The sequence below is a fragment of the Meriones unguiculatus genome, chromosome 5 (genome assembly GCF_030254825.1).
Source record: "Meriones unguiculatus strain TT.TT164.6M chromosome 5, Bangor_MerUng_6.1, whole genome shotgun sequence".
Taxonomy (NCBI): Eukaryota; Metazoa; Chordata; class Mammalia; order Rodentia; family Muridae; genus Meriones; species Meriones unguiculatus.
The window spans coordinates 2,517,917-2,659,869 of NC_083353.1; the positions used below are offsets into that span (position 1 = coordinate 2,517,917).

The 141,953-nt window shown below is 49.3% G+C and overlaps 1 protein-coding gene and 1 long non-coding RNA gene across 2 annotated transcripts; both read left to right on the forward strand.

Moving 5' to 3' along the window:
• Nucleotides 1-38,747: 38,747 nt before the first annotated feature.
• Nucleotides 38,748-92,595, forward strand: Hk2 (hexokinase 2). Its single transcript, XM_021658101.2, has 18 exons — nt 38,748-39,284; nt 55,221-55,383; nt 66,389-66,537; nt 70,888-71,007; nt 71,645-71,740; nt 72,124-72,223; nt 72,563-72,746; nt 76,721-76,876; nt 78,685-78,918; nt 80,204-80,508; nt 82,429-82,577; nt 82,753-82,872; nt 84,453-84,548; nt 85,258-85,357; nt 85,451-85,634; nt 86,540-86,695; nt 88,388-88,621; nt 90,246-92,595. The coding sequence occupies exons 1-18, from the start codon at nt 39,222-39,224 to the stop codon at nt 90,388-90,390; spliced, it is 2,754 nt and encodes a 917-aa protein (XP_021513776.1). The 5' UTR covers nt 38,748-39,221; the 3' UTR covers nt 90,391-92,595.
• A 10,167-nt stretch (nt 92,596-102,762) lies between these two features.
• Nucleotides 102,763-132,666, forward strand: LOC132653934 (uncharacterized). Its single transcript, XR_009591753.1, has 3 exons — nt 102,763-103,259; nt 112,452-112,621; nt 129,746-132,666. It is a non-coding gene; the product is annotated as an uncharacterized LOC132653934 (long non-coding RNA).
• Nucleotides 132,667-141,953: the final 9,287 nt, after the last annotated feature.

A 141,953-nucleotide genomic window follows, 5' to 3' on the forward strand; every position in this document is an offset into this window, starting at 1 on the left:
CGGGGTCCTTGACCAATAGCTCATAAAGAGGTATTTATATCTGAGGCTGGAAATTCTCTTCAGCAGCCCACAGCCAGATGCTGGGGACAGCATTGTCCACCCATGCAGAGCATCACCATTCAGACTCTTGGTTTTTGGTTTTCTTTTTAAGATTTATTTTATTGTGTATGAATGTTTGCCTATCTGTATGCAATGTGTACCTGGTGCCCACAGAGACCAGAAAAGACTGAATCCCCTGGAAGTGGAATTACAGACAGTTAAGAGTTACCATATGGGTGCTGGGCACCAAACCTAGAGCAGCAAGTGCTATTAATCACTGAGCCATCTCTCCAGCCTCTGAACTCTTAGAGCTGTGTGTGTGTGTGTGTGTGTGTGTGTGTGTTATTAGCTTACAAAATAATAGGCTTCTATGTGGCCTTTCTCATCTTTTTTTTTTTAACTATAAAGTCATTAACTTCACACAGGAAGTCATAACCCTAAAGGTAAAAATGTCAGATATTGCCAGATATTGCCAAACATTCTCCCCGCTTCAGGGAGGCGAGGGTAAACTGGGCTAGTTGAGACTACTCAATAACTGAGATTTCCTCTCTCATGGGCAAGTCACTTCCGAGAGGCCCCTTCCTGGTACTGTTGTCTTGGAGTTAAGATTTCACACAAATTTGGGAGTGAGGGACACAGATAACGAAGGGGTCTGAGGTTAGTTTGAGGGACACGAGCCACCACAGTAGACAAAACTCAAAATGCCACGGTTTATCCATCACCAGTATATTTCAGTATAGTTTTCCGCTGAAAGCTGCCCCCAGCTCTGCTGTCTTGTGTCTGTCTCCACTTCTAGTCAGGGAAGACGAGATAAGAGCATCCCACTTCCCAAGTAAATCGGTCGCCGTCTCACGGCTGTGGCAAAGCGCCCCGGCAAAAGCAGCTTAAGGGTTTGTGTAGACTCACGGTTCAAAACAACAGTTTCAGTGGGCAACGGTGCCACATGCCTTTAACCCCAGAATTCGGGAGAACTGAGCTCGAGGCTAGCCTGGTCTACAGAGAGTACCAAGATAGCCAGGATTGGGTTACACAGAAAAAACAACAACAAAACAAAACAAAAATAAAATAGAATATAAGGGACAGGGGGGAGGAAAAGAAAAGAAAGTACAGTTCTTGTGGTGGGCAATGCAGGATGGTGGGGAGCAGCTATATCCTTATATTGTCTCTACAGTCAGGAAGCAGAGAGAGATGAATGCAGAGTCTCAGCCCATTTCCGCTCTCATTCAGCCTGGGATCCCCCTGCCTCAGTTAAATCTCTCTGGAAACATCTTCTTTAACACATGCAGAGGTGTTTCTGCAGTCATGATTTTCAAAGTTTTAAACAAAATTTGTCTTGTTTTACGTGCATGTGTTTTGCCCACACTATATATGTGCCTGTTGCCAGAAGAGGCCAGAAGAGGGGTCAGATCCATTGGATCTAAAGCATGATTTGGTCTTACTTTGTCTGGAAAGGCTCCGAAGAGTTGTGACTGTTTGCCCAATATGGCTATGAATAATCACTGACAAAAAAAAAAACAACAAACAAACAAAAAAACAAAGGAGAGAACGTTTGTAACAGTAAGAACAAGACCTTCTATTCAACTTCACAAAGCATGGTCATCTTGCAACATAATTCCCCGTAGCTCAGAGAGCTGGTGCTCTTCCCAGTGCAGGCTGGACATGTCTGTACGTTACAGGAAGCTAGCAGCTTTCTTGGATTCAAAGCACAGATGGCAGGAGCACCTCCTGCCCCCTATTTGAGACAAGCAAAGAAGCAAGCATTGTTGCACAGTGTTCCTGAAGGACGAAACTGCCTCAGGTTGAGAACTACCGAATAACTGACGAACCAACAGGAGTGATTGAAAAGGCTGACTATGAGCCAGCTGTATACTGCAGGACTCTCTCAGTCATTTTGCCAAGGCTGGGATGAAATACCCCGACAAAAGCAACTTTCTGGAGAAAAAGTTTATTTTGGTTCAGAATTTGAGCTCATAGTCAGTCATGGTGGGGAGGTTGCAGTGACGGGATCTTGAAGCAGCTGGTCAAATCACATCCATAGCCAAGTGCTGGAGCAATGCTTGTGTGCTCAGCCATCTTTGCTCACTCTCTCCGCTTTATATAGCCCAGGGATTCCACTGCAGGGAAGAGGGCCACCCGTAGAGGTACACACCTCTAATCTCAGCGCTCTGGAGAGAGGGACCAATAGATCTCTACGGGTTCTAGGCCAGCCTGGTCCACATAGCGAGTTATAGGCCAAGCAGTGGGCCTGCCCCTCCCCCCACAAAAGTGGACCTTCCTACATAGTTAACCTAATCAAATGCTCTTCCAGAAGATTCTAAAACTCATCAAGCTGACAATTGAGATTAAGCACCAAAAGAATAAACCACAAATGGCAATGTTCTGGAGTGGTTGGTCTTGGCCTTCATGAAATCATAAATTATCTGATCTGGAGTTTTTTTTCCTAAGAAAAAATTTATAACGTTTTATATGTATGGGTGTTTTGCCTGCGTGCATGTCTGTGCACCGTGTGTGTGCCTCATGCCTGAAGAGGCCGGAAGAGGCCATCAGAACCCCTGGGGCTGGGTCACAGGTGGCTGTGAGCTGCTTTGTGGGCACTGAGAACTGGACCCAGATCCTCTTGGAGAACATCAAGTACTCTTGATGTGAGCTTCTCTCCAGTTGCTCCTCAGCTTTCCGGAGCCCCTCTCCCTCCGGAGATGTTTCTTCAGGAGGTCTAAGGCGGATCCAGGTGGTGGTGATTTCTTTTTCATAGAGACCCCCATAGTCTTTTTTTTTTTTTTTCTTTTGTCTTTTTGAGACAGGCGTTCTCCTGTGTAGTCCTGGCTTGCTTTGTAGACCAGGCTGGCCTTGAAACTCACAGAGATCTGCCTGCCTCTTCATCCCAGAGTGCTGGGATTACAGGCATGCACCACCCTACCCAGCTTTTGTTTTGTTTTCAAGGCAGGGTTCTCTGCTTAGTCCCGGCTGTCCTGGTGCTGGTTCTGTAGACCAGACTGGCCTTGAACTTAGAGATCTACCTGCTGCTACCTCCCAAGTGCTGGGATTAAATGTGTGCACCAACACCGCCCAAAGCCAGCCCCCAGTTTTGATGGGTAGCAAATTTGCAAACTGTGAGCCTGACCTGTTTTTGCACCTGGGCTGCACTGGCTCCAGAGGCAGACAGATGCTGGAGTGAAATGGAATCAGGCGCTCGGTCTAGCTCGCACTCTCTCTGCTGTACAGTACCTGTGTGGCAGATGCCTGGGCTTGGTGCTCACAGGAGTAGAGGCTCCAGGGGGAGGGGATAAAAGAGCTTCTACTTCCAGGCTGTCTCCTGAGCCCATGGTGTGAAGGGTCCAGGCCCAGACTTAGCACAGAGCTGGGTGTGTGTTAGGCACTTGGTGTCTATGGCAGAGAGGTGATACCTGTTAGCACCTAAAGTAAAACTCATTTTGCCAAAATTCCCTTCAGTTGGAGGAGCACTTGCTTTGCGCTTGGGAAGTCCCAGGTTTAACGCTCAGAACTGCATAACCCAGCATAGTGTACATGCCTGTGAGCTCGGCACAGCAGGGGAGGTAGAAGAATAAAAATTAAAAGGCATCCTCAGCTACATGTGGAATTTAAGGGCAGCCTGGGTGAGATGAGCATGAGACTGTGTCTTGAAATAAGGGAAGAAGAAAAAGAGAAAAGAAAGAAAGAGAAAGAGAGGAAAAGAAAGGAAGCGGGATGGAGCAATGCAAAGAATTCTTTCTAGTCTAAGAGGTGTATTTTATTCCAGCTTTTCTTTTTAAAATTTAAATGAATAAATAAATAAACAACACTGAATCCAGGACCCACTTCAAGAGCTTTATAGCTTCTATTTTCCTCCAATTCATTTGTTTGTTTTGTGACAAGCCTGGATTTGTAGCTCCAGTTGACCTTGAACTTGTATCAGCTTTCTGCCTCTGTCTCTTAGGTGCTAAGATTACAGGGTGTGTATTTCCATGCCCAGACAGCTTTGAAAAGAATCCTCTCAGTCCACACAGGGCTTGTCAGGGAAGGACAATCAGGTGTCTAAAGCAGGTGGTGGTCAGTAGGTGGTGAGATTCAGGTCCTGCTCTCAGATTGCCAACTTTCCTCTTTTGTTTTTTTTCAAGACAAGATGTCTGGGTAGCCCTGGCTGTCCAGGAACTCACTCAGGCTGGCCTCAAACTCACGGAGACCCATATGCCTCTCCGCCTCTGTCTCCCAAGTGCTGGAGTTGAAGACCTGTGTCACCACTACCCTGCAGAATGCCCACTTTCTAAAGTGAGCCCCCTCACGTGAGAGAAGGAACTTCACCCGGGAAAATGCCTCCATAAGATCAGGCTGTAGGCAAGCCTGAAGGGCATTTCCTTAATTAGTGATTGATGTGGGAGGGTCCAGTCCTCTGTGTATGGTGCCATCCCTGGGCTGGTGGTCCTGCTTCTATGAGAAAGCAGGCTGAACAAGCCCTGCAGAACAAAGCAGGAGGCAGCACCCCCCCACACGGCCTCTGCGTGGCTCCTGCCTCCACATTCCTGTCCTGTCTGAGTTCCTGTCAACACTCCCTTCTGTGATGAACTGTCAGTGATATGGAAGTGTAAGCTGAATAAACCCTGTTCTCCCCGCATTGCTTTGCTTCATCACAGCAATAATAACCCTAAGACATAAAGAAAAGAAAGACATTTACATTGACCCCTGCCTGCCACACATGTGCACACACACACACACACACACACACACACTATTTCTCATACATACATACATGCATGCATATACATACATATTTTTAAAAAGAAAAAGGACTGAAGAAGTAAGCCCTGTCCAAAAAAAGAGAGAGAAAAGAAAGAAAGAGAAATTCTTGTTCTCATCCTAGACACTGTATGTCAAACTCAATGTAGTGAGAAAGACCAGAGCGATTCAGTTCTTAAGGCTAAGAACTGAGGCTAAGACAGGGTGGAAAGACGGAAACAGACTAGAGAGAGGACTCAATGGTTAAGAACGTTGTCTGGTCTTCCTGAGGACCCAGGTTCTGTTCCCAGCACCCCCACGGCAGCTCAAGACCATCTGTAACCCCTTCTGGGGCCTCCTACACCCTCTTCTGTTCCCTATGAGCGCTGTATACACATGGTGCACAAACACACAGTCAAAACACCGTGAACAAAAAGTCATAATAAAAAGATCCTTCTTTTTTTGTAAAAGAAAGAAAGGTAGGAAAGTTACAGGGACACGAGAAGGAAATGGAGTCTCTTACTCGGGCGTCTGGTTGAAGCTCCTGCCAGACAAGAACCAAGGACGCCAACACGACTGACAACATTGCTGCAAAAGTTGCCCGTGGAGGAACACTCTTTCACAGAAAGATGTTCCAAATAAGAAAGGTTAGTCACTGATTAACGTGAAGATCTCAGGGTACAGACCTTTCTCCTTTCCTGGCCCTGCACCTGAGATTTTCTAGGAATGTCACCAGAAGCCTCATCTAGAATAGAAGGCATGTCTTAACCCCCATGTGCACTCTTTGAGGACCAAGGTTTTATCTTATCAGATTACAACTCTATCCAAGCTACCCTCTGGAGCTGTTCCACACTCTCACTTAAAGAAGAGTGAGCTGGAGATGTACCTCAGTCAGTAGAGTGTTTGCCTGACAAACCAGGAAGGAAGGAAGGAAGAAAGAAAGAAAGAGAGAGAGAGAGAAAGAGAGAGAGAGAGAGAGAGAGAGAGAAAGAAAGAAAGAAAGAAAGAAAGAAAGAAAGAAAGAAAGAAAGAAAGAAAGAGAAAAGTGAAAATTCTTGTTCCCATCCTAGACACTGTATGTCAGAATTAAACGTAGTGAGAAAGACCAGAGCGATCAAAACCAGGAAGTCCTGGGCTTGATCTTCAGCACCACCTAAGGCATGGAGCCTTACCTGTAATTCCTGTAATTCCAAGCAGAAGGAGCAGAAAGTCAGGGCCATCCTTGGCTACTTAGTGAATTAGAGTACGGCTTGGGCTACAATGAGACCCTGTCTCAAAAAAAAGAAAGAAAGACCAAAACAATCAACCAAACATACAAACAAAAGAAGGGGAAAAGAGATGGGGTTGGGTGTTCAATACGATACTTGTTATAGGTGAAAGAGCAAAAGTTTAAAAATTCTACATACAGTCACTGTGAGGCCACTTAGGGCGACTCCCCTTTAAGAAGTTCACACTCAAGACTGGAGGTGGTGACATGCGCACCTTTAACCCCAGCACTCGGAGGCAGGGGCAGGCAAATCTCTGAGTTCCAGGCCAGCCTGGTCTACAGAGTCAGTTCCAAGACAGCCAGGGCTACACATAGAAACCCTGTCTTGAAAAACAGAACAAAACAACAACAAATCTCAAGACGTTAACACTCATGAACTTGGTTGTGCCCTGTTCTTTGAAGCCAGTGAGCCTGGTCTACACAGTGAGACCCTGTTTATATATCCTATATCTATACCTATATCTATATCTATATCTATCTATCTATCTAGAAGCTGTGGTTCATGCCTTTAACTCCAGTATTCAGGAGGCAGAGACAGAGAGCTCTTTAAGTTCAAGGCCAGCCTGGTCTACAGAGAGAGAGTGTCAGGAAAGTCAGGACTACAAAGAGTAACCCTGCATTGAAAAAACAAAACTAAACAAACAAACTAATAAATGCAAATTCCTCGTCTCGCCTCAGATACTATGTATTAAAATTCCAAGTAGTGAGAAAGACTAGAGTGACCCCGGTCTTCTCAGGGTGATGGGACAGAGGGTGAGAAAGACTCACTAGGAACAGCTCTTCCTCAGACCTAACTCCAGACAGTCAATGGGGCTGACCAGCGAGCGTGGCGGTGGCAGGGAGATGGAGACGAGGGTCATCTCAGGTCTGCCAGGTCTCGTCTTGCCTGGAGTGAAGGCTGTAGGCACTGGGGCAGGCTGCGACTCAAACAGAGCCTCCTGGGGAGGCAGGCTTCGAGAGCACAGTCTAAAGGCTTCGGTATTCACAGAAAGAGAGCGGGGACTTACGGGACGAGACTTGACGAGGGCTTCGTGATGGACTCAGTGCTACAGCGCTTGCCAGTGCGCAATTCCGACCTTGTCAGCAAAGGTCTCAGCCCAGAGCTGCAGCCTGAGGAGGTTCCCCAGTCTTTGACTTCCACTCAAGAAGAGCTGGATCCTTGCCTGCCACTCCAGGAAAGCATTTCAGCCTGAGGCCGTAGAGAGCAGGGTTGGAGTTCATTAACAACAGAAAGAAATGTGTTCAGAGTTAAAATAAGGCAGATGGGCAGAGGCGTGGCTCAGCAGGTAAAGGTGCCTGCCACCAACCTGACCCTCTCAGTTCGCATCCCTGGGGCCCACATGATAGAAGGAGAGTTTACTCCCACAGTTGCAGTGTGTAGTGTAGTTTAAACACTGATGTAACTTTTTTTAAATGGAAGAATAAGTGTGTTTTTAAAAAGGTGATTGAAAGGTCATCGTGGTCACTTGGCAGAGGAAAGCTGACACTTAAATTTCTCTCAGGAACCAGGTTATTATATAGTGAAAAGACTTCAGGGGATGATGGGTTCTCAGCGTGGAGGGAAAGCATCAGACAGAAACAATACAATGTATGGTGATTTACACACGATGGGACCTTAAAGGGAAGGAGAATCTTTCCTTTAAAGCCTGTGGAGGAGCCCTGGGCTTGGTAGTGCATGCCTTTAATTCCAGAACTTGTGAGGCAAAAGCAGGTGGAGCTCTGAGTTCGAGGCTAGCCTGGCCCACTGAGGGACTTCAAGATTATCTTAAGGCTACATAGTGAGATCCTGTCTCAAGTTCCACCCCAAGTAAATAAAACCCGGAGCTGCATCAGGAGTGAGCGTGAGGGGCTGGAGAGACGCTCTGCTCCGTGGTTCAAAGCACTTGCTTTTCTCGCCAAGGAGCAGGGTTCCACTCCATGCTCACCCATGTGGTGGCTCAACCAACTGTAACTACAGTTCTAGGGCACCTGCTACCCTTCTCTGATCTCTGCTGGCACCAGGTGAGCATGGGATGCGCAAGAAGACACGCAGGATGGGCGGGAGAGGAGACAACGGGATGACGTGTGGGGTGCAGAAGACCGTCCTCAGAGACCAACCTTCATTGCTAGACCAAGGAGTCTTGGACCAAACCCCGGATAAGGGCAAGACCTGACTTTACAACCTTGGGCACTGGTAAAAAGTTTGACATCTGTGATTTAGTTCATGGTAGGGTGGGTGAGAAGGAGCGTGGAGAGGCCGGAAATCATAAATTGCAGCTATCATGATCGAGCATAACTTTTTAACTCTCTCCCAGGGAGAAAGCTGCATGAGGGCTGGTGCAAGCCCGGCTGTGGGATAGGCCTACAGGTGCAGCCCTGGGTTCCAGCAAAGGCTTTTTAAATTTTATTTATTTCTGAGCGGTGGGTCTCACATAGCTAAGAGCAGCCTCCAGTTCTGTATGTAGCTGAGAATGACCTCGGGCTTCTGATTCTCTTGCCCGCACTCCTGAGTGCCAGAATTACAGATGTGCACCAGTGTGCGGGACTGGGGGCTAGCTCGAGTTTCCCTTATGCTAGACGAAGAGTCTACCAACCAGGCCATATCGCTAGCCTTGTTTCCTCTTAATTTCTTTCATTTAAAAAATTAATCTGGGCTGGAGAGATGGTTCAGCAATTAAGAGCACTGGCTGTTCTTCCAGAAGACCTGGGTTCAATTCCCAACACCCGCATGGCAGCTCACACCTTCTGTAACTCCAACTCCAGGGCCTCTAACAACCTCGCACAGACAGACATGCAGGAAAAACACCAATTCACATACAATAAAAATAAATGAATCCTTTTAAAAAATTAACCAGGGACGAGAGAGATGTCTCTGTGGCTAAGAACATTTTCTGCTCTTCAGGACTTGGGTTTGGTTCCAGAATACCACATGGGGGTATTCTGTAATACAGTTCCAGAGGACCTGACACCCTCCCCTGGCCTCTGAGAGCGCTGCACACCTATGGTGCATAGACATGTGTGCAGGCAATACAGCTATACACATAAAATGAATAAATCTAAAAAAGTGAATTAGCATGCCTAGTTTTAGGTTTTGTCTGAGTTACTTTCCTTTTGCTGTGAAAAGACACTATGACCAAGGCAACTTACAAAAGAAAGATTTTAATTTGAGTTGCAGAGGGTAGCAGAGTTTATGACCATCGTGGCAGGAAATGTGGTGTCAGGAAGTATGGCAGCAGGCGGGTGTGGTGCTAGAACACTGAGAGCTTACATCTGACCCGCAACAAGAAGGCAGAGAGAGGAAGAGCAGAAGGGAGGGAAAGAGAGAGATGAGAGAGGGAGGGAAGGAAAGAGAAAGGGAGAGGGAAGGAGGGAGATAGAGAGAAAGATCTGGGCTGATGATGAGGGCTTTAAAACCTCAAAACCCACTGTCAATGACACACCTCCTCCAACAAGATCACACTCCTAATCCTTCCCAAACAGCCCCACCAACCGGGGACCAAGCATTCAAACACAGGAGCCTATGAGGGCCATTATTTTTCAAACTGTTCTGACATTGTTTGTTTGTTTTTGTGGCTTTGGTTTGTTTGTTTGTTGAGCTACAGTCTCATTCTGTAGCCCAGGGTGCCCTGAATATCATGTATTTCAGATTGCCCTTGAACTTGGCGTAACTCTCCTGCCTCCACTCTTTGGGTGCTGGATTATAGGTGTGTGCCACCACACAGGCTTTTTCAGTGCTTGGGACGACCACCCCCGAGTCTTCCCAGTTTTGTGGAGAGTCTCTATGTGTGCCCAGCTGGCCTCTGAGTAGGCAGCTGCTGCCTCAGCGGCCCCAGCCCTGGGATTTTGTGTGAGTCCCACCATGCCTGGCTCCACCACAAAACGCTGAAACCACCGGTGTAAAGTAGGTCCAGACTTGGAGCAATGCCTTCTCCACCTGAGGAGCTAACAGAAAAGTTATCCATCCCGAGGATCTCACAGCCCATGCTCTGTGTGAGGCCTTGGAGTGCCCTTCTGTCTCTCTCAGCCACCATGGCAGAGCAGGAAGGATCTGGCTTTGGGAGTACGTGCTCCGAAAGAGACAAGACTTCATTCGTCAGTCTTAAAGCCCAGCTCCTTCTCTCTTCGGATTAAAAAGACTTGGAATTAGAAACGAGGTGTTCAGAAGTTACAGGGTCACCCAACACAGGGTCACAGTGTGTCCTCAGCTGCTTCTGCCCGCTTCGATGCTTTTGCAGCTTGTTCCTGTTATTCAAGGTCGGAGCCTCCCACCCTGCCTCCTCCTTAGAAAGAACAAAGAGGCCCTCGTGCTTGAATTGCTGGATCCTCTGGCCTGCTCTCCCTCCTTTGACTTCAGAGCCCTCATCCCAGGTCTCTGCTTCAGCTGAACTTTTTCTGTTCCAGGATTCTTCCTGGGCAATACCCAGGCCTGTGTGTCTTACCATCCTAGCCATAGGAGGAAGCACTTAGCCTATGGTCAAGAGCCTGATACATGTGACTATTTTGTATTAAGCTGGGGGGGGTGGAGGGAGAGAGAAAGGCATTCTGGGGAGAGGAGATGTAGGGCTATATACACAAGGTGTGGATCCAGGGGAACCTGAGAGTGGGAACATGACTAGGATGGCGGTGTGATGGCTCATCCTCGTTGTCAGCTTGACTGGATTTAGAACCACCATGGGAACACACACCTGGGAATGTCCATGAGGGTGTTCTAAAAGGCTGACATGAGGAAGAAAGGCCCGCACGGCAGGTGGGTAGCACTATTCCACAGCCTGGAACACCATGCAAACAGCTGCCCTCTTGCCTTCCCTGCCACAACAGACCGGGAGCCAAAACACACGCCTCCTTCCCCAAGCCGTTTCGATTGGGTATTTTGTCCCAGCAAGCATGCAGGTTAACTGTGACAGGGTGTCCTGAAAAAAAATGCCCTCCCCTTCTACAGGCTTCTTTACCCTTCCCATGACTGAGAAGTGACTCCCAAGAGCTGTCCCCTACTGAGTGGGGACTCAGCTGGGAACCTGGCACCAGGCCTCAGCTGAATTATCGTCATGGGGCACTTGCTGCCCAATGTGAGGGTGGCTGTCACCTTATCTTGCAGGAGCATGCCAGCTCTGACTCTCCCTACTCAAGTGTCTTGGCCCTGACTGGGACCAGAAGACAACTGGAGAGAGCTCGCTGTGCCCCTGGCAGAGGGTGTCAGCTGTCATGGGCTGGAAAGGGGGTATTAAATTCCTGCTCTGGGAATGCGGCCTAAGAACTCATCTGAAGAAAGTGGTGGCAAAAGGGACTGTGCTTGAGCTGCCTGACTACATCACCTTGTCTCCTAGAGACACCGAGGACTGCAAAGAGGACCAGCTTCATAGGCGTGTGACTTGAGAGTCACACAGGCTTTACTTGGCCTTGATTAATACCCTGCTCATGCCATCCTGCGATTCTCATTCTCTCTCTCTCCCCTTCCCCCGTGTGTGTGTGTGTGTGTGTGTGTGTGTGTGTGTGTGTGTGTGTGTGTGAAGGCTGGAGGTCAACCTTGGTCGTCAAGGTGTCATTTCTCAGGAACTGTCTTTGTAGGCTAGGTTGGGTTAGGCAGCCTCAGCAAAGGCCTGTCTCCTCTGCAGTGCAGGGATTACAAGTCCTGTGGCTATAACCAGCACCTTTACTTGGGTGCTGCGCCATCAAACTCAGGCCCCTTTTCTTGCAAGGCAAGCACTTTACTAGCTGAGCCATCTTCCAAGCTCCCATCTTCCTTCTCCTTTTTCTTTTAGTAGAGTGAGTATAGATTTACTAAGGAAAACTGAGAAAGACTGTAAGACTGGAAGAAATTCCAAGAAAGAACACCACTATTTTATAATCCTTTTTTTTTTTTTAAGATTTATTTATTATTTACACAATATTCTGCCTGCACACCAGGTCTTACTATAGATGGTTGTGGGCCACCATGCAGTTGCTGGGAATTGAACTCAGGACCTTTGGAAGAACAGCCAGTGCTCTTAACCTCTGAGCCATCTCCACGGCCCCCTATTTTATAATTCTTAATTTATATCTTTTCTATTTTTCTTACGATTTTTTTTTTTTTTTTTTTGAGATAAGGCCACATGTAACCCAGGCTTTATTCAAACTTAAGTGACAGCTGGCTTCATATTCCTGATCCTTCTGCCTCTGCATCCCACATTCTGGGATTACAGACATGTGCCACCATTCCCAGGTAATAACTTCTATTTTTAACAGGTTTTGTTAGTTCATAGTTCATTATGATAATGAGGCACAAGTGCCAAGAAAGGCATGCACAACATGTGTGTCTGCCGTTTCTGGGTGTGCCACTTGCCTAGAGCATGTGTGATGCCCCATGAGCCAGACTTTGGCAAACTCCTGACAGTCAAGAGTCCAGTAAAACAAGAACATTTGAAGCCAGACACAATGGTGTAAGCCTGTAACCCCAGCACCCAGGAGCTGGAGGCCTGAGCAGGAGGCAATCAGGAGTCTAAGGCCATTACAGCTCTCTGAGAGAAAAAGAAGAGAGGCGAAGGGGGAGGGGAGGAGGAGGAGGACAGAAAGAATATTTAAGGACAAAGTAGGGATGTTGTATCTAGAACTCCGTTGGTGAGAAGTTTGGCAAGCCTAGAATCCACTTTATATTCTAACTAGAAAACTTTTCAAATGTAGAAAGTGTTTGGGGGCACTCGTGGGCCCATATGCATGCATGCATTCATGTGGGGGGTGTTCACTTGAGTGCACATGAGAATGTGTACATGTATACGTGTGTGTGTGTGTGTGTGTGTGTGTGTGTGTGTGTGTGTGTGCATGTGGAGGCCAGAAATCACCTCGGTGTTGTGTCTTCAGTGGTATTTACCTTTCGTCTTTTTTGAAGCAGCGTCTCCCCCTGGCCTGGAACTCACCAACAAGATCCAGGGGTCTGTCTTCCTCTCCCCAGAGCTGGGATGATAAATGTGCCCCCCCCTTTTAATGCCTGAATCTGAACATTGAGCTCAGAGCCCTCCTTGTGCCTGCAAGGCAAGCACTTTATTGACCAAGCAAGCCGTCTCCACAGCCCCACAGAAAGTATTTTGAGAATCAACAAACAACGAGCAAGCACTCTCAGATCCTTTCTACTGTGTCATCCTGTTCCTCATGTGAAGCAGATGAGCCAGACGGAAACAGAAAATCTGTTCAACGCACACTTCCCTGACTTTCAGTCTCCCTTGCTCACCTTAGAGACAAAAGCCAGAGTGTTGGGATGGTGTGCACGCATCCTGAACTGTAAAAGAAGCATGAACAGCAAAGAGCTGCTCTCCGTGGCTGCAGGGGTTAGAGGGGTCTCTGTCCACTGCAGTTTTATATTGCTTATGTGGGATGGAAGGTGGGAGACCTCTGTGCATGTGTGTGTGTGTGTGTGTGTGTGTGTGTGTGTGTGTGATGTGTGTGGTTATATATGTAATACCGATTTGGGAAGCTTGGACTTGACCTATGTGTGAGTGCTGGGGCTTGATCAAAGCAGGAGGGTAGTAAAAGTTTTACATGTGTAGGATGGGGTTAAGAACACTGTGCTTGAGAGAGCAGAAAGAACATGACAAGAGTGGCAGGAAGAACCTTGGATAATTAAGCCAGAGGTATGATGGCATCTTTTAGGCTATTTTTTTCCCTTCCTTTTTCCCTTTTTCTTTTCTTTCTTTCTTTCTTTCTTTCTTTCTTTCTTTCTTTCTTTCTTTCTTTCTTTCTTTCTTTCTTTCTTTCTTTCCTTTTCTTCTCTTCTCTTCTCTTTTCCCTTCCTTCCTTCCTTCCTTCCTTCCTTCCTTCCTTCCTTCCTTCCTTCCTCCCCCCCCCAGACAGGCTTTCCCTGAGTAGCTTTGGCTGTCCTGGACTCACTTTGTAGACCAGGTTAGCCTCAAACTCACAGAGATCCTCCTGCCTCTGCCTACTGGAGAGTGCTGGGCTTAAAGTCATGTGCCACGATGCCAGCTCCTTTTCTTTTTCCTAATTTTTAATTTCTAGCTTTTGAGACAAGGCCTCCTGTAGCCAGGCTAACCTTGGACTCACTGTGCTGGACACCCATGAACTCATGGTCCTCCTTGTTCCACCTCCGAGTGCTGATGCGACAGGTGCACCCCATCTCAGACTTTGTGGAGTTCTTCCTTTTATTTACCTATTTTCTGCAGGGAGCATGCTGCCATGGCGCCAGCGTGGAAGTCAGAAGACAAATTTGCAGGACTTGGTTTTCTTCTGCCGTGTGGATGCAAGGAAGGCACTCAAGTCATCAGGCTTGGGGGGAGGTGTCCCTACTCACTGAGCCATCTCACGGGCCCGCGAAGGACAATTCCTGAGCATCATTTCTTCCCCACCACTAAGGATTCTAGGGATCAGACAGCCCATCGGGCTTGCGTGCCAAGGGTTTTTATCCACCTGCCCTCCCTCCGTCCTACCTGCCCTCAAGCTGCGATTCATCTCAGCAACAAGTAACTAATGAACTGTTAGAGCAGTAGCCCGAGACTCAATATTTTTGCATTCATTCCTCAAATCCCAGTGGCCCTGAGAGGACATATAACAGCCAAAAAGTTGTGCTTGAGAGAGCACATGGCAAGAGCTGAACCCCAAGTTTAAAGAACCGCAAGCTTTTATAAAATCCAGTAAGCCTAACTCAGTGTGATGGTTTGGCTGAGAATGGCCTCATACACTGACATATTTGAACATTTGGTCCCAGTTGGCAGAACTGTTTGGGAAGGATTAGGAGATGTGGCCTCACTGGAGGATGTGTGTCACCTCTGTGTGTCTCTTTCTCTGTCTCTCTTTCTCTGGTCAGATGTAAGCTCTCAGCTTCTGCTCCAGTGCCTGCCTGCCTGCCTGCTGTCCTGCTCCCCACCAGGATGGTCATGGACTCTACCTTTAGAACTGTGAGCCCAAATTAAACACTTTTTTTTCTGAGTTGCCTTGGCTATGACGTCTCTTCACAGCAACAGAAGAGTAACAAAGACACTCAGGTTTGCCACAAAGAGACACTGCCAATATTCAGGTGGCAAACAAGACTGACTCCTGCTCCAGAAGAAGATGTCCATCTCTATTTCCTATAATACTTTCCTACACAATGGTTCTTTGTGGTGTTGGGAACCCGAGATAGGGAGAGAGGAGTGTGTGTGTGTGTGTGTGTGTGTGTGTGTGTGTGTGTGTGTTGGAGCGGGGGTGGCTCTATCTTTGAAGAATCCTTTCCCAATACAACAAGACTGGAGGGATGATAAATTTCCTTTGTCCATCCATTATTCATTTGTGACTTTCCCAATTGTTCGGAAAGGTCAACTCCTCCATCACACAGGCATTTTTCGCAGCGTCTTATACACGTGGCTGCTGGGACCCGATGTTCTCCCCTAAGGGGAAGACTTATTTGTCTGTACAAATCTGGTTGAATGTTCCTTCACGGAGCAGGCGCTTCTGTTTCGATTCTTCTGCTCCCGAGCCTCAGATGCCTCACCAGGCTGAGATGTTGTAAAACTGACTCCCCAGCCGAGTGTGGTGGCGCAAGTTTATAATCCCGGCTTTCTGGAGGCAGAGGCAGAGAATGGCCAGGCATGGTATTGCGCTCCTTTAATCCCAGCTCTTGGAGGCAGAGGCAGGAGGCAGGGTTACCCAGTGAGGGTCTGTCTACAACAAGCTAGTCCCCAAAAAAAGACAGAAAAAAGATACAATAAATACATGTAAAAAATAATTTTAAGACAAATAAATGGACATTTAAAAGTGCATTAATTCCACTTACTTGGCCCCGAACGAGAGCTCGCAATAAAAGGTGTATAAAGAACGTGTGGGAACTGTCCTGAAGGTTGCCTCAGCTTAGAATGAATGAATGAATTATGTATTTAGAACTTTCCAGGGTTAGTAAGATGCCTCACAGTTAAAAGCACTGGCCACTCTTCCAGATGACCTGGGTTCCATTCCCAGCATCCACATGGCAGCTCACAACCGACTGTGACTCCAGTTCCAGGGGGTCCAACACCCTCTTCCTACCTCCCATGACACCACGCGTGCAAGCAGTGCAGAGACAAACACGCACGTGCAGCACCTTACAGACTAACAGCAACAACAGCAGCAACACCTCTTGCTGTTCTTTCAGAAAACCCAGGTCAGTTCCCAGCACGCCGGGAACTCAGGCAGCTCAGAACTCCAGCTCACATGAGGGTTGGGACTCAAACTGAGGGCTCCGCAGGAGCAGCAAGCACTGTCTCCCACCCCAACACCCTGCCAGCCTTTTGCAAACAGGTTTGTTTGCGTTTGCCTGTATGTTTGCATTTGCACCAATGTGTGCCTAGAGTCCTCGGAGGCCAGATGAGGACATTAGATTCTCCGGAATCATGTAGCTGCTGGGAACTAAACCTGGAGCCTCTCAAGAGTAGCAAGTGATTTGTAACCACTGAGCCACCTCTCCAGGGCCAAACTTTTTAATCTTGAGGGCTCTTCTAGGCCATGCTTTTCAAGCTTCCTAGTGCAGTTCCTCATGGGTGGTGATCCCTGACCATAAAGTTATTTTCGTTGCTAGTTCATAACTGTAATTTTGCTACTGTTGTGAACCATAATATAAATATCTGTGGTTATTAGGTGTGGTATTAGAACATTCCCATGGTCTTAGGCAGCTCCTGTGAAAGGGTCTTTCACTCCCTAAAGGGATCATGACCTGAAGGTTGAGAATCGCTGCTCTAGGCCGTGGGCCTCATTGCTCTATAATCTCAAGGCAGTGAAGACGGATACTCTGGAATCTTCAAGTGACTGAATTGTCAGGACAACCCTGAAAATAGTTCTAGGAACGGTATCCTTTTCATGCCAATCCAGGAAGTCACCCTTAGCCCCGCCCAAGGCTAGCTGTCTCCAGCAGACATTTCATCTTACAGCCTTGGTCCAGCTATGCGTGTTCTGAGCCAGGAATCATCGCCAGAGACGGGGGACAAACTGCACATCAGGGAGCTCAGCCCCCATGAAGGAGCGTGTGAAGAATCAGCTCAGAACAGGGACCCTGCCCTGGACAGGACGTGTAAGCACTAGCAAGTCTGAGGAGAAGGGTAAGCTCCAAACCACAGAGATGTTCAAGTGTCCCAGGAGGAATCCTGGATCTAACCACCACCTCCATCTTCTCTGTCATTTTCCTGCCATAACAAACACTGCTAGCCACCTGCTGAGCAGAGCTCTAGGGTGCTGCCAGCCTCTCAGCTCCAGCCAGTCAGCGAGCAATGTCCCTCATTTGTAAACGTGGGTTCTGAGTCTACCACTTGTCTGTCTACAGGCACCGGCCGCGCCAAGCTTCTGTCCCCCTTTGTCTCATTGGCTCACTGCTTTCCTAACTGGTTGACAGCCTTCTCTACTGCTCACTTCCAATTTGTGGCCCAGACAGTACCCAGAGTGCACACACACACACACACACACACACACACACACACACGCACGAGTGCACACGCATATACATGCACACACACATGAACTTGAACATGAAGACGCACATGGAGTACACTCCTTTAATCCCAGTACTCTGGACGTAGGAGTCTCCATGAATTCCATCCTGGTCTGCATAGGAAATTCAGTCCAACAAGGGCTACATAGTGATACCCTATCTCAAAATGAGAACCCCCCCAAAACAACAACAACAACACACACACACTTTCCTTCTGAGCCATGCTATCACTGTGTAGGACTTGGAAGTCAGCCCATGACAGGAATAAAGATCTGCCTTTCTGGCCTTGCACTCTAGGTTCCCCATGAATCTTAACCTCATCAGGTTCCTTTCCCCAAGCAGACCTGCACCCTGTGTGTTCATATGTGTTTAGATGTGTGGTATGCATGTGTATGTGTGCCTGTGTGTAGGAGGACAAGAGGACACCCTCGGGAGCCATTCCTCTAGTACTAGCTACCTGTTTTGTTTTGTTTTACCAGGTTATCATTATGGAGCTCTGGCTGGCCTGGAACTCATTATGTCGATCAGGCTGGCCCTTGGAACTCATTAGACCAGGTTGTCCTCCATCTCACAGAGATCTGCCTGCCTCTGCCTCCTGATTGCTGAGATCAGAGGTGTGTGTCATATGCCTTGGTTTTTTGTTTTGTTTTGGGTTTTTTTGTTTTTGTTTTGTTTTGTTTTGAGACAGGCTCTCTCACTGACCTAGAAGTTATGAAGTAGGTCAGGTTAGCTGGCCAGCGAGTCCCAGGGATCAGTCTCTTCAGTGCTGTGGTTAGCTCTGAGTTCTAAGGATTAAACTCAGGTCCTCTTTCCAGGTAAGCGCTTTCCCAGCTGCGCTATCCTCCCAGCTTTCCTGTCCTGCCTTGCCAGCACCTGAGTCTTGTTCTTGAGTTAATCACGAGCAGTGGCCCCTGGAGTGAGCATCAAGGCAGCCCTCTTTCCTGACCACCCAACCTCAAGTGCATTGCCGACTTCCCACTCTGAGCATGCCGCCCTTCCCCCTTAGAGCGTGCGTTCTGGTTGGTAGTGTATGCTCTTTGGTGTGCGCACACACACTTGAGTATGCCTGTCTGTCTGTCTTCTCCTTTTATTACGAACTCCACAAATGGAAGGGTTGTACTTGAGCTGTTAGCCTCTGCACCTCAGCTGGATGCAGCGCTGTGCACTCACTGCATCCTTGATGTATTTGGGGTTGGGTGAATGAATGTCTACAGGACCAGGAAAGGGGGCCTGACAGGGTCAGGTAGAGATGTCTCTAGGGTCAGCAAGCGTGCCTCCGAGAGGCCCAGCTTTCAGAGCCCTCAGAGCTGTACGCTGTTGGTTCTTCAAGCGGAACAAACCTTAACACAGTGCAGTCACCCTGTAGGTGAACTCTGTGCAGAAGGCCTTATCTGTTGATGCAATCACTAGAAATGTGAAAGGCAGATCAGCATTCTTGGCCGGCCCCTTCTTGAACACTCTGACTCGGTCCTGATTCTCTTTGTTCTTTCTAGTTCCTGGCTTGTCTTCAGTCCTGCCTTCCCCTTTCTCTCTCTGTCTGTTTGTCTCCCTTGGTTCTGCCTTTTCTTTCTCTGTCTGTCTGCCTATCTCTGTCTGTTTCTCTTTCTCAGCCTGTTTGTCTCTCTGTTTCTCTGTCTGTCTCCCTTGGTTCTGCCTTTTCTTTCTCTGTCTCTCTGCTCTGTCTGTCTCTCTGTGTTTCTCTGTTTGTCTGTCTGTCTGTCTGTCTCTGTTTTTCTGTCTGTCTCTGTCTCTTCCCCTCTCTCTCTGTCATTCTCTTTCCTTCATGCCCAGAAAGACACTTTTTTTTTTTTCTTGGCTCTGGTATCCAGAAGGGTCTTAGCACTCTGGCCCATGATTGGGTCATCCAGGCTCCAGGCTCCGGTCTTTCTGGTCCTGTGGACCAGAGGGGCCCTGCTGCCCCCCTGACTGCTGCCCAGTATGAGGTCCCATAGCTCAGCTTGTCTTCTCTTGGCTAGATGCCTGTTCCCTCAGGCTTCACGCAGTTCTCTCTCTCTCCATGGAGGCTTTTTCATTTCTCATGTCTCTGTGGTCTGAGGAGGCAGACATTACTTTATCACCAAGTGTTTAGACAAACACTCTTTACAAGAGAAAACCTCCTTTCTCTGTGAGCCCTTTCTACTTCCTCATTAAACTTCCCGTTTAAAAATGCCTGCTTTGTTTTGGGCGGGCAGTCAGCACCAATTTAAAACTGTGATTCAACAGACAACAGAGCGACTGCTGGTGTGTACAGGTGTACATATTGATTATTATCCAAAAATTTTATTAGCTCATGTCTGTGGGTGTGATATTCAGCGTGTATAAAAAGCAAACAGAGTGTTACTCGCCCTTTCCACACTTCCTGCTCCTTCTTGCACAACCTCTCAAAGAGTATCTGCACATTTCTAAACACAGGAGTCTAGCTGCCCTCTCCCTCCTCCATTCTATGTGTCTGCATCTCGGTCTGTCCTCTGAACAACACGTTCTGTGTCATTAAGCCAAAGCTCTAACTATACAGCTGTCTAACACTCTATTATTTGGAGAAATTATAATTTGCATCAAGCTTTTGTTGTTGCTGCTGCTGAGACGGGGTCTCATTGTGCAGCACAGGCTGGCCTAGAACTCACTCTGTAGCTCTAGCTAGCCTGGAACTTACTATGTAGACCAGGATAGCCATAGATACCTGTCTGCCTCTGCCTCACACTGAAGTAAAACATTTTTACTAGAATACCTTTTATTATTCACTGATAATTTTATATATACATAAACAATGTATTTTGATCATTTCTACCTCCAGGTCTGTCTCTCGCTCCCTCTAGACACCCCCTCAAATGTCTCTCTTGTTTCTTTCTTTCTTTCTTTTCTTTTCTTTTCTTTTTTCTTTTTTTTTTTTTTTTTTTGAGACCAGGTCTCACCAAGTAGCCTAGTACTCACTATGTAGATCAGGCTGATCAGGCTGGCCCCTCTTGGGCCACCTTCCTGTTTCTGATTGCTGGAATGACAGGTATATGTCAGCTTGTCTGGAGGAAAAACAGAATATAGAACTTCACACAGATTCAAGTAGTTTTGTAAACAACATTTTAGCAATAAAAATGTATATTAGTTTAGGTTAGTTTTTTTTGTTTTGTTTTGTTTTTGTTTGTTTGTTTGTTTTTTGTCCGAGACAGGGTTTCTCTGTGTAGCCTTGGCGGTCCTGGACTCGCTTTGTAGACTAGGCTGGCCTTGAACTCATTGCAATCCATCTGCCTCTGCCTGGCTGAGAGCTGGGATTAAAGGCATGTTCCACCATGCCTGGCTGCATTAAAAATTTTAAGCATATATATGTGTATGTCTGTCTGTATGTCTGTTTGTCTGTTTTGAGAAAAGGGTTCACTATGTAGCCCTGGCTGACCTGAAACTCCCTACATAGACCAGGTTCACCTGGGACTCAAAGAGATTGGTTTGTCTTTCTCTACTTCCCAAGTGCTGGGATTAAAGGTGTGAACCATCATGCCTAGTTTAAGCATATATGTGTATGCTTAGAGAATTTGTGTTTCCTTTTCTATTAACTTTTCATGTTTTTGACCATTTTCCCTCAAATGGAACAACAGTAGTTTTCTCACTGGTGTATAACAGCTAGTTCATGTGTTCAGGAGACATTTATGGAAAGTTTATTCTGAGAAATTAAGAGGTTTTTATATAGCCAAGCTCACCTTTCTTGGAGACACCTGACTTTGTGGTGTGGGAAACTCTAATGGCAAAAGTTCTTGCATGGTCCTTCCCTATAATTTGAATCTGCACTCCATCTGTGATTTATTTTGGTGTAAACTGCAAGATAAGAACCCACAGCTAAACCAGCTATGGTGGCTCATGCCTTTAATACCAACCGTCTGGAGGTAGAGGCAGGCAGATCTCAAGGCCAGCCTGGTCTACAGACTGACTTCCAGGACAGCCAAGGTTACACAGAGAAACCCTGTCTTGAAAAGACAAAACAACAACAACAACAAAGCCCAAAGCTTAGCATGGTGCCTTATGCCAGCAATCTCAGAACTTTGGAAGCCAAGGCAGGAGGATTGCTACAAGTCTGAAGCCAGCCTGGGTTACATAGTGAAACCCTGTCTCAAAAAGGGATGGGGGGATGTGGCTGGCTGAAAAGGTGTCTCAGTGATTAAGAGCACTGGCTGCTCTTTCAGAGGACTTGAGTTTGATTCCCAGCACCACACGGTGGCTCACAGCTGTCTATAACTTCAGTTGTAGGGGCCAGATGCCCTGATGCTCTGTGGGCGTCAGGCATACATGTGGTGCACAGATAAACATGCAGGCAAATATTCATACATGTAAAATAAAAATGAATAAAATCTTTAAAAATACAAGTTATTCTTTTCATGTGTGCAGATATGTGTATGTGGGTGCACGCGTGTACAGATAAGTGTGTGTGCATGTGTGTGTCCCAAAGGGCAACCTTCAGCATCCTACCTCAGTCCCTCCAAGTAATCCGGGCTGGCTGGACGGCAAGTGCTGTGTCTGCTTTGTCAGCACTGAAATTGCAAGCACACCATCACATTTGACTTTTTTGGTTTGGTTTTTGGTTTTTTGAGACAGGGTTTCTCTATGTAGCCTTAGCTGTCCTGGACTCACTTTGTAGACCAGGCTGGCCTTGAATTCAAAGAGATTCCCTGTGCCTCTGCCTCCCCAGTGCTGGGATTTAAGGCTTGCACTGATGTGCCTGGCCACCTTTGACTTTTAAATGTGGTTCTGGGGACCGAACTCAGGTCCTCTGCTCAAAAGGAAACGGCTTTCCTGACCGCATTACTTTTTACTTCTGCATGATTGCCTTGATGTTCCAATAGCAATTCTTGCTTGATGTCTTCCCTGTCCCTGAACTGGGATCAATCCACCAAACCTCCAAAGCCTCCGGGCCTGTGTCTGGGCTGTTCGCTGGTCTCTCTGAGGAGCATTCTGGCTTCGTGCTAGAAGCTCTCTCACACGTATTGTTCTATTCAAAGAGCTTCTAAGCATGCTTCAGGCTAGTAGCAGGGGCAGTGCCTGCATCTGTCAGAGCTAGCCAGATCCTACAGAGACGGACTCTTTAACTCTGGCCTAAACAAATCTTTGTTCACCTCAGGGCCAACTACTTCCAAACAGGTTCTGACGCTTTTCAGGAGTACAGGGCTATGAGTGTCTAGAAACCACAGGCCGTCTTCCACAGGCCTCACCAACTCCCTGTGCGGTCGTGGCTTCCTTAGCTTATGCTGATTCCAAGAAGCAGAGAGTCGCTGGGGCTGGTGTAAATAATAAGAGGCATTGTGAGTGTGTTTATATTTGGAGATGTGAATCCAAGCCACTGTTTCAGGAGAGGCCGCACAGCCAGACCTCACAGGGAGATCTCCAAGGTTTGTTTTTGTATGCTGCACATCATTTCTGTAATTAAAAAACATAAGCCTATAAAATGCCTTTTACAAGCTTGAATGCAGGTGTATTAAGGACCTCTAGAGAATATTAGAATGCTAGCCTGGGACCAGGAACTGGGAGGAAACAGAGTTCAGGTTCTAGGGGCAAAGAGCAAAATCAATAACAAGCTGGGAATGACAGCATGCCTGTAATCACGGTTTTTGGGAGGTGGAGGCATCAGGGTCATCCTCAGCTACATAATGAGTCTGAGGTCAGCCTGGGCTACAGGAGACCCTGTCACATAAGAAAAAAAAAATCCTTAACATCAGTAGGACTTGAGAAGTGAGAAGTGGGAAGTTAGATGGAGGAAAGCAAGCCTGGAACAATCCAGGGAGAGATCCAGGAGAAAGCAGATGACTGGAAGAGAGCTAACATTCCCAGCAGGATACCAGTCAGGATAAAGCAGTTACACTGTAATGACAAATGATCCTCTCATTTCAGTCCACTGAAAGGTCATTTCTTATATGACTCATCCGTTACAGACTGATGGTGACTCTGCTTCATGTAGTCCTTTCTTAAGAATCCAAGCTAGTAGTCTCTGTCTGTGTGATTGTGTGACTGTCAAAGTTCATCTTAGTATTTTTCTTGCCTCGTGTGGTGGTGCACAGCTTTAATCCTGATGCTCGGGAGGCAGAGGCAGGTGGACCTCCATAAGTCTGAGGCCAGCCTGGTCTTCAACGTGAGTCCCAGGACAGCCAGGGCTGTTACACAGAGAAACCCTGTCTCAAAAAACCCAAAAGAAAAAAAAATTAACAACAGTATTTTTCTCGTTTTATTTGTTCTTTATGTACAATTTCATACAATATATTTTGATTATATTTCCCCTCCCTTTCCTCAGTTTCTCCCAGATTCCCCCTCCTTCCCTACCTACCCAACTCTGTCTCTCTCTTTTTAAAAAAGCCATTAAACATAATTTGTGCTGCTCATATGATCTTGGATATATGGCCTTCTTTTGGAATATGGTTGACCTACAGAAGGCTATACCCTAAAGAAACCTGACTTTTCTTCTCCCCATAGCTATCAGTTGTTTATAATTTCTAACTCTGGGTGAGACTTCATGCCCACCACTCTTCTCCATACTGGGACTTTGGCTTGAGCTTGCACAGGTCTTGTGCATACTGTCACAATTCCTCTGAGTTCACTGTGCAGCTGCTCTGTTGTGTCCCTCAAACACAGTTTCCTTTAGTCCTCCACCTCCTCTGGTTCTTACAATCTTTCCACTCTCACTTCTGACAAGATTCCTGAGCCTTGGGAGGAGAGGATGTGCTACTTAGAGCTGAGCTTTCAACAGCCTCTTATTCTCCACATTAAGGTAAGTTGTGGGTCTCTCTGTTAATCTGAAAAAAAAGAAGCTTCTTTGGTGAAGGCGAGACATGCACTGGTCATGGGTACAATGAGAAGTCATTAGGAGTCAACTTTTACTATGTCAGGTTGGCAGAGCAGCAGTGGTAAGCTCTGTCCTAAGGTCTATGATTAATTAGCCACAGGTTCTTGGCCCTTATAACGGTGTCAGGTGTTGCTTTCAATTTGTGAAGTGGGCCCTAAATCCAATCAGAAAGTGGTTGGTTATTCCTCTGACATTTGAACCACTGTTGCACCGCTGGCCATGTTTTGTCAGGCCAGTTATTACTGTAACTTGCTATTTTCAAAGCGGGGTAAATTTAATGATTACTTTTCTCCTCCAGGAACATGCATAGACGCTTCCAGAACTCTGAAAGTTAGTCAGTGGGAGTGAAGCTTTCAGGTCAGTACCAGCTTGATTTCTATATAGTCAGTGACTCATGTATGTAATATCTTCAACTATAGGGTCTTATTTGTTTGTTTGTTGTTTTGAGACTTACTATGTAGCTCTGGCTGTACTGGAACTCACTGTGTAGATCAGGCTGGCCTGGAACTCATAGAGCTCCTCCTCCTCTGCCTCTCAAATGATGGGATTAAAGCCATGTGCCACCATGACCAACCAGAAATAAGATCTTACAAGGAAATGAAAAGTACTTAGCTGTCCATCAGTTGACGCAGGGATAATGAAAGCGTGGTACATGTATATAATGGAATATTATTCAGCTGTTAAGAAAAACAGAACTGTCAGGTATAGTGGTACATGACTTTAGTCCTGGCACTCAGGACACAGAGGCAGGCAGATCTCTGAGTTCTAGATCCCCAGCCTGGTCTACAGAGCAAGTTCCAGGGCAGCCAGAGCTACACAGAGAAACCCTGTCTTGGAAGATAGATAGATAGATGGAAATTTGTAGGTGAATGGGTGAAGATGAAAACAGTCATTCTGAGTGAGGTAACCAAGACCCAGATAGACAATTGCCACGTTTCCTATCATTTGTGGATGTTAGTTTTGACTCTCCAGATATGTAGGTCACACAGGTGAGGAAATTAGTAAGGTCCATAGAAAGGGTTTCAAGGAGAGGAGCTACAATGCAATGTTGTAAAGGGTTAAAGAGGAACAGAACAGGAAGGGTCCAATGGGGTAGAAAATGGGAGAGCAGGTGGAAGGAATACAGGGAGGAACAGAAAAAACTAAAGAACTTTTAAAAAAGTCATATGGAAACCTACTAATTTAGAAGCTTCTTACACACACACACACACACACAGAGAGAGAGAGAGTTTAAATGGATACCCTATAACAGGGCAACAATTCCCCTACCAGACACCACAAGTTAACAAATAAAAGGAATGGGTTACCTCTTTTGGAGTGTTTAGAAAACACATCTCTTTTTGGTATCACTTGATAACATTTTCATTGGCCATTAGAAGTCACATCACAACGTGTAACCTTAAAGGGACACTGTTGTCCATCTGGTGGCTTCCAAACTGAGAACAGGGGTTCCATTTCTCTCAGGAGCTGCCAGAACACATTAGAGAGAAGCCCATGTGTGCGAGGCCTGGCTGTGGAAAAGGTTTTTCACGTAGTGTTAGTTTAGCTCTTTCAGGATGAGATTGCAGGTGTAGTGGAAACTTGGCATTCCAAAGCCTATGGCGATACCAAACTGTTACAGCTCTTGGTTAAGCTGCTGTGCTAAGCACAGCAGAGGTTCAGGCATGAACCCATGCCTGGACTGCTTGCAGCCGAGACACAGGCCTGGTGAGGCCCAGGCCCAGCCGGCTGGTGGGCAGGTCTGGTGAGACTCAGGCCTGGTGCTGGTGGGCGCTTTGCCAGAGGTCAGCACCGATCTAGTGGCATGGGGCAGGCTTTAGCGGTTGCCCGATGCTGACACTCCTGGCGAACGGCAGAACAGCGACCAGCAGTCGAACCCACAGGGGGTCTGCCCCAGCAGGCACCTGACTGATTGGTCGCCAAGTTTGGGTGTCCATTGAATAAATGCGTCTCGGTCAAACCTTTATTCATGTGGAATCAAGGGCAATATAAAGCTGGGGCAGAGGGAGGGGTTTCAAGGGTGAATGTGTTTGTTTCACTGGGGCCCCGGGACCCGGGGGATCCTTGATTCACTTGTAGTGGTACCGTACCTCGTTTTCCATGCAGTAGCAAGGTCCAATCACGAGAACAGTACTTAATTATCCAGTGGGTGGGAGTAAAATCGAAGGTCACAGCTTAAAACTAAGGTCTCCTTAGCAGGGTGGGGCATTCCAAGGAATTCTCAGATACTTGCTGGACCAGTTTCTTATCAGGAAAGGGTCCGGCCTGTGATCTGCCCTGAGGACTTGTGATGTTCCTTACAAAACCCAGGGTCACCCAGCTAGGGGTGGGGGAGAAGGTAGTGCTCTTTTTTAAAGCTCTCCTTTATTTGGGGTGTTTACACCTCTACCTCCCTTCCACCAGTCTCCTCCCAAGCCTAGGTAGGAGAGAGGAAGGTAGTGGGGAGAGGGAGAGTTACTTCTCCCGGCTGTTTAGAGTTGATGGATCTTTGGGGGATATACCAATCTCCATCACCAGCAAACACACCAGCAGTCTCCTGCCAGCTGCTTCGGCCCCGAAGCGTCTCTCTCTGTCTGGCTGCTCCAAACCGCCACATAGTCCATCTCCGGGGTCTCTCCGAAGGGATACATGCCACATGCCACATGCCACATGCCACGTGCCAACACCAAACACCACCACTTCTCTTTCTAGGCTCTCAAACTTGTATCCCCCGAGTCCTAGACCACGCCCTTTTTGGTGCTGGCAAGTGGAAGCTGTTACCAGCTGTCAAAGAGCCCCACAAGAGACAATTAACAGCTGTGGACAAACTACAGCCCAGCTAAAATCCCACTCTTGGGGTTAAAACATATCTCCATAACATAACTGCGTTCACAAAGAAACCAAAACTTCCATTACAAGAAAACCTCTTGGAGAAAAGGGAGTCTGTCCCAATGGACAGAGCACAAACAAATGGCTATCTGGAGAGGTCAGCCTTTCAAGCTTATTAAATAGAGTTCCACAGGACATGGTATATTATCTCCCCATAAACTGTAAAGAAGGGAATAGCTTTGGTAAGTTGAGTTGATGATTATCATCCTCTGTAGGGCTACGAGCCACAGGGTGAGTTAGCCACCTGCGGGTTTAGAATAAGGGTTGGGGATTGTCCTGATTGCTTCCTTTTGCTGTAACAAACACCACGACCAAAAGCAGGAAAAGGAGGAAAAGGAGGAAAGAGTTTATTTCATTTTACAACTCTCAGTTCACACTCTATAAAGGAACTCAAGGCAGAAACTCAAGGCAGGGGCCTGGAGTCAGGAACTGAAGCAGAGAAGCAGAGGCCATGGAGGAACGTATCCTACTGGTTTGCTCCTCTGGGCTCAAGTTTGGCTACAGTTTTTATACTTCCCGGTACCATCTGTCCCATAGACTCGCCTACAGGCCAATTCGGTGAAGGCATTTTCTTAGCTGAGGTTCCCTTTCCCAGATGACATTAGTTTGTGATAAGGTAACAAAAAAACTAACTAGTCCAGGGATGAAGCTCAGCTGGTAGATTTCTTGCCTGACAAGCATGAAGCCTTATGCTCCATGCATAGTCCTGCAGAAAACTGGGCATGGTGGTGCATTCCAGTATCCCAGAACTGGGGTCCTGGGCAGAAGAGTAGAAGTAGGAGGATCAGAATTTCAAGGTCATCCTCAGCCTCATAGCAAGTTTGAGGCCACCCTGGGCTACATGAGACCTTGTCTCAAAAATGAAATAAAATAAAATAAGTGCAGAACTTGTAGATAGAGCTACATTGGTCCACAAATAGCTGATGTCCCCTGGTGATGTCGTCCTAATGACACCAGCCAAGCACACCTTCACTGTAGGTCTAATTGAATCCCCAGGTCCTTTTCAAAGGCTTTGTCATCAGAACTTCTAGAATGGCATATCAACTTTGACCTTTGCCTCTAAAATCTGCCTCCTCTAAATAATGTTTTCTTTTTTCTTTCTTTCTTTCTTTCTTTCTTTCTTTCTTTCTTTCTTTCTTCCTTCCTTCCTTCCTTCCTTCCTTCTCTCTCTCTCTCTCTCCTTTCCCTTCCTTCCTTCCTTCCTTCCTTCCTTCCTTCCTTCCTTCCTTCCTTCCTTCCTTCCTTCCTTCTTTCCTTTCTCTCTCTCTCTTTCTTTCTTCCAAAGAGATATGACATGAATGTCTGCCTCAGTAAAACAAATAACAGCGATGCATTGTTCTTTTAAACTTTTTAGTCAATAGTTTAATCTTGACTTGGTGTGAACTCCCTGGTGTCCTGAGACATCAGCTAGTCTTGCAAATGGGGAGGAGCCACGTCCACATTCTCCTACCTGGCTCAGCTCCTACCAGTGTGTTGTCATGAGTTTCTCTCTGAAGTAACCCAAGGGAATAATAAGATTTTCAGATGCGCCTACCAGTGTCTTGTAGACCTTCTGAGTGGCAGCTCGCTAGTCCTGAAAAACGGTACAGACTATTAGCTTAACAGGTCTCCAGACCATGTTCACACATCCTCTTTTGATTATATCTATGATTTATTTTCTCTTGTGTGAGATAGAATCTCACTTTGTAGTCTAGACTGACTTTGAGTTCATAGCAATCCTTCTGCCTTATACGTCTCAAAGCATGACTCGTCATGTTTAGCTAGATAAACAGTTACTAAATAGTCAGCTTGGGCTACTCTGCAGGAGGCAGATGTTTGCCCCCATCATGGGTGAGGCAGTATGGGCACGGTGACTGTCTATCACCCCCTTCCAAAACCTGATACTCTTTGGCATCCATCCAATGACTGAGCTCTAGAAGAGAGCTCTGCTTCACTTTAAACCGAAGTGCCTCAGATTCAACACTATCGAGGCTGGGCTGAGATGGTTAATCTGGGCCGACATAGCTAGGAAGAGGGAACCTCGGCTGAAGGACTGCCTCCAGCAGATTGGCCTGTGGATGCAGCGGTGAGGCATTTTCTTGTTTGGTAATTATGTGGAAGGACCACGCTCACTGTAGGTGGTGCGATCCTGTGGCAGGTGGGCCCTGCTTATAGAAGAAAAGGAGCTTGAACCTAAGCCTGGAAGCAGCGTTTTCCCAGTTTCCTGCCTCCAGGTTCCCGCCTCCAGGTTCTCGGCCTGGCGTTCCTGCTTTGGCTTCCCTAGATGATGGACTGTAGCCTGTAGGAGGAAACAGCACCCCACCGAGTTGCTCTGGGTCAGCATGTTTTATCACATCAACAGAAAAACAAACTAGAGCATGAGCTGAATAGCTTCCTGCTCTGGAGCCTGGTGTCTGTGTTTCGGGATGTTTAGCAGTGTCCCTGCCAATAACACCCCAAGCTCTAACCCCCAAATGCCCCAAGATGCTGCCAAATGTCTCCTGGGAGGCAACTCTATCCCGGGTTATGTAAGCTGTGTAAAGTAATTGTGGTAATCCTCTTTCTCATTCTAGAGAACTGGTTTAAGAATTGGTATGCAATCTCATGGCCCATGAGATTAAGCAGAAAGAAGATACTGAGGGGTTTCAGGAAATACCTTTTCCTTTTGATGTGAGAAAAATAAGACCCAGGGCCCTGTAGACTAACCCTAGCACATGGTAGATAGAAGAAATACTTACAACTTTGAGGGGAGTCTGGCCTTTATCTGGGCACCTACTTCAAAAGAACAGAACATGAGGCTGCAGAGATGGCTCAACGGATAAGAGCTCTTACTACTCTCCCAGAGGACCTGAATCTGGTTACTGGTGCCCACATTGTGGCTCACAACCCTCCTTAACTCCAGCTCCAGGGATTGGACAGTGAAAAACAATGAGGGACACTGTCAAAACAAAACAACAAAACAAATTTTAAAAAGAACACCTGCTGGGCATGGTGGAATGTGCCCGTAGCTCTCAGGAGGCAGAAGCTGGTAGATCTCTGTGAGTTCCTGGTCAGCCTGCTGTTCTGGAATAGCCAAGCCTACATAGTGAGACCCTGTCTAAAAAATAAGGGAAGGAAGAAAGGAAGGAAGGAAGGAAGGAGAACAAGGAAGGAAGGAAGGAAAGAAGGAAGGAAGGAAGGAAGGAAGGAAGGAAGAAAGGAAGGAGAGGAAGGGAGGAAGGAAGGAAGGAAGGAGAGGAAGGGAGGGAGGAAAGAAGGAAGGAAGGAAGGAAGGAAGGAAGGAAGGAAGGAAGGAAGGAAGGAAGGGGAGGAAGGAAGGAAGGAAGGAAGGAAGGAAGGAAGGAAGGAAGGAAGGAAAAGACAGACCCAACGAGGCTGAACTCTGACCTCCATAGGCACACAGACATATATCAAGCATGTAAGTATACCCTACATCTAAAATGAGCAGTATTTCTTTTCCTCTGAATCTCATTTGTGGCAGAACCCAGATATACTAAAGCCATCTTACCACCAGTTTTAAGATGAAGCCAAATCAGGGGTCCAGTCAGAGCCAAGAGATCCTCCAAGAATCTCCAGCCCTGACACACGGGCCGGGAGCCTGGTCCGCCACTGGGGAGCTTTTGAATGGAAGCAACAAATCTCCTTATTGTTGGAGAAAGGGTGTTTTGTTACTTGCATCTGAAACCATCATGACTAAAGTCACTGGGAGAGTGTGGCATCCAGAGAGACACCAGCGGTTTGCCGGAGTTGCCAAGAACAGGGCCCCACTCATGTCTGCTGGGACAAGTGCTGTCTTAGTTATAGTCAGCACATTTCCCATCACTGAAGTGACAGGAAGTTAGTAAGGCTAGTAAGGGTTTTTGCAACGTCCTACGATGAACCCTGAGCTCCTGCTGTCAGGTAGGAATGGAGCATCTGTGGAAGAAGGACCAGTTGTGTTTCTGGGCCACTAAGAAATACAAAGATCAACCTGTCAAAGGAGTCAAACTGGCACTGATGAGCTGCAGGAGGCAGATTTATTTTTGTATGTATTTACCTTTTATTTAATTTTTTTTTGACGTGATTTCTTTATTTCAGGCTAGCTTGAACTTTTCGTGTATCCAAAGATGACCTTCGACGATGACCTTGAACTTCACCTTCTGAGTGCTTAGATTACAGGTTTGTTGATACCTAGTTTATGCAGTGCTGGGGATCAAACCCTGGGTTTTATGCTTGCAAGGCAAGGACTCTACCAGCTGAGGGACAGACACCCTCAGTCTGGGTGTCATATGTAGGTGCTAAGAAGAGCAGATTTGCCTGAACTGCCAGACGTAGGGGCCCAAACACCCAGAGTTTCATCGGATCCTGACTTTCACCTTTGGTGTGCCTTTGGGATCCTCGGAAGTCCTGGCCCATAGATTCTCATGAAAGTAAAGTGGGATGTGTGGGGAGTAGCTTTTTTTTTTTTTTAATGACGAAATCATTTTAAACAGTGCCATTACTCCCACCTCAACTCAAATCCTTTCTACTCGATTGTGGGCCTTTATTGCAATAAATTCTTTTCTCAGTTCAATTTCTGTTTTCGGTGAGTAAATCTACTTACACCAGGTACAAAAGTGACAAGCCAGGTGTGGTGGCACATTCTTGTAACCTCCACACCTGGGAGATGCAGATGGGAAGAATTCTCTCCTTCTCACCCTCCCTCTTTCTTCCTTTCTGTTCTTCCTTGTTTTATTTTTTGTTTTTTGTTTTTGAGACAGAATCTCATTCTGGCTTTGAACAAATGACCTCCTACTTTTTCTTCTTCCTTTTTTGGTTTTTATGAAATAGGATTTTTCCGTGTAATAGTCCTAGCTATCCTTGAACTCTCTTTTTAGACCAGCCTGGCCTTGAACTCACAGAGACCTGCCTGCCTTTGCTGGAAATACAGGCATGTGCCACCACACCAGGCTCAGGACCATCTTCTTGCTTCAGCCTTCTAAAAGCTAGGATGACAGGTGGGGGCCATTACACTTGCCTCTAATTTTGCATTTTCTTTTGTAAAATATTTATTTCATGTGTTTGTATACGCCTGAGTATATTCCCAAGTACCATATACAAGCAAGATCTCTTAGAGATCAGAAGAGGCATCAGATACCCTAGAACTGGACTTAACTGTGAGCCGCAGTGTGGTTCTTAGGGACGGAACCCAGGTTCTCTGCAGGAGCAACAAATGCTCTTAACTGCTGGGCATCTAGCTAGCTCCAACCTTCCACTTTAAAAAAAAGTTATTATTTATACAGTATTCTGCCTGCATGTATGTCTGTAGGCCAGAAGAAGGCACCAGATCACATTATAGGTGGTTATGAGTCACCATGTGGTTGGTGGGAAGTGAACTCCAGACCTTTGGAAGAACAGCCAGTGCGCTTAGCCTCTAAGCCATCTCTCCAGCCACAACCTTGCACTTTCAATATTGTGGCTAGTAGCAATCTTCTCAGTCCTAGTCTCTGGGCTCCTAGAACAGTTTCTATGCCCAGGAACATTTGCTTCTGCTCAATACTATAATGGAAGAAGAGATGTTGTGAACATCTGTATTAAGCGGGCTTTGAGACTGTTAAAAACTCACCAGGTAATGTGGACAAAGTGAGCCTACGAGGGCTAGAAGGGAGGGGTCCTGGCTGTAATTGAGAAGGGAGTATTTCATCAAAGCCACAGTTTAGAATTGCCAGTGACAATGATAACAAACAAAACAGACCGATTCAAGCTTTTCTGTTGTTCCCCTCTCTCTAAGGAGCGTCCACTCACTGCCATCCATGGAGGCCCCCTGGCCCTGACCCGTAGGGCATCCTGTTCCACAGAGCAGCCAAAGCTGAGGACCATAGTCTTGGAAGCTCCCACCTCCCCTCCCTCTTCTTCACATTCTCTCAATTAGCAACTCCTTGTCAGGCTTGTATTCTGTATTTCAGTAAGTTTCACCACTCGCCTCCTTGTGCTGTGCATCTAACGTGGGGCCTTCAGGCTTCCGCAGAACTCGGGTCTCACTTTCCACCAGTCACCCACATTGCTCCCAGCTCAGCCTCCACGTCTTAGTCGCTCTTCCTGCTGCTGTGGCAGAACACCTGACAAAAGCAAGTTAAGGAAGGCGGGGACTCATTTCGGCTCACAATTTGAGGGTGTATATCATGGTGGCAGGGTCTGGAGGCAGCTGGTCGCATTGCATCCAGGCAGGAAATAGAGAGATGAATGCTGGCGCCCGGCTGCCTTTCCCCTTTCTACTCAGTCCAAAGCCGCAGCCCATGGGAGGTGCCCACCACAGTTCGGGTGGCCTCCCCACCTCAAGCAGCCCACCCTAGAAACCCTTGTCTTAGTTTGCCTTCTGTTGCTGTGATAAACACCAAGACCAAAAGAAGCAACGCGAGGAGGAAGGGTTTACTTCAGCTCATAGCTTATGAATGAAGCCAAGGCAGGGACCCAGAACGGCTAGAAACCTGGAGGCGGGAAATGATGCAAAAGCCATGGAGGGGCGCTGCTTACTGACTTGCTCCTCATGGCCTGCTCAGCCTGTTTTCTTATAGAACCCGCAACTGAGCTGGTGGTGGTAGCAGCACACATCTTGAATCCCAGGACTTAGGAGGCAGAGGCAGGTGGACCTCTGTGAGTTTCAGGACAGCCTGGGCTACAGAGAGGGTTCCTGGACAGCCACATCTACACAGAAAAACTCTGTCTTAAAAAACAAAAAAGGAAACAAACCCAAACAGGTAGCAGCACCCACAGTGGGCCGGCACCTTCCCACACCAACCGCTAACTACCAGCCTGCCTACAGGAGGCATTTTCTCAACTGAGGTTCCTTTCTCAGAGGGCTCCAGCTTGTTTCAAATTGCTATAAAACCAGGCAGCACACAGGTCTTACCATGTAGCGCTGGCTAACCTGGAACTCGCTATGGAGACCAAACTGGCCTAGAACTCACAGCGATCTTCCTGCCTCTGCCTCTTCAGCATGGAGATTAAAGGCCCATGTGCTACCACGCCTGGCATAAATCTGAACTTTTAAATAGGAACATTTTGCAGATTGAGGTCTTTTAGCAAAATAGGATTTTCTGAGGAGAGTTTCCCGAGGTGTACCGGGAGTGACAGCTGGGTATGCAGTCAGAATACAGACATCCATAGCCACCGGGCCGCCCGTGGTTGGCACTCAGGTTCTGCTGCATCTAAAGACACAGACACATTTGGCTTTTATTGATCTGTTTTGTTTTTTCTAGTAATATTTGTTCTGTGTGTTCATTTTATGTCTTAAGCTAAGCAGTAGCCTGCAGCGGGAGTTTTGATTTCTTTAAAATTCAGTTATGTTATGTGAACATGTTTTTGTTTCAATCCCAGGTGTGGGATAGGAGACGGATTCAGACTGTCCACAGCAGCAGACTGTTTGCCTCACGTGGGCTCTGAGAGGGGTGCGAGCTGTGCCAGCTGCGGATAGTTTGATGCTGAGAACTCTGAGGAAGTATACAAGCCAGAGCCCAGCGAGGGCCAGTGGCTCGGAGGAAGAAGAGGGCAGCTGCTTCCCGTGACGCTTTGGCTGCTGTTGTTGCAGTGTGAGAAGTTGGATATATCCTGATAATGAAGACTGGACTTCCCCAAGGAACCTGACAGCCCTAACCAGCAGGAAGTAGTCAAGAGAACTACGCTCCTATCCCCACTAACCTTCTTTCTCTCCTACCTGGTGTTGAGGTGCTGGAAGGGAATGAGGTAAAGGGAGGCAGAGGTGTGAGAAACCCCAATAAAATGGATAAAAAAGAAATCACAGCAACGTAGTTCTTTGGGGCAGGAGTCACCTGCTTCCTTTCGTGTTTCTGTGCGAGTATGGGTGTCCTGAACCCTGTAAAGGGCTTAATAAACATTTGCTGATTGATTTCTCTCTTGGAATGGAGAGTGTAAAGTGTATGGCTGCTCTGCCTGTCTTCAACGTCTGTGCCTGTGTGTGCTCATAGTGAGAGAGGGCGAGATAGTACTCTAGGTAAGAATCTTGAGGTCAGAAAGGTCAGAGCGACAACACCCAATCTTGTATGGCCAGCTGTCCCTTGATTTGTCATATACACAAGTCAGGGAGTTAGGGAATGTCACAGTACTTCTTCCAGCACCTCCAGGCATATTGGGAACTTTGTAAGAGATCACATAAAGTATCTTGTGACCATGACTTAATCCTCATAAAATAAAACCAGAAAAGGGAATGGAGAGATAGCTAAAGTGTGTGTGTGTGTGTGTGAGAGAGAGAGATAGATAGAGAGACAGCTGATAGAATTCAGTTGATAGAATTCTTGCCCAGAGTGCACGAATTCTTGGGTTTGACTCTGACCTTTATAACTGTATAAACTAGAGGAGGTAGTCAATGCCTGTAACCTCAGCACTGGGAAGGTGGAGGCAGGAGGATGGAAAGTTCAAGATCAGCCCTGGCTGCATATTTAGAGGTCATCACGGGCTCTGTAAGACCCTGGTTTCAACATAAATAAATATAATTAGTCCATAGAAAGGTGATCATAGTTGACCTGACCCCGCTGATTGCTGATTTTGATCTTAGTTGTTTGGGAAAAATGAACTTTATATGCTAAGCTCTAACTATTGGCTTTAAAGTGTCTCTAAATTTTTTAAATTAAGTTTATTTATTTATTTTGTGTGTACATACACACCATGGCATGTGTGAAAAGGTCAGAGGGTAGTTTTCCAGAGTTAATTCTTTTTACCAAATGGATCTTGGGGATAAACTCAGGCGGACAAGGTTTGGCAACAGGCGCTTTTACTCACTGAGCCATCCTGCCAGGCCCCAAGTGTCTCTAGAAAGCAGTTGTTTGTTGTTGTTGTTTTTTTTTTTGTTGTTGTTGTTGTTTTTTTTTTGGTCTTTGCTGCCTATCTTTTTTTTATATGATTTTTTCTTTTAAATATTTATTTTTTTAATTTATTACAATTCATTCACTTTGTATCCCAGCTGTAGCCTCCTCTGTCAGCTCCTCCCAACCCCTCCCTCCACCTATCTTTAACCTATGCCATCACTGCTTCAGACTTCTGAACACCTAAAGCCTTAATCAGACTGCCTGCCTCACCCTTGTCTCGCCAGGCCTCTATCTTATCTGGGAGTTCCTGTCTCTTCTGCTCTGGCCTGACCCTTTCCTCCCATTCACATGGAAGGCAGCTATTGTCCTACAAAAGCACATCTGATGGATACTTCTGTCTTCAGCTTCTGAGTCGGCCAGATGCCTCCGGTTTATCTGTGTCTAGAGAGAAGCTGGGATATGAGGTTGTTGCAGTTAGGTAAAAGATCCTGGTGAGCTGTGAATGGCAGACCAGTGGAAAGGATTTGACAGCTAATATAGAAAATGAAAGTCTCTCTTTTGTGTCTTCTAGGTGACATAATAGCCATCACAGTAAATCATCTACTAACGTATACAATAAGCACCTATGGTGCTCATGTGCTAGAGAGCCTCCACTCTAGGCACTGCAGACATAAGGGACCACCGTAGACACCTCCCAGTGTGGACTGGGAAGACAGGATAAACGTGACATTTAGAAACTTAGTGGCGTGTGGTGGCACATTTCTCACAACTCACAAAGTGATGTGGGGACTGAGGCAGGAAGGTTTTTCTTCATTTGCTTTTGTTTTGTGAGACAGGGTCTCTCTGTGTATCCCTGGCTGTCCTGGAACTCACTCTGTAGACCAGGCTGGCCTCCAACTCAGAAATCCATCTGCTTTTTCCTCTCAAGTGCTGGGATTAGGGGTGTGTCCCACCATGCCTGGCTGTAAAACTTGTTCCTAACAGTCATTCTTAGGAGCTTGAATTTTATTTGAATATTGGAAACTATTAGTGGTTTTAAGCCAAAAAAAAAAAAAAAAAAAGAACCAGGTATATATCCATCAATCAATTTCATCTATCTATCTATCCATCCATCCATCGGGAGAGGGTTTCAAGTAACCTAGGTTGGTCTTGAACTCCTGACTCTTCTGCCTCCACCTCCCCAGAACTGGGACTACATTTTTGGCCACCACACCCAGCACTGATTTGCATGTATGTGTGTATATATGTACATATGTATGTCTGTACTTGGACTTTGAGATAGGGATTCTCTGTGTAGCTCTGGCTGTCCTGATTTGTATTTTAAACAAGTCTGTTAGGCTCCTGAGTGAAGGAGAGAACAGAGTGGCCAAGCTAGAGATAGCTAAAAATGAAAGCTAAGTGACACAAAATGGGTCTGGTGGAGTCACTGGTGGCTTGGCCATGAGGGTCTGGATTCTTTGATAAGTTAGATCAACTGTTCACAGATGGTCTGAATAGATGTGAGAGTGAGTGGCAGGAAGGAATCAAGGATGATGTCATTCGTGGAGACCCTGGTAAAGGAAAAATTGGGAAGGTCAGCCTCCTACATACCAGTCACCTCAGCAGGGGTGACAAATAGCAGCTCCCAAGAGAGCCCTGGGGACAGTCCTTGCTTGTGGATTAGGCTTGTTAGGTACCTGTGTACTGACGGTGTAACTGCCAGGAAAGGCGCTGGAGGAACCGCGCAGAGGAAATGAACCACATCAGAGTGTAGCAGAAGACAGCGCAGCAGAGAAGAAAGGGCTGGGGTGTACCTCCTCAGTTGGGGCAGCGCTTTTCATATACAGAGGACAGGGCTCCTCTGCGTAGCTCTGGCTGTCCTAGAACTCTCCGAGGTCCCTCTCCCTCTGCCTCCCACGTGCTGGGATTAAAGGCCTGCGCCGCTGTGGCGGGGAGGGAGTCCTGTCCTTCCGGAACTGGTCGGCTTCTCCTTCCCTCCAGGCAGCGTTCCGGCCTGGCTTGCCGTTCTCCACCGGCGCCCACCTCATGTCGTCTGAGGCGCTACGTCAATACCGCTGGCTTCTGCTCACACATGTAAACTTGGAGTCTGGGGTCACGCACGAGCCGAGACTGAGCCTTGTGCTCTTCTCGGCATCTGTGAACCATTCCACACCACTTGAGGCTAGGGTCAAGCCCTTACCCCCTCGCTTTCCCCGCCCCCCGTCAGTTTCAGCTAGCGACAAAGTTTCTCAGCCTTTTACTCTCCTGGCTTCCAGAAAGGCTGGATAATAGAGTGGGGAAGAGATTTCCATTTCAAAGTGAGGCGTGCTCTTGTTAGCGACGTCACCTTGGGCAAATCTCATTAACAGCACAGCGCCGGGTTCCCTAATCTGCAAAAGGGGGTTAGCAAAATCCATATGCTATCGGTATGACAGTCGCTTCAGGAATGCAGGGATCCGCTGACTCCTTGGGCCACAATTAAGATGGTTCAGACTTGTGACGGAGTAGTGGCAGCCCCTCACATGATTCCCAGAGACCAGACTAGGTCCTTGTCCGCCCAGGGCGTGTGCTGCCGCTGTCACCTGTCTTTCCAGTCGCCCAACATCTTTTGGGCCGGTGATCACGCGCCCCCCACCCGAAGCTGAGCCTGACGCGGCGGCGGCTCATGCGCCCTGGAGTCCCAGGCTCCTGCCACGGAACACACGTCCCATCTCCGGAGCCTGGCTCCGCCCCTAGCCTCGGGCGCGCCTCTCCCGCCGCCCGCTTGGGTGTCGAAGCGGCCGCGCCCGCGGGCTCTGGACGGTGATTGGCTGTGGGCCGCGGGCGGGCAGGCGGAGGGCGCACACACCCTCTCCCCTGAGCCAATGAGCGCGTGCACGTCACTGTCGGGGCGGCCCAAAGAGCCGGCAGCCCCTCAATAAGCCACATTGTTGCACCAAACTCCAGAGCCGGAGTCCCAGGACAGCTCGGGCTACGCGAGCGTGCGCGGCCAGGAGACCCGAGGGCAGCAGCAGCGCGCCGGTGCCTGCGAACGGTGCGGTCGCCGAGTGGGGCAGCGCTGTCACTCTTCCGAAGTTGAGCCTTCGTGGCCCTGTGGCTGAAGTCAGCGACTGCCCGCCGAGCGACCAGAGCGGTGGCCGCGGCGAGACGCAGGCGCCCTCCAGGAGCTGTGATTTGAAAAGCAGACCGCAAAGGAAAAGAAGAACCCTGCTTGGGAGGCCCGAGGCCCCGCCGGCGAGCCCGCGTGGTTAACTTTCTTTGTGTGGCTCCTGCCGTTCCCGATCCCAGCGGGACTCCCGGGCCTGGGTTCAAAGCGGCCGTCCAGCTCTGCCCGCTCCCCCGGCAGTTCTCGAACCTCGGTTCTTCTACTTGGCCCCGACTCGCCGCAGCAGCATGATCGCCTCACACATGATCGCCTGCTTATTCACGGAGCTCAACCAAAACCAAGTGCAGAAGGTAGGTCGGCCCGGGCGGGGGCGGCGGGCTCGCTTCGGGCCGAGGCGCGTGCTCCGCGGCAGCCCGGCGCACGCCGGGGACCCGCTTCCTCCTCCTACGGGGCTGGGGACGTGGAACCAGCCTGGGGCGCGGGGAAGGTCCCGAGCGCGGGGGGCCGTCCGCGGGGCACCCACCTCCCGGGACCTGCGCGCGCCCGCCCCACCTCAGCCCCCTGGCTGTCTCGAGGGGCGGGCAGCGCGGCACGTAGTCCCGGACTGCTGCGCCCACGTGGGAGGAGCCCCTCCGGCAGCCCGGGTTCCGGCCGAGCACGTGGGGAGGACTCGGCCGGGAGGAGGCGCGGTGGCGGCGGGGCCCGGCCCTCTGCTCCTGGGGACGCGCCGGGGAGGCCCTGGGTTCCTCGTGGCGCCCCAGGAGGTGGGTGGGGAACGCCCCCCGGGAAGGAGCGGGAAGGCGCGCGGGAAGGCTGGCTGCGCGCCCCCTCCCCGGAACTGCACTGCCCGGAACTGAGGCTCGGAGCGGCGCCCCTCACCGCACATCCTCCCGGAGGCCGCCCCGCCTCTCGCCCCTGCGTCGGGCCTCTGAGTTGGGGCAGATTCGGGATAGTGCGTTCTGGCCTTCCTCGGCGAAAAGTTTCGCGGGCTGGACTCACCTTCCACCCCACGGTTCCCAGGGCTCTTTTGTTTTCTTGGCTTCAGAAAACGAGCCTTTAACCGCCCAGACCCTCCTGTTCCCACCTCCCTGGTCTGCAGTCCCCGCAAACCCGAGCTCTCCGACGCTCGGAGGGTCATTTACATAAGAAAGAGCTTCGGGCTCGACCGGAGCCTCACACTCTCCGCCTCGGGGTAGGGAGGTGGGGGTGGCCCTGAGCCAGCTCGGAGCGCTCAGACTCCCAGGAGAATTGAGTTTCTAAAATGCCCAGGATTACGAGATTGGTTCCTGTCCTGGGCCCTCGTCCAGAATTTGAGGGAGGGAATGGTCTAGTGGGGTGGGGTGGGGGGCGGAATATCCTGTCCAGAGGGTTGTGTTAGAGCTAGCTGTAAGCCGTTGCTCAGTCACACATTTGAAATTACAGTGTCTCGTGGGAACAGATTTTAGGGGAAAGTGCCTTGACCGCTTCCTAGGACGGTCCCCCGCTCCCCAATTCTTATGGTCCTGAGCGCGTGGGAGAGGATGATAGATTGCTTTTAATGTTTCCAGGGCATATGAACCTTAGACTGGAGAGGCACCTGATAAGTTTAGCTTCTCTGTTGGATCTCTAATACCTCGGGATGTTGTCCTGCACTTTAATTTGGTTTCTTTAGAAACTTGCCTTTGAGCTGGCATGATTTGATTTTGCTGACTCCGCTGAGCTTCTCCAAGTGAGGATTTGACTATCTCTTGGCAATTCCTGAACAAAGTAGAGGGAGGCCCCTTCATCCTAGGGAGAGTGAGTTTTCCTCTTGGACATAGGATTTCTCTTTACGAAGTTTCTCTTCGTTGATGGAACTGTGGGAGTGCAAAGGACACACTTAAGGACAGTGGAGTCATCTGCCCCGGGGAGTGGAGAGAAAATTAACCAGGGTATCTGGAAGTGAGTGCGAACTCCTGCCTATGGTTTATTCATGACAGGACCCTTAGCTCTGGAGGCCTCTCCTGCTCTATGATGACTGACTGGACACAAGGTGAACGTTTTGTTCCTTTAGGCGCCCCCCCCCCCCCCCCCCCCCCCCCCCCGCCACTTGGATGTGTTTCCTCTTAGTTTCCTCTTAGTTTACCAGTAGGGGCAGAGTTGAGTCGGGCCTGTAACTTAAACCAGGTGTCTGTCCCACGGGGGATTTGGCCTCCCGGTTTGGCCGCCCTGACCTGGCTTGGGTGTGTGAGGCTGTTTGATCCCTCTGAACTTTGAGAAGCGACACAGTATACTGGGAGCATGTCTGAGTTGAGGAAGAATAAGGAAAGATGAAACTTTGGTTTGGGAACGCTCGATTTGGACTTCTGTTTTTTTGGTTTGTGACAGGGTCTCTACAGAGCCCTGGCAGTTTGTTCAGAAACTCACTATGTAGACCAGACTGGCTTTGAACTCACAGAGATCTGCTTAGACTCTTCCTCACCTCCCAAACAGCTGGGATTAAAGGCCTGCACAGAGGTGGTACACACTTTTAATCCAAGCACTCCAGAGGCAGAGGCAGGTGGGTCTCTTGAGTTCGAGGCCAACCTGGTCTACAAAGCTTGTCCAGGACAGCCAGGGCTACACAGAGAAACCCTATTTGTGGTGGTGGGGGGAGAAGGCCTGCCTACTACTCCAGACTTTGCACTTTGTTTTGGGGGGGGGGAGTGTAGGGGCGGGGTCTTACTGTCCTTGGCAGGCCTGACACTCAGCTGTACACCAGGTTAATTTTGAACTCAGATGCGCCTGCCTCTGGATTAAAGCTATGAGCCACCATGCCTGGCTTTGATTTCGACTTTTCTAGAACCTCCCTGAGATTATTTTATTCTAGTCTCAGGGCTTGGAAGTTGGTTGGAGTAACTGGCTACAATTAGCCCCACTTCTGTCCTAGTGGACCTGTGCAATGCCTCCGTTCACTGTTGCTGACTGAGTTGTGGAATTCAGTGCAGAGCATCCACTGTGAACGGGGGCTCCCGCTCCAAGTTCCTGACACAGGTTAGCTCATGCATATTCACATAACTTCCAGAGATAAGCGTGATTACTTTGAGCATCCCTTTATTATATTGGCAGGGAACTAGGTACAAGATTAAGTTGTCCGAGATTTTTTTGGTAAGAACAAATTGTTCTTGAGCACACTTGCCTGCCTCTGGGGGACATTAGACTGCAGTGTCCACTCTGGTGCTGAGACCACTTCCAGGCAGTGGTGTATACAGGTACATGGCTTCCAGCTTGGGTTGAGCAGTGGCTCTGTGCCACTGGATCTTCCCTAGCTCTGTGCCACTGGATCTTCCCTAGGAGCCTTGGATTCATTTTTGTCATCTTTCTGACAGTTACAACCCTGTCACTTAGTCTGTGGGATCCTTCCAGACACTGGAGAGTTTCCCAAATTCTAGTCATGTATTTCAGGAGCCTTCTATGACTCTACATGCTACTCCTCATTACAGTTTCATTTTTCTTGCAACTTTCCATTTCCCAAAGATGTAAGCCAGCAGCCCTCTTCTCAGGCCCATTCACGTGTCTGCTCTTCATGGCCCTGGACACAAAGTCTCTATGTACCTCTCCCATCTGCACGCCTCCTTGTTCATGCTTCCATCTTCCCGCTCTGGTTCTGTGTGCCTACATCACTCCACTTGAGCTTCTGTGACGTTGGCTCAGTAGAACTGGTGGGTTTCAGTCGGAACCCTTCCTCAGGCAGGGGGAACCCTGGCTATATCCCAGTTGGTCACCACAGTTTCTGATTTGGGATGGAGTGCTTAGAGTGTGTGCATGGAGGAGGGGCACTGGCGGGAGAATAGAGTGGGGGGTGTTGGGGTGTGTGGAGCCTTAGAGGAAGGGTGGCTCTCCGTGAGCAATTCCATCACCTGAGGCTGCTGGTTGGGAGAGAAGACAGAGGTGTGGTTCCTGTTTCCTGCACCAAGGCCTTGTGTCCTGTCTATGGAGGAACAGAAGGTTGTGTCTTAGGGGGTGGGAATGATCCGTTAACTTTAGACATGAAATATGTCCCCCTTTGTTAGCCATTGGCCAAGCTCTCTGACTACACACAGAATTGGCATTTAACTCCAGCTCTGTAGTAGGCTCAGTTTACTTAGGTCCCTTGTAGGAGGAAGGGTGGACTTGGACTATCTTGGAAGTAGAAAGATTACCTCCATCCCCCACAGAAGCAAGGGTCTCATGTAGCCCAGGCTAGCCATTCAGTCGTGGGCAGAGGAGGGGATTACCTTACATCCCAAGGGCTGGACTCAACAGTTAACATGATTTTCAGAGCTGAGCTTTTCTTGCATCTAGAGGACTTTGCATCATTCAGTTGTTTTCCAGGAAGAATCAGAGCAACACAGACCACAAAATTTTAAAAAAAGGCGGTATCTGGAGTAAGAGCTGATACCCAAGATGAAACACAACCCCCAAGCACCCAGCTACTTATGATTTGAAAGACCAGCTCTTGGTAAGAGGATCCCTTTACCCTGGAGTTTTCTTATTACTTATTCTTATTTTTACATGCATTGGTATTTGGTTTGCATGAAAGTTTGTGAGGATATTGGATCCAGAAGTTGCAGACATTTGCGAGCTGTGGGTGCAGGAAATTGAACCTGGGTTTTCTGGAAGAGCAGTCAGTTCTCTTAGGCCTCTGAGCCATCTCTCCGGCCCTCTTTCCTGGAGTTTTGAAGTCAGCAAGTTTGTTCTGTTTTCTGGCGTTGTATAGTCCGTCCCTGCCATTTCAAAGCGTGAGGATGGCGCATGACACCATTTTTATTGGCTGTGTAGGTCCCAGAAGGAGGTTTGCTTGGGGTAGAGTTGATGCTGTGTTATGCAGTTTTCCCAACTTTGCTTCAGGCACTTTGGGCTAAAAAGTTTTTGTGTATGAGGGGCTGTCTCATTCTGTCATTTAATTTTATTTGCTTTTTTCCTTTTTGAGGCTTAGCTAATGCTCACCTCCAACTGTATACACAGTAGAGGATAACCTTGAAGTGCTGATCCTCCTGCCTCAACCCATGTGATACCATCTGTTTTATATGGTGATGGAGTCAAAACTCATGGGATCATGCCTGATAGGCAAGCACTCTACCAACTAAGCTTCATCCCACATCCCCCGTCTCTTCCTCCTTTTTTTTTTTTTTTTTTTTTTGAGTCAGGGTCTCACTGCATAACTGGTTTGCCTAAAACTGTTGTGTAGACCAGGCTAGTTAGTCTGCAACTCAGATCCAGTTATCTCTGTCCCCAGGTGCTAGGGGTTAAAGGTGTATACCACCAAACCCACCCACCATCCCTCCCTCCCTCCTGTCTTCACTCTGCCTTCTTTCTTTTTTCCTTCTTTTCTCCTTCCTTCTTTCCCTCCCTCCCTCCCTCCCTCCCTCCCTCCCTCCCTCCCTCCCTCCCTCCCTTCCTTCCTTCCTTCTCCTTTCCCAAGCTAAGCATGATCTTTCTGTCTCTGCATCTCCATTGCTGGGATTGCCAGCGTGAGCCACCATGCCCTGCTAGCCCCCAGCTTTCAACAGTGTCACATGGGAATTTGAGGTTAGGTCCTGAGAGCACAGCTTTCAGCAGAAGCCCCTACCCCTCACTGAAGGGCTGACTCACAAGACAGTGCCAACTAGAAAGTTATCGGCAGTTGCCTTTTTCCAGGAAGCCACTGGCGAAGATTTGTGCTCTCCTTGGGGAGGATCTCCAATTGGCCCTGTGGGAGTTTCCAGTCAGCCTTCCATACAAGGCAGACACTGAGCTTGTGGGAGAAAGGGCTGGTGACACCAGCCCAGGGACAGGCAGTGGTTCTTGGAAGAGGTTGCAAGATGGAGTCGGCTTGTGGCATAGAATCCGGGTTAACTTCAGAACAAGCACTGGCAGTTTGGGACAATGAGAAAATTTTCTCTAACTTTCTTTCTTTCTCGTTCCTTGGGGGAAGCGACACCCCCACTCAGAGGTCTTGGATGCCTGCTGGTGCACCCCAGGTTGAAGCATATTCTCCTTTGGGGAACCCTGTACCCGCCTTGCAGTAAGTTGACTTCCAATGATTTCCAGGGTAGAGGCTGCCCAGGGCAGATATTAAGGGGGCACCTCTGGGAACTAGAGTGTGCATCTCATCATCTGCCCCAGATCCTGGGGCTTCCCGCCAGGGAAAACCCTGCAGGTGAACTGTGCTCAAGCCAGCACCATGGGCGGTGTGGCTGCCCTGGGTTCATGGAGCTTCTGCTAGGGACCAGCGGTGGCAGCCATGCTCTCATGCTTTTGGTTCATTAGATGGGGGTCTCCTAGAGCTATAGCAGGCTGTTTTGCCCCTCATTCAGACCCTGGGCTGTTGAGGGGCTGTTCTTACGGACCTGGGGAACCCCAAATTCTTCACAATGTAGTAATTAGTCTCTGTAGGGAACCCAGAGCTTCCACCCTTAACATTTCTTTATTACTTTGTGTGTGGGGTCGGGGGAGAAGGAGGGCATCAGAGTCTCATACTGTAGTCTAGACTGGGCTGGAACTCACTATATAGCCCAGGTTAGTCCCAAACTCATGACAATGAGTTTTCTGACCTTAGCTGGATGTGACCCACTCCATCTCTTGTCCATTTTGTAGAGGTCTTGTCTTCTTCAGTGAGGAGTTGGAGGAGCAGAGAATCCCAGTTTAGGGTGGCCATAAGTGCTTACTGCTTCTGTCTGTAGCCCTCAGTGTATTCCTTTGTGAAGCCTTACCTCAGCCTGTCCACCCACCCCCTTCCTTCATAGTCCCTGCTGGGTGCTCCCGGTGTCCCTGGAGGTGGTTTTTAGCATCAATTGCTTGATAAAGGAAGGGGTAACAACAGATAAAATGCCTGGCCACTTTAACTGGGGTTCAGTGAAGGCATTTGAGGCTGCGTAATTTTCTTTCCCAGTTGAGGGGCTCTTCTCTACTTACTCCTCAAGTTTTTCCCGTTTCAGCCCTCTTCCCATGGCCTTTTAGACTCCTCTGTTCCTTTTCCCTCTTTATTAGAGGGAGGGTTGAGACCAGGTCTTACACTGTAGCCCAGGCTAGCCTGGAACTCTATGTAATTCAGGCTGGCAACAAACTTGCATCAATCCTGCCCCAGCCTGCCGGATGGATACCTGGGACATTATGTGTGAGCCACGGTGCTGGCCTTCCTAAAGATCTTAAAGATAAACTTCTTTTGTACTTAGTAGGAGCTGGCATCTCAAACACACTGCACTGAGATATCTCAGGCCACTCTAGGTGTATTGCAGAGGAGACACTGTTATGTCATTCAGTTAAAGGCACCAGGTCAGTGCTTTGCCCAAGGGCAAGACAGAAGTCAAACCCAGGCAGGCAGTCTCCCTCCAGAGCCCTTGCACTCACCCTCCAGCACAGAGAAGCCTGGGACAAGTGGAGAGGGTTCACTGTTTTATTGGGTTATGAGTCAGGTGTCAGTTGGAAAGGGACCTTTGGAATGATGTCATCCAAGCCCTTTTACAGGAAAGAAGGCAGCTGCGGTGTACTAGGTGATATCCAAACTCCCAGAAGCCTCGAAACTGGAACTCAGCTTCCCCATTTTTGTCATGTCATCCTTGGGAGTGGGTTCCTTTAGAACAAAGTCCTGACTCACTTTGCGGGCTGCCGCTGTGGGACTCTTAAAATCTATTGCCCCGAAGTGGGCCCCCTTTGAGAGTAAAAGCAGCACTGTGTAGCCTTGCCATTTCCACGGGTGGCAACCAAGATGGTCTTGGGCGTGCGGGCATGTCTGGGTGTCTTGCCTGTGGTGGGTGTGGTCTTGGGTTGGGTGAGAGTTCTGGGTTGTCCTTGCAGCGGAGAGACAGATCCAGAGAATTTGATCTGGCAGGTGGACAGTGGTCACAGACAAGCCTGAGAGAGTAGATGCTCCTTTGAGTCAGGAAGCTGTGAGGCAGACTGTGGTCCCCAGCCTGGGGCCGTCTAGAGGAGGTGAGGTGTGGTTTAGGGAACTGAGCAGAGCAGGCAGATGAACCTGGAGGAAATGGTGTCAGCTTCCCAGAGTGAGAGTAGTGGCCTGAAGAGCAGGGTCAGGCATGGCCTCCTGTCAGCTTGGGGTAGCCAGCTCTTTGTGTTCCTGATGTTGTCATAGCCCATGTTGGTAACCGTAACCAAGCTTCTTGAATACTAACTCATCTTGAGTACTGAGAGCTGCTGGCATCACAAATATGCTCAAGACTTAGTTGGTGCTTGTGGTCTTCTGGGACTCATGAGAATGAGGGACCAATGTCTGGTCAGCCTGGAAATATCTGCACATTCCTATTAAGCAACTAGTCATAGTAGCCAAGTTATCGACACCCTAGATGTCCATCAATAGGAGTGCCTAAAGAAACTATAGATAACGCGTGCCTTTTTTTTTTTTTTTTTTTTTTTTTGGAGACAGGGTTTTTCTGTGCAGCCTTGGCTGTCCTGGACTCCCTTTGTAGACTAGGCTGGCCTCGAACTCACAGAGATCTGCCTGCCTCTGCTTCCCTGAGTGCTGGGATTACAGGTGTGAGCAACCACCCCTGGCAACACATGATATCTTATTCTGCCACTAAGAATGCAGTGATGTCCTTGGAGGAAAATGGATGGAGCTGGAGGTAATCCTGTGACTTGAAGTAAGCCAGACTCAAAGATGAAGGTCACATTCTCTCCTATGCAGACTCTAGATTTTTAAAAAATGACATGAAAGTGTAAGGGGAACTATTTATGAACAAGAAGGGGCAGGTAGCCCATGGAGGAAGAGGATGCAGGCAGTCCTGATGGACCTGATAGGCTAGGTCAGACAATAGGGGAGGAGGACTTCGCCTATCAGTGGACTCGGGGAGAGAGATAGGGGAGGAAGAGGGAGGGTGAGACCAGGAGGAGATGAAGGAGGGGCTACAACTGGGATACAAAGTGAATAAATTGAAAAGAAAATTAAAAAAAGGGGGGGCACCAGCAGAAGTGGGATGGGCAAGAAAGGCAGTGGGGTTGAATATGAACACTCTTTTTCTTTACTTTTTGATTTTGTTTTGTTTTTCTAGACAGGGTTTCACTTTGTAGTCCTGGCTACATGCTGTAGTTCTGGAACTCACTCTGCAGACCAGCCTGCCATTAAAGGTGTGCGCCACCACTGCAGTGCAATCATTTATATATATATATCTTTGAAATTATATAATTACACCATTTCCCCCTTTGCTCTTCTACCTCCAGCTCTTTTTGTATCTTCCCTTGCTTTCTTTCTGATTCTTGGCTTCTTTTCCTTTTATTTCTATTTTCATGCATGTATTTGTAGGTGGATATATGTGTGTACAAATGTGTGTACGATAGAAAGATAAACCCACTTGAAATCCCAGCACTTGGGTGGCCAGGGCACAGACATTGCCTTTGACTTGAGGCTAGCCTGGGCGACAGTCTCAATGCAAGCAAGCAAACAAGTAAGCAAAATGGTTGTAAGCCTGTATTTTATTACAGCAAGAGAAACTACTGTTGTCTGTCACCTTAGGTTTGTAAGCATTTCTTGGCATGGCTGCCTCAGGCTGCGGACTGAGCCTCTTGCTGGCAGTCTGCTGTCTCCTTTACCCTGCTGTCTTCTGTGCCCAGCCCTGGCACACTCGGGTGCTCAATAAGCTGTGTGTAAATGGACCAAGCCAGTGTCCTGGGACCTGCTATCTGCTGCCCTACTGCCTCCCTCCGGGATGAAGTATCTAACCAGGGGCCCAGGGTGGGTATCCCCAGTGCCCACCTCCTGGCCCATGGCAAGTGCTGCCTCCTGCTCTGTCTCATTCCTTGTGGCCGAGAGCGAGAACTGGCCAGACAGGAAGGCTAGTGACTCACCACTGGGTAACAGGAGCTTGGAGGAGTGGCCTGCGCGTTTCCTATTCTTCCACGTTCACCGCACTGCCTCGGGCTCTTGAGCAGGCCGTGCATCAGAGCCGGAGTCTCCCCAAGATGGCAGGGCCCGCACAGAACCTCCCCTTCTCATCTGAGGAAAGCGTGCAGCAGATCTGTTATTTCCCATTGGGTTTAGAAAGCAGGGGATGCAGCTTACTCTGCGTCTTCTTCCCTGGCTTATGGCTCCCTCCTTTATCGGAGACACCTGGTCTTCCCTGGTCCTCTGCTCAGCCTTGGCCCTCCTCCTGGGAGGAGTCTGAGAATATTACATATAATTAATGAGGGCACGGGTAGCATTTGCCAGTTTTCCCAGAGTGGACACACCTGTGCCCCAGGTTGGACCGACCACCTGATGTGGGCCTTGTCAGGGACTAGGCTTGTGGTCTGGGGAAGCTTCCCCAAGCTTTGGTTTTCTTGTCAAAGCTGGTGATAAAACGCTGGCAAAGGAAGAATGAAAAAAGAAATGAATTCTTTTGAAAGTGCTGCAAGCATGTGTCAGCTCACTGTCTGTGGAAGGCTGTGTCTAGAGGAGGGCGTCCCCAGCTGTCCTCTTGACCCCTCTGATCGCCTGGGTCTCTGACTCTGCACAGAAGGTAGACTAGGGACATGGTCGTGCTGCCTCCATTTTGTTTCTCCTACTACCTTACACAGGGTCTTTCTATGTAGCTCAGGCTGGCCCTGAACTTGAGCTCTTTCTATCTAAGCCTCCCGAGTGCTGTGCATATCAAGTATGTATTTTAAATTTTCATTATATTTATCTAGAGAGAGAGAGAGAAAGAGAGAGAGAGAGAGAGAGAGAGAGTGTGTGTGTGTGTGTGTGTGTGTGTGTGTGTGTGTGTGTGTTTGTTGTGGTGCATGTTTGGAAGCCAGCATATGGGTTCTTGGGGTCATACTCCAGTTATGCTTGGCAGCAACCTCCTTTACCACTAAGCCATCTTACAGGCCTGGTGTATTTTAAATTATTTTTGTACTACCGGGGATGAAACCCAGGGCCCCATGAGTGCCTGGGACAGCAGGCCTGTGCCAGCAGGCCCAGCCTGCCTAACTTTTTTTTTTCCCCCCGAGACAGGTTTTTCTGTGTAGCTTGCTTTGTAGATCAGGCTGGCCTTGAACCCATAGAGATCTGCCTGCCTCTGCCTACCTGAGTGCCAGGCATGTGCCACCGTGCCCAGCTCCTTCCTAACTTTCTAAACTGAAGTATGATGCACATGAAATGAAATACACATGTAATAATAACCCCATCCATCCAGTATCACCAGAACCAACCCCATTTTCTGGCACCAGTTCCCCTCTCCCACCCTGAAAAGGCTATCACTGTCCCCCCTCCTCCCCCCACCCCATTTTAAAAAGTTTTTGGTTTTTGGCAAGCTTCTCACTGTAGCCTAGGCTTGCCTAAGCAAGGATGGCCTTGAACTATCTCCTGATTTCCTTGCCTCCCTGAGTGTCCGGATTACAGGCATGCGCCACTGAACCGGAACTGCCACGGCCTATATCAACCTAGACCTGCTTTTGGATTCGTGTGAATGGCCGCCCAGGGTGGCCGGTGCCCTACTGCGCCTGCTTCTTTCACTGGTCATCTTGTGAGACACATCTCTGTCCCCGTAGGTGGTAGCCGGTGGCCTGCTCTCCTCCTGTGTGATATTGCCCCACAGTCCCTGTGGTCACCTGCAGGGCCTTCCAAACTGTCCTGTAGGAAGCCAGGCTGGAGCTGAGACAGCTGACATAGTTGTTTCTTTAGGCCAGGAACCTAAGTGTTAAGAAGCCAGACAGGCCTTGAACTTGAAGCTAATGGTAGGATTGACTTAATGTTCCTCCAGAATCACTGGAGAGAAAGTTCTGAATATTAATAGAAGTAACCACAGACTGGAGGCTGGGGGAGGGGCGGCCACCTGTGTTTCTGGCTCCCGCCATGGCTTTGTTCCGATGGTGTTGAAGCTGGTGCAGTCACTTGCTTTTCCTGTTTGATCACCTCAAGTCACCCGTCTGCCGGGAGGGTGTGTCCTGCAGAGACAACTGGCGAACCCTTGGTTCTTCCTGTATTATTTATGCTCCTTCTGCTTCCTGGAGGGATTTGGTGATCCAGGTTAGCTTCAGCCAGAGGCTTTCTTGACCAAGGAGTTGAGCGTAGAGCTTTGTCCTTCCTGACAGTCAGGGCAAGAGGACAGGGCTCTTCTGCAATCAGGATTTTCATTTCACTGGCCTGCAGCAGAGAGTCTGGCCAGTCTGGCAGCCAGCGTCCTGACACCAAGACCTGCAGGAGGTTGCCTGGCCAGGAGGACCGGTCAAGAGCATGGCTGCTTTAAAATGCTCCGGTGGTCTTTGTGTGTTTCTTCCTGCCCAAGATTCCTGTTTTGTTTTGATAAGACATGGTCTTGCTGTGTAGCCAAGGCTGACTTCGAACCTGTGATTCTCGTGGCTCAGCCTCCTTAGTGCTGGTGTTATAGATGTGAGCCATTGTACCTGTTCCCTGCTTCCGCCCTCATTTGTGCAGGTCTAGAGTATTGTAAAGGTTGAACCATACTGGCTTCCCTTTCGAACGGGGTTTGCTTTCTTTAGAGCTTGTCCTGGCTCCACCCCCGACTCTGGAGGAAGAGTCATGTCACACTGGTGTCGTGGGAGAAATGAAACTGACCCAAATTGCCCAATGAGGAGGAAGTGCTGATCTCTTCAACCTTGCTGAACTGCTGTCAGCCAGAAGTGCTATCTCCAACACACCCCTGGCCTGGGTGGCCTGGAGGCCTTCCCTTCCTGGACTCTCGCTTGCTTTGCTCAGGCCTGCGCCGTGACCCCCACCACCAGCAAGGAAGCTTCTGTCTTTCGCCTCCAGTTGATATAGAGATGTGAAAGGAAGCACCCTCCTCCATTCCCTACCCCCACCTCCCAGGCTCGAACCCAACACAGAAGGAGAAGGGGACAGTCTGGGGCAGTGAGTCCTGCCTTGTTAAACCTTGAGTGTGGTTAAGTATGGATGAGGATCGTCTGTGGCCCCCAAGGGTGCCACTTGGCAGAGAGAATTCTAGAAGAGGAAGGGAAAAAAAGAGGCAGTGGGAGAGCTTTTTACTTGACACCTCAATTCTGTCTTGACTGTGGGGGCGCTGTCACACTTCTCCACAAGCCTGGATCAATCAGCTCCGGGTTTTCTCACCCTGGCTCTAATGTCCCGACGCCTGGCTTTTCTTGTGTGCACACATGCAAGCACTTGGCTGTGGGCCTCACAGGGCACTGTTGAGTGTTGTTTGAAAATCATAATCATTTTATATGTTTTTCTTTGGTTTGGGACTTGTTGATTAGGCTAGGCTGTCTGGCCAGGGAGTCCCAGGGATTCTGTCTCTCCATCAATGTGGGATTCCAGATGTAATGTCATCATGCCTGGCTTTTTCTTTTCTTATTATGTGAATGGGTGTTTTGTCTGAATGTTTTCGAAATGCTCATGCCTGGGGCACAGGAGCCCAGGAGAGGGCATTGGATACTCTGGGACTGTAGTTACAGACACTTCTGAACTACCTTGGGGATGCTGGGAATTGAACCCTGGTCCTCTGGAAGAGCAGTCAGTACTCTTAACCACCAAGCCATCTCTAGCCCCCTGGCTGTTTAAAATACAGATTCTTGGGGTGGGACTCAGGCCTTTGTGTTTGTAAGGAAGCACTTTTCCTGGATGAGTTATCTTCAACACCCGTGGCCTGCTCCTTTGCTTGTTTTCAGGACAGGCTTTCTCTGTGTAGCCTTGGCTGTCCTGGACTCGCTGTGTTAGATCAGGCTGGCCTCGAACTCCCAGCGATCTTCCTGCCTCTACCTCCCTGAGTGCTGGGATCAGAGGTTCGTGCCACCACGCTTGGCTCATAATATACTTTGGTTTTGTCTTTCCAGATCCTCCCCACCTCCTACCCATCCAATTTGTTCTCTCTCCTCCCAAAACAAAAAAATCAAAATAATAAAAAATTCACAAAGCCAGTAAGAAGAAAACCCAAATTACCCCTCCTTCACACACACACGCACAAGCTTCTGAAAGCGCCCCATGTGATTCTGGTTTGCAGCCAAGTTTGGGAACTGTTATCTCAAGTGGCAGGATGGAGACCAAGCAGAAGTTATCAGACGCCGGCTGAGCTGTGACTGAAGACCGAGCGTGGAGGGAGGCAGCGGGCGGGTGCGGGCTGGACGGCTTTTGGCCTGAGGTCAGGCGACCGGTGGGTGAGAGAGTGCAGTCGGACGCCCTCTTTCTAATAGCGGATGTGTCTGGGGGCAAATGGGAGGATTCAGTTCTGGAGGCTGCACACACCTCGTTGCCCGCCAGCCGCAGGGCCCCCACCAAGGCAGGAGTGGGCACCGGTGGCGTGCTTAGAAGTTCACCGAAGAGGATGGATCTAGTCAGCTGGGTTAGTGAGCAGTGCCGGAAATGTTTGCCGACTGTTAATGGCCACGTTGCCGTTATCGTTTTTATCTGCTACCCAAAGGTGATTAGATCTACTGAGCAAAGGGTGACAGGCCTCTTAAAGGGCGGCCTTTTAACTTCATTCTTGGAGTTGGGAATGAGAACAATTAGCAATTAAGACCTCGAAGATGGGGCTGGGGACAGCTCAAATGTAAAGCACTTACCTGGCAAAGCAGAATGATTGCTGGGGAATTTGCTCTCCCCTCCCCCAGACAGGGTTTGTCTGCGTAGCTTTGACTCTCATGGACTCCCTTTGTAGACCAGGCTGGCCTTGAACTCACTTAGATCCAAATGCCTCTGCCCCTCTGAGTGCTGGAATCACAGTCGTGCACCACAAATTTGCTCTTTAGTAACTTAGGAAGTGGCAGAGGGACCCACTACAAGGTGCTGCAGGCTCTGCCCTGCTGTGTGGGATTTTGTCTGCCTCCGTGGTAATGGTGGAAAGGGGTTGTTGGAGAGATTTCTGGGTCTCTCCTCTCCCTGGAAATAATAAAGCAGGGGCTCTAGTTCTGCCATGTTTCACATTTATGGCAACGTCCAGAAGAGGATCAGCTGCCTCCTTGCGCTGTCTCTGTGTTGGAGGGTTCCTGGACTATGTGCTCTGATAGTCTCTCTTCAGAAGTCAGCTGTTAGGCAGCCCCACATCACAAGAGTAAATGACTACTGTCTCCTAGCCATGGTGTTCAGTCAGTCAGAGTTAAATGCCTGTTGGGTGGGTTTAGACTGAAAAGCATTTTTTTTTTCTCCTGAATTGTGGATTAGGTATGGGGCAAGAAAAAGCTGAGTCCTTGAACTAGCGTGGGAGGCCTGACTTGTCTTCAGGGCTGGCGGGACGGGTGCATGTGCAGATTCAGCTGTCCTTAGGGAAGACAACTTGGACAGATACCTGAGAAAGAATGTCACAAAGAGCAGAGACCTGCCGAGTTGTTAGGAGGTGGGCAGAGGCTGGCTTAGGTGGGGTTTAGGATATTTAATGGTTTCTTAGTCACTCAGGGTTCTATTGCTGTGAAAAGACCACGACCAAGGTAACTCTTAAAAAGAAAGCCTTTAATTGAGGACTTGCGTACTGTTTCAGAGGGTTAGTCCATTATTGTGTTGATAATCAGACAGGCACCGTGCTTGGGCAGTAGAATTAGGGAGAAGGGAAAGAGAGAGAGAGGGAGAGAGGGAGAGTCTGGGCCCCCCCCACCTACAAGGCTTCACCTACTTCAACAAGGCTACACTTCCTAATCCCCCACTCCCTGGTGACTAAGCATTCCAATGTCTGACTCTATGGGGGCCATTCTTACTCAAACCACCACGGCAGGAAACACTTAACAGATTTTAAATGGAGGAACTGTAGAGTCTGGGGGTGGGGGTTGGAAAAGTGATGGAAGAGTTAAAGACAGAACTGAAGTTTGTGTGAAAACTGGGGAGGAGGTGATGGCTGCTGGCCCTGGGGCGGGGAGGGATGGGATTGACACGACTGGCCATGTGAGGTTCAGGCCAGTTTGGGCAGCAAGAGGAGAGGCCGTGAGCCTCTGCTACAGGATGCTGTTACTGAGTGTCCTAATTTAGCTTCATTGAAAATTAGCTCTCCTCTAGTTCTCTATTCTCTGAGAAGGAACTTAAGCCTGGGTTTTTGTTTTATTTTGTTTTGATCAGTCTCCCGTAAGCCTAAGTTGGCCCTGTGGTCAGGAGGATGGCTTTGAACTTTTCTTCTGCCTCCAAAATGTTAGAATTTGGGAACTCACCAGGCCCAGCAGGTTTTGTTGGGCTGTCTTGTTTCTTGTGCTGCTGGGGTTCAGCTAGACTCTTGTACATGCTTGGAAGTGCTCCTCCACAGGGGGTGCCCTTGCCACCTCAAGAGAACAAAAAAAGACAGCTTTTCTCTGTGTTGCTCAGGCTGCCCCGAAACTCGCAATCCACCAGCCTCAGCCTCAGCCACCTGAATGCTTGGGTTGCAAACCTGAGTTTCCTAAAGGGCTGAGTGATGTCTAATGACAACCGTGTAGTGTATACTGTAATCCATTTAACCTATTCTTGTCTTCTCCCCTTTCAGGTTGACCAGTATCTCTACCACATGCGTCTCTCAGATGAGACCCTTCTGGAGATTTCTAGGCGGTTCCGGAAGGAAATGGAGAAAGGACTTGGAGCCACCACGCACCCCACTGCAGCTGTGAAAATGCTTCCCACATTCGTGAGGTCCACTCCGGATGGGACAGGTGCTGTGCGGGTGGGCTCCAAGGGAGGGTCTCTGGACTGAACACAGAGAACTAGTCTTAGTCAGGGTCCCTCGGTTTCCCCTTTAAAGGCCAACACAGACTGCTGCAAACACTGGGAGTTGCGAGGAAGGCTGTGGGACGGGGTGACATCATCCAGCAGCTTGGACAGCCTGAGTGGAAACTCTGTCAGTCAGCCCTCCCTGGGCGCTGCGGACAGCCATTTGTTTTCTGCTCATGTGCTGAGCAAGGCTTCTTGATTCAGTTTGGGTTTCCCAGTCCCACACAGATAGCATGGCTGGTGGTTGGCCATGGCAGCCGTGGTTGGTGATGTCTAAAGTCCCTCCGTGCTGGTATGCCCTGCCCTCCACCTAGGGGCGGGCTTCTCTCCCGGAGGCCCTTCACTATATAACCCGACACCTTAGTTCTGACGCCCCCTCTCCCCACTTCTTGCCCTCCCTCTCCTTGCACCCACCCTCCAAGCTCGCACTCCCCTTCCCCTTCCCTCTCCCGCACCCCAGCGCCATTCCTGGTGTTTAGATTATTTCATGAGCCCCGTGAAAAACTAACTTAAGTAAACTGGAAAAAAATGTGAAGGGCCATTGTATATATTCCAGTAAAACTTTTAAAAAATATTTGTTTTATTTTTGTGTGTATATGTTTTGCCTGCATGTGTTTCTGTATACCACATAGGTGTCTGCCTGCAGAGGCCAGAAGAGGGCATCAGATCCCCTGGAACTGGAGTTACAGATGGTTGTGAACTGCCATGTGCTGGGAATTGAATCCAGGTCCTCTGGAAGAGCAGCCATTGCTCTTAACTGCTGAGCCATCTTTCAGTCCCTAAGACTGAAATAAGCTGTTGATTGAGCTTTGTTTAATCTCCTATTTGGATACTCTCTTATGATTCCACCAAGCAAGAGACTGACATTGGAAAGATAGTGTTATTTGACTTTTTGGGGAGACAAACAGCCATCCAGTCTTGTGAGCCAGTGAGTTTATTGGGGCCACTTACAGGAGCATGGAAGACCGCTTGTGAAAGCTGTGTCCCTACAGCTCCCTGCCCAACCTTCAGGTGGCTGCAGTCTCCTCTCCCACCACATTTGCTACTGTTGGTATAGCCTTCGGGAGGGTCTTCCCATTGCCTTCCTGAGCCCTGTGCCCACCAGCCACCTCCCAGGAGGGAACCTTCTAACTGTAAAGGAAATAACCACACAGCAGAGGGGTGAAGTCTAGATCCCAGAAAGCCTTGCATGTGAGTGTGAATGCTGACTCTTCCTCTGTTGATGTGGTGGAAAGGGTGAAGTGTCTGGGGGCGTGGACAGAATATTCGTTCCCGTGTTAGTTCATCAGCACAGGCTGAGTGGGAGACGTGGTGTCGCGGTGACACCATGTTCTAAATCGGCACTTGGGAGGTCCATAAAAGGTGGGGGTGCTGGCATATTCTCTCTTTCTGGGGAGCAGGGGAGAGAGCTCAGGCCAGCGCAAGAATCAAGGAGCAGTGGGGCTGAGCAGCCAGCCTGGGGCCAGTACATTTGAGTTCCATGGAGGCCATGCAGGGTTCGGGCTGTGCAAGCCAGTGTGTGTTGGAACGTGACCCTGGATCTCCGTGTGCCCTTGAGGAACACCATAGAGAGTCTCTGAGATCTGGTTTAACAAGACTTTGTACAGTTCCTAAAATAAGAATATTTGCTGAAGCCTTGTGACCTGGCTGGCCCCAGCACTGAGCATGCGTCCTTGTTCAGGGTCATCGTGTGTGTGTGTGTGTGTGTGTTCCCAGACCTTCAAAGAGCCCCTTGAAGTGGGGGAGAGGCCCTTGGGAGTTCTGCTGTGCACACCAGATTAGCATGTTTACCGTTCTGTCTCATTCTGACTGGAAACCGTGCCTGCCCTATGTTTCAGTTTGACATTCTGATGAATGTATTGAATTCTGGAGGATAGCTTGTATTTCTCTAAGTGAGCACCTACATGTGTTCATTAATTTTTAAAGATTTATTTAATGTTGTGTATCTGAGTGTTTTGCTTGCATGCCTGTTGCCATGTCCATGCTAAGAGCCATGGGAGGTCAGAAGAGGGCATTGGGTCCACTGGAACCAGAGTTAGACACTGGGTGGGAACCACCACGTGGGCACTGGAATGGATTCTGGCTCCTCTGTAAGCGCAGTAAGTGCTTGTAACTGCTGAGCCGCCCCCTTAGCCCTGGTTTTTACATAAGCAAAGATTCTCCGAGGTGGACGTTTGTATGTATTTATTGTGTGTGTGGAGGTCAGCGTGCCGTGCCTGCTCTCTCCGCCTCCTACCATGTGCGTCCTGGGGATGGAACTTGGTTTGTCAGGCTTTATGGCAAGTACCTGTACTTTGAAGCCATCTCACCAGCCCTTAAGAAAGAATTTTATCCTTCTACTTAGAATATGAGGCTTGGATGGTCAAATAATTTGCCCAAGTTCACACAACTAATGACAGGCTGAGCCAGGAGTCAAACATGAATATGCCAAAGATGCCAGGTATGTGAGTGTGCCTGTGTGTGTGTGTGTGTGTGTGTGTGTGTGTGTGTGTCTGGGGCCCTTAGCAAGTGCCTGACTAAAGCTTTTGCAATAAGTTGGGTCGGTGGTCTAGGTTGTATGACAGACAGGTGACAAGCGTTGTATATATATGACAGTTCAACTCTATACCTTGAAGAGGTTCCCATGTTCCCAGCGGTGCCTACAATGCCACCATGTTGGAAATGTATCTTTTCCTGAAGGAATACTGCACAGCACCTTACATAAGTGGGTATGCTCAAGTACAGATCTCACAAGATGATGAGTCATGAGAATACCCATAAGCCCCTAGTCGTGGGATACAAATGAAACTCAAATCCCGGAAAGCATCCTTGGGCTAGGTGTGGTCACTGAGAGATAACTATCTGTGTACCAGATAACAGATAGTCCTGTGCGAAAACACCCTCAAAAGGAAAGTCAGTTTACAGAGAGTGGTCGCAGAGCAGGCAGGTGGTGGTGCTGGGATTTCAACGCCGTCAGCTCCGAGCCAGTGCCCGTCCCTGAAGCACGCCACCAGCGGCATGCTTTATTTTCCACGTACCTCCCACACGCCTAGCACAATGCCTTCATTCTTCTTTTGGGAGCTCTGGCTTCGTTTGATCCAGAAAGTCCTCAGCAAGGTTCAGTGATCTGTGAGGCAGCGGTCTGCCAAGCTCCAGCGTCCTACCTTTGAAGACTGAGCATTGTCCTCAGGGAGATCAAGCTTACGCAGATGAGACAATTAGAGAGTGATACGGGGCCATATAACGCAAGCATGAGGCCGTGATAAAGGGAGACCAGCTTGGTGATAGGCTGTGTGCAAACTGCCCGCAGCCCCTTATCTTGGTTGCTGTGTATTAGACCAACATTTATGCCGAGGAGGCCTGAGTCAACAGCGAGCACACAAGCAAGTTAGTAAGAGTTTATGAGGTGCAGACGATCTCAGCAGAGATTGTACTGATAGCCTCCAGAGTGGGTGTTAGCCTCCAGAGTGGGTGGCGTTGGTGTATGCATGTTGGGCACTGGGTCAAACGCTTGATCATTGTTGTATTGAATTTTTTCTTTTTAAAGGTAGGGTCTCACAGTCCCTGCAGTCCCCAGAGGCCACTGGCAGGCACCACTGCTGTGGAACGGCATGGTTAGGCCCCTTTCTTGGGGGGCATGGCATGTCACAGGGCCAGTTCAGAGGCTGAATGTCAAAGTCTACTTGTGTATTCTCCAGTGACCTGACTGTTTGCTGCTTCTGGCACTGGGTGGCCAGGAAGGGCTGGGAATCCTCCGTGACTCCAGAGCAGCCCTTAACCAGCTGTCTAGGTTTGCTCTACTCTTCTGAAGGACCCGGATTCATCTCCCAGTACCCACAGCAGTGTGTAACTAAAGTTCCATGGGATCTGATACCCTCACACCAACTAATGCACATAAAGTCAAATTAAATAAATTATACATACCATTACCTCTTCTAAACTGGGCAGTCCAATCCAGGAGGATGACCCCTTATCTGGCCTTCACTGCTGCTTGGCTGGGCTGTCATGTAATGCTCTAGTCATCTTCTTGGCCCTATAGCCATCCATCCCCTACAGTGCTATTCACACTCAAGCCTTTTGAAGACACAATCTGACCTTGGGAACAAGAGTCTTTGACAGTGAAACTCGCTAGGGGCTCGTGGCACCATTTGCATCAGCTCTATGCCATAGCTGCTTTTGACACGACCTGATTTTGGCAGCTATAAATTGGTGCCATCTTATGCCAGACCAGTGTCCTGACGTGCTCACACTTAAACATGCCGTGAACTTCCGTGTAGGCTACCATTTTTCCCCATCTGGCAGATTCACACTAGCCCTGTTGCCTGTGCCTGGAAGGTATTCTTGCATGAGCAGAAGCCATCGGTTTATACCATTCCCCTTCCTCCCCACCATCCCCTTCCTCCCGGTTGAGTCAGTGGCCGGGCTGCGATCAGCAACTGTGGAGATTTTAGGAGCTGTCTCCCATGCTCACTGTTGAAGCAGCTAGTGGCAGGGAAATATTTGGTCCACAGACTTAGGATGGATTTAGTTTTTTACTCTTCTCTCTCTCTCTCTTTATTTTATTTCATTTTTGTGTTTATTTTTTAAGACTAAGTAGCCCTGGCTGGCCTGGAATACGTACGCTATGTAGATCATGCTGTTCTTGAACTCACAGAGATCTGCCTCTGCCTCTTAAGTGCTGGGATTATAGGCGTAGACTCCAGTCCCTTCTATTTTTAAGTTTTGTATATGTTTAGAGTGTGCACATGAGTGCAGTGCTCTGGGAGGCCACAAGAGGGTGTCAGATTCCTGGAGCTGAAGTTAAAGGCAGTTGTGAGCTGCACAGTGTGGATGCTGGGGACCAAAAAAGTTACTTGGAAGAGAGCAGTGCATGCCCATAACCACTGAGCCACCTCTCTGACCCTTTGGGGTTTGTTTTGTTTTTAACTTTCAAAAATAAGTTTTTTGTTTGATTGTATTTTTGTTTGTTTTGTTCTTAAAGACAGGGTTTGTTTCTCTGTCTAGCCTTGTCTGTCCTGGACTCCCTTTGTAGACCAAGCTGGCCTCAAACTCACAGAGAATCCGCCTTCCTCTCTGCCTCCCCAAGTGCTGGGGTTGCAGGTGTGCACCACCGCGCCCAGCTTCAAGATAAGTTAATCATACCCTTTCTATGCCAACTACTGTATAGTCTAAAGTGAGAAAGTAAGTGAAAAGTAGAAAACACAGAGCTGATGCCTTCGCCTTAGCGTTGTAACAGGTTGTTCATTGCCCCAGACCAGTGACGAAGAGGATGGAGAGTCTAAACAGGCTAAGCCATTGGAAACATGGCTGGCTAGTGAAGACGGGCCAGGCCCAGTGTCGGACTCTGGGCTGGAGCGATGGCCACCTGTTTTTAATGTTAGAGTAGTGTGTTTCAGCTGGGTATGGTGGCTCACACCTGTAATCCCAGCACTCAGGGCCTTGTGGGGAGGTGCTGAAGCAGGAGGATTACCATGATTTTTAGGCCTCAATCTCAAAAACCCAAAACCAGTGAGATGACTCCGTACATAAAGGCAGCCAAGTTCAACAATATGAGTTCGATTCTGGGGCCAGCACAGTGGAAGGAGCAGACAGACAGACTCCCACAAGGTGTCCTGTGGAGGCCACACCCGCACAATGTAATAAATGTAAAACAAACAAAACAAAAACAAACATTTCTTATTTTTGTGGTTGCACCTTGGTCCTAATGAAATGGTGCAAAACTCTACAGAAGAAACAGATCGAGAAGAAATGAAAAGAAGGATGGGGAGGAAGAGGGAGGCAGGGTGGGACCAGGAGGAGATGAGGGAGGGGCCTACAACTGGGATACAAAGCGAATAAATTGTAAATAATAAAAAAGAAAAACCTGGAGGCAAGGGCTGCTTAGGAGGTGAGCTGTGTTAGCCTTCCCCTAACCCTTGCTGCACACAGACCTTTGTCTCCTTCAAGCTTGCCCAGCCCCCCCGGGAGCTGTGTAGGATGCCCCTTGTCTAGAAGGGGTTCCCAGAACCCATCATTTCTGGGTAGCCTGTTTAATTACCTGCTGCTGGGGCTTAGGACAGGACGCTGCCGTTTCTCAGCGTGCTTGCCTCAGAGGAATGGGCAAGGCAGCTTCGAAATACAAGGCTGTCACCTTTTTATTGCAAGGCACTCTTAGCAGGGCTGGCTGGCCTACGGAGCGGAACGCCTGACGGGAGGAGCAGGTGGTGATCTATTTTAACTAGTGGCAAGTACCTAATGGTTCAGAATAGACCCTGCTGGACATTCACCTTACCCTTGGCCCTTAACCTTAAAAACAAAACAAAACAAAACAAAACAGCATGCACACACACACACACACACAAACTGAAAAAAACAAACAAAAAAAACCCAAGAACTTAGACGTCATCAGGTGCCAGATGGCCTCGGAAGTTTTTAAACAGCCCTGGAGTTACTGATGTCACGTTCCTCACCTCAGGCACATCAGCCAACTGCCATTGCAGTGCCCGGTCTCTGCCTGTGACAGGTTGAGTTCCCAGGGGACATCCGAGCCCTTTATCTCCCGACCTTATGTATCTGATAAGAGTCACACTGAAAGTCTTGGCGTTGGAAGTGAGGGATTCCCTACTTGAGGGCTGACAGCTTCCAGTGCTCACTTGTTGCTCACCGAGGAAAAACCCTTTTGGCTAGCCAGCCCTGGCTCTGAATCTTTGCCCTGATCAAAGGCATGTGCCAATACGCTCACATTTTTAATTTTTTATTACGTGTGTGTGTGTGTGTGTGTGTGTGTGTGTGTGTGTGTGTGTGTGATGGGAACTGAGTCAGCAAGAGTGGCTGGAGGGAGCAGCTTCACCCTTCCCTGTTGGAAAGGGCACCACAACCCTGTCCTTCTGTCACTAGTATTTGAGCTGTGGACAGAAGTATTTTCAGATTTGTTTTTTGTTCATTATTGCTTGTGTCTGGGTGTTTTTAAATGACGAGCGTCGTCTTCAGAGAGGGCTGTGGAGTCGGGGAGGTGGTACAGAGGTTTGTGAGGTGACGGGAGAGGATCGGCTTCTTTTGGGCACAGGCATCAGCGAAGGACCTGCCATCTTCATCTCACTCAGTATGGAAGCTCTAGCTTCTCAAGAGATGAGCTGGGTTTCCTGGTAGAAATGAGGGTGTCTTTGCTTTCTTTCTCACTACTCTGGTTTCCAGGAATGAGAGCACGGAGAGGAAGGTGTGGCCCGGAAGGCCGGACACAGGCTCCGAGTCAGAAGCCTTGCATCAAACCCTAGCCCTCTTTCACCCCTGTGTGACCTGAGCCAAATGATTCAGCTTTAGAGGCATCACTTCCTGCCATGGAGGGCTGGGGGGAGGGGACGTGGGGAAAGGTGCTGTTGCCTCCAGGTTTTACACTCTTGGCGTGTAAGTGAAGGATTCCCTTTTGAGGGTTTACAGCTTTCCAGTGCTCACTCGCTGCTCACGGTGGAAAAAAACCCTTTGGCTAGCTAGCTGGATCTCAGTGATCGAGGGCATGTGCCAATCTCCCATCACATCTTTAATATTTTATTACCTTTGTGTGTGTGTGTGTGTGTGTGTGTGTGTGTGTGTGTGTGTGTGTGTCTGTGTGTGTGTCTGTGTGTGTGTGTGTGGTGTCACGGTAAATATCGAGGTCAGAGGCAAACTTGCAGGAGTATGTTCTCTTCTTCCATCCTCTGGGTTCCAGGAATCAAACTCAGGCTGTCAGACTTGGTGGCAGTGAGCCCGCTCATCAGTTCTCATTTTAATTTTTATAAAGTGAAAGTTATGATCCAGTGATAACAACATGCCTAACAATATGAAAGAAATCAACAGGCATGTCCTTCTCAGAAAACCCTTATAGTTGCCAGTCAGACTATGTGAAAGTGAAGCATTGGAGAACAGATTCAGTATGAGGTAGTGGAATAAGCTGCCTCAAATACCACCTGTTGTTACTTAGGGGCGGATTCTCTGTAGAGCTTTTTATTTCGAGGTAGGGTCCCTGACTCCCGACTGTCCCGGAATTCACTATTTGAACCAGGCTGTCTCTGCCTGCCTCTGCCTCTGCCTCCCCATTAAGCCAGCCTAAAGTCTGTCCTCATCATTTGCATGTATGCTCACCGTGATCATTTGCATGTATGCCCACCGTGTGCATGTGCACCATGGGATCCAGAGTGCGGGTGCTGGAAGGTGTCTGGTCCCTTAGAGCTGGAGGGGCAGGGGGCTCCTCAGCTTCTCTGGAAGAGCAGTGCTCCATTAACCCCCAAGCCTTCTCTTCAACCCTGGTTGTGATTTCTTTCTTTTTTAAAAGTTATTTACTTATCCGTTTATTACAGATTTATATATTTATCATGTATACAATGTTGTGTCTGCATATACATCTGCACTCCAGAAGAGGGCACCAGATCTCATTATAGATGGTTGGCATCCACTATGTGGTTGCTGAGAATTGAACTCAGGACCTCTGGAGGAGCAGTCAGTGCTCTTAACCTCTGAGCCATCTCTCCAGACCCTCCTTCTCAGCCAGGCGGTGGTAGCACACACCTGAAATCCCAGCACCGGGGGAGGCAGAGGCAGGCAGATCTCTGAGTTCAAGGCCAGCCTTTTCTACAAAGTGAGTCCAGGGCAGCCAAGGCTACACAGAGAAACTCTGTCTCAAAAAACCAAACCAAACAAAAAGAAACCTCCTTCTCCCGAGTTGGACTGAAACTCACTATGTAGCTGAGGCTAGCTCCTGTCTCAGCCTCCTGAGTGGATTACGGGAGCGGATCTCCACGCTGGGCTAAGAAACCTGCTCTAGGCACGTTCCCTTGATTCAGAAGCTTTCTCCTGCTCAGAGCTGCTTCTTCACATGCTCCCATGAGCTCTGTTCTGGGATTAGGAATGTCTTGGAAGGATCCCAGTGGAGGTAGGGCTTGAGCTATCACTAGTAGTATATTGATTCAGAGTGGCCAAGAAGAGCTGGGAGGAGACCTTTCAGACCAAGGAGTGATACTGAAGGAGGACAAGGACAGTGGCATTTACTGACAGCCATCTGTGTGTTCATATGTTCATATGTAACCTGTGTTCCCATTTCATCAAAACCCCGTGAGGACTGTGGCAAGCAGTGCTGGAGGTGGTGAGGCTACGTGTGCAGGGAGCCTCTTGATGTGCCCAGGCCACTGCTGAGCCAGAATTCATGAGTCCTGGCCACCACACGTAAAGTCTGTCGCTTCTGATCTGTGGGAGATGGATATGAGCGATGTAGAGACTGGGGCTGAAGAAGCGTCCGTCATTGCCTTGTGGGGTCATCAGGATTTCAGGAGTCACTGCTTGGTGCTGTGAACTCAGAGAGGGCCCAGTCCTTGGGGTCATGAGCGGGTGTGGAGGAGGAGCTGAGGAGGGCGGTGTGTTCTGAAGGAATGGTGAGCGAGCCTCGGTTCCCAGCAGCACTCTTATTATTCACAGTCCCCTTTAGTCCGCCAGAAAATACAGCCGAATCACATTCCTGATGGAGCCGCGCTGGCCTGAATCCAGCTGGGCTGGTCTTGGATGATAACCAACCAGAGGCAGTGCCGGCCACCCCTGTCCCCCACGGTCACTGATTCAGCGGATCGTGTGTGTCCTGGGCCTCAAAGTGCTGATGAGGCAGCTCAGCCTTGATTTTTCTCTTTCATCCCCCTGACAACCAACACATAGCGTTTCCTAGAATCTGGCTGAGGCCCCATGGCCGGTGGAGCTTCAGTACTCCAGTGTCCAGAAAAGTCATCTGAGGCCACGAGGAGGGGGTGGGCAGTCTCCCCCAGGCAAGGCTTTCGTAAGCCTTTCGGAACTGGCTTCTGGCGTGAGTGGTGGTGATGCCTTCAGGAGCCCCGTAGGGAGTGGAAAATTGCTGTTGTCTGAATAGGTGTGAGACCGTGTTTGTCCTGAGCCCGCTGTCTGCTCTATCTTTTACATTCTTGCTATAATTCTGGATGATTAAGAACATTACTCAATTCTCTCATGACAGTTCTGGAAGTATGATACCGCTACTTAAGAGAACAGAGGTCAAACCAAATTCTGTGTGCCTGGGGTACAAAGAGTCTGTAGCTAAAGAGTAGCCAGGCGAGGATTCTCACGTACATAACATGCGTTTCAGATGAGCGTTAGGCTAGCACTGCCCCTGACCGAGGGTGTGGGGGTGAGTCCTGAGGAACCTCAGACGGCTGATACCTTCCCCAAGTGTCTGCTTTGCATCTTAGAGATTGTGGGCACTACATTCAGGGAGATGGTGAGAGGTGTCCTGGTGGGTTAGGGACAAGATGCTAAGGGGATCCAGGACCTGGGCACAGATTAAATCCTTTCGTTTATGTAGTCAGGCATGTCTTTGGCCCTGCCAATCAGACAAGAGTCTTAGTGTGGAGTGGCACACCAGTGAGGGAGTCTCCCTCCACCCGGAAAGAAGTCTGTCCTTTCAGAGGAGGAGGCAGGCTGGGAGAGGCTGCCCCGGGGAGCACTTGCTTTCCTGGCCCTCCAACGCACCCCAGGCCTCTGCGGCCCTTTCTTTTATTCTGCGCCTCCCTGTAGCCGGCTGTGCTATGGCCAGCAGCTAGGTGCTTCCTATCCTAGCGCGCTCGTTTCCTGGTAGGATAAAGATAAAGCCTACTGCGCGATCTGATGGGCGGTGTTTTCTCAAAGGAGGTTCTTCCCAGATAAGTCATTGACAAGGCAAGTAGGACAGATGAAATGTGAAGCTGTCTCATTGTTTATGTGAATTACAAAGTAATAAAAATATCTCATCATTAAGGAAGCCAAACATAAGGCTGGGTGTGATGGGACGTGCTTGTAATTCTAGGACTCTGGAGGCAAACCTGTGTTACGCCGAGAGAGAGAGAACCAGATGTGTCCAGAAAGAGTGACCCAATTGACCCTGCTCCCCCATGAGGGACTCGGGGCTTGACGCCTTACCCAGTTTCCATGAGGTGGTTTGATCTTGTCTTTCCCACACTGACGGTGGCCACTCTTTGTCTACAGAGCATGGAGAGTTCCTGGCTCTGGACCTTGGAGGAACCAACTTCCGTGTGCTCCGAGTAAGGGTGACAGACAATGGCCTCCAGAGGGTGGAGATGGAGAACCAGATCTACGCCATCCCTGAGGACATCATGCGGGGCAGTGGAACCCAGGTACAGTCTTCCTCTTGGGGCAGCTGCCGAGCCGCTGCCTGTGGGACACCCTGCATCTTCACCCACCTCGGCAGGACATCCTGGACATTATTCCAGCTGTGGCTTTCCCGTGTGGGAGCCCTGAGTGTCCAGAGGGCACAGCATCTCCGCTGGAGATGGGAGAGGTTGGGGCCTTATCAGCCCAGCCAGGCTTTTCCCACCAGCCAGGTTGCTCCTGGGAAAGGCGTTCCATTTGTGAGTAAGCAAGCTGGGAAGATATTTTCAGACCCTTTGCCTGTCTTTGGGCTTATCGGGTCAGCCTGAAGGCTGAATGTCTGGGACTGTGGACATTTTCGTTCTGCTGAAGGTGTCTCCTGGCTGTTGTGTTTGTGTCAGGAAGAGCACTGTGCCCACACAGTGACAGGGTGTTTGCCTGAAAGCTTAGGTCCTGTTTTGGGGCAATCTTGATGTGTGATTGCGGGCAAATGTTAACACCTAGCAGTGGCCCGGTCTGTAGAGAGGCATGATGGGTAAGAGTTAGGCCGTGGGCTGATAGTGTGGTTCGTGGAACAGGCAGCACGCACACTGGTGTTTGCTGTTTCTCTGTGGGAGTTTTGTCCCCAGACTCTGGCCAGCGATGGTATTGTCTCCCTTCATGGAGAATGTGGTAGCCTTTCTGTGTGTTGCTTCTGTCTCTCATTGTGAGGCCTGCTCCCAGATGACAAATATTTGAGAACCAAATGAGACAAAGTCAAAAAGCCCAGAAGAGGCTTGGCTGTGGTTGTGAAAAAGACTTTGGACGACAGAACAATGCACTGGGCGATTTGCCCATCTCCACAGACAGCCACTTGCGCCTCAACCCCGCAAAGGGCCCAGGCGCCCAAGGTCCTGGCAGCTTGTCCCCGAAAAGTTTTACCTTGAAACCTCTCAGACTGTCAGGGCCGGGGACACATGGTTGTCCTCACATTTGAGAAGCTGAGCCTGGAGGAATGAGTTCACAGCCGGCCTGGGCTCTCTATAGTGTGGCCTTCTTTCGAATGGAAATAATTGAAACAATATGACCCCTAATAATAACACCCTCTCAAACTGGCAGGTTAGAAGTTATAAAGGCGATCATTTTTATTTTTACTTTTAGCCACATTTATTTATTTTGTGTGCGTATACATGGAAAGGTCAGGACAATTTGTGGGAATCGATTCTTTCCACTCTGTAGATTCTGGGATTTGAACTCAGGTGGTCAGGCTTGATGGCAAGTGTCATTTCACCGGCCCAGTTTAAGGATTTTAATTAAAGGAAAAGAAATGTGTGTGTGTGTGTGTGTATTTTTTATTTTATTTCATTTGCATTGGTGTTTTGCCTGCATGTATGTCTGTGTGAAGGGTTAAATCCCCTGGAATTGTTGCAGACAATGGTGGGCCATGATGTGGTTGCTGGGAATTGAACCTCAGTCCTCTGGAAGGGCAGCCAGTGCCTTAACCATTGCGTTATCGCTCCAGCCCTGCAGATGTGTTCTTCTTGTTCTTCTTTTTTTTAAGACAGGATTTCTCTTAGTATCTCTGGCTGTCCTGGAACTCACGCTGTAGATCAGGCTGGCCTCAAACTTGCAGGGCTCTGTCTTCTGAGTGCTGGGATTAAAGGTGTGTACCACTACTGCCCAGCAAAATAGATTTTTTTAATGCAATTTTATTAGATCGGTAGCTAAATAATCAAACCTCAAAAACTTGCAAAGGTCCTCAGAACTGTGAACCTTCCCAGGGTGAAATGGGTCTTCTGGTCATTGCCTTCTGTTCCAGAGCAATCAGGACATCCCCTTCCTCCTCAGCCTCCTGAGGTTTCTGAGGTGTCTCTCTTATGGGAAGAAGAGTGAGCTGATCTTCACATCAATTGGGAAAGGAAATGTTCAGAGCACAGAGCTAGCAGGCTTGTGCCCTTTGAGCCTTTTTATGGCAGGAAGGTGTTGACTTCTCCAGCATCTTATCCTCAGTCTTCAGATAGCAGGAAGAGTTAGTCTTCTATCTCAAGAGAGCAATCCTCTCTTTTTCTCCCAGAAAGCTGGTAGGTTTTTGATCTTGACACTGACTCAGAACTTTTTTACAACAGATTTGCCCTGCGCCAAGCCGTGGGTCACCTGAAGTGTGGACAACTTAAAATGTGACTGACCAGCTGAATTTAGGTTAAGTTGATAACAGGCCCTTGAAAGGTAGCCCAGGCTGGCCCCAAATTCTCTATTCTCCTATCTCAGCCCCTGAGTGCAGGGACTTTTTTCTTGCTTCTGTGAGGAAGGCTGCTGGGGACTGGGAAGACATCTTGCTCCCCACTCCAGATAAAGGCCCCTCCAGTTCCCATGATTGCTTGATGTTTGTGTGCGTTCTTTTCGTTGGGTAAAGATAGTCATTCACCCTAAAGGCTAGAGATACAGCTCAGTAGCGGAGCATCTGATAGCATGCTAAAAGCCATGGATTTAGTCTTTAGTACTGAATAAAAAAGAAAAGGAAAGGAAGGAAGAAAGAGAGAAAGAAAGGGGAAAGAAGGAAGGAAAGAGAAACTAATGGACATGGGGAGTAGAGGCTATGAATTTGTGTAATTTGATCCGTACATGTTTCAGCATGAGTGGTGCTTGCTGCTCTCTAGAAGCCCCATCGGTAGATGAAAATTCCAGCCAGCTCAAGGGAAGGTGGCCTGTCTGTGCTGGTGACAGCCCTGTCCTGTCTATGCTCTTGCCTTGGACTGGAGGCTCAAAGTTCAGCATCAGCTGTGGTTAACCTTGCACAGGGTGAGACAGATGGACAGAATCCACGTGGGAGTTCAGTGAGGGCCGGCTCCTCCTAGATTAGGCTGGCTTCCTCCCTGACTCCACACCTGCTCATCACCCCAGACATCAGGGAGCCAGAGGGCCTGTTAACCCCATCAAGGGATCTGCTTCAGCCTCGGAATTCGGAGAAGGCTTGCTGGTTCTCCCAGAGAGGTGTGAGAAGGCTACGGAACAACAGAGGACCGTCAGCTTTCTCTCCAGCCTTGGCCTTCTTTCTTCCATTCTACTTTCTTGGCTTTTCAATTTTGCTACTCGGCCCTCTCGTCCGAGACTCTTCACCCTCTTTGGCCTCTGCTTGCTTTATATCACATTGCCTCCGGCCTCAGTCTCTCAACATCTGGAGAGCCGCCGGTTTCTGTTCTCGGGTGCTGAGGAGTGAGGAGGGACCTGCTCCGTTGGGCCCTGGCCTGACTGGAAGCCCGAGTCGTCAGGAGCACACCTCCCTGCCACGGTGTGGTGGCTGTGTGCATCCTTGCAGTCACTGCCTCGTCTTTCATCCTGAAACTAGAAATCAAAAATAGGGACCGTGGAGATGACTCAGTAGTTTTAAAAACAGTTGCTCATCTATCAGGGGACAAGAGTTTGGATCCCAGGGCCCACATCAAGCTACTCACAACACCTGTAACTCCAGTTCTTCATGGGCACGGGCACACACGCACACACACACACACACACACACACACACACGTGAATAACATCAACAACAAACCCCAAAATGATTTCTTTGAATTGCCTCCAGGGCATTAGTTTTTTCTTAGAGAGGAAAAATAATAAAGGTTGCTTATTTTTGTTGAGTTGGTTCATAGAGCACCAATGCCCCTCCCCTGCCAAGAGCAGGGGTGCCAAAGCACTTCTTGGCAGTGAGGTGGGCATTCCATTCTGGGAAGATAATCTGGACTTCCATGACGGCCGGTAGAGGATGCTCGGTTCTCAGGGCACATATGGACTCTCTGATAACCACGACTTCCTGACTTGTGGGGTTCTTTTGACCGAGATTCATGTGAAAGGCTCAGGTGGAAGAGTCCGTCCAAAGAGCCCTAATTGGCACCCTGCCTCTGTGCATGTCGCGTGACTGAGCCCAGATGTGATTTCCTTTCCACAGGAGAGCGAATGATGACCTAAGTTCCATTAGTTCAGTTTTGTGTAAGAGACCTGTTGCTGTCACAGAGGTAGCATTAGAAAGGAGGGGTTTACTTTTGGCTCCAGATGGAAGAAACTGTCTGTCATGGTAGCAGGAGTGTGGCATCAGGAGCCAAGGTCATACTGTGTCCACAGCCAGGAGGCAGGGTCCACCAGGGCCCTCGGTGGGGGCTGGTGCTCAGCTCAAGGTCTCCTTGGCCATCGGTCCTGGGCCCTGGCCTGCGGAAGGTGCCAGCCACCTTTAGGGGAGCTCACCCACCTTCACGAACCTAATCTAGGCACTCCCTCACGGGCATGCCCAAGAGCTGTCTTCTAGGTCCTGCTGGATTCTGACAAATTGGCAATCAGTATAAAGCATCACGCTGGATCTGCCTCTCCTCTCTGTTCCTCCCCGCTCACCTTCCTGTTTGTGCCCTTAGCTGTTTGACCACATTGCTGAATGCCTGGCCAACTTCATGGACAAGCTACAGATCAAAGAGAAGAAGCTCCCACTGGGTTTCACGTTCTCCTTCCCCTGCCACCAGACCAAACTAGATGAGGTATGACAGGCCGAGATGCTTTCTCGGAAGGGGACTCCTGACCATCTGCAGCGCAGTGGCGCTGAGGGGGTTTGCATATGAACGTTCAGTACTGAGACTTACGTGTTTCCATGTAGGTGTGGTGGGTGGTGATGGGTGATGAAGTGGGAGCGGCCGAGGTGTTCCGCCCACTAACCCCACATACTTTGTGCTATCCTTGTCCTGTGCAGGTTAGCAGGAGTGGGAAATTAAGATCTTTTGATCTAAAGGGCCACAAGAAAGACCCATAGGTGAGAGAGCTAGCCCGGAAGCTGGGGATGTACTCATTTGGTAGGGTGCTTGCCTAGCTCGCACAGAGCCTTGGGTGCCACGCCCAGCACCGGCCACAGTAGCACCTAGTGAAACCCCAGTTCTCAAGCAGGTGGAGACAGGAGGATCAGAAATACAAGGCTATGTATCCTATTTAACAGCTCTTTCCCCTTCCTCGGGGTAGGGATCGTGATAAACCCGTGCGTGCGGCCTGCTCCCTGGGCTAGTTGGGAGACAGTGTACAGGTTTATCCGTGGCTTTAGGCCTGAGGTAGAGGGCTCTGCTGAGGACTTGTTGGAATATTGCTGCTTCCGTTGTGGGAAATTGCATTTTTTTGGTCCTTTTCTAGAGTTTCTTGGTCTCATGGACCAAGGGGTTCAAGTCGAGTGGCGTGGAAGGCAGAGATGTGGTGGATCTGATCCGGAAGGCCATCCAGCGCAGAGGGGTGAGTAAAGGGTGGGAGCCCGGTCCGCAGGGTCTGACAGGTCCGCCCTGAAGCCCTTCCCTGTCTGTCCGTGGACTGAGCACGAGAGGGTTCTGTGGAATCAGGGATAAGTGTTCGGCATGGCCGCGGTTGGCCAGTGCTTTTTGTACGTGAGGGAGGAATGGAGAGGCAAGATGGCGGGTGAGGTCGGTCAGTTGTTAGTGAGTGGGGGAGAAGGTGACAATGCGGACTTGGCCCTTGCTGCCGTCCGGAAAAGTGTCCTTTGGGGCAGAGATTCGGGGGCGATCACTGCGTTTAAGCATCTGTGGCTGTGGGTTAGTAGCACGCCTTCGCGGTGCTCTTTCTCCCCCTGGTGATGATGAAGGTCCTCTGGTCCTCTGCAGGACTTTGACATTGACATTGTGGCTGTGGTGAATGACACAGTGGGGACCATGATGACCTGTGGTTATGATGATCAGAACTGTGAGATTGGCCTCATCGTGGGTGAGTGAGCTCCTGGTATGAGCCAGCGCTGCTGAGTAGGTGGGAGGGGGCGGAGAGGGAGGAGGGAAGCAGCCTGGGAGTTTGCCTTCACCTGCTCTGTGAAGGTGTAGCCACCCGGGTGCAGCTGCTTTGGGCCGGGCTGGGACCTGTGCAGCTGAGCAGCGCACTAAGGCCCCGCCCGTGCGCCGTCCTCCCGCCCACCTGTGCGCCGTCCTCCCGCCCGCCCGTGCGCCGTCCCGGGAGGCTGCCGTGAGGGCTCTTGTACAGCAGCGAGGAGGGGGGTGGTGGCCAAGGCTAGGGTACGGCGGCACTGAACGGGCAGTCTCTTGCTCTGGCCAGGCACTGGCAGCAACGCCTGCTACATGGAGGAGATGCGGCACATCGACATGGTGGAGGGCGACGAGGGGCGGATGTGCGTCAACATGGAGTGGGGGGCGTTTGGTGATGACGGTGCGCTCAATGACATCCGCACCGAGTTCGACCGAGAGATCGACATGGGCTCCCTGAACCCTGGGAAGCAGCTGTAAGTGGGGCTTGCCTCCGTGCGTTGTCGGGGGGGGGGGGGGGGGAGGCATACACTCGTATGGGAACGCTTGTGGGTCACCAGGAGGCTGGAAGCAGAGAAGCAGCAGGTGAAACCACATTGCCCTTAACACGGCCGCTTTTTTGCTTGGGCTCTTTCCAAGACAGACTCTTGTCCACAGTAGCCCCGCATCAGCCCCCTCCCAAGCTGACATCAGAGGTGGCCTGCACAGAACGGCCATTTTGGAAGGTCACACTCCAAGTGTGGTCAGCTATCCCTACCGTCTGTTCGCTTGTTTTCTAAAGAAAGTAAGCCACGTAAGAGAAGGTTCAATGTGTCACACACACCTGCAAGTCAGGGTTTCTCTCTGGAACTCGCTCTGTACACCAGACTGGCCTCAAACTCAGCGGTCCACCTGCCTCCGCCTCCTTGGTGCCACCACTGCCCAGCAAAATGAGTGTTTGTTTTGTTGTTTAAGATTTACTTAATAAATAAATGAATGTATAAAGTGTTTTGCTGCATGTACACCTGCACACCAGAAGAGGGCATCAGATCTCATCTTAGATGGTTGTGAGCCACCATGCGGTTGCTGGGAATTGAACTCAGGACCGTTTGGAAGAACAGCCAGTGCTCTTAACCTCTGAGCCATCTCTCTGGCCCCAAGATGAGGTTCCTGAAGACACTGTGTGTGGCTTTCAGCCCATCATTGTCTGGAGGACGGGGCTGCAGCATCTCCTTTTATTTGATGATGGGCGAACACTACCAACTGAGCTGCATGCTGGCCTTGATTTGGGTTTTGTTATGTCTGAAACACAGTCTGACTGTTTAGTCCGTGGCTGTTCTGGAGCTGACTAAGTAGGTGCAAACACACAGAAACTCACTTGCTCCTGCTTCCTAAGAGCCGCCATTAAAGTGTGTGCTGCCTCCTGTTGAATTTTCATTTTTATTTTAGTTAGTTAGTGACTACCTGGTCAGAGTCCTGGGTCTGTTGCTTTGGACTCTTTAAAGACTTTGTATTTCTTTTCTTTTTCAATTAGATTTAAATAATGTGTGTGTGTTTTGCCTGCATGTATGTATGTATGTATGTATGCATGTATGTATATATGCATGTATGTGTATATGCTTCTGCTTGGTGACTGGAGATCAAGAGAACCATTGGATCCCCTGAATGGAGTTACAGATAAGTGGGTACTGGGAAATGAACCCGGGTCCTGTGCAAGAGCAGCCAGTGCTCTTAACTGCTGAGCCATCTCTTCAACCCCACTTTTGACTCTTACACAACCTGATTTGGTTCTCGAATTTGCTAAACCTCTCTGAAGATCTCGAAACAGGATTGGCTGTTTCAGGCAAGGGCTGAAAGGCAGTTGCAAAACCGTTTTGAGCAATGTGCCATTTCTGTGGTTCTCTTGGTGCTGTGAGTGTTTTAGTTCCGATCTCTATTTGGAAAGGCAGCCCAGAAAACCATGCTCTCCAAAGTGGGGTAGAGGTGGGCAGCCTTTGGGTCACAGGCTTCTCTGGGTTGAGATGCCAGCCAGCCTGTGAACTTGAGCTTTTTTAGGATCATCTGGTTGTGTCTGCTGTGGGTGCTGAAAGGGATATTGGCTGAAAAGCCATTCACTCAGGGCCTGCTTCCCTTAGTGGGGCACAGCCATGTCACCGTGAGGGGCCGTGTGTCCTTGGAAGTGTCCAAAGATAAAATGACCAACAGTTGGCTTATCTGTAGATGACTAGCAGAGATTGGGAGGGAGTCTTCCAAAGTGCAGGGCTGACCCTGACTGAAGTCAGTGCTGGGCAGGTCATGCTGTGGAGAGCCACTCAATGGAGGAGCACTCCTCGGCTCCCGAGGAGCCAGCTTTGTTGACAGCGTCATGTAGACATTTGAGATTTACAGTGCTGAAGCCGGGCTGCCACTCAGGAGCTTTGGGCTTCTGGTTTTTGAGACAGCTTCTCCTGCGGCCCAAGCCACCTTTGGACTCACTATCTGGGACGACCTTGATTTTTTTTTTTTTTTTTTAAGATTTCTTTATTTTTATTTACTTTGGTTTTTCAAGATAGGGTTTCTCTGTGTAACAGTCCTGTCTGTCCTAGAAGTCACTTTGTAGACCAGGCTGGCCTCAACTTTGCCTCCCAGGTTTAAAGGGATTGAAGGGGTGAACCACCCCACCTGGCTTACTTACTTTTGTTTTATGTGAATAAATGATTTTTTTTTTTTTTGCATGTATTTAAGCTTGCTGTGTGCATGCATGCTTAGTGCTGATGAGGCCAGAAGAGGGTGCTGGGTCCCCTGAAATGAGAATTACATGCAGTCCTGGATGCTGGGAGTCGACATTTGTTCCCAGTCTTAACCATAGGACCGTTTCTCTAGCCCTATAATTGCCTTTTAAGATTGGGTCTCACTGAGTGTCAGCCTAGGCTAGCCTGAAATTGGATCCTCCTGCCTCCGCTTCCCAAATGCTGGCCCTGCTGGTGCCTGGAGCCAGGCTGCCTACTGTCCTTCAGCTTTATTCTGTCTGAGCAAGTCACATCTTGCTGATCTGAGGGCCTGGCTTTCAGCTCCTGCTAGGTGTTCTGTGCCACACCCTTGCTGGGCCTCCCGGGTGGTGCGGCCCATCCTGGTTAGTACACAGCCCATTGGGCTTCCAGTCTGTTAGCCCCAGCTCCTTTCCAAGACATCAAGGAGCTTTCTTTATCAAAAAGGTAATCCTCCAGGCTTGGTTTCTTCTGTCAGTGGGCCTAGGGTGCTAGTGCTGTCTGAAGAAAATAGTGCCACCTAGCGGTGGAGAGTTAAATTGCTGGAGTTGATGCTCTCCCTTCCTCCCCTCAACACACACACACACACACACATTTTGGCACTTCTTCCTTTGCCTGTGAGTCCCCAGAAGTTGTCAATCTGTTCACCCCCACATCCTTGAGCTCTCTCTTATCATGCCTTGGAAGTTTACCCCAACCTCTGCCCAGGTCATCTATCTATAGACCAGGCTAGCCTCCCCACCTCTGCCTAGATCGTTCATTCATTCATTATTATTATTATTTTTAGGCGAGGCTAGCCTCAAACTCACAGAGATCTGCCGGCCTCTGCCTCCTGAGTACTGGGATTGATTACAGGAGTGCGTCACCCTTTTTGAGAATGCACAGATTAGGGAAGGCAGTGTCGGATGAGTGTCGGGAAGATCTGTATCTTGGTCTAATTAGAGTCACCTTGTTTCCATGGGGACGCTGTGTGTGGGTGTGCGCTGTGCTCGTGCGTGTGTGTAATTTTGTTTCTACTATTGCTCTTTTTTTCTTGAGACAGTCTCATACTCGGCATGTAGCCTGACGATGGCCTTGAAATCATAGCAGTTCCTCTGCCTCAGTTAGGGGCTGAGCAGTATGTGCCCCCACACCTGGCTTTAAGGTTTCATTTTCTTGCTTGGTCCTAGGACTAGGAGGGTTAAGGCCAGCCTGGATTACTCTGTGAGGCCCTGTCTCAAAAGGACAGGTCAGCAGCAGCAGAAACCCCACCCTCAACAACAGCGATGTTTTTCTCCACAGCTGTAAATGCTTTATCTTTGTTTTGTTGTTTTGAGATAGGGTCTCATGTAGCAAAGTCTGGTCGTGAACTTCTGACCAGCCTGCCTCTATCCCTCAAGTGCTGACCTTATAGATGGACCACGGTTCCTGGCTCTGAGTTAAATTTTAAAGACTCACTCCAACAGGAAACGTTAAGTCACCCCAGTTTCTTGTCTGCTCCAGAACAGTCCGTACTCCCTGAAGTCCGGTGCGCTATCCACTGTGCTGCAGAGCCACCTGACCCACTCCTTTGTGGGTTAAGAGCGGCCAGTCTTGTCTCTTTTACCTCTCTGAGTTGTGCTTGCACCCCTGTGCTCTGTGAGTGGACCCTTAGCTTCTGGGGTACACCAGGGTCTGTGTTCCCTGGAGCGGGGCTGGTGTTCATCTGCTGATGGGGGCTGTCACTAGTCCGTCTGTCTCTGCAGGTTCGAGAAGATGATCAGCGGCATGTACATGGGCGAGCTGGTCAGGCTCATCCTGGTGAAGATGGCCAAGGAAGAGCTGCTGTTCCAGGGGAAGCTCAGCCCGGAGCTCCTTACCACTGGCTCCTTCGAGACCAAAGATGTCTCGGACATTGAAGAGTAAGCTCCTAGGCCCATCGCCTACCTGCCCATCTTCTGTCCATGATTCAGGCAGGAACGGGAGGGCAATGGTGGGGTTTGCTTTGAGCTCTGTGTGCCATAGATAAGCCTTGGGTATATGTTCTGTAGGCTGCCTACCATTAAAATAGACTTTCTTGCTGGAATTTACCAAGTTCTGCTGATTGACTAGTGAGCCCCAAGGAGCCCACCTGTCAATGCCTCCTCAGTGCTGGGACTAGAGACATACCACATCTGCTGCTTTTTTTTTTTTTTTAAACATAGTTGTGGGGCTTGAACTTAGGTCCTCAATCTTGCAAAGGAAGCGCTTTTCCCAGTGAGCTATCCCCTCAGCCAGGCTTTTGAGGTTTGAAGTAGGGGTTCACACAGGTGTCTTTGGTAACCCTCTGACTTTGTTTACCAGTCTCCACTCTGCTAATCTGAGTGTGATACTACCAAGCTTACCCGAGTTCCTCGCAACAGTTGGTCTCCAAGTGTAAGGATTTGGGTTGCTGCTCTGGGTTTAATGCTGGAAGCGTCTAAGAGGACCTTACTGGCTGCATCTGTCTCCTAGTCCTTCTCTTGAGTTTGAACATTTAGTTTCTCATGGGCCGTTCACAAAACAGTCTGTGCTGACCCCAGTTTTACATGGGGGGGGGTGTCTTTGGATGCTTTTGAGTTGTGATACAACACTGACCAAAAGTAACTCAGGAAAGGGCTGATTTGGCTTACACTTCCAGGTCACAGTCCATCGCTGAGAGAGGTTAGGGCTGGAGTTTAAGCAGGACCTTGAAACCAACAGTATTATAGGAGCATTGCTCGCTGGCTTGCTGTCTGGCTCAGCTAGCTTTGCTTTTCAGCCCAGTTCCATCTGCCTAGGAATGGCACTGCCCTCCATCGAGTAATAATCAGGACAGCCCCTGCAGATGTGCCCACAAGCCAATCTGATGCAGGCAATTCCTCCATTGAGGCTTCTCCTCTCAGAAGACTCTGGACTGGTTCCGGTTGACCATGAAGGCTGACCAGGACAGGTGCCCACAGAGACACTTCCCCACCATCATAGCTTAGCAAGGATAGGAGCAAGGACATCCTGGTTTGGTTTTTTATTTGTTTTTTTTTTCTTTATCATTAAGGAATATCCCAAGATTTAAGGCTACTGTTAAGGCTACTGTTCTGTGCTTGGGACAGCTACTTGATTGTGGGCTCTTATAGTTTCAGGGACACGATGGAGAGAGGAAGTAGCTTTAATGCCAAAGAGGGGCAGTGAAATAGTTGAAAGGACGTTGTTAAGGAGGGCTCTCGGAGTACTTCTACTACTCTTCCTTAAGCTCAAAGGGGGAGAAGGGCGTGTGCTACAGAGGCACGGGCTCCTCCAGGTGAGGCTCGGGCACAGACTGGCTATTTTTGGGGCGCAACAGGCGGGCAACCTGTTCATTCATCTACTTTGAGGGGAACAGAGAGTAAGAAGCCATACCTGCTCACTCAGCATGTACAGCAGCAAGGGTGGGGTCTTTTCTTTATAAAGTACACACAGAGGAACTGCTAGTTTTTGGGTTGTTTGTGTGTGTGTGTGTGTGTGTGTGAAAGATTAAAGGGCACCTACAGAAGGGAAACCAACCTGGGTGTGGGCATGGGTGGTCTGGGAGAGGAGCCTCGGAATTGCTATGTTGTGCTATATTCCCTCCTGCTGAAGGAGTCGGCGCTCCCTGACAAAAGGAGTTTGCTGGCTCTCAGGGGCTTCCCGTCAGCCCACAGCCCCTCCCCGCTGGCCACAGTGAGTTAGAACCGCTCATACTCTGTCTGTTTTCCAGGGAGAAGGACGGACTCCAGAAGGCCTACAAGGTCCTCGTACGTCTGGGTTTGAATCCGCTGCAGGAGGACTGTGTGGCCACACACCGAATCTGCCAGATAGTGTCCACACGCTCGGCCAGCCTGTGTGCGGCCACCCTGGCCGCCGTGCTGTGGCGGATCAAGGAGAACAAGGGCGAGGAGCGGCTTCGCTCCACCATTGGCGTTGATGGCTCGGTCTACAAGAAGCATCCCCAGTGAGTGAGAAGCCTGGGGCTGGCGGCTCCTTGAGCCAGCTCTGTATTGCTTTCCATATGGCATAAGTGTTCCTGGGTGGACACTGTTGGTATGGGTGGGGTTGATTTCTGAAGGCAGCTGATGACTTGTGCAGTGTTCAGAGTTCCTGGTTGCTGTGTCCTTGGCTTGCTTTTGCCGCCGCCTCCTCCCCCTCCCTCGCCCCTCCTCCTCTCCTTATTGTTTTGAGACAGGCTGGCCTCAGACTCAATATGTGTCCATGGATGAGCTTAAATTTCTCATCTTGTCTCTGCTTCCCAAGTTCTGGGATTATAGGTGTGGCACCTTTGGGCATCCAGTGCTTTGTGCATTGTAGGCAAGCACATTACCACAACCCAAACATCACCACCTGCTACCTCCCTCTTTTATGAGTTACTGATTCATTCATTGTTCTTGCTTATTCTGGCTGGTTTATGTGGGTGCCATGCCCTCTGTTAGGGGCCACTCCAACCGTGAGGATGCCAGCCTCTGCTGATGTTGGTGCTGAATGGTTCCTCCCCTCTCCATGCCCCTTACTAATGCTACCCAGAAGATGTCTCTTGTGCTCACTTACTTAGAAATTGATAGCACCTTGAACTGGTTGCGGCCAAGGCCTCCGGGCCCGAGATCCCCTGCTTTCCCAGCCCAGGGCCATAGAAACACAGATAACGTGGGGGTGTGTTTAAGAGGCCGCTGTGGGACTCTGGGGTGACATTGCCTCACGGGGAGCAGCCTCCGGTGAGGCTTTGTCCATGTGGCTGCCGGGGCCACTGCCCAAGAGCCTCTTGCTAACATTCTCACTGTTTCCACTTGTTCAGATGTCTTTGAGACCATCAGCAGGGATTGGAAAAAGAGAGGCCAAAGTCCAGAAGAAAGATATTTGTAGGTTTTTGTTGTTGCTGGGTGTTTCCCTGGGGCATTAGAGGAAACGAGGCTGGACCTCCAGGAGCAGGTGACATCAAAGCACTTGGTTGCTCTAGCAGAGGCTGGCTCCTTGTGCCAACCAGAGGAGCTGTGGCCCGCTCCTTGGGAAAGAATGGGTCATGTGCGTGCGTACAGAGGGCAGTGCTGTAGAAGAGCTAGGGCCGCCATGACTGAAGAGCTGGGCCTTTTACAGTAACCCTGAGGTAGGGACCCTGGAGAGAGGGGATCCAGGCACCCTTTGCGGCACACGGGGCACTGGCTCGGGCTGAGCTGGAAGCTGCTCTGCGCCCATCTGAACCGCTGACTGTAACCATGGCCTCCTGTCTCCACTCTCTGTCCCTCCAGTTTTGCCAAGCGTCTCCACAAGGCTGTGAGGAGGCTGGTGCCCGACTGTGATGTCCGCTTCCTGCGCTCTGAGGATGGCAGCGGCAAGGGGGCGGCTATGGTGACGGCGGTGGCCTACCGCCTGGCTGACCAGCACCGGGCCCGCCAGAAGACCCTGGAGTCTCTGAAGCTGAGCCGTGAGCAGCTGCTGGAGGTTAAGAGGAGGATGAAGGTGGAAATGGAGCAAGGTCTGAGCAAGGAGACGCATGCTGTCGCCCCTGTGAAGATGCTGCCCACCTACGTGTGCGCCACCCCAGATGGTTCAGGTACACAGCTGGCGTGAGCCATGGAGTGTGTGCGTGCGTGCGTGTGTGTGTGTGTGCCACCCCAGATGGTTCAGGTACACAGCACGGATGCTGGCGTGAGCCATGGAGTGTGGGTGTGTGTGTGTGTGGGTGTGTGTGTGTGTGTGTGCCATCCCAGATGGTTCAGGCACATAGCACGGGTGCTGGCGTGAGCCATGGAGTGTGTGTGTGTGTGTGTGTGTGTGTGTGTGTGTGTGTGTGCCACCCCAGATGGTTCAGGTACACAGCACGGATGCTGGCGTGAGCCATGGAGTGTGGGTGTGTGTGTGTGTGTGTGTGTGTGCGTGCGTGCGTGCCATCCCAGATGGTTCAGGCACATAGCACGGGTGCTGGTGTGAGCCATGGAGTGTGTGTGTGTGTATGTGTGTGTGTGCGCGCATGTGTGTGTGTGCCACCCCAGATGGTTCAGGTACACAGCACGGATGCTGGCGTGAGCCATGGAGTGTGGGTGTGTGTGTGTGTGCCATCCCAGATGGTTCAGGCACATAGCACGGGTGCTGGCGTGAGCCATGGAGTGTGTGTGTGTGTGTGTGTGTGTGTGTGTGTGTGTGTGCCACCCCAGATGGTTCAGGTACACAGCACGGATGCTGGCGTGAGCCATGGAGTGTGGGTGTGGGTGTGTGTGTGTGTGTGTGTGTGTGTGGGTGTGTGTGTGTGTGCGTGCGTGCGTGCCATCCCAGATGGTTCAGGCACATAGCACGGGTGCTGGTGTGAGCCATGGAGTGTGTGTGTGTGTATGTGTGTGTGTGCGCGCATGTGTGTGTGTGTGTGTGTGTGTGTGTGTGTGTGTGTGCCACCCCAGATGGTTCAGGTACACAGCACGGGTGCTGGCGTGAGCCATGGAGTGTGTGCGTGTGCGCGTGTGCGTGTGCGTTCGTGTGTGTGTGTGTGTGTGTGTGTGTGCTCATGTGCGTGTGTGCGCGTGCGCGCGCGCCATGTACAGGCGTTGACTGAGTCACCGGAGAGCATCCAGTCCTCTGGAGCTGAAGTTACAGGTAGTTGTGAAGTCCCTGATTTTGCACTTGGAATCTCTGCAAGACACGTATGAGCTCTTAAGTGCTAAACCACCTCTTCAGCCCCATTTGTTTTGCTTTGTGAAATGGGTCTATGTTGGCCTCAGACTCCATATGTAGTCCAGGATGATCTTGAACCATTTGTCCTAAGATTCTGATTGTTGGTATATACAAACACTTGGGCCAATTTTTGTTTATTAAAGATTTGCTGTTTGGCAGAAAACTGAAGCAGAGAGAACACTGCCCGAGTTCATACAACCAGTGCCAGCTGTCATACCTAGGAATCTGCATTCCAGAGCCAACTCTCAAATACTGTGTTAGTTTGGGTCTACATGTATTTCCTCTTTGGCCCCCATACAAAAAAAAAATTCTGGTCCATGATGGTCTGTCATGGTTGGTGCAGGCTCCAGAGGCAGAAACTAGGGTTTGGTCCCTGGTCGCCTGCTAGTAATATGGCCTGGCCCCGTTCAGCCACATCTCCAAGAGCACGTTTTTAAAGGAGAATGGACTGTCGGCTCGCCTCGGCATCCTAGCTAGCCCAGGTAGCTGAGGCTGGCCTTGAACTCCAGTCCTCCTGTCTACACCTCCCAGGTTCTGAGGTCGTACCCTCCGTGGCATTTGTTTTGGCTCAGATGTTACATTTCGGTAGCTTTAAGTATCCCGTATTGGCATTCCCCGTGTTCTGAAGAGCTGACCTCCGGGTCCAACCATTCGCATCTAGCCCTGGAGCGCTTACTTTCTTGACTGCTAGGTGGCGCTCGCGCGCCATCTTTCCCGAGACTTTCCCAGGATGTCCTCCACAGCCTCAACGAACAGAAGTGTGTTCTCTGTCACCCCAACTCATTGTCATCCTGGGTTTATTTTCCAGAGAAAGGAGACTTCTTGGCCTTGGATCTCGGAGGAACAAATTTCCGGGTCCTGCTGGTGCGCGTGCGAAATGGCAAGCGGAGGGGCGTGGAAATGCATAACAAAATCTACTCCATCCCGCAGGAGGTCATGCACGGCACTGGGGAAGAGGTGAGGCGCCGGGCAGGAGGAGGGGCGGCCTGGCTCCGGGAGGGCTCGGTTGTTCAGTGCCCTAGCAGAGCTGCTCCTCAGGCTGGGGAGGCCTGGGTTGCGTTTCTCCTGGGCGGAATGCTTGGGGCACCCCCTCGGGCCAGGGTCCTTCTCTCAGTGCCCTTTTTTCTTGCAGCTCTTTGATCACATTGTGCAGTGCATCGCAGACTTCCTGGAGTACATGGGCATGAAGGGCGTGTCCCTGCCGTTGGGTTTCACCTTCTCCTTCCCCTGCCAGCAGAACAGCCTGGACCAGGTAGCGCCACCTTCTCCTGTGGGCTTCCTCAGCTCTAAGCTCACTCCAGTTTACAGGAAGAGGGAAAGAGGGTCTGAGTGACCCTGAGTGGGGACCTTGTAAGAAATTAGTCACAGCAGATTATGGATGTTCCCTTGGTTGCAACAGTTTTGGGTCCACTGCATTTGTATTAACTGTGTGCGTCAGGACTGTAAAATCTAAGAAAACTGCTGTATTTTTTCCCTGTTCTGTAAGGCTCCCGTGTTAAGTCTAGAATTGTGAAAGAAAAAGAAAAAAAAAAAAAGAAAAAAAGCAGGAGCCAGCTGCGGCTGCTGGCTCTGAGGTCACCTTTTGATGAGGCTTCAGCGGGTATTAAGGGGACCTGGAGGCCCTGAGGTCTCTGGCCACATTCATTCACCACTTGGGGCAAGTCCCTGGCTGTTGAAGCCTGGTGTTGCCTTGTTATAGTAGTGATCATTTGAAATGAGGTTATGAACACTTTTGCCAGAGGCGCAAAGCTGGCCAGGAGATGAGAGATGGGCGGAGGAGACAAGTATGCCTTTGTCTGCCGTGCGGGTGTTTTAGCCCTGGCTCTGTCGGGCTGTGGGGCCGTGTTTTGTGCTGAGTCTCATGGGATCACTGCGTGGCCACTGTGTGATTATTCAGGTTTATGGAATACCCAAGTGATGGGCACAGACCATGAGCAAGGCTTGGCTACACTGCCTGTGGGTGGCCGTGGTCCCAGCCTTTTGGGGAAGGGATCTGAGGATGCTAGTTTCTGCTGGCTGCCGGTATCAAGAGCAAGAGGGAACAAACCTGCTTCTCCTATGTGCAAAGCAAGTGGGCGTCTGTCCAGGTGGTAACCCCAGCCCTGGGGAAGCAGAGCCAGGCAGATCCTGGGTGCTCCCTGGCCGCTTCTCCTATGTGCAAAGCAAGTGGGCGTCTGACCAGGTGGTAACCCCAGCCCTGGGGAAGCAGAGCCAGGCAGATCCTGGGTGTTCCCTGGCCAGCCAGTCTAGTCAGTTACTGAGTTCTAGGTGTAATGACAGATTCCCTCAAAAAATAAGGTAGACAGCAGATGGGGAAGGCATCTGACATCTGATGACCTCCATACACAGGCCGTGTGCACAGCCTTGTGCACACAGATATGAACAGAAGCCTCTCCCCTCTCTCATCTCCCATCCACCCGCTCACGGTCTAAAGAAGGCTCTGAGGACCCTGGCCTTTCTCCCTAGGTTCTCCAGTCCACTGTTCATTGAAGTCTGGAATTAGGACATGCACACTGGTCCCTCTAGGCTTTGTCCACTGAAAGAAATAAGTGTTGGCGCATTTGCACAGTGCTTAAGCCACGAATCAGTGGACCAGGGTGGGACTCTAGATCTTGGACAAATCCCACAAGTGGTGCTGAGGATTAGATGACGCAACCAAGTTGGTGCCTTAGATGCAGGCTTGGGTCATTTGTGGGTAGTCTGCTCTGCGAGACTGAGAGCTAGAAGCAGAACGGGGTTGGGGACTCACTCCAGGGATGACCCAGGATTCCCCTCTCGGATGCCCCACCTTTGTGTGTCTGTGTGGTAATCATTCGTTCATTCTTTTTCCAGAGCATCCTCCTCAAGTGGACAAAAGGCTTCAAGGCATCTGGCTGTGAGGGCGAGGATGTGGTCACCTTGCTGAAGGAAGCTATTCACCGGCGAGAGGTGGGAGACATAGCCCACAGCTGTGTATTTGGAGTCGGCGACACCACATGTCACTGCTTTCTGGGAGGGAGATTAACTTCATCACTCAGCAGTGGCTGAATAACTTACTAGAAGCCAGGATCCAGTGGCAGGTGCTGCTGTAAGGGCTTTGAGGGGAGGCGAAGTTGAATAGGGAGAGCAGAGAGGAGTGAGCAGATAAGTGGCAGTCTGTGTGTGAAGGCCAGAGGGTGCCCTTACATGGCATGCTTTAGGCACTGCTCATTTGTGAGTTGTTTGTTTTTGAGGCAGTGTCTCCCATTTTTAACCAGTTTGGCTTCCGCCTCTGGAGGTCTGGGATCAAAGGAATATACCACCATGTCTGGCTTATCTCGGTTTTGAGACAGATGCTCTCCCTGGCCTGGGACAGAGCAGTCAGGCCAGCAAGCCCTAGGAATCTGAGTTCTCCGGCCCCCCGTGCAGGATCACAAGCATGACCGTCCTGAGTCTTTTCCATGGGTTCTGAAGAGCAAACCTGGGCTGTGGTGTTTGCAAGCAAAGCAAACACTGCTCAGAAGTGGTGATCTTAATGTCCTAGCCAGCAGAGGTGGAGGTCTCAGCCTGAGCAGAGACAGGAGAAGTGAGGACCGGCCATTGCGTACACCATATGTGGGGGAGGGGTGTGTGTGTCTTGAGTGGGATTTGTGGACTTGACATCTGCCTCTGCCGCCAGGAGTTTGACCTGGATGTGGTTGCCGTGGTGAACGACACCGTGGGCACGATGATGACCTGTGGCTATGAGGACCCTCACTGTGAAGTCGGCCTCATCGTTGGTAGGACTCCGTTTGTCCTTCCCAGTGGGAAGGCGTGGCTTCCGGCGGGCGGGGGACTGGTGTTGTGTGACCTTGGCGCCCTCTGACCGACAGGCACTGGAAGCAACGCCTGCTACATGGAGGAGATGCGCAACGTGGAGCTGGTGGACGGAGAGGAGGGCCGGATGTGCGTCAATATGGAGTGGGGAGCCTTTGGGGACAACGGCTGCCTGGATGACCTGCGCACAGAGTTTGATGTCGCTGTGGACGAGCTCTCTCTCAACCCTGGCAAGCAGAGGCAAGTGCCCACCTGTGTGGGCTTACACCCCAGAATGGGGCCGAGATTGACTGGACTCTCCGCCGTGACATTCCCCAGAAGCCTTTCTCCTTCAAAGAGGTTCTTCTCAGATGTCCCACAAGGTCTTGGAGAATGCATTAGAAGCTGGGTTTGACTCTCACAGGAGGGAAGCCTTTCTGGTTATCCAGCATCTAGCACCTCTATTGTCAGAACGGACAAGCGTCCCAGTGTTCCGGAGCCTCGTGTGTGTAGGGGCTTAGAGTTGAGCTGAGGCCTAACATCTGTCACTCTTCCGGGACGGAAAGTGTTGTGTACAGGGTTACCAGAATTAGTCAAAGATCTTGTGGTCCGTTAGAACACACTTTGCAAAATAAGTAGTCTAAAATTAGAGCTCCCAGACTGAAATATCTCTGCAAGCGAGGCGGGCAGCTCTAATAAAGGAAGCAGGCTACAAAATGAGGTAGGACAATGACAGTGTCTTCAATGAACCTTGGGCCCTTGGCTTTATAAACAGGCATTGTGCATATTCCAAAGACCCTCGAGCCATGCCACAGTCATGGTTGGTTACAGAAGTGAGCATGGGTAGTGTGGGGGTCTGCTGTTGACACCAGTTACTTGAGGTCCAAGAGAAAGCACGTAAGCTGCCCAGTGGGACTAAGGATGAAGATTTAGCTGTCCTCTCCTGCTCATGGGATTGGTTTTGAGGTTGTATGGGTTTGTTGTTGTTGTGGGGCCTCAGACATCAGGTGATGGGTTTTGCTGACTGATTGATAAGGTTCTTGGATGTTGCCCACAGAGCTCAGGAAGTGTTTCTTTCCCCCCAAGAGGAGTTTCCCGCTTTCTGCGTCCTCTCCTGCCTGGATACGTTAGCCACCTTCTGACCTCTGTGGACAATCATGTTGCAGGTTCGAGAAGATGATCAGCGGCATGTACTTGGGCGAGATTGTGCGCAACATTCTCATCGACTTCACTAAGCGAGGACTGCTCTTCCGTGGCCGCATCTCGGAGCGCCTCAAGACAAGGGGAATCTTTGAAACTAAATTCCTGTCTCAGATCGAAAGGTAAGGATCGAATGTTGAGCTTGTTTTTATAAAATTGTGTTAGTTTCTCTCTCAACCTGGCTATCACCCAAATAATTGAGACTATTATTTGTTTATGAAGCTTCATTGCACAGTCCTGTGCAATTACTGCTTTTATTCTAAACCCTTTATGCTAGTCTAGCTTCCTCTCAGTGTACATCCCAGAGATACTTGCATTTTACAGCATTCTCTGGTCTAGCTCCTCTCTGCTATACCTCTGCCCAAGGCTGAATCCCCTGTTTCCTCTTCTAACCCTTCTTCCTCTGGCTGGCAGGAAGTCCAGCCCTATCCTCTCCCTGCTCAATGATTGGCTGTAAGCTGCTTTATTGGCATATCAGGGACCATTGGGGAACAGTGTTTATATAACATTGAGACAGGAGATTCTCAGAACAAGGATTGCAACCAGATATGGGGGTACAGAAATCAGCATTTGAATTAGAGAATAACCTTATGCCTACAGCAGAAGGCTTGGGAGGAAGGTGGGACTGTGTTCTCACTTTTCTCATGAAGAGACAAACTCAGCTCATGAGAGGCCAGGATGTAGCTAACAGAGGTCTGCTTCCAGTGAATTGCCTGTTCCTAACTGACACTCTGAAAGAACCATGTTGAACATGGAAGAGACCATGGACATGATATTAGTGAGGTTCCCACCGCAGACAGGGTTTTCTGTGTAGCCTTGGTGCTGTAAGTAGTGATTAATATTTACTATTGATGTATCTTTTGGTAAAGCTGCAGTTAATCCTAAACAGCTGTATAACCAAATCACCACACAAGACTATGATTTATTTAGTTAACCTAGATCACAATGCTGGGCAATAGTTACTCCATCCTAAACCTCCAAGCCCTCATAGTTTCCTAACATTTATATTTAGGAATATATACTTGCTTTTAGTGATATCTTAGGTCCAGTCCATCTCTCTACATTGTTCCAAGATCTCTCTCCTGACTCTGTTCTCTGCTGTCATCGCCCTTGGCCCTCCCACTCTTTTCCTGTCCTCTGGCTCCTCCCCTCTTTCCTGTCCTCTGGCTCCTCCCCTCTATTGCTCAACATTGTGGCTAGTTGTTTTATTTTGGATGTTTACACAAAGTTGAGACAGGTGATGCTTAGAATAAGTATCACAATGCAATATCCAGATTGAAACCAGAGAGTTGGGGAGAGAAATCAGCATTTGAATGAACAAGGGTAAAGTGTAGACATTTCAGAAGAACATTGTACCAACACCTTGGCTGTCCTAGGCTCGTTTTGTACACCAGGCTGGCCTCGAACTCACAGAGATCCGCCTGCCTCAGCTTCTCTGCATGCTGGGATTTCAGGTGTGCACCACCGCTCCTGGCAGTATTGCTCAATTTTAGACCAAATGTCAGGGCATGTCTCTTTGTAGGATGTGGATTTTTGGTTTGTTTTCAGTATAGTTTTTATTTTGCTTGTCTTGACGGTTCTCACTCTGTAGCTAAGGTTGTCCTTGAACTGCAGTCCTCCTGACAGTTGAGATTACAGGCATGACTCCCATCTGTGAACACCAATTTTGTAGTAACAGTGCTCTACCTTGGATGTAAGGTAGAATGAAGGGCCATTTGCTTGTACAGTGAATGGGTCCCGCTCAGAGCTGCCTGGATGGAACCAGGGCCAGCGTGGGGAGGCAGGCTAACCCCCCGTGTCTTCCTCCCGTGCAGCGACTGCCTGGCCCTGCTGCAGGTCCGAGCCATCCTGCGCCACCTGGGCCTGGAGAGCACGTGCGACGACAGCATCATCGTGAAGGAGGTGTGCACTGTGGTGGCCCGGCGCGCAGCTCAGCTCTGTGGCGCGGGCATGGCTGCCGTGGTGGACAAGATACGAGAGAACCGCGGGCTAGACAGCCTCAGAGTGACCGTGGGTGTGGACGGGACGCTCTATAAGCTCCACCCTCAGTGAGTACCCACCCGGGGAGCCGTCCTGTCTTCCCTGTGTGTGTCCATTCTGGCCCTTCTCTCAGCCACTCCAACCTGCTTAGTTTGAAGATTCATGGTGATGACCCTCTTGCTGCCTTTGGAGCTTTTGTGCATTTGTAGTTTGCTCTCTAAAACTGGATAGCAACTTTTTTTGGTTTTGAGACAGGGAGCCAGTATGGCCTTGAACTCATTATGTAGCTGAGGCTGGCCTCCAACTCCGTCCCGTCTTCCAGCCTCCTGAGGTGGGATGACAGGAGTGCACTTCCACACCTGGCCATATACGGAGGAGACTATATTTTCCAGTGATAGTATCACTGCTGTTTCAGTGTTGGCGCGACGTCTAAGCATTTTGAGATTTTGACTGTAACAGGTCAAAGGTGAAAGGTGCTGCTGGGAATATTCTGGTAGACATACTCTGATTCAGGCAAGATTTTTTTTTTTTTAATCCAGGGATTACCACACCATAGCCAGGGTGCTTGGGTTAATAAAGGTTTGTAGAAGCACAGCCATGCCCGTGTTTATGAACTGACAGAGGCTGTGTTCCCGCTCAGAGGACAGAGTAGTTGTGAGAGGGCACACAGCCCACGCCACTGACTCACGTATTTCAGTGTCCATGTTGCCAGGAACTGGAACTGAACAGGCAGTTGTGAGTAGCCTGACCTAGTGCTAGCAATCAGATTCGGCTCCTGAAAATGCAATAGATGGTCTGAACCACAGAGCCATCTCTTTAGCACATAATTTACATTTAAAAGTTATTTTAACTGTTTGTCTATGGGTAAAGGTGGGAGGGGTGGAAAAGTTGTGTGCATAGGTGCAGCACCTACAGAGGCCAGAAGATGGTATTGGATCCCCTGGAGCTGGGGTTACAGCCATTGAGAGCCCACGTGGGCTCTGGCGACTGAATCTCAGTCCTCTGCAAGGGCTGTGTGGACTCCTCGGCGCTGAGCCAGCTAGCTCACCCCATGTTTCTTCTTTTGTTTTGTTTTTCAGTTTTTTGAGACAGGGTTTCTCTGTGTATGGTTGGCTGTCCTGGACTCGCTTTGTAGACCAGGCTGGCCTTGAACTCACAGAGTTCCGCCTGCCTCTGTGCCCCTGAGTGCTGGGATTATAGACGTGTGCCACAGAGCTTGGCTCCCTGAGTTTTTTGTTTGTTTGTTTGGTTTGTTTTAAGCCAGTGTCTCATATCCCACATTGGCCTCCAACTTGCTGTGTAGCCCCAGGATAACCTGAGCTTTTGGTTTTTCTTGCCTCTGCTTCCTGTTTGCTGGGATTATAGCAGCCGTGCTCAGTTGACGCTGGTGGTGCAATGCAAGGGAATCATTTATGTTGCCAGATGAACGCTATCAACTGAGCCACATCCCTGGACCAACTGATTTGCTCTCTAGCATCTCAGACATTTGTGACAAGCTTGAGCTTGTGATTGGCTACTGTGGTGTAAGACTTGGGTGTGGTCCTAGCCCCTCCAAGCTTCGGTTTTCTGGTACCCACCCAGTACCCAGTAAACATTTGCTAGTGTGCAGGTGCCACGCTCCTCATCTCCGTTCCTGTTTCCAGCTTCACTTGAGGACACAGACCAGTCACACCCTTTTCCCTCTCTTCCCAGCTTTGCCAAAGTCATGCATGAGACGGTGAAAGATCTGGCTCCGAAGTGTGACGTGTCCTTCCTGGAATCTGAGGACGGCAGCGGGAAGGGAGCAGCTCTCATCACTGCCGTGGCCTGCCGCATCCGGGAGGCTGGGCAGAGATAGAGCCTTGGGGGCCAGCCGGGACTTCTCTGCTCCCCACTTGCCTGTTTTAAATTATAAGGAGATGGACTCCTTGGCAGAGAGGACCCTGTGGGGCTGGGATTTTTGTCTCTGTATAGTCACTGTAGAGTTTGGCGCGCAATCCTTGGCCTTCCTGCAAATCAGAAGTGAGGAGTTGCTCCTCGCTGCTCCTGCTGGTTGCCTCCGGGGATCGCCCCTCCCCCGTTCTCCTTGCTATACAAGCCTGTGGGATGGGGACAGTCTTGAAAAATGGTTTCCTCATCTTGGAGCTGAATGTGACATTCATAGGTCGAGAACATCTTGAAATGTTGGTGCTCCTCATGGAGGCAGACACTGGGAGGGAGAAGGAGTAGAGGTAGAGATGCCTCCCCTGCACAGTCACATGGCTGGCCCCTCATCAACTCAACCATAAGTTCAAGGACAACCTTCTGGTTCTAACTCCTGCTGTCCTGGAATCCAAACCAAAGCCAAGAGTTGCCACGTCCTCCCAGTGTTTGTGGCTTTACCTCACGTGTCTGAACATGTCATCGTGAGCAGCAGACCTTGGGGTAGCGGTGGCTTTCGGTAGCTTTCATTTTTCTTCTTTTCTCCTTCAGAAGTAGAGACACTGTTGTTTGTTTTTTAATTTATGTTTGAAATTTATTTAGTTTGTGAAGCAGGTCCTCCTTCATCCTTTAATGGTTAATTTTGTAAGTAATGTATTTATATGTTCCTTTGTTCTGTATATAGCTGGCCAGGGTCTCTGACTTGGCCTTCTCAGTAGATCAGTGTAGTTCAGGATGTGAGGTGGAGACACTGACTGGCTCCTGGAAATACCTCATTCGCCTGTGGGAGGAGGTGAACTGTGTGAATGAATGGCAGAGGGCCAGCTCCCAGATTCTCCCTCCTGCAGTCTGAGAATTGTATGCAAGGCAGGGCTGGAGACTGAGGCTGGTCCACTGGAGGGAAGAAACCGCAGCAGACCGCCGCTCTGGCCAGACGCTTTCCTGAGTGCTGTACCCGGGGTGGTAGCCAAAGAAAACCAAAGGACTTGTTTCCAGCACTCACTGCTTAGAAGACTTGATCTGTAGGTCAGTCAGTGAAACAGTTTGACAAGTTAAAGGAAGCCACCAAAAAATGTTTTTAAAGGTGTATCTGATTGTCGAAACAAACCAAATGAAGCAATGAAAGAACCCAGCCAAACCTCAGGGACGTTGTGGGGTGTTTGTACCTTTGCCCTCTTAGCAGATTCCACCCCGGGTTTGTCTTGTGTTTTACAAGAAGCGATGTGTGTCAGTCTGCTTCCCTGGACTGAGCTGTGTCGAGCTGCTGACTCACTTTTTTTTTTATATATATATACATGCTATTTATTTCAGACTGTTGGAGAAACGGGCGGACATGAATGTCTGTCCTCTGCTGTAGCATGGTTCACTCTGAATCCAAAAGTTCACGTCTCCCTTAAAAGTTCACGTCTATTAAAGTGACCAACAATCCACCTGCATGTGACATAATTTGGAGGGAATGGCCTTGTAACACTGCGAAATAGGGCACAGGCTCAAAACAGGAAGAGCAAGAGGAAACTCCCCGGTACGTCCAAGTTACGTATCTCTTTCCAAACTTGCACCGCGCAGGGGCCTGGTTACACCTGGACAAGGTGGAGTACAAAGAAAGGAAAACGCCCAGGTCCTCCTAGGATGCCCGGAGCAGATGTCAGGCCTCATTGTCCCCGGCGGGCAGTGCCTATGTGGTGTGGCCTGCAGTTACTGATTCAGCCATTGACAGCCAAAGCCACCTACAGGTGTGTGAACCGCTGGACGGAAGCCACGAGTGCAGATGGATTCTGACTAAGGCTTTGAATCCTGAAGTTTAAACTTTAAAAATCAGACACCATCTATGAAAGGACACTTTTATTTTATTTTTTTTAAATGGAGATGTGTGTGTGTGTGACTAGCCTTTAAAGAAGTGCTGGCTCTCAATCCAGAGCATGAGGCAGTGTGCTGTGTTCGTAGCATTAGGCTGACTGCTCCCAGCACTAGGTCGACAGCCGTCTGCTAATGCTGCTTTGTGTGATATAATGAACCTTTGGCTCATCTCAAATCCCTGGGCACTCAGTCTAGTTAATGTGTTGTCATCATGTACAGTAGAGAACTAGTCAAATTAACCATGTGATGTTAACTATTATTAATAAATTTTAACATTTTTTCCAAATACTCAGTGTGTGATTGGATGTTTGAAATGGCATTTTTAAGAGTGTGGTTGGTCATCTTTGGGACAAGCTAGCGCTCCGGCCAGTCCGATCAGTCACTGATGGAATCAGCACATTTGTTATCAATGGGGATGGGTTCTGGAATACTGAGGCCTGTAGGTGGTCAGAGTAAAGGAAGGTGTGCATCCTTAAATGCTCAGCTTGCCCCCAGTGACGCACTTCCTCCAGAGAAGCCACGCCTCCTAAGCCCCTCCAAACAGCACCTACTCACTGGGACCAAGTGTTCCGGTCCCTGCGGTTATGGGGCAGGTCTGAGGACTGGACCCAGGGCTACCCAGGCAACCCTACCACTGTCTCTAGTTCTCCCAAACCCTCTGAGATAGGGTCTCATGTAGCTGGGGCCCTGCCTTGGACTCTGGTCCAGCGTCAGCCTGCCAGGTGCTGGGATTACAGACGTGTACCGACACACCTCGCCCTGGTCTTTTTATACTTTGGAAACCACGCTCTCACTGAGTTGCAGGGTGTACCTTGGACCCCCTGTGGCCCAGCAGGCTTTGGACTCTCTTGCAGTCAGCATTCCCGAGAGGGTGAATTTTTAGACTTCCTTTCTTTTTTGAGACGGCTCTCACCGTACAGCCCAGGATGAGCTGCATCTTGCTGTGTAGACCAGACTGGCCACAAACCCGTGGCAGTCCTGCTTATCCTCCCAAGAACTTGGCGTACAGGTGTGAGCCTCTGCAGGTTTGATTAGAGCAGAACAATGGGAGACTGGATCCAGATGGTGTGATGTCGTAATCCCAGGGCTAGGGAGGCAGACACAGGGTCCCTGGAGGTCGCTGGTCAGCCAGCCTGGCTTACTCAGCAAACTCCAGGCCAGTGAGAGACCTCGTCTCAGAAAACAAGGTGGAGAGCTGAAGATGACAGACAGCTAGGAGCATTCTTCGACTTCCTGTCCCCCGAGAGCACACAAGTTGTCCCCTGATCTGTACACACGCATGCACACGCTCGCGCGCGCACGCACACACACACACACACACGCACACACGCACACACGGAGGATGGGCAATTTTTAAATTTTATTATGTGCACAGTGTTCTGCCTGCATGTAAGCCTGCCAGCCAGAAGAAGAATGCACCAGATCAGATGGTTGTGGGCCACCATGTGGTTGCTGGGAATTAAAGTCAGGACCTTTGGAAGAGCAGCCAGGGCTCTTATTCTCTAAGCCCCTGAGGATGGGCAATTTCATCCTACACTGAATCTGAGTCCACAATCTGAGATGAGGCTGGGTTAGTTGGTACATGCATGGATTCTGTTTGCTTTTCCAGCCTTGTTTTCTGAAGCACGTCCCAAGTATAGGAAGATGACCTTGAACTGACTCTCCTGCCTTTACTTCTCTGGTGCTGGGATCCCAGGTGCCTCCCCCATCCCCCAGCTCAGGAGCCTGTTTGGCTTTTTTGCCTCAGAGCAGATTCCCTCGAGTTCCCCAATCTGGGCCTCTGAGCTTTGCAGCTGGCTTGGCGTGTGCGACCTTGGCCGTTGTGCGCAGTAGTGCGGGCCCCTCTTTTTCCAGGCCGCTGGCCTCCAGCAGTGTGAGGGAAGAGCTGGGCTGGCCACTTCCCATGGATAGGGATGGGGTCCCGGAGGGGGCACAGACAGCTCCCCACAGACCCTGATACTGGATGACCAGGGACTTTTTAGTGTGATTTAGGGTAGACTTCCACTTGACGAGGCCTTCAGTGCACACTAGCACCCCTCCCCAGGCTGCCTTCCTGCCGATTCCCACACCCTCCACCCCAACCAAGGGAAAATGAGTTTCACAGCTGGGAAGTCGCTTTCCCAGCCAAATTCTGGCCAGCCCCTTTCTCTCTCTCTTTGTTGTATTGTTTTATTTAGCTGGGTCCCAGGTGCAGAAGCCTGAAATACAGGCACCCCTCCTGCCTGTTCAGAGCATTTTCTAGTCTTTGCGCAAACCATTTTTGCTTTTCTGTTTTCTTAATTTCCCTTTGAGCCTTTTTTCTTGTTCTTCTCTCCCAGTTGGCAGCACTAGCTCCCTGCTTGATGCCACCTTATTTTTGTCTGTATCTGGATGAAGCATACATTGTTTCGTGCAGTCTCTGGTTTTCTTTATTTCTTTTTCTAACGATAAGGATGAAATACGGGGTCCTGAAAATGCCAGGTGTGTGCTCTACCACTGAACCGTAGGTCCTTGGCCCCTTGTTTGTCTACCCCCCCAAGCAGGTTTTTTTTTTTTTTTTTTTTTAAACTGTGTGAGTGTGCCTGTGTACATACATGGGGAGGTCGGAGGAAACCTAGAAACCAGCTTCCTTTTTCCACCCTGTGGGTCCTGGGATTAAGTTATTAGATTCATAGGCAGGTACGTCCTGCCAGTCTAGCACATTTAAAGGCCCATAGACTATTGTTTTAAAAACAAAATCCCAATTGTTCAATTTTACCAATGAAAATGTAGGAGCCAGATGCTGAGGTGAGTGCCTGCTAGCTCAGAGAGGCAGAGCACGCAGCCAGGTGACATTCCAGCTCAGCTCAGGTCCCAGAGGAAAGAGCTCTTTCTCCTCCACACCATCTTAAATGCCCTTCAACCCAACGACCCTCCTTTCTACTTTCTGTTTCTCTAGTCATCCTCTGGACTTCCTCTCACAATGTTTTCCCCCATGTTCACTTCCTGTCAATCTGGCAGCTTGACCTAGAGTTAATTTTGTTTATTCCTGTTTACAGAAAGCTCTTGAATTAAAGGTGTGTGCTAGGGCTGAGCCACACCACAAGTCCTTGTTTACAGTAAACAGAAAATTCTGGAGCCATTCCACAATTATAAACAGTTTTTCTCCAGTTCACAATCTTGGGGTTCACAATGTAATTTCACAATGTAATCAAATACCCTGCAACAATAGACGTTGTTGTATTTACATCTATTTCAATACTTCTGGTAGCTACAAATGTTTCATTTTATGTATGTCCTGTATCCCCATCTGTTTTCTCATGGGTAAACACGAAGACTGACTCAGTTCTAGCTACATAGACACCATAGCTTTAGGCCCCTTGTAATGGTTAATCCTAGGTGTCAGCTACATTCCAGATGTCTGCCACATCTGGAATCAACTAGATCCCAAGAATCCAAGCACTCCTGTGAAGGATTTTCTTCATCAGATCAGTGGAAGCAGGAAGCCCCACCTGCTGGTGAAACCCACATAAAAGGACTCTGCAGAAGGAAGCTTTCCTTTGGCCTGCTTGCCCCATCTCACCGACGGGTTCATCTACAATGTTGCTGCAGCCAGTACTAACCCAGGTTCTTCGAGGTTGCCATGTACTGAAGATCAGTAGCTCTCCAGGACTCCCCAGGTCTCCAGCACCAGACCCGGACCGCTGAGGCATCTGCTCTGGGGTCTGAACAATTGTTAGAGTATTGGCCTTTCAGCTGTGTGATGGCTACTGTTGGACCACCTGGACTATGTTCTTTGGAAGTGTGATTTCTCAGCCTCATTTTTGGCGGCCTGTCCCAGTCACAGTGGATCGAACCCTTGGAACCATGGTGAAGTCCTTGAGAAGCCATTCTTCTGATGAACATGCAGGAAGAGAACTCCCTAAGATTACTTTTAACAAAAAAGGTTCACAAGAACATACCTGCCTGTCTATCAGGATTGCATTTCTGCCACGCCCCACTGGAGAGGTGCTGGAGCTGAGTGAGTGCAGTCACAAGGAATGTGGAGCACCGCCAGCACCTTTGCCCTAACCGGGACTCCCTCAGCCGTCCTGGTGATCATTTCGCTGGGCAGCCGTTCAAGAGTGCACTATGGTACACTCCTGTGCACACTGAACTCTGCTGACAGAGGCTTTCCTGCCCGCTGTCCCCCAGCAGCAAACCCACTCTCACGACATCTAGATGCTCACCATTGTGGTGCTGTGGGAATTTGGATGTGTGTGTGTGCCATGTGTGTGCAGGGCCCTTGGAGATCAGAAGAGGGCATCCAGTTCCCTGCAGCTAGGGTTAGAAGTGGTTATGAGCTGCCCTGTGTGGGTGCTGGAAACTGAACTCAGGTCTTCTGCAAGAGCAGGTGTTCTTAACCGCTGCGCCCTCTCTCCAGCTCCTCCCCCAGCTAGTGTTTTTATTTATTTTTCTAACTTTTATTAACTTAGTCAAACATATTGAAAGGGTTAGGATGACTTTGTAACCTATATGTCTTCTAAAGCCTATAGTTTTGAGTTTTAGGTCCAGGTTAAGCTAAAGCCTCTTAGTACCTTTCCAGAGAGTGAAGGAATATGACCCTATCTGTGAGGACAGATAGAAAAAAAGGGCAAGCAAGCAATGACCTTCACTCAGCAAAAGAAGGACCAGACCCTTGTCCTTGAGATAGTGTTTCTTAGCAACGAACCTAAACTTCTTCTGAGTAGCTTTTGACCTCCAGCCAAGAGCCCGCAGCCCTAATCTTCAAGGATGAGCTAACCACCCCCACCTTCAATTGCAGCTGCATCCACACTTGGCAGGACTGGCCAAGCTTGAGCACCTAAGACTAACCAATTATCTTACTTTATAGCTTCCTCATCCAATCCTAAATTGCCAAAACTAGAACTTCAAATCTCCCGCAATTTTTCTTTTAAAAACCTAAAGGCCTTTGTCTCCCGGTGCCACTCTTTGCTGATCGGCAGGGGTGACCCCATTGTACAATGGTAAATAAACCTCTTGGTCTGGGGGAGTTTCTGGGAAGGGCACGATTGAACTCCTGAGCTGTGAGACCCCAGGTCTTACAATATCACTCCAGGTTAAGAACTGCTATTATAGACAAATGTTAGCCATTTTTGAAAATTGATCTTATTTCTGATAGCCTTGCTGAAATTGATTTTAAAAATATTGGGACATGGATTGTGTTGAGACAGGATATTGCTGTGCGCCTCAGGCTGGCCTGGAACTCATGAGGTTACAGCTTAGCCTCACACTCACAGCAATCTTCCTGCCTCAGACCTCCTGAGTGTTAAGGTTACAAAACGGATGGTCATGCCTTGGTGAGTTGTACTGTGGCAATAGATACTTTGTTCCGTTGCATTTTGCATGTAGGTGATCATAGTCCTACAGGGACTAGAAGTGTTGACTTTTAATTTAAATAATTAAACCTACCCTTTCTGATGGGCAGTGGTGGCTCATACCTTAACCCCACCTAGTACTCAAGAGGCAGAGGCAGGCAGATCTCTGTATGTTCGAGGTCAGCCTGGTCTACAGAGTGAGTCCCCGGGACAGCCAGTGCTTCCTCAGGAAGAAAAACAACAACCCAACAAACAAACAGACAAGTCTATCCTTTCCCACTTAGCTAACCACATTCGCTGGGAGCTTTAGTGCAGATGGAAGTGGTAGTAACACATTTCATCTCTTTCCTGATCTTGAAGGGAATGCGACTTCTTTCCTTTATGAGAGAATACAGCTAAGGCAGGCACAGCGGTCAGGTGTGTAATCCCAGCATCCCAGATGCTGACACAGAAGGATTGTGAATTTGAAGGAAGGTTGGGCTGCCTTCACTGCACCCCAAAAAAGAATGGCTAGAAGCTTTTGGTACAAATGTAAGACATTTCTTTTTCAGAGTTATATTTTACTATTTTTTATTATATTTGTGATATGTGTATATGTGTTTTAATTTCATGTGTGTGTGTATTTTTAATTTCATGTATGTGCACATGAGTGTGAGTGCCCGTGGAGGCCAGAAGAAGGAGATGAATCTCCCAGAGCAGGAGTTACCGAACTCAGAGCCTCTGTAAGAGTAGCATTTGCTCTTAACTGCTGAGTCATCGCTGGAACTCCAAAGAATTCTTTTCTGTTTGAGGCCATTCAGGCTGTGCATAGGAGGCTTGACACAAACACACAAACTTTATTTCTCACTGTTGGGAAAACCAAGGGCAAGATGCCATCTAGATTTGGTGTCTGGAGGAGACTACCTTCCAGATCCACAGACATCGTGGGAAAGGAACTCTGGAGGAGTCTACCTCATGGCTAACACCTTCCAAAGGTCTCAGTCCACGCCATTGGGAGTTAGGTTTCAATGCCTACGTTTGGGGTGGGGCTGTGGAGGGGAAGCACACCCAGGTTACAGCATTGGTGTTGCTGGACTTTGCGAAAGGCCCTGTCTGTGCTTCCTGCAGGAATGCCTGTCCTTCCTCTATAGTCTGTGGTGATGTACAGCCTTGCCTCGTCCTCTTCGAACCTTCCTTGCATTGGCAGGGAACCCACACCTGATGCTTACTACATTGTCAGTGCAGCCCCTTCTGCCATGTGGCTGTCTCCTCTAGAGAATCGTCGCCCCCATCGGTGGTTTTGCTTCCACTCACTTCACAAATGTCCCCTTCGAAAAGCCCTATCCAGTTGAGTCAGCGTGACAAACGGGGATTCGTGATGTGCCTTCTCATCTCCCACAACCCCTGGTTCCCTCCAGCTCTGTCTCTACCTCTGAGAAAACTGGGTCATTTGCTTGGAGTTGCCCTGGGTGACATCTCTAGTGACATTTTCTGCTCTCCTGCCTTTACATAAGGTGGTAGTCAAGTCTGGACGCTGGGTCAGGTTTTGCTCGCTATTTGAGCAAATGTCTTTCCCAGGGGATGTTTCTGTTACTCTTCCTTTCGTCTGTGCCGTGTCTGCAGTTGTTTCTCTCATTTTATTGTACATTCCATCGAGCCCTGGTTTCTTCTCCCCCTTTCTGGGTCAGTCCTGCCAGAATATTATTTCATTAACCCTTTTAAAGAACTAGGTTTTGATTGATTGTTTGTTTTTCTTTTCTTTCTTCACTTCATTAATTTTTTTTAAAAAAATCAATTATTATTGTTGTTGTTGGGTTTATTTGGGGACTGCTCTCGGATGGGTTCATTTGTCTCATAGAACAAGATCAGACAAATCACCATACAGACAAAGAGACAGAGGAAGAAGAGAAAGAACATGCACATGCAGGGGGAGAGAAAGGCAGAGAGCAAGAGAGCAAAATGTCTACATTCTGCAGGGAAGAGCCTCTGGGGGAGGGAAAGCCCAGTCCCTGGGCTGGAAAGTTCAGGGTAGAGGCCAGTATACCAGCCACACCTTGTAACCGAGGGATGCTGGGAGAACCTGGAGGCCAGGTCTGCTTTGATATGTTAAATACACACCTCAGCTGCTGGTCCTGGGTCTGAAACCCAACAATTATTATGATTATAATCATATATCATTTTTCAAGATAGGGTTTCTCTATGTAGTCCTGGCTGTCCTAGACATCACTCTGTAGACCAAGCTAACCTCAAACTCAAGAGATCCTCCTGCCTCTGCCTCCCGAGTGCTGGGCTTAAAGGCGTGTGCCATCACTGCCCAGCTTATTATTAATTATTATTATTTTTTTCTTGTTGTTTGCCCCCTTGCTCTGGCCTCGCCTTCTGGAACTCCCAGTGAGCGCTGTCTCTGAAGTCACAACCTCCAGCTCTCTTTTGCTCTGCTTCAGCAATTCTCATTCGTAGAACTTCGTGGCTTGTAACGCCATTGTGTGGTTGTTCTAAACACACAATGATTTATGTCTTGTCTCCCCCTCCCCCTTTGTCTTTCTTTCTTAAATTTAATACTCTTTCATTTTGTTTCCTTTCCCCTTCTCCTCTCCCTTTCCCCAAGAAAAGGGGAGCCCCCCCTGTGTTACCCTCCCCAGCACCTCAAGTCACATCAGGACTGTCCTTCCCCTGAGGTCAGGCCAGGAAGCACTGCCAGCGGGGAGTGATCCAAAAGCAGGCACTAGAGTCCATGTTAGAGAAAGCCCCCCCTCCACTCGCCAGGTGCCTATACGAAGACCAAGCTGCCCGTCGGCTACATGTGTTCAGGGGCCTAGTCCAGGTCATGCATGCTCCTTAGTGATGTCTCAGTCCCGAAAAGTCCCCATGTGACTGGGTTAGTTGTCTCTGTTGGTCTTCTTGTGAGGTTCCTGCTCCCTCCAGGTCCTTCCATCTTTCCCCCAACACTTCCACAGGACCCCAAGAGCCATGGTTGGCTGCAAGTCCCAGCATCTGTCTCCATCTGCTTGCTATTGGCTGGAGCTTAGCAGGCAACAGTCAAGTTCGGCTCCTCTCTGGAAGCATAGCAGAGTATCATTACTGCTGTCAGGGTTGGCTCCATGTTGTTAATCCCCTCCTTCAAAACTGAGTTTTTAAAGAGACCAAAATGTTCCACTCCGTGTGTGTGTGTGTGTGTGTGTGTGTGTGTGTGTGTCTGTGTGTGTGTCTTGTCCAAAAGAGACCATTTGATTCTTTGGAGCTGTTATGATCAGTTTTGAACTGCACAAGGTGGTGCTTGAAACAGGCTCAGTCCTCTGACAGTGCAGCCAGTGCCCTTAACTGCTGAGCTCTCTTCAGTGCCTGTGTGTAGTGCTGCATGCATGTGAAGACCATCGTGGGCACAGAATGAAAGAGAGAGGGGGAAGGGACAAGACTTAGGCACCGTGGCTGTGGCCACATTCTGGAATGCAAACAAGTTATTTCTGAGCTTCTTAGTGAAGGATTATTCCAGGTAACTTACTGTATTTTTCCTTTTACTGAAAATAGATTCTTTTCTCATATAATATGTCCTGAATGCCCCCTCTTCTCCCAGCTCTTCCCCGCCTCCCCTCTCATTTATATCTGTTCTATTTCTGTCTCTCATTAGAAAAGAACAGACTTCTAAGAGATCATAGTAAAACATAAAATAAAATATAATAAATAAAAACTTATTCTATTCCTTTTTGATGACAGTGGTGTTTTGCTGCCTATGTTTGTGTGTAGTGTGTACACGGTATATGCGTGTGATGGGGTATTTGTGCAGAGACTTGTGGAGGGCCTGGCTTGATGTTGGGGTGTCTTCCTATTTTTGAGATGGGTTTTTCCTGTGAACTTGAAGTTCACTGGTTAAGCTAAATTGGCTGACCAGCTCCTGGGATTCCCCAGTCTGCACTCCCCAAAACAGGGGTTACAGACACATGTCACAATCCCTGGCTTTTATATGGCTGCTGGATTTGAACTCTGGTCCTCATGTTTGCACAGCAAGCACTTTACCTACTGAGCCATCTGCCCAGACGATGGAAGCAGTCTTCATTTATAATTTTTATAAACTCTTTTGAGTGATAGATTATCTCCATTGACAAAATGAGCCAATTTAAGCCAAATTAGAGTATGTAAATGCAGGTTTATTGGGATCAGCTTGAGGGTGGGCTCCCCAGTCCCAAGGAACGGGGCCAGGGAAGTCACCATGCAGACAGCAGAGAAGGGGACGAAGTGAGAAAGTGAGAAAGAGAAGTCACCATGCAGAGAGAGAGAGAGAGCACAATGTCTGGATCATACAGGGAAGAGCTTGTAAATGAGCGGAGTCCCAGCCCCTGGACTGGAAAGGTCAGGGCAGAGGGTGGGGTGTGCTAGCCAGGCCCTGTAACAGGGTGGGGCTGAGAGATGCTGGGCTTTGGTTAAATGTGCACCTCAGCTGCTTGTCCCCGGTCTGAATCCCAACACTGAGAACTATCTCGGAGATTTTGAAAGAGGAATGGTTCGGAGCAGGGCTAACAGGCACTGTTGCAGATGACCCTGGCCACTGACTTAGCTCATTCTGCTATTGTAATGAAATACCAGAGCCTGGACACTTTAAATAGAGAAAAAGCTAATTTAGCACACAGTTCTGGCTACTAGACTGAGTGACCACACCTGCGAAGGGCTCTGCCGGGTCATGGCACCGCACAGTAGGAGCACTCGTGAAAAAGATGGAGATAGAGGAGGTAAAGGGCCAGGGAGATGTGTGCGCCCCTTTCTGCCAGTCTACTAGCCCAGGGGCACTCATCCTTTCCAGGGGCGCTTCCCCAGTGACCTGATCCCCCTCACTCTGAAGGCTCCTCCACTTTTCTGGGTATCGCTGGGGCAAAGCTTCTAACACATGACAATTAGCCACCTCCAAAGAGCAGCACGCATCCTTCCTAGCCTGCTCTCCTGCGCGGAAAAGCTCCGGTATTTGAGTGACCGGGCTCGAATATCCACCCCTCTTCTGCTATTTGTAAGATCCATCTGCTGCTGGAGTACTTACCTGAGAGTCAGGGAATTCTGGGATGCGGGCCAGCTGCGTGCCAGAGCCGGTTTCAGATGCAGCGCACGCGCAGTGCTGCCCAAGCTGAGCAGATGCGGAGTGAGACCTTCCCCATCGTGTGCTCAGGAGCTGACGCGGCCTCCTGCCTTCCACGAACAATCACCACAGCTCTCCACGCTCTGCTTTCTGGGTCGGGAGCCCATTTCCAGGGAAAGCAGGCAAGAAACACACCGATCAGATCGTTGGAAAAAAAATAGAAAATTTGAATCCCCGGAGGCTGCTGGACCTCGGGTCCTCTGAAGGACAAACATCTACTGTGTTTTATTAAATGTTTTCCATGTTAGTAAGCACTGGGAAGTGCCAGAACCAGCCGCGGCTTTCTGCTAAGCCCGGAGAGGCAGGCACTTGGGGCCTCTGAATAGTTCTGTCTCTCCACTGCTCAGCGTGCTGGAAATGGCTTGGCCCCGAGGCTGCAGAGTCCTAGGAGACCCCGCACCATTCTACCGAGCAGGGCCCTGCTTCTGGAAGAAGCAGACTACTCCTTTCTTGACAGGGGTTTACAAGTTTCTCAGCCCCAATGTTGCCTGGAAGGCATTTGCCCACGGACCATAGGACGAAAATATCGAGAAGGTGAACATGTTTTATTCAGTTTGAATAGATTACACACGAGGTGAGTACGGAGTTGCTGCGCAAACAATTGGATGCAAGGAATGTGACAGTGAAAAGAGCCGGTTAAATTTAGTTTTGAGGCCTTTTTCACCCCGCGGAAGATACGCCCAACATTCCTCATGATGGAGCAGGAAACCCCTGAGAAATGGCACGGGCCAGAGGCTCTTACGAAAGGAGCATCAGTACAGAGCATCAGTCCAGAGCCTGCTGTGGCCGCACCACTTCCCAAGACCAGGAGCTGGAGAGCTCCCGCAGCTTCTGTGCAGCATCCTCTCTGGCTCCTCAGGGGTTAGTACCCACCACATCGGCAATGATTGGCCCAGAGATGTGGAGAGATGGCGCCCCTTCAGGCGGCCCTGAACACTGCATAAGGCAAATGCCCATCGCTGTGACCCTCAGCAGCTCCCCCTCAGAGGCTCCCCAAGTGGCCTCCGGTGGACACTGCATCATTGTCCCTGATTCCTTCCTACCCGGGTTGCTGAGAAGGCGGAAGGCTGCCCTAGTCTTAGATGCTACTAAATGCTTTTCATTTAGATTCCTAAAACAAATACACCAGTTTAAAAACGTGTGTTTCCTAAGGTTGGTTAGACAATATTTGAGTGAAAGAGGAAGGACAAAAGCGGGCAAATGGAGGAAAGAAACACTGAAAGTAGGAAGGCGGGGGAGGAGAGATCCAAGTTGCTAGGATGTCTGACATCCTTTTAGAGCTCAGAGATGGCTCTGAGCCTTCCCAATGCTGTGACCCTTTAATCCAGTACCCGACCGTGAAATTATTTTCGTTGCTACCTCGTAGTGTAATTTTGCTACAGTTATGAACCGTAGTGTAAACCTCCGTGTTTTTAGGTGGTCTTAGGCCACCGCTGTGAAAGGGGTCACCACCCATAGGTCGAGGATCGCCGTTTTAGAGGGCGAGGCTGGAATCCGTGTGCTGGACGGTGTTGGGCTCTTCTGTCACGTTATGTCGTGGGACTGTCAGTGCTGTGTGCCAGCTGCTCAGGTGTCCGGGTTGCTCCCAAAGTTAAACAAAAACTGAACTCCCGGCGACAAAAAGCCCAAAGGTGCAAACAGGCATTTAATACGGGCAGGAAGCAAAGCGTGGAAACACCCTGTGGGGAAGGGCGGGGTCTCCAGAGCAGGCTCTCTTCTCTTTTGATACCCCTTTTTCTTCTCAAGTCCCCCCTCCCTTTACTCCATCTCCTTGCATGGGGTGGTTCTTGATTCAAGGAGATGGAGGGGCCCAGCGAGGTTACATCCGGGCTGCTGTGAAGGAATGCCATCCTTCACTCCAACTTCTCTCCCGGCTGCCCGTACAGCTCGCTCTCTAAAGCCCCAGTCTGGGGCTCAGTTGGCAGAGTGCCTGCCACACAGGCTTGAGGATCTGTGTTCGGATCCTGTCACCCGTACGGAAAGCCAGATGACTTGAACCTGTGTTTCCAGAACTGGAGATGTGGAGATAAAAAGGTCCCTGGGGCTTGTTGGTCAAACAGTCTAGCTCAACCAGTGCATGACTGCACCTTGTCTAAAAAACACACACACAAACAAAAAACAAACAAACAAACAAAAAACCCCAAAACAACAACAAAACCAAACCAATGAGGAGAACAAGTGAGGCTGGCTGACATCAGTCTCTGCACCACCCCCATGCACCTGCATCCACACGTGTGCCCAGATGTGAACACACACATTCCCGGCCACACCTCCCCAGGTGAGCTGTCCATCTGGAGGGAAAGCAGCAGCTCACCGTGGGGCGTGTTGACCGTCTCTGTCTGAGCCCTGCCGTGGGAGAAGAGCGCGGGCTGGCTGGGCCCGGCATCTGACCAGCTGCAGAGGTTTCTGAGCGCTGTTTTCTCACGTCCTCCCGGGCTCACAGGAGCAGGAGCTGAGGGCTGACTCCCAGCTCGGCTGTAAACTGGATGATGCAGGCTTTGCAGACGATGAGGGGGTGACTGATCACTCTAACAGTCTGGGACAGGATCTCCCCTGTAATGTCTCATCAGGGAGTGAGACCAGAGACCAAACCAAACCACCCTTTGAAGCTAAATGAGAGGTCTCTGGGCCACTGACTGTCCTGGGCAGAGGTTTGTCCAAACAGTTGGGCCCCCGCCTCAGACCACTGGGGTCAGCACCCAGCCCTGCTTAGCATCAGCAGGAAACCCAAAGACCTCTCCTTTCTTACGGTGGAGGCACCCTCAGACTGAGCTGTACATTTCCTCGCAGTGCTTCATGTGGAGTGGGATGGTCTTAACCTTACAATATAGCTGAGGTTAACCTTGAACTCCTGATCCTCCTACCTCTACCTCTTGAGTCCTGGGATTACAGGGATGTATGACCCTGTCTGGTTTATGGGGTGCTGGGGATTCAACCCATGGTCTCTTGATGCTAGGCAAGTACTCTGCCCACTGAGCTAGAGCACAGCCTTTGCTGCACGTTCTTTCTGATCTCATCTCACATACCTCTCCTTCCCTCAGCATTCCCCTGAAATGCCACAAACAACTTATCCCATAAACCTAACCCCGGTATGGTGCAAATACGTAATGACCCCCAAAGGCTGGGTAGACACAACTTCGCCTCACCGGGAAAAAGAGAGGGTTTATTCTTGAGTCAAGTGGGAGAGGGACCGTGGCCTAGGAACACAGATTTAGTTTTTCCCAAGTGGTGTGTTCCCATGCAGAAATGGCTTCATAAAGTTTTTATAGCCACGGATCAAAGAAAGTCATAAATCAAGGCAGTTTTCAAATGTGTTGGTAGGAATACCAGGTAGGCTAGGATATTGGTTCCTTTTGTTGTTGTTGTTACTATTATTAAAAGCCCGATGAGAAGCAGATTCAGGGAGAGGGTCAGGGCAGGGTCTCAGTCAGGAACTCAAGGCAGAAGCTATGGAGGGACACAGCTTGCCATCCTGCTCATGGGCTCTGGCTCAGGTGGCACCTTTTTCTCAAGGAATGGTGATGTCACAGTGGGCTGGGCCTTATATCAATTAACAATTGAGATGGCCCCACGAGCCTCTCTGATCTAGACCAGTTGATCCCTCAATTCAGACCTCTTCCCAAGTGACTGGAGGCTATGTCAAGTTGACAGCTATTTAGGACAGGGTACACCCTGGAGGGGAAGGCAGAGCAGCAGGTGGCTTCATGGTGGCAGGAACATGAGCTGGGACTCCTCTACTCAGATCATGGCAGACAGGGATTAGAAACCGGCAGCAAGAGGGGCCAGACTCTACAACCTCAAGGCTTGTTCCTAAGGTTCTTGTTAAAATAATGATTAATAATCTGGTATAAAAGAGATTTACTGTGGGAAAGGGGGAGAGGGGAGAGAGAGGAGGGTGCCCATGACAGAGAGAGAAAGAGAGACAGAGAGAAGGAGAGAAACCAAGAGACACTGAGAGAGGGGGGTGGTGGCAGGTGGGTCCTTTTTACAGGTGGCACACACCTGGTGGTATCAGGTGATGACGTTGCCAGGCCCCCAAAGGCCCCCAAAGGCCCCCGAAGGCAGGCCAGCAGGACACCTGTATGCTAACAGTCCTCCCTTTTTGTTTAATTAAAAAATGGCAAACTCAGGAAGAGGCAGTGGGGTGGGAATGAGGACAATGTGTTCAGAAGAGGCTGCTTGCTGCTTAGAGGAGGGTGATGACATTTTTGGGGACATCTTTGTGAGAATTGGGGGTGGGGGGTGAGGAAGTCCCAGAAGAGCTATTTTACTGCTGTCCAGGATGTGAGAACATCTGGGGCAAAATGTAGGGCTAGCTGACACAGTCTTCGAGGTTATTTTGGAGCACCTGTGGGCAGCTGTCTTGGCACTGTTGTGGATGTGGAAAACAGCTGGAATTGATAGGATACCGGACATGTATGTGGGCAGAAGACAAAGTTAAGTAGATTAGGGAGGAATGTCTTTGTGTGTGTGTGCACATTTGAAACTTTAGGACCCATGATTTTCAGAGTTGGAGGAGGGGAGTCCCAAAACCAGGGAAAGGGGGAGAAATCCCGCCCTCTGAGATAGGACATAGGTGGGAACTTAGGCTGTTGATTGGCAGTACTCATCTGGCGTCCATCTGACCCGAAAGATGGATTTGGGTGCATTTCCTGTAGCTTACAGGAGTCCTTTTTAAGTTTAAAAAGAAGGTAAGTTTTAAGCATGCTAGCATCATCATTGCTTGTAATCTGCAGTGAAACACACACTGTAGAGAAAGGCAGCAGACACGCATCTTTGTGTCACGGCACAGCAGAGGCTTGGGAAGTGATTTTGGGTTAACAGCATGAACACTCTGAGGTGAGTTCAGGGAGGGCAGAAAACCTTTGCGGTGTAGAAGGGGCAAACGCTCACGTGATCTTGATTTTTAATATCATTACACATCATGAGAGAGGTATAAATCTAACATAACGAGAAACATTTTTAAGTCTATGCTTAAAGGACAAACCAAAGGAAATATAAAATTTGAGCTTGGAAACCTGATACTGGATCACATAGCATATTTTTTTAACCAGAGTTAGATTAATAAATCAGAGCTCCAGTGATTAATATCAAAACTCTGAATAGTCTTAATACAATAGTAGCAAAGCAACAGCAAGAAATCTGAAGCATTTTTCATTTTTTAAAAATATGAATCACTTTCCTTTAACTGTCTAGGCCTCTGAGCAAGGCACACCAGTTTGCCTTTTAAATAAGAGATTTAGTAGTTAGTAGTTTTAACTAGCTAATGAATTGACTAATGAACTAACATACTGGATTACTTTAGGGTAAGGGGCAAATTGCCATTAGCTTAGCGTCAATGTGATCAGAGACCTGAGAAGGATAAATTGTAACTTAAACCAATCTATGTATCAATCAAAATGACAGAGATGACTAGTCAGTCCATAGTCCACTACCTAGACAGCTGTCCCAGGGTCCTGGGGTCTCCATGTCAAAGTGGGCAGAGGCAGTCTAAACCATTCGGTACAGAAGATGAGAGGCTTTTTCAGCGGAGGAAGAACATTGGAGAAACTGACCTCACTTCCTTTTCAGTAACATGATACAATAATTCCCTGGGTGTCCAGTTTGTCCACAGTTCAGGCCAGGCCTGAAGTGTAGGCAGGGCATTAGGGCAGTCTTGCCCAGTGGTTAGCACGCTACACTCCAGGGTTGGAGTCATTTGTTGTTGTACCCTAATCTTCTTGGAGACCTTGGAGTTACTGTTAGGATTTGGGAATCTCTGTCTGTTGTAATAAGCCTAAACATTTTAAATGTCATATTCAGCAGGTCTCTGACAGATTTGAGGCTAGCATATTAGAGTTAAAGAATCTGACTGTCTTTGACTGCTCTAAGCCATACCTTGCAAACATAAAGCAGAATGTTATGACTTATAATTATGCCATGTTCTGCAGATAAGTGTTTGAGTTATCTTTTCAAGATGGGAGAAATTGTTCTGATGAATCTGATGGAGAGGGAATCTGAAGGAGGGGTGTTGGTATAATGGTTTTTTGTTTGTTTGTTTGTTTGTTTTTTAATGTATACACCTTACCCTTGTTCATTTAAATACTGATTTCTCCCCCACCCCACTCCCAACTCTCTGGTTTCAATCCAGACATTGCATTGTGATACTCATTCCAAGCATCCTGTCTCAACTCTTGTGTAAACAGGACAAAATAAAAGCAACTAGACACAATGTTGAGCAGGGAGGAGCCAAAGGACAGAAAAGAGGGGAGGAGCCAGAAGGCAGGAGATGAGTGGGAGGAGAAGGGGCGAGAGGAGAGCTGGAAGAGCAGAGCAGGAGGAGAGATCTTGGTGGACGTGGAGCATGAACCAGACCTAAGATTTCACAAAAAAAAACAAGTATAATGTGGGAAATCTAAATGTTAGGAAACTGAGGGCTTGGAGGTTTAGGAGGGAGTAAATATTGCCCAGCATTGTGTTCTAAGTTAACTAAAAACCCAGTCTCTGTGTGGTGATTTGGTTATACAGCTGTTTAAGATTAACAGCAGCGTTACCAGAAGATAAACCAACAGTAAATATTAATAGTCGCTTACAACAGAGGGGAAAAAGGAGGGAGGGGAAGGGGGTAGCAAGGAAGGTGGAAGAGAGGGAAGAAGAGAATGAAATAGCTGCTGACCAAATGTCCCCAGCAAGTCATGGGAGGTCATGATCAGGTCAAGTCCACTGTACATGGTGTCACACATGGGTTTGAGTGTCAGAAGCCGAAGCCGGACTGTGGTCTCTTCAGTATATGAGAGCTGGTACAGCCTTGATGCCCACCAGGTGTGGGGCTCAGGGATGAGTACAAGGCACTTGGCAGCAGCTCATGCTGGCCCGGTACAAGTTCACTTGGAATCACATTCATGGGCAACTGTCATGTGTTCTCGGCAAATTCCTCACCTCCTCTCACTGGATGGATGCCAACAGGCATATGTGCCCATGGTTCCCGGCACCATCATGGTAGTTCAGGCTGTCAGTGAGAACAGAATGATGGGCCAGGTACACAGACACACGCTGGCTGGAGTGATCCCAGGCCAGACATTGAGTGGACAGCTGGACTGATGGCCTGATGGTCAGCGGAGAGGACAGACAGAAAACAAGCATGTGAGAGCCGGGAGGCACTGGAAGAGACTTGGAGCTGAGGAACAAAGGCAGCAGATCCCACAGGGGAGAGCCCTCCTTGACCTTTGTTTTGGTTTCTAAATGTGCAGTGATGCAAGGAGAATGTTGAGAGCAACCGAGGTGGAATGGAGAGGACAAAACTGAGGTAGGCTTAAGAAAGAATTCGAGGAGAGAAGGCAGAGTCTGTGTACATAATGCTTCTGAAGAGAACCGAAGAGCTAGACAGGAGACGGAAGAATGGGTTGGGAGGTGTTTATTGCTTTGCGTGTGTATGTAGGTGCCTGTGCATGTGAGGGAAGGTGGAGACCAGCGTGGTTGATGTTGGCTGTCGCCTTACATTTTGAGACATTCAGTGATCCTGTGGTTCACTAATCCAGCTAGATTGGCTGGCCAGTGAGCCTGGGCATCCTGTCTTTGCAGCTCCAGTCCTGGGATTATGAGCATGTGCCACCGTGAGCGCCTTCTCATGTGGGTCTAGAGACTTGAATCCAGGTCTCCGGCTTGAACCACTTTGCCAACTGACCCATCTTTCTGGACAGTTGTTTGTTTTAGGATAGCAAAACTGCAGTTCATGCGTCACATGTTCACAGGGATGACTCAGTAGATAGAAGAATGATCATGAATATGAGGCAGCGTGATGCTTCATCTGTTTTCAAAGATTTATTATTATTTTTAAAATAATGCGTATATGTGTGTGTCTGTGAGTATGTGCATGTGAGTGTAGTGCCCACAGAGGCCAGAAGAGGGCACCATGGTCCCTGGAGCTAGAGTTACAGGTGATTGTGCGCTTCCCGGTGTGGATTCTGGGAACTGAACTGGGGTCCTCTGGAAGAGCAAGAAGTGATCTTTACCTCTGAGCATCTCTCCAGCCCATGATGGTTCATCTTGATTTGGAATCTCCTAGGAGACACAACTCCGGGTGTGGGCAGCATTATCCTAGGATGGGGTCCCAAATGGAATAACCAGAAGAAAGTGAGCTAAGTACCAGCTTTCTCTTGCTCAGTGTCCTACTGCAGAAGCAATGTGCCAGCTGCCTCATGCTCGGCTGCCATGCTTGCCCAACATGATGGGAAGTACCCTGAAAGCAGAAGCCCAAACTCATTCTCCCATCCTGAGGTTGGTGTGTCAGGTGTGCTGTCACAGCCATTGGAAAAAGTGACTGATACGGAGAGGGACCTGTTGTAATAAATAAAAAAATTAAGTGTTGGGCTATATGTTTATCGTTAGCTCTAAAGATTACCATGATGGTATTATCTAACCTGCTATCACAAATAATTAGACGCAGACATTAGATTTTATAATTGTTTTATTTACCGTGGGCCAGCCAGATATTTCACTTACACTGGCTCAAATCCTCACCATGCATCTTCCAGCCCCCATCCAATGTCATCCGCCTCAATCCTCCTCATCTGGTCTACCTTCCATCCGTACTCCCATAGTACTTGCTTGTTGTCTTCATCCGGGCCTTTTCACACCATCATTGGAGTCCTTCCTATCAGTCCCTGCGGTTTTTTCCTCCATGCTAACCCATCACGGCATCCTCTCTCCTCCTCACTTCCTGTCTGTGATTCTTCTGAACCGGAACCTTAGCCACGCCTACTTCATTATGCCCTGCCTAGTTATAGGCCGTTTAATCAACCAATCAGGTATGTCTTAAGCAGGTTTACAAAACAAGGATAGATGTAACCAGATCTTGATGGCCAGTAACACTCAGCAGACCAACCTCCAACAGGGACCAGTTAAGAAAATGATCTAGCCCAGGTCAAAGTGGAGAGCGCATAGGGGATAGCCATGGCTCTTCTTCCCAGCAGGCAGAGTTATGAGAACAAATGTCCTTGGCCTGCTGGGATCCTGCGAGCATGGGTAGGAGGGGATTTATGGAAGGTGCAGATATTTCTCAGGCCCCAAATGGTATTAACTTCCCAAAGCGGGCCTAGTGACACAGCCCTGTAACCCTAGCTACTTGGTAGACTGGGGCAGCAGGCTTAAGTCCACAGGCCTACCTGAGTAACATAAGAAAGTCCTGTCTAAAATCCATTTCCAAGAAAGGGCTGGAGGCTATAGCTCAGTGGTGCTTACCAAGCACCTGTGAGACCTCATGGTTGATCCCCAGCACTTGGAGAGGGAGGGGAGGGGAGGGGAGGGGAGGGGAGGGGAGGGGAGGGGAGGGGAGGGGAGGGGAGGGGAGGGGAGGAGAGGAGAGGAGAGGAGAGGGAGAGGAGAGGAGAGGGAGAGGAGAGGGAGAGGAGAGGAGAGGGAGAGGAGAGGGAGAGGAGAGGAGAGGAGAGGGAGAGGAGAGGAGAGGGAGAGGAGAGGAGAGGGAGAGGAGAGGAGAGGGAGAGGAGAGGAGAGGGAGAGGAGAGGGAGAGGAGAGGAGAGGGAGAGGAGAGGAGAGGAGAGGGAGAGGAGAGGGAGAGGGAGAGGAGAGGGAGAGGAGCGGCTATAGCTCAGTGGTGCTTGCCCCTCTCTCCTCTCTCCTCTCTCCTCTCCCCTCTCCCCTCTCCAAGAAAATGAGACTCCCCATCCCACCTGACTGCAATGACAAAACAGCCCCGTCTTTGTATTCAGCTCTGTCTTCTCCATCAGGTGGCGGGGCTGCTGACCTCTCCAGTCAGGCTTGCCTCACCGCTCTTGCCTCACCACTGGACCGCCCTGCTCTCTCCTGCAGAATGGAGCCTGCTAGCACCTGGCTGCTTTGGCTTTCACCTGTCTAGACTCTGGTGGAACTTGCTGACTACCCACACCCAGCTTGGCAAGTAAGTGACCTAGGCGGTACTGTCTCGTGGTGAAACTGGGCTAGTGGTTCCTGGCTTTCTTGAACCCTTAGATAATTGAAATAACAGTGGGTGAAGCCAGCCATGGAGGTGCATGCCTGTAATTTTAGCTTTTGGAAAGAGGAGGCAGGAGAATTGCGCATTCAAAGTAAGCCTTGGCAGGCTACATACGAGTTCAAGGACAGCCTGCCTTCATAAGATATTGTTTCAAAAAAGATCAAGGAAAAAAAAATTGGTAATGGTGACATACGCCTTTAACCTCAGCACTCCGGAGGCAGAGGCAGGAGCATCTCTGTGAGGCTGTTCAGCCTGGTCTACATAGTGGGTTTAGGCCAGCCAGGGACACATAAAGAGAGACCCTGACTCGAAATTAATGAATAAGGAGGGTATCAAGTCTCTACTGTGGAAGCAAGTATTGTTCTCTGCACTTGTGAACAAAGTGAAACTATAAAAACCCCGTTGATTTACGTGTGTGTGCACGTGGGGCGCACGGTGCGGTTTGGGGGACTCGAACACAGGCTGCCAGGCTTGCCTTTCGCCGCCTGAGCTGCTTCACGGCCCCAGTAATGCCAGATTTGCTTACCTGTTAGGCCAAGCCCTTCTCTGCCGGCCGCACGCTCCCGCCCTGCTCTCTGTCCCAGTAGGGCCCCTGTCCTCCCACCTCACGCTCCTTTCTCCGCCCTTTTCTTCTTGCTCCTTCAGTGCAGCTGCCCAAACCCAGAGCTGAGGGCCTCCCGCTCAGCCCCACCCCAGCCTCCCTTCCGACAGCTCTGCGTCGTCACTTCCTCTTCTGCCTCTTTCCTTTTTTCCTCTCCCCTCCTCTCTCCTCTCCCCTCTCCCCTCCTCTCTACTCTCTCCTCCTCTCTCCTCTCTCCTCTCTCCTCCTCTCTCCTCTCCCCTCCCCTCCCCTCTCCCCTCCCCTCTCCTCTCCCCTCCCCTCTCCTCTCTCCTCCCCTCCCCTCTCCCCTCCCCTCCCCTCTCCCCTCCCCTCCCCTCTCCTCTCCCCTCCCCTCTCCTCTCCCCTCTCTCCTCTCCCTCCCCTCCCCTCCCTCTCTCTCCCCTCCCCTCTCCTCTCCCCTCTCTCCTCTCCCCTCCCCCTCTCCCCTCCCCTCTCTCCTCTCCCCTCCCCTCTCCTCTCCCCTCTCTCCTCTCCCCTCCCCTCTCCTCTCCCCTCTCTCCTCCCCTCTCCTCTCCCCTCCCCTCTCTCCTCTCTCCTCTCCCCTCCTCTCCCCTCCTCTCTCCTCTTTCCTCCTCTCTCCTCTCCCCTCCCCTCCCCTCTCCCCTCCTCTCCCCTCTCCCCTCTCCTCTCCCCTCTCTCCTCCCCTCTCCTCTCCCCTCCCCTCTCTCCTCTCTCCTCTCCCCTCCTCTCCCCTCCTCTCTCCTCTTTCCTCCTCTCTCCTCTCCCCTCCCCTCCCCTCTCCCCTCCTCTCCCCTCTCCCCTCCCCTCCCCTCCCCTCCCCCCTCCCCTCTCCTCTCCCCTCCCCTCTCCCCTCCCCTCCCCTCTCCCCTCCCCCCTCTCCCCTCCCCTCTCTTCTCCCCTCTCTCCTCTCCCCTCCTCTCCCCTCCTCTCCCCTCACCTCCCCCTCTCCCCTCCTCCCTCCCCTCCCCTCTCCCCTCCCCTCTCCTCTCCCCTCCTCTCTCCTCTCTCCTCTCCCCTCCCCTCCTCTTCCCCTCCCCTCCCCTCCCCTCTCCTCTCTTTTCTTTTCCCTCCCTCCCTCCCTCCCTCCCTCCCTCCCTCCCTCCCTCCCTCCCTCCCTCCCTCCCTCCCTCCCTTCCTCTCGTTTTTCACTGTGTGTGCGCGTGCAAGCGCGCTCGCCTGCTCGGGGAACTTCCTGCACGGCTCTCGGTCTTGAATTTTGAGGCAGGCTCTCTTGCTGACGCTGCGGGGCGCCGGTTAGGCTGTTTTGCCGGAGGGCAGCCATGGCTGTTTGGCTGTGGGTGCTAGGACTCTGAATTCAGGCCCTCCCGTTTGCCCAACTGATACACCTTGCCCCGAGCCGTCTCCCTAGCCAGTGTTTTTGGTGCTCCGAGACAGGGTCCTGTGCTGCTTAAACCGGCGAGCTGACACTCGCGGTGTAGCCAAGGCTAGTCTTGCTCTTGACCGTCTGGTCCCCGCCTTCTCAGCGCAGGGCGAAGCTTCCTACCTGCGCGTCCTGCAGAGCGCGAGGCCTCACGAACGTCCCAGAGCGGCCGCCAGGTGGCGCGCGCCGCTCGGAGGCGCTGGGGGCCGGGGCCGGGAGGATGCTGGGACCGGGCCTTGGGGACCACAGGCGTGACAGGCTGAGGGCTGCGCAGCTGACTGCGTCGCGCCTCCCTTGGCTGGGTCTGCAGTGGGTCGGGATTGTCCCTTGTGTGGGGGTGTGGTGGGTGGGGGTGGTTAAGGGTTGGGGGGTGCTGCCAGCTGCCGGCGTCCTTTGGGAGGAGCTAAGTTTCAGCTGACAGTGTGTGTGTTGGGGGCGGGGGGGGGGGGACATGCTCTCCCTCGCTAGGCCCTCAGCCTTGTAGTCAGCCGGCTCTGCCTTCCCTTGGCGGCCCAGGAAGCCCGCCGGAACTCAGCCCACGGGCGGTGCCAGGAGGACAGAGGTCAACGTGAAACTAACACTAGGGACCTTGACTAAAACGTTTTAAAAATTTCAAGCTGGAGGGATGCTCAGGGGTTAGGAGCATTAGCTTCTCCCGCACGTGACCGAAGTTAGCTTCCCAGCCCCCACAGTGGGTGGCTTATTAACCGCCTGGAATTACAGCTCCGGCCGGCCTGAGCCTTCTTCTGCAGTGTGTCAGCATGTACAGTGTGTGCATGGCCTCCACGACACACACGCAGACCTTTGAAAAGATTTATTTTTCACTTTGTGTGTCTGAGTGACATGTATGTATGCTTGTATGTGCACCAACCACATGCACGGAGGGCACACAGAAGCAGGTGGCCGATCCCCTGTAACTCGGCTTACAGATGTGGCTGCCGTGTGGTCACTGAAATGGAACCCAAGTCCACGATTGCGCTGAACTGCTGAGTCATCTCTCCAGGCCCAAAACAAATCTTTAAGAAAAGCATTTCAGAATTTCCAGCCTGACACCGTGGCACATGCTTGGAATTCCAGCGTCGGGGAGGCAGAGACAGGCAAATCCTTGGCGCTCACCAGCTGCCTGTTCTAGCCAAGTTGGTGCTCACCAAGCCAGTGAGAAACTGTCACAAAAAGCAAGGTGAGGTCTTGGAGATGGCTCAGCAGGTAACGGTGCCTGCCCCCAAGCCTAACAACATGATTCTATTCCCGGAACCCACTTAGTGGAAGTGGAGAACCGACTTCTGCCCGTGGTCCTCTGACTGATGAGCACACAATAAAGAAATGTAAACAAAGATTAAAAAAAAAATTCAAGGTGGCAAGTCCCCAAGGAGCACCTGAGGTTGATCTCTGGCATCTGCAGTCATGTGACTGCACATTTGCACATGTATGCACACACACACACACACACACACACACACACACATGCTTTTAAGAGTTTGCTTTTGGTGAGAGCCTGTGTGACGGCACAGGTTACACACCCAGACCTTCTGTTTTCTCGGAGTACCCAGGATCACCTGCTGTCCCTTTTGTCCTCTCTATGAGCCTGTCACCTTTGCTGCCCTCTGCTCTCTTAGCTTTCCCCTCAGCCTGGCTTGCACTCTGAAGTCTTTCTGGAAGACTGAGGTCGGCCCTGTTACCGGCAGCGGGAACACTCAGTGTGGAGTTTCTGTCTTGGGGGAGGCCCTCAGCGGCTCCTGTGGGTTCTGGGCACCTGCTTACGAGGAAGGCGCTTAACCAGCTGAGCATCTCCCGAGCCTCTGTTTATCCGAGTCCCCCTTTCCAGCCTAGATTAAATCCTTTTTATTGAGGTAGCTCAGGCCATTTCTGTTTTCCTAGCTACTCCTGACCAACCGAGAGCCCTGTGCCTGCTGCATGCCCCAGAAGGCCTCACCAGAGAGTCCTGCCAGGGTCTTGGAAACCCTGCTGGTAGCCCCAGCACAACAATTGCCAAGGCAAAGGAAGTCCCTACCCAGGACAGTTCCCAATCTGAAGCAGTGTATCTGAGCAGGGAAAGAATGTTTAATTTGAGAAAGCCAGTAGAGACTCTTTGTCTTTTTATCCCAATCAGAGCTGTCAGAGCTAGTTAGCGTCAGAACCAGTCAAGTGCCTCCAGAAGAGCCGCTGTGTGTGCAGCAGCCATCCGTCACCAGGGAAACCACGCATCGGTGAAAAGGGCCCCCAGGAACCAGCAGAAACTCCGTTGCCTGACAAGTGTGTCATTAGTAACTGGGCCCAAGTGGGGAAGAACAATTCTCCAAAACTTCTGCTGCCCAACCTCCTGCTGTCTGCAGCTTCCCACACTGAAAATCAGCTCACCTCAGAGAGACATGTTCTGGCAGGCGTGACCAGCAGCGAGGAGAGCTTGCTTCCTTCCCAGCAAATAAGACAGGCTGTCTGCTGTGTTGGCCCTGGGACCAGCATCCTTGGTGCACACGAACCTACCTCCCCAGGCCCCACCATCTTCTGGCCATCTGGCCTCTAACCAGCAGTCCTGCCCAGCCTCTCTGGACAGTGATAACCAGGAGGCTTGCTCCATAAGTACTCATTACCCTTCTTTTTCTCCAAATTGGTGTTTTCTCTCTCGCATCCTTCCTTCCCTTCTCTCTTATTCTCTTATGCTCTTATGTCTCTCTCTGTTCTTTTTTTAAGTATTATCATTATTTTCATTGTGTTTGTTTGTGTGTGAATGAGTGTGTGTGTGTATGTGTGTGTGTGTGTATGTGTGTGTGTGTGTGTGTGCGCGCGCGCAGAGGCCAGAAGAGGATCCCCACCAGCTAGAATTACAGGGGGTTAGAAGGTGTTGGACATGCGCACTGAGAAGTGAACTTGGGTACTTTGCAGGAACAGCATGTGCTCTGAAGCGCGGAGCTGTCTCTCCAGCCTCTTCTGCTTTGCTCTTTCAGATGGGGTCACATCTGAAGCCTTAAACCTGCTGTATAACCAAGGGTGCTCTTGAATTCATGATCCTCCCTCTTGCCTCTACCTTCCAAGTGCTGAGATTAGAGGCAGTTACTACCATACCTGACCTGAACTGGTGTTCACTACCATCGCTGCACAAAAATTAATTAATTAATTAATTAATTAATTAATTAATTAACAAACCCCCAGCCTATTAATGATTCTAACGTGACAAGAGGATTCATTCATTTGTGCAGCCAGTCTGCAAATATTCTTTGAGTGCTTCCTGCTTGTCAGGCAGTAGGCTGAGTGCTGAGGTCAATACAGCCAGCTATTCACTGGCTGTCGATGAAGCCAAGGAGTCATTAGAGAGGATGGCTGGGGTAGGGTGAGGGGGGCAGTTCTGAGGCAAGAACTCACTGGCTGTGTTCCAAGTAGTTACTGCTGTGGAACAAACCACCCCAAAACGTAATGACTTCAGACAATCATGGCCACTATTTCCCCCATAAATTTTCAGCTTAGGTGGGGGTGGGGGTGTGGGGTGGGGGGACAGGCATGGAGACAGAGTGTCTCTGATCCATCCCTAGTCAGCTGAACACACCTGAGGGCTCTCTCCTTTGTGTGTCCAGCCATTGGTGGTGGCCCACTGAGAGGAATCTGCAGGTGCCCACTGAGACACCCACAAGCAGCTTCCTGCCTACGTCACAGCATGGTGCTGAGTTGTAGGCATAGATCTTCCACAAGAGGGCCAGATGGAAGCCATAGCGGCTTTTAGTCTAGAAATCACACGGAATTTTATTCACGAAGTCACTCAAGACAGTGCATCTTCAAGGAGAGAGGAGCTGGAATCTATCCGTTGATAAGATAAAGCCGAGGAATGTGAGGACATAGTCTAAAGCTGCCTTTGCCTGTGACCTAAAGAAGTTGGTAGGATATGGTTTCAGGGAGAGACCGTTAAGTAAAGCCTCTGAAGGTAGGCAATGAGTACTGCGTTTAAGGAAGAAGAGGGCATCACGGGTGGGGTGCAGTGAACAAAGAGGAGCATCTGAGGTGATGTTGGAGGTAGCTGGAAGCTGTATTAGGCAGCTGCAGGAGCCTGGATTTTGTTGTGTGCAGTGTGTGAAGGACATTACAATATTTAAGGTTTAAATATGTGAATCTTTCTGTTTACATTCTTAGTGTGGATGGTGTTTGGTTTTGCATGTGTGTGGAAACACGTGTGTGAGTGCATATGGATGAATTTGAATGTAGAGGCCCAAGGTGATGTCTGGAACCATCCCGGGTGGCTCTTCCATCTTACCCCTTGAAGCAGGGTCTTTCAACCAAACCCAGAGCTCATCATCTGGCTGTCTCACTAGCCAGCTTACTCTGGGATCTCCTGTCTCTGCCTTCCAAGGCTGGAATTACAGATGGGCTCTGGGGATCCAAACTTAGGTCTTCATTCTTGAATGAGCCTTCCCTTGAGCCCTCTATTTGTATCTCGGTAGGACTGGTCCAGCTGCTGGTGCTTAGATCAACTTGAGATGAGATAGAAACCCTAATAAAGACACTGCTGGAGTTATCCAAAGGAGAGATGGCGATGGCTTGGACGAGAATGTTGACCTTGAAGATACAGAGAAGAGAATGGACTGGTGTGAATGTTTGAATAAAAACGCCCCCACCCCAGATTCAGGGAGTGGCACAATTAGGAGGTGTGGCCTAGTTGGAGGAAGTGCATCCCTGGGGGTGGGGGAGCTTTGAGGTGTCAGATGCTGAAGCCAGGCCCAGTGTCACTCTCTCTTCCTGCTGCCTGTGGATCTGGATGTAGGATGCTCAGCTCCTTCTCCAGCACCGTGTCTGCCTGCATGCCGCCATGCTTCTCGACATAATGATAATGGACTAGACCTCTGAACTGTAAACCAGCTCCAATTAAATGTTTTCCTTAATAAGAATGGCCATCTCTTCACAGCAATAGAAACCCTGACTGAGACAACCAGAGACAAAAGTGATTGCAAATGGAAGGATCCACCAACAGGCTGCATGTGACAGTTAAGGAAACTGAGAAGGGAACTAGGTTTAGGTTTGAGCATCTGTGTATGCAGTGAAGCTGTCTCCTTTGATTGGAAGACTAGGACAGAATTCACTGATATATGTAGAGGTAAAACCTTGAGTCTGTTTTTAGCCATGTCAAATTTGAGATGTTTGCGAGATACATTAGTGGCTAAGAATAGACAGTTTGACAAATCAACTTGAAATTCAGTGGAGATGCTGGGGCCAGAAATGCAAATCTGAGAACTATCAACATAGAGACAGTATGTAAAGCCACGTATGATATCACCTGGGGAGGAATGACAGCAAATGCATGTGAAGACAGTCCTGGGAAGGGAAATTGCAAAGGAGGCTGAGGAGGAATGGGTGAAAAAGAAGGGAAGGAGACCAAAGCAGTACTGTGGGATAAAGACAGATCTGAAAAGGAAGAGTTAAGAAAGAATGAATCTAACTGATCCTTCAGCCGCCTCTAGGTCAGAATGTCTACGATTCTAGAGATTTCTCATGTTCCTTCACACTGAGATGTTCTACAGCTAATCACCTTTGGGAAAGTGAAGAATCATTGGCTCTCTCCAAAGAGTGATTTGATTTGATCCTGAGACCCTAGGGAAAAAGTGACTTTCCGGTAGGTACTGAAACAGTGCTTTCTCCATGAAAAGGCACCTGTGAAGAAGGAAATCCCGACCTGTGGGGACACCTCAGGAGTCCTGGCATTTCAAGGTATGTTCAGGAATCCTGGGATGCAAGTAAATCCGGCATGTTGGACACCAGTGGTGAGGCTGGACTTAGACCATGGGCATATCCATGAATTAGGACTTTTGGAAGAACATACCACACAGTTGGTGGCTTAAACCATATGAACGAATTGCCTCAGAGTTTCTGGAGTTTAGACATCTGAAGTGGAGGTGATGGGAGGGTTGGCTGTGTCTGATGACTGTGAGGGAATGAATTCCTTTTGCTTTGTATGTGGTCGTCTTCTTGTTCCTGTGGCCTTCATGCTTGCATGCCTGTCTCCACGGCTGCTCCTTCTATTAAGACGCTAGTTATTTGGTGATCATCTTAATGACTTCATTTTAAGCTAGCCCACCCTCTGAACACCCCATTTGCAAATAGGGTCACATGCTAGTACCTGAAGTTAAAACTTCGTGTCAGTTACTTTCCTGATGCTGTGATTAAACACCAGGACCAACTTGCGACTTAAGGGAAAAAAGTTTATTTGGGCTTATAGTTGCAGAGTTAGTGTCCGTGGTGGTGGGCGGGAGGCAGCAGGCGTGGAGGCTGGAGCGACAGCTCGTGTGTCAAGTGGCAAAGCAGAGAGAGCAAACCACAAGTGGTGTGAGTCCTCAAAGCCCACCCACCGTGGACACCCTTCCACCAACAAGGCCACACTTAAAAAAAATATTTATTATTTATATAGCATTCTACCTGCGCACCAGAAGAGGGCACCAAATCTTACAGTAGATGGTTATGCGGTTGCTGGGAATTGAATTTAGGACCTTTGAGAAAACAGCCAGTGTTCTTAACCTCTGACCCATATCTCCAGCCCCAAGACCACACTCTCTAAAGTCACCAAATAGCAACACCAAGTATTGGGGACCAAGTATTCAAATGCCTAAGACTATTGGGGACATATGTCATTCAAGCCACCACATTTCACTCTGTGGTCTGCTAGTCTCCTGATCACAATAAAGTGCAAACTGCACTTAATCCAACTTCAAAAGTCCCCATAAACTTTCACAGTCACAACTCTGCTTAAAAGCCCTAAGTCCAAAGTCTCTCCTGAGGCGACAGCCAGTGTCTCAACGGTAACCTTCTGTAAGATTTTTTAAAAAGAAAAAAAAAGCGTATGCTTCCGACATAAATTTCAGTCTGAATATTTTTGGGAGGAGGAGAGACACGGTTCGGCCCACAGCCCGGCGGATTACTACCGCTGAGAAGCCGGGAGGGAGGCGAGCACGCCCTCGAACACTCAGAAAGGGAACGTCTTCCGGATAGATAACCAACTCCCTTTGAATAGAACGAGGCTGCACTTGTGCCCGTCCTGGTCTCGAGTGGATTTATCCCGAGGTTCCCAAAGCAGGGAAGCCAACCAAATAAATCCAAACCCAACCAAACCCGAGCTGTCACTGAAGGCGCGGCCAGAGCGGCGGGTTGCCCCGGTTACTTCGCAGGGCCCGCTGGGACGCAGCAGAGTTCCCAAATTAGAAGTTCCGGAGCTTCGCCACCCGGTGCCCACACGGCAGGAGCCGCTGGATCAAATTTTTATCCCGGCGGGGAGCTTTCCTTGCAGGTTTGGCTGGGAATTAGGCTCTAGGGGAAGAAAAGCAAGTTCAGAAGAACAAATTAAGGAAGTTGGTGGGGGACTGCGGTGCGCATCGCCTGAACTTTGAAAACGACCCGCTGCACCGGGCAGCCAAGCAGGGAGCGGACCTCGCTGCCTCGCAGTTTCCTCTGCGCCGCTGTGCAGCTCGGAGCGCCTTGGTGAACCGCGTGCCCTGCCTGTGTGCCTCTCTATCCAAGTCATACGTGGAAGCGCCGACGCGCACAGTGACCACACGCGGGGACGACGTCTACGCTTTCAGTAAAGAAGGTTAGAGGAGGGGCTGTATGGGTAGGACCTCGGTCCTACGGTTAGTGGCCTTATAAGAAGGGACAGCCAGGGCCCTCTCCGCCTCGTCTCTCGTTTTCTGCGCGGAAGCAGAAAGGGCAGATCGGAGAAGACTTCCGGGAAGAGAGGTCGTCACCGGAACCAAACCAGCGGGCGTGACTCTGGCCTCTGGAACTACTGTTGACATTTCCCAATCAATGAAATCCTGTCACAGTAGTGAAGCACAATCATGCAATTGACTTAAATTTTATTCACCCCATTAAAAGGCACAAACTCTTCATCTTTGTGTCCCCAAGTACCGCTGTGCCTGGCATGGTGGCTCTCACATGGCAGGTGTTCTAATCATTATCTGCTAACAGAAAGAGTGATTAGTAAGTCAATGACAGGGTAGGGACTATTACACTCACTGTGAAATGGGGAAGACAGACAGCTGTGAACACATGCTCACTCAACCTGGGACACAAATGGCGTTTCCAGACCAGAGTGAAGCGAAAGCGGACCAGGACCAAATACTATCTTCAGCCACAGACTGTACAGTGGCCAGTCCAGCCGACAGGGGAGCTGCGTCGCCTGATTGTTGGTTTTTCCCTCTCTCTAATCAGAGCTTTGCTGGTCCACATCACTCTACCCCTATAATCTAACACTCTCAGAGTCAGCAGAGAGATGGGAAACTTAGAGCAACCCATTGCCAAGGGCTGGGAGGGGTATGAGGTGAAGGCCGGCTTCTCTGGGAGACCTGGCAAGGCTGCGCTGCTTCTGCCAGGGTCTGGGTCTCTGAGGTTAGGAACTGAGTGGCAGCACACAGCGCGGATTCATCATCGGCAGCTCCGTCGTTAATTAGTTAAGCCTCGAGAGCTGACGCATGAAACCAGCACGCCAGTCTACAGATTCCTAAGGGCACCGGCACTGTGTGTGGCTGGAGCGCTTATCTGGGCGCTCACACTCTTCCACTCAACACAGACCTTTGAGGAAGGCAACCCGGAGAGGCTTACTTAGAGGATGTGGGGTTTGAAGGAAGGGAGCCAGGATGGGAAAACGCTTGAGGGCACTGATCTCTAGCCTGACAAAACCATTTTTGTTAGTCTGTTCCTCAGGATAACCACAGGGCTCAGCGCTTTCCTTCCCACAGTCAGAGCCCTGGAAGGTTGTACTCAAGGCTTCAGGGAGGGGAATACCTTCAGCTCTATTAGTGTTTTATAGCATCGGAACCCAGGCTGCGGAGAGACGAAATGGAAAACTACGGCCAGCTCAGTGGCATCCTAGGGAGGCACTTTCCTAACACTTCCAATCCCAGCCACCAGTTTTTTCCTTCTTAAAAAAACAAACAAACAACAAACTGGGTATTATGTAGCCCAGGATAGCCTCATCACTCACTGGGTAGCCCAGGATGGTTTCCTCACCCTGCTGTCTCAGCCTTCTTCGTTCTGGGATTGCAGGCGTGCACCACCACACCTGGCTTATGCAGAGCTTTGGCGTCTCACACATGGCGAGCACAGCTGACCCACCAACCCACTGTGCTCTTCAAAGCTTTGCTACACCTACCCTTGGGTTTATAATCTTATTCAAGCTTGAACCTCATTGCCATTTTTTTAGCCTTGCCGCTGAGTCTTTAATTTTAGCAATGTGTCTCCTGCATGTGAGCACTTGGAATTGTTGTTTCTGCATGGCTACCAGTGAAACTTTGCCTGGAGTCACAGGGAAATCAGTAATTAAAACAACCCGATTTCCTCAGTTTAAGATTTGAAGAAACCTAGCTATTCTCTGTCTCGGGACCTAGAAAAGCCAACTGCTGCCCCCCGGGAGTGTGCACTCTGTCCTGGCAGCTCGCTCACGCGGACCTGAGAGTGGGGCTACTGTGATGTGTCTCTCTCCACCTGACCTTCCTCGGCCCTCATTTGCACACAGGCCTTGAGCGTCTGGCCACACGTGGTGGTTTGAGAGTTTATGAACAGCCTCACTTCCAAGTTCCAGAACCCTGCACTAACACCTGTGCCCTGTGCTCTTGGGGGCCTCAGCTGCACTGTGGTCCCCGCCACTCTCACTCTAGTGGGGTGCTGGCTCAGCAGGGTGAAGTACTTGCTGTTATAAGCATTAGGACCTCAGTCTGCATGCCCGGAAGACCCGTACAGAGGAGCCACGCGTCACAATGAATACCCGTAGCCCCGGAGGCGGGAGGTGCAGACAGGCGATCCCTGTTGTTGTTGGAAAGCTAGCCTAGCTAAAACAAAGAACATCAGGTTTGCTGAGACTCTGCCTCAAAAAGTAAGGTGGAGAGTGACTAAGAAAGATATTTTGTATTGGCCTTTACATGGGCATACACACGGGAGTGTGTCTGCATACACATGTACAAACACACATACCACATACACTGATTGTTTAGGAGGAGGAGGAGATGACGATGATCGTGGTGATATATCCATGTTTTTTTTTTTTTTTTCTTTTCCTGACACTTTGGAGTCCCAGGGTGCTCTTTCAGCCCTCCCCAGGGCCAACTATAACCCTGGTGGCCCTAACAGTTTTTTATGTCCTTTCCCAACTTGCTCTCGGCTTAGGCTGAGGTCCTTCTTCACCACCTCTCACCTGGAAGACTAGGCTGTTCTAGCTCAAGCACCTGCTTTCCTTTCTGCTCCCTTCTTATTCGCCAGAGAAGTCTTCCTATGACACAGCTCTCTTTATGCCTTTGCCACGCTTAGAGTCACACAGCTGCTCGCCACAGCTTTCCCAGGGAAGTACCTACACTTAGCAGGGCCCTCAAGGGCGGCCTTGGCTTCTCAGGGTTAAACTCCTCATTCCGGAAGTGGAGCTTCCTTCCTTGCTTCCCAAGACGTGGGTGAACGCAGGCATGTGATCATGGTTCCTGCTTCCTTCAGAAGGTGAAGAGAGTCTAGCCGTGGCAGGATCTAGGGTTCCAGCTCCTTCACCGAAAGGAGAGGTGGGGAATTAGCATGCTCTCCAACAGCAGGAGTATAGTCACAAGGCCATAGAACCACCCCATCTTCCGGAGCTGGCAGGCAGGGCCGACGAAGGCTGGGCTCTGTACTCACAAGTTGTTTCAGAGCATCTGTTGTCCTTTCTTTTTAAATGTGTGTGTGTGTGTGTGTGTGTGTGTGTGTGTGTGGTACGGTGTGTGTGTGTTGTGTGTGTGTGTGTGTTGTGTGTGTGTGGTGCCCAGGGAGGCTAGAGGGGGATATCAGATCCCTGGGAGCTGGAGTTACAAGAGTTTGGTAACTCCATCCTCTGATGGACCAGTAAGTGTTCTTTACCATGGAGCCATCTCTTCAGCCCAGAACTTCTGTAATGAGCTGGTTTAGTGACGTCTTAGCTCTTTAAAATGTTTTAATTTTAATTTTGTGTCTGTGGGATGTTTTTGCCTGCATGTATGTACATGTACCACACATGTGCCTGATGTGCATGGAGGTCAAAAGAGGGCGCCAGATCCCCTGGAACTGGAGTTACAGACAGTGGTGAGCCACCATGTGGGTGCTGAGAATTGAACCTAGGTCTTCCGGAAGAGCAGCCAGTGCTCTTAACTGCGGCACTCTCTCCAGCCCCAGGTCTTCACTCTTCTTAAGAGAGGGTGGGCAGCCAGTAGATGGTCATCTGATAGAGTTTGATTTGGAATGCCCTCAAAGACCCATCTTTGAGAATGCACTCTCCAGACTGACATAATGGGGAGGGGACGGAATCTTGGGGATGTGGAGCCTCCTGGAAGCTAGGTCATTGGGGGTGCCTTGGAGGAGAAAATTGGAACTCTGCCTCTCCTGTTCTCTCTCTGCCTCATGGCTGCCTAGAATAAACAGACGTCCTCTGACACGTACCATTGCCATGATGAGCTGGCTACCACTGACCCAGAGCATCAGGGCTAAGAGTCCTTTGCTGAAACTTTGGAACCGTGAGCCAAAATAAACCTTCCCTTTTAAAAAAGTTGACCATCAGAGGTGACTTATCATAGTAAGAGTAGCTTACGAACAGTCCACCCGTTAAAAACAGATGCTAGTCTCATATCTGTACTTCACATAAGGCATTAGGTTCCCAGTCCAAACTCTTGTTGTGCCATTCTAGCTAGATTTGTGTAGGATCCTTTCTGTTCCAACTATTTCAAGGGTGAACCCGCCAGATTCACTAAGGTGGCTCTCAGGTTGTAACCCCTTTGCATATCAGATATCCTGCATGTCTGCAGGCAGAGCAGAGCATTATTAGTAGTGTAAAGGGTTGGTCTCTCCCATGGGTGGGTCTCAGGTTGGGCCAGTCATTGGTGGCCCATTCCCTCAATCTCTGCTCCATCTTTGTCCCTGCATATCTATAGGCAGGACAAGTTTTGGGTAAAAGGTTTTGTGAGTGAGTTGTCCCCATCTCTCCACTGGAAAGTCCCACCTGGCTGCAGGAGGTTGCCACAGTGCTGGCTTCGTATCCCCCACTACTAGGAGTCTCTGCTAGGACCCCTCCATAGACTCGGGAGCGTTCCCCCACCCCAGGTCTCTGGCTCACTGCAGAGATGCCCACCTACTGATCTCTGTTCTCTCTCCTAGTCTCCCCACCTCCCTCCACCTATCCATGTCTCCCTCCCTCCTCCCCTCCCACCCAGTTTCCGCCCTCCAGCTGCTTCAGATGTTTATTTTATTTCCCTTCTGAGTGAGATTTCCACGTCCTTCTTTGTGCCCTCCTTGTTACTCAGCTTCTTCGAGTCTATGGATTGTAGTGTATCCTGTACTTTATGGCTAAAATCCACTTAGGAGTAAGTGCATACCATGCATGGCTTTTTGTGTCTGGTTACCTCACTTAGGATGATCTTTCCTAGTTCCATCTATTTGCCTGAAATTCCATTATGTCCTTGTTTTTAATAGCTGAGTAGTATTTCATTGTGTAAATGTACCATATTTTTCTTTATCCGTTCTTTGGTTGAGGGATATCTAAGTTGTTTCCAGTTTCTAGCTGTTATGAATAAAGCTGCTATGAACATGGTTAAGCAAGTGTCCTTGTGGTATGGTGGAGCATCTTTTGGGTATATGTCCAGGAGTGGTATAGCTGGGTCTTAGGTAGAACTGAGAAACTGGGAGATTGATTTCCAAAGTGGTTGTACAAGTTTGCACTCCTACCAACAGTGGAGGAGGGTTCCCCTTCTCCACACCTTCTCCAGCATGTGTTGTCATTTGAGTTTTGGATCTTAGCCATTCTCATGGGTGTAATCTGGAATCTCAGGGTTGTTTTGATTTGTGTTTCCCTGATGACTAAGAATGTTGAACATTTTTTTAAGTGCCTCTTGGCCATTAGAGGTTCCTCTGTTGGGGATTCTCTGTTTAACTATGTATCCCATTGTTTAATTGGGTTTTTTGGTTTGGTGGTATCAATTTTCTTCACTTCTTTACATGTTTTGAAGATTAGCCTTATGTTGGATTCTGTAGGTTGTTGTTTTGTCCTTTTCTTGCAGAAGCTTTTCAGTTTCATGGGGTCTTGTTTATTATTTGTTGATCTCAGTGCCTGAGATGTTGGTTTTTCGTTCAGGAAGTTATCTTCTGTACCAATATGTTCAAGGCTATTCCCCACTTTTTTTTAAGACATGGTTTTTCTGTGTAGCTTGGCTATTCTGGACTCACTTTGTAGCCCAGGCTGGCGTTGAACTCACAGAGATATGCCTGTCTCTGTCTCCCCAATTGCTGGGATTATATGTGTGTGCCATTTCACCTGAGTCCCTTGCAGCTTCTAATATTCTTCCTTTCTTCTGTACATTTACTGCTTTGGTTATTATGTGATAGGAGGATTTTCTTTTCTGTTCCAATCTACTTGGTGTTCTTTAAGCTTCTTATATATTTACAGGCATCTCTTTCTTTAGGTTGGGGAAATTTTCTTCTATGATTGTTTTGAAAATATTTTCTGGGCCTTGGAGCTGGGAGTCTTCTCCTTCCATTTCTACTATTCTTAGGTTTGGTCTTTTCAACCAAGAAACCCAGGTTTCTTGGATGTTTTGTGTCAGGAACTTTTTAGATTTAACATTTCTTTGACAGATGTTATCAATTTCTTCTGTATCTTTTACACCTGAGATGCTGTCTTTCAGCTCTTGTATTCTGCTGGTGATGCTTGCATCTGTAGTTCCTGTTCTCTTCCCTAGGTTTTCCATCTCCAAGTTTCCCTCAGTTTGTATTTTATTTATTGGTTCTATTTACATTTTGGGTCTTGAACAGCTTTATTCATTTCTTTCACATTTGGTTGTATTTTCCTGTATTTCTCTAAGGGATTTATTTGCTTTCTCTTTAAAGGCCTCTACCATCTTTATAAGATTGGCTTTGAAGTCATCTTCTTGTGCTTTGGCTGTGTTGGCATAGCCAGGGTTTTTGTAGTAGGATGGCTGGGCTTTGGTGGTGCTATATTATCATGGTTCTTGTTGATTGTGTTCTCATGCTGGCCTTTAGCCACCCGGTTGTCCCTGGTGCCGGCAGGACTTCTTGGGAAGGCAGGCAGAGCCATGGGCTGACAGTGGATCACAAACTTCTGGCTTCTGGCTGTGATCCAGGGGCCTCACAGGCAGGGGACTGAGGGTAGGAGTTTACTGTGGATGTTTCTGCAGCCCAGCAGCCTCCTTGGGAAGGTAGGCAGAGCTGTCGCCCGACAATGAAGCTCAGGGGGGAGCATGCAGCTCACCTCTGCTGCCTGTGCCCCAGGGGGACCCAGAAGGAAGGGGGTTTGCAGGGAGGGTCTAACCTGGATGTTCCCGGGCGTGGCAGGCCTCCTCCAAAAAAATAACTTTACAGCCGGGGGTCACCACAACATGAGGAACTGAATTAAAGGGTCACAGCATCAGGAAGGCTGAGACCCACTGCTCCAAGAGTTCTTGTAAGGATCAGGTAAGACTGTTGTTACGCATTTCTCTTCTTTTCTTTTCTTCTTTCTTTCTTTTTTTTTTTTTTTTACAAAAGTAAAAGACAGAACTGCTGGGTTACAGTAAGAATGTCTGAAGGGGAAAGGACTGGCTAGCTGTGTGGTTTTATTTGTTCAGTTCTTTAATGAAAATATAAAGAAGTGCTGAGGCCAGGGGCTGTTCTGGGCACTTGGGAGATACAAAACCAAGTGAGGCATGAATCCTTATTGAGAAGGGGATGGGGAGCTAGGAAGAAAGAATTCAGGGACTACAAATGACAGAAGTATGGTATGTTTCCCAAAATGCACACAGTTGGTCTCTCCATATATGCTAAATCAAAACTAATCTGGGATGTTAGAGCCGGGGTGGAGGCTGTCTGGAAGGAGAGGCTGTAGGACAGGCTTCTGGAGGTTTCTTTGGAGTGTGTGTTGGTTACATGGGCTGTGATCATTTCTCGATGCATTAGATAAATAAGCACAAACATATAGAATATATAGATACTTTGCTGTGTATACCATGCTTCAACTAAGTTTGAAAAACAATAAAAATATTAGTGAAGAATATTTTTTAGATTTATTAAGAATATTTTTTAATATTTATTCTTGTTCTCTCTCTCTCTCTCTCTCTCTCTCTCTCTCTCTCTCTCTCTGTTTAAGCACATGTGGATGCAGGTGCTCACTGAGGCCAGAAGAGGACATCAGATACAATTATGGATGATTGTAAACCTCCTGATGTAGAAGCTTTCCACCAAGCTCCAGTTCCCTGAAAGACAAGCAAATGCTCTTACTGCTGAACCATCTCTCCAATGTTTTATCCAAATGCAAATTTATGCTGGATGTGGGGCATTCTACAGGATAACTCAGCCATGACCCAAACAATCTATCTCTACATGTTTCCTTGGTGATATTTAAATGCTGTGCTCAAGGTTCTGGTCGGTATGCTTAGTGATTATAAAATAATTGAATTCTAAGTTAATCAACCATTCAACCAACCAAGCAACCAGTAAGCATCTATTAAGCAGCGCTGATACCATCTGTTAGATTCTGTTGGAAGTACACACTAAAACCAGGATGTCATTCCACCATCACGGGATGTCATGTTTTGGGGGGAAGACCCAAATAAGACATAACAGAGAAACTTCCAAACCACCTAAGATCCTGGGTCTGCTTTGACTTCTGAAAATGAAAAGAATTAAAAGTCACATGGATGGGAGAAAGCTATGGGTAAGGAAAGCGAACAAAATAACTTACTCAATTTCTATCTGCCAGTATGATTGTTTGGTTTTTAAAAAGGCAGGAGAGGGGATCGGAGGAGGCCTAGTCAGTAGCACAAGCACAAGGACCCGAGTTTGAGCCCCAACACCTACATGAAAGCCAGACATGATGGCACATCCTTGAGATATGAGTACTGGGGAGGCAGGGACAGGTAGATTCCTGGGGCTCATTGGTCAGGTAGCTTAGCCTCACCAGCAAGCTCTAGGTCCCAGCAAGATATCCTGTCTCAAAAAGCAAGATCAATGGCTCCTGCGAGTCTACCTGGCTTTCTCTCCTGGCTTGCTCAGCCTTCTTTCTTACAGCACCCAGGACCACCGGCGTGGCCTGGCACCACACAACGAGCTCTGTGCATATGCAGGCACACACTCCACAATGTGCAGGACATCAGAGCAGGTCCACAGGGATGCGAGCCGGGATGGAAATCAGGTAGAGTAAGGGCTTTGACAGTTGGCACAGGGGAAGCGCTGATTAAGTAAACGAAAGTCTAGTGCAGTGGGGTGACCAGCAGTGATGAGATCCAGGCAAAAGCCATGACTGAAATGCTTGAAGGAGCTGACCCAAAAATGTGTCGCAGGCCTGTGACGTGCCTCAGTAGGTAAAGGTACATGCTGCAGATTCCGAAGACCTGAGTTCCATGCCTAGGACCCATAGGGTGGAAGGGAAGAACTGAGTCTCAAGTTGTCCTCTGAAGGGTCCTCATTTCTGCAGCTCTTCTCAGTGTGTCCTTGTTCAGTGTTGTAGGGTTATAAGAGCTGTGGCCTCCATAGCCTCAGTGGTGGTTTTTTCATACAATACTAGGACCTTCAGATCTTCCTCTTCATGGGTGGGTAACTTGGGGTTTGGTCTGGACTTGACTTTGTAGTCTAAGAACAGACAGTTATCATTGATAGCGGTGTCTTAGATTTCTATTGCTGTGACAAACACCACCACCAAAAACAACTTGGGGAGGAAAGGGTTTATTTCAGCTTACACTTCCACATCACAGTCCATCATGAAAGGAAGTGAGAGCAGGAACTCAAGGCAGGAACCTGGAGGCAGAAACCGAAGCAAAGGTAATAGAAGAACACTGCGTACTGACTTTCTCTCTCCTGGCTTGCTCAGCCTGTTTTCTTATAGCACCCAGGACCACCTGCCTATGGGTGGCACCATCGCAATGAGATGGACCTTCTCACATCAATCAGTAATGAGGAAGACGTACTACAGGACTGGAGAGATGGCTCAGTGGTTAAGAACACTGGCTGCTGTTCTCGAGGTTCTGAGTTCAATCCCCAGCACCCACATGGTGGCTCACAACCATCTGTAATGGGATCTGAAGCCCTCTTCTAGTGTGCAGGCGTACATGCAGACAAGGCACTCATACATAAAATACATAGATAACAAATTATTAAAGAAAGAAAATGCACTATAAATGCCCCCAGACCTCATGGGCGCTCTCTCAATCTGTAGTCCCTTGTCACAAATGACTCTAGCATGTGACAAGTTGACATAAAACTAGTGAGGACAGCTGGCAACTATGCTATGTTATTGTGTGGGCACACATGTGAACATGCATGTGTGTTTTCAGGTGCATGTAGGTACATGTATGTGGAGACCAGAGGACAACCTTGAGTCCTTGATCAGGAGCTGTCTCACTTTGTTTTACTTTATTTTGATGGAGGCTCTCTCTCGCCTGGCGCTCACTGGTAGGCTGGTGGGCCAGTGTGTCCTGGGGACCCAACTGTCTCTGTTTTCACAGGTCTGCATTCTAGTGTGTGTGCATCCACACACATGCACACAAAATGCAGGGCAATGGGGCAGGGTGTCCTGAGCTGTGGGCTGGGAAGGGAATCGGTAGAGCAAGAACGTAGGCAGTTGCCACAGGGGGCGTGATGGAAAAGCAGACAGAGCCAGCTTTGCTTCACCTGCGTTCTTATGCTTTCACAGCACACACTTTATCAACGGAGCCATTCCCCAAGCCCCAGGGCCAACTTTCATCAGAACTGCAGTTATTTGGAATAATTCATTCCATACTTCCACTGGAACATCTTTACAGTGATGTTTTTTATGTGTATGAGTATTTTGCCTGTATGGAAGTGTATACACATGCACGCCCAGTGCCCATCATTGATAGCCAACAGTGGGCACTGGGATCCAAATTCTGGTCCTCTTGTGAAAACAGCAATTGCTTTTATCCACGGAGATAACTCTCCAGTCCCTAAAGGCAAACACTATCTTTTTTTTTCCTCTGTGTAGCCCTGGCTGTCCTCACTCTGTAGACCAGGTTGGCCCCTGGCTGTCCTCACTCTGTAGACCAGGTTGGCCCCTGGCTGTCCTCACTCTGTAGACCAGGTTGGCCCCTGGCTGTCCTCACTCTGTAGACCAGGTTGGCCCCTGGCTGTCCTCACTCTGTAGACCAGGTTGGCCCCTGGCTGTCCTCACTCTGTAGACCAGGTTGGCCCCTGGCTGTCCTCACTCTGTAGACCAGGTTGGCCCCTGGCTGTCCCCACTCTGTAGACCAGGTTGGCCCCTGGCTGTCCTCACTCTGTAGACCAGGTTGGCCCCTGGCTGTCCTCACTCTGTAGACCAGGTTGGCCCCTGGCTGTCCTCACTCTGTAGACCAGGTTGCCCCCAGAGATACACCTGCCTCTGACGCCCTGGTACGGGGATTGAAGGTGTGCCCCAGCACTACCTTTTTAAGAGGTTTGAGGATTGTCAATGAACGGTGGTGGTGTGCACCTTCAGTCCCAGCGCTCGGGAGGCGGAGTCAGGTAGATCTCTGTGAGACTGAGGCCAGCCTGGTCTACAGAGTGAGTTCCGGGACAGCCAGGGGTACACAGAGAAACCCTGTCTTGAAAAGGAGAAAGAGAGTGAGAATTGTTAATGAGATCTTAAAGAGGGAGGGAGACTGCAGTAAGATTAATGCCCACAGAATTCCTGTTCCAATATTAATATTAATCACAATGTTTTTACTGCACATGAATATTCATCTCTTCACACAGGGGCTAATCCATTCAGTGCTGTAGGCTCTGACTTGGAAAACCAAGAAGCATCTTCAAAGGGACTTGAGATAATTTGCCTCTAAGATGTTCTGTTCTCAAGGCCCTCAAGCCAGTGGGGTTTAACAGACTGCTGCCTGCTGAGGTGATTATCTCCTCATTCACTCAGGGTAAGGTCAGGCACCATGTCTGCCGCTGGAGTGACATTATGACACTTCAGCATCCCCCCCCATGGTTGGTGTGGTCTGGAAGGAAAGGGGTGTTTTGTCTCCACGGCCCTTAACAGGTATGGGCGCATTTATTTACGGGTATATCTTCTGGTACACAAATGCCAGTGACACCCCCTCCCACCATTCTCCATCACAAATGCCAGTGACACCCCTCCCACCATTCTCCATCACGCCTGTTTGTTACCTGCATGGGGAGACAGGCATACACCACAGCCCGTGTGTGGAGGTCTGACAACCTTGAGAGCCGGTTGGTTTTCTTCTTTTACCATGTGGGTTCTGGGGATCAAACTCAGCTCCTTACGCTTGGTAGCATGTGCCTTTATTCACTGAGCTTGTTGCTGCACCTGTCACTTTTTATATCTCATCTTGTCTTTCTCTGAAATCCTATCATGGAAAAATTTCATTCTTTTTCAAGTTAATTTCATCATTATTTTTAAGATGATAAAATGGCATGCAGAGAGACAGCGCTAAGATTTGTAGAGAAAAATTTAATAATTCCATCCTCCCTTAACTCTCTCCCATCCTCTGCAGTTAACAGTTTGGCAATAGCCCCATGTAAAAGTTTGTACATTTATATTGGCCATCATACACACACACACAGCCACAAACATGTACAAACCTTGACTCTTGAGTGTTAGTGTAAGTTCGAAAATGGAGCATGTGACCAGTGCAGAACTGGCCCCTCCTTTCACCTGGTTATTGTGGGAGAGCAGGCCCTGGGGCATTAGAGCAGGAGAGCTGGGCCTGTCTCTAGCCAGCTGCAGCAGCCCCCGCCCTGGCCCCCATATAATAGGAGTTATGGGTGAGCTGGCTCCAAGGATACAAATGTGGGAGAGCTGGCTGCTCATGAGGGAGAGATACCCTCCTTCCCAAAGCAAGCAGCCCTGAAGACAAGAGCACAGGCGAGCTGGCCCTGCCACTTGTGTGCCATGCGGTTACGTGGGTGAGGGAGAGATGGCTTCCATCTCTCACCCCTTGCCACCTAGGGCAAGTGGGAGAGCTAGCTCCTAGGCCGTCAGAGTGGGAGGGCTGGCCCTGTCCCTCACCTGCTGCAGCCTTAGGAGAGCAGGCCCTGCATCTCACCTGGGCAGCACAGAAAAAGATGGTCCTGAATGTGGGGCATTTGAGTAAGCCTGCCCCGAGTATATGAGAGTGGGAGAGCTGAAGGGCTGACCAGCTCAGATGTCTCTCAGGCCCAGATCCAGGGCTATGAATTGGCCCACCCCAACATCTACCCCATGGGTGTACTGCTGGAGTGCATGAAAACCTCAGCATCTCCATGACACAGGGCAGCATCAGGGTATCTGAGAGGAGTCCCAGTGAGGTTTAGAGTAGCAGAAGCCAGAGACCTCGAATCATTGTGAGAGACCAAAAAGATTAAAAATTAGCAGCTATTATTAAGGCCTGAACTATGTGGGTGGAGAAGTCTAGTAATGCCCTGAGGGGAAGGACCTCCTCATTGCGTTCTTTCCCCACCCACTAGAGATACAGTTGCTAGGAAACTGGACCCTCCCCCTAGGGAGGGACATCTGGTCATTAATGGCCTGGGAACCTTCCTATAGCCAATCGATTCAAAATGTAGCATCTAGACCAATAGATGCTTGCCAGGCAGGAATCGCCCCTGCCTTGGGCATGTTGGGATGGACCAGAATCTTTAAAATCACCCCACTAACCTGGGCACGGCGCGCTCAGCTCCCACGCTTCGGCTGTGGGTTGTGTAGGCCCAAGCTGCAGCTTGTAATTTTCAATAAAAAGACCCTCATGTGTTTTGCAACGGAGTCGATTCCTGGAGATCTTTTGGGGGCTCTCGAACTGGGTATAACAATTGCAATGAACATTTTCAAGCAAAGGAGTGTAGACAAATGGACATACTGTGACACACTACAGCTTCCACAATGACGTATGTATATATATATTGTTGGCTGGGGAACGTTTCAAGGGTGGAGGGTACATTCAAGGGGAGCAGGAGATGAGTGGGGCGCACGATGTAAAATTCACAAAGAACGAGTGAAAAGTTCTTTAAATAGTGTGAAAGCCCCACCCATTGCATCAGCGACAGCCCCAGGAGTCTCCGTAGCCTTCAGCAGGTGGCAGAGATTCCCCGCGAGCTCAGCATTTAGTAAGTGCTAAATATAAACAAATTTATGCTTCTATTGCTATGGTAATGGGGAATATGTAGGTGCTTATGTTTTGACCAGAAGCCCCAAACCTGTCACTTTCAAAGAGCTGAGAAGCCCCAGTTCAACCTGGTCAAGCCCAGGGCAGTGGGAGTGGCCAAGAATATAAACAAGAATATTCCAGAAGTGTGGCCTCTCAGCTAACATCTAGTTAGCAGGCAAAGCAGGCACGCTCCCTGACTGGGAAGCCACCCAGTTTAGCTGTGGTTTTTATATACTCTACATGGTTGGCTGGAACTGAAGTAGAACAATTCAGCTTTTAATGGCAAAAGGCTTAATTATGGACTAGGCAAAAGTGCTTGACAGTGCCGGCTGAAAGGTAAGGCTCTTTCCTTGATGTTCTCAGGGCTGCCCTCTGGTGCCCTGGAGAGACCTCCTTGGAGAGCAGACCTCAGGGGCTGCTGCGGTGGTCTGAATGAAAATGGCCCCCATTGGCTCATAGAGAGTGACACTATTGGGAGGTGTGGCCTTGTAGGAGGAAGTGTGTCACTTGGGGTAGGCTTTGAGGGTTCAGAAACTCAAGCCAGTCCCGGAGACACGCTCTTATCCTGCTGCCTGCTCACCCAGATGTAGAACTCTTCCCTCCTTCTCCAGCACCAGTCTGCCTGTGCCCTGCCATGCTTCCTGCCATGATGATAATGGGTAAATTATCACCATGAGATAAACCTCTGACTGTAAGCCAGGCACAGTGAAAGGTTTTCCTTTATAAGAGTTGCTGTGGTCATGGTGTCTCTTCACCGCAAAAGAAACTCTAAGACAGCTGCTTTCAGTGGCACACAGCCAACTGGGACATAGCAGGACACACAGTTCATAGGACCAACCAGTTTGCCCTGGTGGAGATTGGCACTTTCACTGTGTTTATTCTTAGGTTTTTCTTAATTAACTAAGATAGAGTCTCTACTTCAGGCTGGCCTTCAGTTCCCTAAGTAGATGAGGGTGGCCTTGATCCTCTGGTCTCCCATTCCTGAGTGATGGGATTATAGCCATGCGCTACCACAGCCATGTGATGAGGTGCTGGGGATGGAATTCAGGGCCTCAAGATAACTGAGCTATACCACCAGCCCAGCATTTAGTACATGATTGGTGTGTGTGTTTCTGATCTTTTTATTCAGCTAGTATTTTCTTTACCTACTATGCCTCTAAACTTAAACCTTTCGCATGTTACCTAACTTATTCTCAATGTATATTCTTCTGCATCTGTCTTATGCTCTTTTATCTTATGGCATAGGAGGGTTTTGGTTAAACATCTCTCTGCTAACTTATTTTCACATTATATTTAATCTGGGTACGTCTATATGGATATAAAGAGATGGACAAGTGGTGCCTCCGATGAGGAAGAAGAGCTTTAGCTAAATACATTATGGATGAGACCTCCTGAGAAACAGGTGGGCCTGAAGAGGCTGATTGGCTGATGAGAATTTCAATACTGGGAGAGACTAGATTGTTGCAGGTCCAAAATTTCTGCACCTTATCTTGGTCTAGTTTCTAGTCCTCTGGAGCACTCAGTCATTCCTTCCCCCCTTTTTGGATTAAACATCTTCTGACTAATAGATAAGGAAAAAAAAACCTTAGGGAATCTATTAACTTAGCAGACTGATACCTTCTACCAACCTGAAAGTTCAGAGAGTATCCTGATTTATGATTTTCTTTGTTCTTTAAAACTATAAAAACTTCATAAACTACTTCCACGTTAGAACATAGAATTAGGGGCAACCTAAACCTGTATTCCTTGGCCATGGTCTCTCAAATAGTCACAGAATAAACTATCTTTTATTCCATTTCAGATGAGAGCTTAGTTTTGCATCAACAGCATAAAGAGAAAAAGTTCCTTGAATAGGTAGGTCTGTTACATTCCTTTCCTAAGGAGACATGAACAAATGTGTTTATTCCAGCTAGGGCACCAATGGACCAAAGGAAAAAAATGGCATCTAATTTCAGCTTAGTGTTCTAATGAGTTGTCAGGATTACTGCAGAAACATGGGTGAGGCATCTCTTACAGGAGTATGTACAACTCAAAATTGGCTTCATCATTGGGAGCTCCCACCTTAGCATGGGTGAGAGAAATCACAAAATCTGCATAGAGTTTCTCCTTCAATTAACCTTTCAACTGTGTACTCTAGTACCTCATGGTATGAAGGACAGGAGTGACTGGAATCTCAAATGAGTGGTGGCCACCCTCCCTGTCACAACTCCTAGAGAGGAATGTGTCTTAGTCAGTGTTTCCATTGCTGTGAAGAGACACCATGACCATGACAACTCTTATAAAGAAAAACATCTGAGCTGGAGAGACGGCTCAGCTGGTAAGAGCAATGTCTGCCCTTCCAGAGATCCTGAGTTCAATTCCCAGCAACCACATGGTTGCTCACAACCATATATACTGGGATCTGATGCCCTCTTCAGGCATTCAGGCGCACATGCAGACAGAGTACTAATGCATAAAATAAATAAATAAAATCTTGCAAAAAAAAAAAAAAGAAAAGAAAAACATTTCATTAAAGCTGGTTTACAGTTCAGAGGTTTAGTCCATTGCCATCATGGTGGGAAGCATGGCAGCAGGCAGGCAGACATGGTGCTGGGGAGATAGCTGAGAGTTCCACATCTGTATCAGCAGGCAGCAGGAAAGGAGAGTGAGCCGCTGGGCCTGGCTCGAGTTTCTGAAACCTCAAAGCCCACTTCCAGTGACTTCCTCCAACCTTAAACCTTAAAGCCCACTTCCTCCAACAAGGCCACCCCTACTCCGACAAGGCCACAAGTCCTAATCCTTATATATAATGCCACTATGAGTATATGGTGGCATTTCTATTCATGCCACCGCAGGAATGTAAATGGGTCTCAAAATGGCAAAGGCGACAGGATATCTGGAAGGTAGAGTTTCCAAGCCCTTCTTCATATATTTAGCTAATTCACCTCTTCCTCTAAGTAGCATTTCCTTTCACCAGCCTCCCTTGAATTTGTTAGCCTGTAGCTCCCTGGGCCGGAAAGGAATGTCACCCTTTCTATGGCTTATCTGAGTTACTGCAGTTCTTCATACACCTTGAATCATGATTAGGTGGCATGGGAGGTCAATGGCGGGAAGCTGAGGAGGGAGCGCACAGAACTGTGGGAGGCAAGTTTGGTGGCACTGTACAGTCACTTCCAGAAACCAGTGGAGGCATCCTCTTGTAATTCTTGAGTAAATTCAGCTGATGAAGCAAGACTGGGAATTTGTTTATAATTAAAGTTACTCAAGTCACAGTGAAAGCCAACGTGGAACCCATACCATGTGCAAGGAGAGCCCAAAGCCCGCACAACAACTATAGGCAATGACAAAGATGAGCATGTCCAGAGCTGGTAGGAACTGAACATTTGACAATGGGCCACCGAGTTACCACACAACCTGAGCTGCCGCTCATGAACTGGGTGTTATCTGACTCACTAAGTCATGAGGTAGGATGTACACAGCAGTACCCCTTACCAAATGGAAGTGGTCTATACATGCCTGGGCTTGAGCAAGTCCTGAAGGCACAGGCAAGTTGCATGAAGGAGTTGCCCATGTGCCTATGGTTTCTGCTTCCGTTACAATGCTCTCTGGTGCCAAGCGTGCACCTGTAGGGGCGTTCCCTATGATTGGTTGACGGAGGATGAGGGCCTGGTTCACTGATGGTTCTGCTTATTCTGCAGGAACCACCCAGAAGCGGACAGCTGCAGCATTACACCCCTTTTCTGGGACAATGCTGAAAAGCATGGGCAAAGGGAAATCTGCACAGCGGGCAGAACTTTGGGCAGGACACATGGTCATACAATTTTTTTTTTTTTGAAGGAGAAATGGCCAGATGTGTGATTGTTCACTGATTCAAGGGCTATAGCTGGTGGGTTGGCTGGATGGTCAAGGACTTGGAAAGAGCAGGATTGGAAGAGTGGTCTGAGGAAGACATTTGGGAGGAAGTGCATGGATAGAGCTCTCCAAATGGTCGAAGGATGTGAAGATGCTGTGTCTCCTGTAAATGCTCATCAAAGGCGACTTCAGCTGAGGAGAAGGGCAGTATCAAGAAGATGAGATGGCTTGTTCTGTGGACAGCCAGCCTCTTTCCCCAGCCTTCGCTGTTATTGCCCAGTGGCCCATGAACACAGTGTCTGAGTGGGGTTACGTATGGGGGTCAGGTATAGGCTCTACAACGTGGACTTCCATTCATTAAGACCGACCTGGCTACAGCTGCCACTGAGTGTCAGACCTGCCAACATCAGAGACAGACACAGCCCAGATATAGCACCATTCCCCAGGGGGACCAGCAGTGACCTGGTGACAGGCTGACTACATTGGTCCACTTCCTCCATGGAAAGAACAACACTCACTGGGGTAGATACTTATTCTGGTTATAGGTTTGCCTTTCTTACATAGAATGACTCTGCCCAAACTGCCGTATGTGGATTCAAAGAATGCCTTAGCCACTGTCATTATATTCTACATAGCATTACTTTTGACCAAGAAATTAACTTCACAGCCAGAGAAATAGGAGCGAGGGCCCATGATCATTGAATCCAGTGAGTGGTCTTACCACATTCCCCACCATCTTGAGGCAACTGGCCTAACAGAAACACGGAATTGCCATTTGAAGACAAAAGTTACAGTGCCAACTGGTAGCAGCTGGGGTAGGGTTCTCCAGAAGGTGGTATATGCTTTGAGTCAGAGTCCTGCAGCCTGCCAATCCAGATGCAGGGTATGGTTTCTCCTCTAGCCAGGATCTACAGGCTCAGGAAAGAAGGCCTGCAAAAGGGAATTCCTCTCAGAATCACCCCACTAGTGACCCACTAGGATAATTTTTGCTCCCTGTTCCTATGACCTTAGGAGAACTGACAAACTGCACACAGAAGAAGCAAGAAGTGTTATTTAAAGAGGCAGTACAGGATACACTGCAGAGGAGCAGCGGGCTACCTGAGCCAGAGCACCCAAGAAGCAGTGTGGCATTGTTGGGTTTCCTTTTATGGGATCCAGGGTCAGGAGCTAGTTTGCTATGGGTCGGGTTTGTGTGCGTTTGTGCTGATTAACAGGCTTAAGCTATGTTAGCTTCTCTTCAGTATGCACGCCATTTCCTACACTGCATTTTACTCCCATGAATTCATAGTCTTGCACAGACATATGATGGTAGACAGAGATGTTTCCCTAAAAGGTCAGAGAACACAGTTTGTCTTACTGTGAGTGCTCCCTAAAGTGGCTCAGGCTGTTTTACCTCCTTATCTCTAATTATTGAATATTTTTAAAGAAAAGCCACCTGTGGCAATATGAATGTGAATGAATCCCTAAGCTCATGTTTGAAGGCTTAGCCCACACTTGGTGGAACTATTTAGGAAAGATTAGGAAGTATGTCCCTGTTGGAGGTGTGTCACTGCGGAGTGCTTTGAGGTTTCTTTTCTTTTTTTATTGAAAGTAGATTTTTTTCCCTATAATATGTATTTTGATTATGTTTTCCCCACTGCCCAGCTCCCTCCAGATCCTCCCCACTTCCCCAAATCTACACTCTTTCTCCATCTCTCTGATTAGAGAACAGGTAGACATTGTGGTGGTTTGAACGGGAAAGGCCCCCCAAGTAGTTGAACGCTTGCCCATTAGGGAGTGGTCCTGCTTAGGAGAGATGAGGCAGTCTGGCCCTGTTGAAGTAGATGTGGCCTAATTAGAAAAAGTGTGTCCCTGTGGGTGAGCCCTCGGGTTTCACATGCTCAAGCCAGGCCCTTTGTCTTTCCTCCGGCAGCCTGCCAATCCAGATGCACAACTCTCAATCTCTCCAGCGTCACATCTGCCTGCATGCCGCCATGCTTTCTGCCATGATGATAATGGACTAAACCTCCAAATATAAGCAATCCCCAATTAAATGCTTTCTTTTATAAGAGTTGCCATGACTATGAAGGTGTTTCTTCACAGCAATAAAAACTCTAAGACATCAAAAAATTAAGATGAAATACAAACAAATAATAATGGGACAAAGCAAACAACAAACAAACAGAAAACAAGAGCCAAAGAAAAACACTAGGGGATGGGGAATGAGGCAAGAGAGGAGGGAGGGAGCTATGATTAGGATGTAGAGTGAATAAATTAAAAAAAAGAGAAAAAAGAAAAGGAAAAAGCACTATTAACATACAATGCACACACACATTTACATATGCAGAAAAATGCACAAAAATTAAATGAGAAAATATACTATGTAAGCAATCAGTAAAACAAATGCCCAGACAA

What these genes read in the sequence shown, in the direction of transcription:
- Hk2 (XM_021658101.2), top strand. Translation starts at nt 39,222, where the DNA reads ATGATCGCCTCACACATGATCGCCTGCTTATTCACGGAGCTCAACCAA. An exon ending in GTCCACTCCGGATGGGACAG is followed by an intron (nt 55,384 to 66,388) that starts GTGCTGTGCGGG and finishes CTTTGTCTACAG; the next exon opens with AGCATGGAGAGTTCCTGGCT. An exon ending in AGCAGAACAGCCTGGACCAG is followed by an intron (nt 82,873 to 84,452) that starts GTAGCGCCACCT and finishes TTCTTTTTCCAG; the next exon opens with AGCATCCTCCTCAAGTGGAC.